Raw genomic sequence first — 141069 nt, forward strand, 5'->3', positions numbered from 1 at the left:
TAAAGCCCAGTCTGACCTGCAAGCCCCACTAAACCAAAGGGCACATGACTGAGTGGAAATACCACTGCAGGAACATCAGCTTTGCCGTCTGAAGGGGGCAGGTGTCAAATCCACACATCCTGCAGTGACGTTTTACAACCCTTGTAAAGTCCTTCTTGCCATCAAAGGCCCAGAAGTATTCTTCCTTCTTTGGGAGCTGGGAGTCCAGCCAGCTCTGCCAATGCTCATCCTGCAGTCAAATGCCAGCCTGTTCCCCCCACCCCCAATCCTTCCATCAAATATCACTGAAATGCTATTGATTGTTCCTGGGCTCAAATGCTCCTGCTGTTTGCAGAAGAACAATATCAAAGAAGCCAGCCACTGCTGCCATCTCCTGGTCACTCCAGTGCTTGCTCCCATTTGGGTGTAATAAAGAAGGGTTTGCTGCAGTGGAGAAAAACATAAGAACGTAAGAGCTGCCACACTGGATCAGACCAAAGGTCCATCTAGCCCAGTGTCCTGTCTTCCGACAGTGGCCAATGCCAGGTGCCCCAGAGGGAATGAACAGAACAGGTCATCATCAAGTGATCCATCCTGTGTTGCCCATTCCCAGCTTCTGGCAAACAGGCTAGGGACACATCCGGGGGAAGGATAGCTCAGTGGTTTGAGCATTGGCCTGCTAAACCCAGGGTTGTGAGTTCAATCCTTGAGGTGGCCATTTAGGGATCGGGGCAAAAATTGGGGATTGGTCCTGCTTTGAGCAGGGGCTTGGACTAGATGACCTCCTGAGGTTCCTTCCAACCAGATATTCTATGATTCTATGACATCCCTGCCCATCCTGGCTAATAACCACTGAAGTGCTCCGATGAAGGGAGGGATTTTCTGAAGCATTTCCGGGAGTTCAGCACCCAACTCTCCCTGACTTTCTTCCACGGCAGGAGGCTTTTCCAGGGTGGTTATGCTCAGAGAAGTTCGCTGAAGTCTTTTTTATTATGTATATGACAATAGCAACTACGCTGCCCTGACGCCTTTACCATCTAACTGGACAAGACAGGATTTCTTTCACTTTCCTGTGAAACACTGCGTGCTGGCCAGTCAGAGACAGGATATTGGGCTAATGGACCTCAGGTTTGATCGAGTCTGGCAATTTCTATGCCTGTTAGGTTTTCTCCTTTGTGCAGCTTCCTCCTGCTGCGCTTGCTCCTTACTGACCACAGCTCCAAGAGGTAAATCCTGCCTCCCATCACCACTCCCTGGCCAAGGAAGGTCTGACTCCAGAATTCAGTGGGGCCAGTGCAGTCCCACTGCGTGTGCACACGTTGGTGGGATGCGCAAAGCCAGTCCAGGGTGAGCAATATGCTCCCTATGGCCAAGCATGCATGAGGATTTGCAGGGCTAGGGGAAAGCCCGAGTGGATCCACCACCAGACAACTCATCCCTCAACCCCAAAGCACAGCAGCTGTGGTGTGGTGGGCAGAGGGAAGATTCCATCCCTTCCCAACCCACAGCCCATTTACTTGTCCTTAGTACTAGAAAACAAACAGATTTAGCTCTTGGAAAGAAAAGGAAGAGAAGTAGCCACCACATAGCCAAGGAGCAACATAGCCTTGGATAGAGGAGCCCACGGGAAGGGTGCACCTATCAGCATTCCCCCTCACGCTTGCTATCAGATCAGACAGGAGCAGGTCTGAGAGGCAGCCTCCTTTTCAGCAAACCGCTCACCAGCTCCAGGTGGAAACGAAGCCCCTATTCAAACAACAACCTATTACGGCAGGGACCTCCTGAGTTAAGTTCAGCCACCTGCCTCCGCAAGACACACTCGTGCCAGGCTTTCCATATAATTATCTAACCAGCTTGTCTGAGCTGTAAAACCACTCCACTCCCCAATTGTCCTTTTGTCAATCCATTTTTTTTACTATACAAGTTCAATTTATCACTCTCAACCTTTAATGCACTTCCTCTTGCTTTATTAATAGTGCCCAATGGCTGCTTCTTTTACCTTCTAAATCATTAGCATCACCCCATAGTGATGTTTTGCAGGTGACATGTTTTAATTCATTTATTCTTTCCTGGTATGTCATACTCTCAGGGCCTGCAGTTGCTAGTCTCTGGTCTCTCAGTATCCCTTTTAAAGAGAACCCAGCATTGCACTCCAGGTGCAGCCTTATCAATGCAGAGGGATTGGAACATGGAAAATGCCAAGCTAGATCAGCTCAATATTCCTTCATGGAACATCATCTAGCAGAGGTGCCAGTGCAAACATAGCCCAGAGCTGCACTAGTTGTTCTTTGCAACAGCATCAGGGTCAGGCACCACTTGTTATTCAACTACCCATAAATCTCTTCTGGGGATTTGGTTCCTTGATAAGAGTCTCCTCTCTTTGATTGGCAGAGTCCATTATTAATTCCCATGTGTTAGCTTCTACATTTCTTTATAATAAAGATCAGCTTGTTCTGTTCTATTTCTCAGATTAGTGGGATCTCTTTTAACGTTCAATGTACTTATGTATTTGTAGGGTCAAGAAATCCACCTGCCAGCCTGCCACAGCCTAAGAGGGAAGATTCACTAAAGGGTTAACCCTGAAGGATATCCTAGCTACATTAAAACTTGCCCCAAGGGAAATATAGAGGAGAAACCAACTGCAGAGCTTGTTTTCATCTTTTACCTGCCTCTGATGTTATAAGAGAGAGCTGTACATTCTTATCATTAGCATTCTAGGTCTCCTGTGGATGCAGGATCTCACAACAAGCCAGGTGCTCAGATACCACAATGATAGGCATGATACAAGAACACGTATAGCAACAGTTACCAGCTGATGCCATCGTGGAATCACGGGAGCAGACCTGGCAGCATTACTAAAATACAACCCCATACAACTGCCCATCATGCCCATCCAATAGCACCGCTGCTTCCCCTGGAGTTGAATGAGAAAAAGGGCAAAATATTCACTTTTCTCCCCTCTCTCCCATGAGTGGCAGAATGCTGGCACCCCCAGCTGAGCAGAGAAGGCTGAAAAAGATAGTCGACATTCACTAAAACAAAAGCCCAAGCCACATACAATGATGAGTGGGGCCTGACGAGGGAAAACCACGTATGCACAAAACAAACACGGAAAAGGAGATAGGGCTGGCTGACATCTGAGGGAGATGGAACTAGGAACTCCTAGAACTCAGCTCTAGAAACCAGGCAAGACAGTTCTAACTGAAGAGTTAGGAATTCTTAAAACTAGACCCTTGGACAAGGTAATTGTAGTTATAGACTTCTTTGGGGCAGGTACTGTCTGTTAGTTCAGTGTTTATACAGCACCTAGCACGATGTGCTGGTCTATGACTGGAACTCCTAGGTGCTACCACACTACAAACAGTCACTGTTACCTGGGGATTTAATCTGACTTTTTGGAGTTACAACAGAATCAGGACGATTGAAGCCTCCCTCCCTTCTGGGGAAATCTACAGCCCATTGTTCCCCTATTTGCCCATGTGCGTTGGCTGCAGGTTTATCAGGGTTGAGTTCACTCTCCCTTCTTGCTCATCACCAAATATAGAACAAAGTAGGAACAGACGTTGTCATGGGTGCAATTTAAAGATAAGTCAGCTCGTCTATCAGTTGGGGGTTGCTAAACAAGACAAGAGCAACAATGGGACCCTACACACATTTAAAAAAAAACTGAAGCACTTTGAGACCTGATAGAAAGCGTTTTATAAGAGCAAGGTATTATTAAGCTAAATGTGACATCTATTATGGAAGTCCTGAACAGGTGTCCGCATAAAGTTCGCTTGGTAAGCCCTCCGTCACAGAACTCAAGACTGTTTCAATTCACTGCTTTGTATTTTAACCACTAATTTTTCAGTGCAAAAATAGAACACAGCTCATCTAGGCAAGCCCCATGGAGTTTGTACAGGATAATATCCCATACAGCACATTTGTAGTATCACTAATTACTTCCTTTTTGGTTCTGGTTTTTAAGGACTCTCAGCTGCTCTCTAACTAATGATCCCCTCCTCAGCCTAAACATCAAAAGAGCTGATCAGATAATTGTGACCTTAGGTCCCACACAATGAAGTTACTCAAAACTAGGAGCTAAGTCATAGCAAAAAGCTAAATGCACGCTCTACCTGTGCTCAAATAGGTGTCTTTCAGCCTTTTCTCTTGGGTATGAAATCATCTGGAAAGGTGACACCTGCTTTATATCTTACCAAGGAATGCTGAAGAAGCAGGCAATAGAGGAAAGCTCATGAACCCTGGAAACAAGAATTGAGATCCTTACCTCGTGCTTTAAATAGAGCCAGTTTCTATTTATCCCATTTAGGCTAAGTATGCCTTCCAACAAGATACCCATATTACCATAGGGGCATTCCAAAGGCCTCATGGGCCATAGCAAGTCCCACCCTGGGGCTAAGAAATGCCTGATGCAGGACCAGGCAAACAGAAGGGAAGGTACATCCAATCCAGTGCCATATGTTATTTGCTGTGACTCAGGGTTTGCCTATCCAGAGATTTATTGGCATTACTATACCAGTATATGTATCAGCACGTACACTTACTTGGAGTAAGTGTCCTTTTATGGCTTAGCTTGTTGCCACCAAAGTATAACTATAGCAATGCTGGTCAATGCCCCATGTAGACAAGACCTCTGTATGTGATTTGATTCAACTGCCATGACAGTACCTTATTAATTTTGGTTATAGACAGCAGCAGTTTACTAATTTATAGCTTGTTTGTATAGCAGCTAGCAGGATGGAATCCTGGCCTATGACTTGAGCCAGAGGCACGATGGTAATACAAGTCAGTAACAGCAGGAGTGGGGACAAAAATCAGAATTCCACAGTCAGTTTTCCCACTGAGTCTTGGCCAAGACCTTGGGTTAGTTAGTTAAACTGTGTAAAATGAGAGTAGTGCTGATAAATTACTTGGATCCTCCTGCAAGAGAGCTGAAATGCCACACATTAACTTCTAGTCTTTCCTCTCAGCTGTATTCTTTGCCTCTCCATAAGTTTAGGCCCAGGATGACTAGCAGCAGAAGCCAGTTTCTGGCTATTGACTTGGCAGCCTGACCAGAGAAGTTCCTCCTTTCATAAAACCTTCCAACATAACTGTTGTCTTCACAAGAGCATGCTATCCAGCGTGGCATATAGCAACGCTGTACAGAACAGACCACCACTAGTATGCAAGCCATGGGAGAACAGCGCCATCTAGCGAGTAAAAGCCTTCTAAAATGAAGGTTTTAGTAAAATGAGGGAAAGGCTGTGTGGCTAGAAGTCATTTGTTGTATTGTATGTCAGAGGTTAGAACTAGGTGGGTCTATGGGTCTGCCACCAATTGTGGTGCATGTGACAATGATATGGAGGGTACTGGCCATTTTCAGTAGCCTGAGCTTTGCTAGTTTTACAAAGAAGCTGCTCAAGGGATTTGCAAGGCCAAGCTTGAGGTGATGTTCTGCAGATTTGTGCAGGGGAAGCCGGATACAGCTACAGAATGGAATGTTACAAAGCAATGGGAAAATTCTTCTTAAATTTAACTGGAGCATATCTTGTTGCAACAGCTGGCCAAGTCCATTTGCCTCTCTTCTAGAGAGGGTGGTGTACTATTTACTCAAGAAGCTCCCAAAGTTTCTCCAGAAGTGATCCTCAGGATTTCCCAGAGACTAAATATGACTAAAGAGGAGCTCAAGAAGTTACAGAGTGCATATCAGCTTCTGCATATGTTACTGTGTTCCCTTCTTTGAAGAAAGAATTGATCTTGTGTTTGTGAATATTAAGTAGGCAAATGGCAGCATAACTGGGTGTTGCAGTATGGGTGAAACCTGAAAGTGTAATCTTTGAAATACGGTTGCCCATATATGAGAGTGTTTCCAGCTTTAGAAAGCCAGAAATCACAGTGGAGAGTTTCACAATGAGTACCCTGAAAAAACCAGGAGGCTGTTTTATTGATGAGTAGAATTCCAATTGACAAATTGAGAGCAGATAATACACTAATACAGAGTGACTTCGATCAAAGCTCGTGCTTTGCATCTGGAGTCTTTTAAAGTGACATGATGCCTTAATAAATTAAGGAAACTGTAATTCTTCTTCCCTATCCGCTCTTCACTTCATACTCTTCACAAACTCCTCTCCCTTCTTGATAGAAGCTTTCAGCTCAGTCATGGCCTCAGCTATCATCTTTTCTTCGTAAGGAGAGATCTTGCCAATACCTAGATTCTTCTCAATTCCATTTTTCTGACAGGGGAAGAAGGGTTTTTGGGTTACACAATCATTGCATTCTTTAGCAAGGAATAGCTTTCATATCTGTGCCTAGTTAGAAGGTTAAACTTGGGTTTAAAACCAAACTTCCTCCTCAGGTCTCTAGAACTGATACATCTGCAGGAGAATCTCACAAAGCAGTTCAAACATAGCTCCTATATTTCAATACGAATTTCCTACCCACCAGTCAGGATGGGGGAAAAGAATGTGTCCTGTCTAATTTTAGGACTGACTCCTTCCTGGAAGAGGAGCTGAAATACCAACTGCTCGTTTGGTGCTTTCATGCCTTCCCTTCAAGTGTTCTGTTTTCCTAAAGCCACACACTAGTCCAACGACCTGAAATTTACTCTGCAGGAAGAAGACCATCACATACATTTTCACCGGTGGCTTCCAATGAATTTTCAAATCGCTTTGAAGGTTATCCTTCTAGCTTTCTAGATCCCAGGGAGTTTAGAGACTACCATCCTGTATCTGACCTGCTTGGCCCACTTATTTCACTCCAGTCTTTACTTCTGTCCACTCACCAGAGTGAGTACGATACTCTTTCGCTGTCCATAATTAATTCTTTTCCTCAAGGACTGAAACTCCCTTTTCTTTTTGTTGCCTCAAAAGCTTCTCTTCACATAGTCCACATAAAATAAACTACATTACTGTGTTTTAATGACACTATAAAACACTCTTATGTCACTTCCAAAGGCCACAGCACAATCCTTAACCCAGCACCTGTACTGGCCATCAAACTGCAATTCCCGGACACCAGTAGAACTTTGAAAGCCTCAGTGTGACTTCCACACACACAGGAGTCAATGTGTAAAGGATTTATTTTAGTAGATTAAGTTAAGGTGACCAGACAACTGGGCTTTTATTGACATTTTGAAAGCTCTTCATAAATGGAGACACTACAACCTCCTATTTAGAGTGACTAGGAACCAAAAGTTCAGGCCGAGACGCTGATTTAAATTAGAGGACCTGGTTACCCAGTCAATTCAAATGCAGAACTAAAGACAGGAAGCAACTGAAACATGAAGTTTGCACTTGCCTGAGTAAGGAAGTTTGCACTTGCCTGAGTAAGGAAGTTTGCACTTGCCTGAGTAAGGAAGTTTGCACTTGCCTGAGTAAGGAAGTTTGCACTTGCCTGAGTAAGGAAGTTTGCACTTGCCTGAGTAAGGAAGTTTGCACTTGCCTGAGTAAGGAAGTTATTAAAATAGCCAAGCCCTTCTTTTATTTAGTTTTGTTGAAACACCAGGAGCTCAAAAGCTATTGCAGATATTTCTTTAAAGTATTCCATAGTCCTTGACATTTTTAATGAGAAATTAAAATAGCTTTATAAGTTAAGGCACTGCCCAGTCAAACAAAAACATTAGAATATGATTATTAAAAGCCTGAACCAAGTATCCAAAGTGTTAAAATGCTTTCTGAACAAGTGTTGCATTAGCCAAGCAAGCTAATTCTGCAACACCCTTCTGGCTTAATAAAGTACAATTTATTACATTAAACATGTCAATTAAAAGCACCACCGTCCAAGATACATACCCCAAGCAGCAAAGGTGTGGAGAAGTATGGGCACTCTGTTTCTTCCGATCTAACAAAGGAACATTCAATAACCCCTTCCTTTCCATTCATTGCATCCAGGACAGAAAAGACAAACCTGGCACCAGCATATGCCATAGATAAGGTGGCAGATCCTGTGCAAACAGAAGTCAGAACAAAAATATGAGAGATCCTAGTGGTATGGACTAATACACTTGTTATTAAACTTTACGCCCAATTGAGAAGCAGCTTTGCCTTTTACTGCACTATATATCAAAAGGAGCAGAATAAACTTTTCCTTTGTGACATTCCTCTGCTTGTTTTTTCACATTTGCACTAGCTGGTCCTTACTTCCCTCTGTGCTGCAATGAGATAAGCAAGTTGTGTGTCTTTTTTAAATAAAGAAGAGCTGTATAACAGAAGGGAGCAGTAAAGGACAAGAGTTGTGCTTAACTGTTCGTAATTAACAGTACACTCGTCAAGTCCAAGGGATGTCATAGCACAAGATCAAAAGCCCTGAATCGAACACTAAACAGTAACTTTTGGCCACTGGCATGCCTTTTAGTGGTATGTGTTTGACCCATTTAATTTGCTGGTGACGAGAGTTGTTGCACAGTAATAGATTCCATACAGTAGGTTACTGTTTAATTCCACCTTAAAGACTGAATTGCTTCTAAGCATGCCATTGGCAGCACTAACCCATGTGCACAGATTTGTAATAAAACACCAATGCATTATATTGCCCTGTAGTTTCCAGTCTATTCTGGAACAGAAGAGTACTGCTTGCCCTCGGAACTGGTCAAACAGACTCAAAACAGTTTCCAAGAACCAACCTGCTCCTGCTTTAGCTTTCACAACTTCAGTACCAGCCTCCTGAATTCTCCCCGTAAGCGTTTCCAATTGATCCTGAGGGAACTCCACTTTTGGTGTACACTAAAATGAAAAGGTATCAGTTATCAGTAAATCTCAACATTCTTTTGCATTCATTATAATGCTTTAGAGGCCTAAATACCCACACAGTATTTTTTATATTCCTATAGCAATTTTCATCAGCGCATAGTCGAAGTGCTTCAAAGCAGGCAGACACGTATCCCCATTTCCAAGATAGGCAGAGCCATTATGTAGCCTGATCCAGTTGCCATCAGAGCCAACAGAGAAGCTCTCATTGACTATAAATAGAGCTAGATCACACCAAGTGATTTGCCCAAGTCAAACTGCCACTTAATGGTAGAACTAGGAAGAGAACCCAGCAGATCCATCTTGCAGCCTCTTTCACCAGACAGACTCCCTTCACGTAATGTGCATAGTAGGCTTTTGACTTCTCAAAGCTATACACTAATGCAGGCCTGCACAACTCGTAAAGCGGCAAGGGCCATATTACTCCAAAGAAAAACAGCTGAGGGCCGAAACCCCCTAGCCCCGCGGAAACACCTTCCCCTGCAAACCACCCGCCCCGTGGAAACAAACCCTCCTTCCCCAGCGCCACCCCTCTGGGTGTGAGGGGGTGCGGGGGGCTGAGTGTGTGTGTGGCGGTGCAGGACTGAGGGCAGGGGGGGCGTGAGGGGGTGCAGGGGGCTGGGGAGGGGTCTGGGTGTGTATGAGGAGGGTGCAGGGGTCAGGGTGGGCTGGGGTTATGGGGGTGCTCACGGCAGGGGCTGGAGGGGATATGCCCTGATTCCAGCCCCTTCCCCAAGGCCACGCTCCCTCCTCTTCTCCTCCTCCTTCCCGGAGCAGGGAGTGTACTGAGGTCCCCCCCCTCCCCCGGCTCCTGCCGCCACTGCCCGCTCAGCTCGTCATCCCGCCACCCTCCCCGGCTCACCTCCTCACCCCCCACCGCCTGCTCACCTCCTCAGCCCCCCTCCCCCGCCGCCAGCTCACCTGCCCCCTAGCCACTGGCCTCTTCACCACCCCGCCCGCCTGCCAGCCAGCCATTGGCTTGCCCCACCCTGCCGCTTGCCTACTCACCCCCCGCGGGCCGCACAGTGAGACCACGGGGGCCGCATGTTGTGCAGGCCTGAGTCACTAATGGTTTCCACACCTCTAGCACAGGGGATTACCTCAAGGAAAGGTCTCTGGATACACACTGCTGAGAACCTCGTCTGCTGCTGGTGTTTACAAGGATTGTGAACACTTAAAGTCCTCTGTTCTACTACGGCATCATCCACACCAACCATTAACAAATGTGCTCCCCGCATTGCTTAAATAATCTTTTCCAGTCATTTTGGCACCCACCCCTTTACTAGTTTCCTCCTTTTACTACATCAAACTCAAGATCCTGGACCTTCCCTTCCTAGCTCCATATAATCACACTCCTCACTTACACTTGAGCATAATTCCTCCCATTCCCAGCCCCCTCTCCTTACTGTTCCCCATCATGTCTTGTTAGCACTCATCTATCACACATCTCTTATCCTTGCAACAACCCACTTCCAGGATTCCTTCCTTCCCTTTTTTCAAAGTCTTGTGTTTCAGGCACAGGACTGGGAGTCAGATGTGGGTTTTCTTCTCATTGCTGCCCAAAGACTCCCAGTACAACCCTTGGCCGTTCATTTCATCTCTGCGCTTCAGTTACTGACATTTCTCAGAGGTGGATGCCGCTTAACTCATTTATGGTTGTGAAGAGTACACAACACAGTGAATGTCACAAATGCAGGTACTAATGATCTCTCTCAGCTCTCTTCCCTAAGCAGATGTGCCACGCTCTTTTCTATCTTAGACTAAAAGCTCCTTGAGGAAAAGGGTCTTACTCTCAAATGCCACATAAGTTTATGGCGATTTAAAAGTCAGAGGTTTAGAACTTTGGAAGTGTGCAGAATAAATTTCCAATCGTACAGCACAGTCCTTTGTGAATGAGCACACACAGATAGCTGGAAAGAGACATCGGCAACAGCATTTCAGATTAACACTAATGCAATACTGAATGGGAGCGGGGGAAGAAAGAACATTTCCATACATTGGGTATTTACCGTAACATACCTGAGAGATCAGAGGGATGATAGTCTTCCCTGCATGGCCACCAATAACGGGAACGTTTACTCGGGCTGGATCTAAGCCCTGCAGGAAAACTCATGGCTTTAGCAATTATTTTTAAAAGCGTCTGGGCAAGAAAAGCAGTATGCCTTTAGACACAGTGTGCCCTTCTATCCTGGACATTTAATCAGACACCTGCAACGTAATGCTACATGGTGTAGAAGAATGCAAGCGGTTTAAAGTCTAGTCATGTTCTGAAGAATGAATTAAAACCACATCATAGAAATCTATGTTTGTTATCCCAGTGAACTTACTCTCACTAGGCTTTTATAAATGAACTGAAAGGCCAGCACTACAAACTCCACCTGGCATATGAAAATCAAGCTGTTCTCCCACGAGAAAACATCCTGCAACAAGTCTGTTGCTCAGTGGGGCATGTCAGAAACCAGCTGACTCTTCCACAGTTGCACTGGACTCTAGCACTAGCAGGAGTGAAAATGCCACTGTCAGTAAGGTAAACGTGTGGCTCAGACTCAAGCTGCAGCTATGAAATTCTCTTCTGACGACAACTGCACTGTGAAGGACAGAGACCCTATCCTTAGACTATCCAAAGACTGGAAATAGTAAAACATCTCCCCTCATCCTCCAGTTCTTGGGGAATCTGAGACCACTTGGCTCTGTTCACTCATGATTTATGACAGAGCATTGCTAACATGAATGATAAAGGTTAATAGCGACAAATCTATTGAAGCAGGAAGATTACAACCTACCTTTAGTTCAGCCACAAAAGTATTTGCTCTGACAATGTCCAGTGTGGTAACACCAAAGATTCTGTTCGGATTATAAACCCCATGCTTCTTAAAAAGTTCAGAGGTTATTGGGATGGTAGAATTTACCTATAATTGAAAAGCAGGTAAGCATGCATTACCCCACTAATACTTTTTGGTAGCTCTTAAGTTTTAACAGACTTACAAACCCTTACCAGGTAAATATCAAACAAACTAATAGTTACAAAACTGAGCTTTTGTTTAGAGAAAAATATAAACAGATCTCACTAACATGGTAGAGTGAGCCTCTTTACCATACCTATGATGTCATTTCTACTGTACCATCACAATTTTATTACACAAGCAAGCTGACAGTAGTGCTCAAATACCTCTGTACATACTAGTGTGCAGTTTTCCTGTGTTAAATGCATTCAGCAAACAAAAATTTATTCAAAGTCTTTATCGATAACTAAACTGAAGAGCAGAACTCAGACTGGCTGAAATAACGCTTCAGCAAGCCTGGATCAAGACGCTCACTGGTTCATTCATGTTATGAAAGGCTGCATGTTAAAGAACCAAAGCTTCTAAGCAGACTAATTTACTGGTAGACACAAATCCTGTGTAGCTGTCTCTTGTGGGTGTACTGCATGCTATTGGTTTAGGACTGCTATACCATTTTATACCTATGGAACTGGTTATATTCACAGGACTTAAACATGAACTTGGAAATCTAGCTCTAGCCAATTTGTTTTCAGTCACAACAAGATTGGAAAATGTGTTACTAAGGGTGGTACTACATTAATTCTTGGCTTGTTAATACAGTCAGTTAACTAACGCTGCTAGTCCCTTGGCTTCGTTATGTATTCAGACTCTCCCAGACATTAACGTTTACCGGGTTAGCAATAATGCAGATCATGGCTTCTGGACAGTGCTTGGCACAGGCAGACGTCAAATTCGCAACAATGGTAGCGTTGGTATTGAATAGGTCATCACGGGTCATACCTGGGAATCAACAAATTGAATATCATTCCAGAAGTTAACCAAGTTGTTCCCATTACAGTGGTTAGAAATGTGAGCACGTCCTACCCCATCATAACACCAGGAAGGATCAGTGTTGTAGGAAAGAATTCGGTGGGGTCTAATACTTCTCCTGGCTGGAGACTCTCCACTTCTGAGAAGGCAACTCATGTCCTCCAAGGCTAGTGTCAAGGTTATCCCTTACAACTAGCTTCTGCTAGTAAGACACTTAGGCCTGGTAAACACTTAAAAGTTAGGTCAACATAGTACACTGGTCAGAGGTGTGAAAAGTCCACACTCCTGACCGATGTAGCTATGCCAACCTAACTCCCAGCATAGATGGCTTGGACAGATGGTATTCCGACAGCAATGGAAAAATCCATTCTACTAGTGCAGGTTGTCTCCACACTACAGAGTTATGTCAGTATAGCTACGACAATGTAGTTCTGCTGGTAATCTCCACAGTGTAGACATATCCTAAACTTCTCACTCCTCAAATATGCTTGACTACCTACTGGCCTGGGGAGCAGGTGCCACGGGTCATAACCCTGGTGATCTAGACAGCAGCCTAATGTATTACTATGGCCACATCAGTCCGGACAAATACCAGTAGGGGCAATCATTCAAAGAAGAGTGCACAGAGTAGGGGCAGGTGCACAGTGTTTACCCCATTTAATGTGTCCAGGTACTTAAAAGGCGCTTATCACTGTAGTATCTTGTCATTAACTGTCAAATATGGATACTCTGCTCATTGTATGGGTGCCACAGTCCTCTCTGTGAAGGCCAAAAGTATAACTGGGTTAAAAAAAGAATGAGCTAAGTTCCTGGAGGATAGGTCCATCAATGGCCATTAGCCAAGATGGTAACAGAACGAAACCCCATGCCCTGGGTGCCCTTAATCCTCTGACTGCCAGAAGCTAGGACTGGACAACAGGGGATGGATCACTCAATATTTGCCCTGTTCTTTTCGTTCCCTTTGAAGCATCCGGCACTGGCCACTGTCAGAACACAGGGTAATTGACTAGATGGACCATTGATCGGACCCAGTATGGCCATTCTTATGTTCTTCCACACTATTGGTTACATTCCTAACACAATAGTTTAAGAACAAATTTAGAGTCAAGAAGTCTGGATTTATATAGCAGAGCTGGGAAACAGACTCCCTGTATGACCTTAGGAACAAAAAAAAACCAAACACCAACAAAAAGCAATTTCCACTCATTTGTAAAATTCAGGTAATACATCACAAGGGTGTTGTGAAGCTTCATTAATATTTGTACAGTTCTCAGATCCTCAGAAGGGACAGTAGTATAAAAGTGTCAGTACTACATTAATTTTATACTCCCAAGATTGGTCTCTAGTCCCAGTTAACAGCAGGATAAAATGAAGTTTTGTTCCTGGAACGTCCATCAGTACTACTTTCAGCATGAAGCCTTTATGGGCTTTTCTATGATGCTTATAACTCTCGCATGAGTGCCTCATATATTCAATAATTCATTAAATACTTGCCTACCTTGCAGATGTGTATCTCCCTTTTACAGATGAGGAACCAGGAAACAGAAAGATTGTCTAATGTCTCACAGGAATTCGATGGCACAGCCAGAAACAGACCCCAAATGTCAGAGTCCATCCAGTGCTCTAAGCCCAAGATGATCTTCTGAGGGACTTGCAGACTCAAGACATAAGTAATGGTGTAGCATTTCAGGCCTTACCACAATAATCCAAACATTTTAGAGTGCTACGTTCAATAAAATTAAGACCTACCTGGTTTTCTAGGGACTCCTGCAGGAATAACTACAACTTCACAACCCTTCAAACAGTCTGGCAACTGCTCAGATCCAATAAAACCTGCAATGGAAGATCCAGGTAACTATGCGGTTACTGTTCCAGTGAAAGATTAAACTGTCCAAATCAAATTTAGTAGTGTATGAAACTGTATGTTTAAGGATATCCGTGTTAATTTTTAATGTAGCCTTCGCCTTCTGCAATATTAATTTCATCCCTTAGAATGAGAATGGCTAAGTTTTACTAGAGGGACTCAAACAATCTAATATGCAAATACCTCTGTCCTCAGAAGAAATGTTTGTAATTATATTCCATGAATCAAAACAAATCCCTATGCCTCCTATCAAGCACCAAGCAAAACTTTCTCTTTTGATAACAGACCCTATAAAAGAAATGGAAACCAGAAGAGTAAATATATCATAAAAGTAAAAGTTTAGATAGAATTCTTCTTTGCGATTGCCTATACCAATCCACATCCTTGGGAGATGCATTCTAGAAGTGTAGATTCAGACAGGCTCTCTCAAAGAGCTCCTATGGTAACCGGTTTTTCCTACAAAGTTCTGAGTTTATGAAAGTAAGAAAATACAACTGCTAGCTAAAGTCAAATGTCTCAATTTTTACTGAATTTATTCTGGTAGCCAGTGTGAACTTTCACATTAACCAGAAATAGTTTTTCAGTGGACAAAAAAAAAAAAAAAAAAAAAATGAAAAAGTAGCTAAAGATGTTCTGACCATCTCAGCAGCAGCTGATCTATTTAACTAAATCTTGTTCTGAGAAGTTATTTGGAGAAATAAGCCATTTCCAGTTTTAGTTTCAAGTGAACAGGAATTTAATTTATAAAGGACAAGTAGTTCCTCACTTCATATACAGTAATATTGGTGTGTAGCCTACACGTAACACATTTAAGAATCATTTCAAGCTAGGACCGTTGTGCGCACAGTAACGTGCCTCAGATAATTTACAATGACTTACGATACCTTTGACATTGGCTCTTGTCTCAATGTGGCTGAGGTCAGCTGCAACGCCAGGGGTGTGAGCAATATCATATAGGCTGAGGTGGCTCACTAAGGGGCTATTCTTCAGTAGAAGGGAAAGCGGTTGGCCAATCCCTCCAGAGGCACCAAGCACTGCCACTTTAGCATTGCTCTGAGGAGAAAAGAAAGAAGGACACAGATGGTTTTTAGTAGTTACTCAGTAATGGCTTTGGAGCCTTCATCAAACTTTTTTGCTACTGATTTTTGAAGAGCTCTATTTGTCTAAGTTTAGTTTTGTTTTAAACCAGACAGTGGGCAAACTGGATTCAAAACTAAATTCTTATGGAAGACATCATTTCTTAAAGGGAATATCAGTAGCAAGTCTTTGGAGAGACAAGACAAACATTTAAGAGATGCATGCTTCTTCAAAGCTGGGTTCTTTTCAGTAAGGAAAGGTAATCAAATAAACAATTGTCTCTCAATTTGGAGATTCCCTCCCCCCCCCCAACATGGCAAATGCCATCCAGAACTCTGCTAGGAGTAGTGCCCTACCAAATTCAGGACCATGAAAAAAACAACCGTGAATCTGGTCTTTTGTGTGCTTTTACCCTATACTATACAGATTTGACGGGAGAAGACTAACATTTCTCAAATTGGGGAACCCCACACACATACCCACACAACACTCCTACAATAACAACACTGTGAAATTTCACATTTAAATACCTGAAATCGTTACATTTATGATTTTTAAAATCCTGTGGCCATGAAATTGACCAAAATGGACTGAATTTGGTAGAGCCCTAGCTATGGGTCTACCTTCTGGTTTTGTAGGGAAACACAATTCTGTGGCTATTCCAGTTTTAGTTGTCAATATTAGAAGAAAGAATCTGCTTTCCTCCTAAGCTAGCTGAGTGAGTGACCATGCTGCAGGACGTTCCAGCTACTTATTCGATTAGCAGCTGATGAGTTGTATCTTGAGCTGCTGCATCTCCACTGCATTACTAGCTCTAGTGTTAGCAGCATTTGGGCTTCAACCCACCCTCCATAACAGGCCAGCTAGCTCTAGCTTAAAACACCACAATCGAAATAGATGCGTTTGCGGACAGGAGTTGCGTTAGGGGCAAAACTTGAGTTATAGTTCAAGTTAACAACGCAGTGAAGAAAAATCCTGAGATGTGGCCGCTAAATTCATGTGTTCGCAAACAAGCGGTGCATCACTTTTGCTACTGGAGTGGCAGGAACCACTTAACTGCAGTGTTAAAATGGCATGGTCCGGTGAATCATTATGAAGTCTCTATCCTCTACAATAGATTGCTAGTTGATGAAACCCAAGTCACGTAACTAAACTGCCATCTGACAGCACTAGATCAGGATGAAGACACACTGGTAGAGCAGTGAGAGAGAACACTCGTATGGCCTTGCTGTACCATCTTGTGTGACTAGAGGACCTTTACTATGCCTGATTGACAATTTTGAGCCTTTAACAAGCAGTACATGAACACACAAAGGTATGCTCCTAACCAGCTATCAGGTTGCATGGGTTAGCATAAAAGCGGAGTGCAAGTCTTTGAACAGATTTCTTGAATGAGTGTGCTTAGCGCTACTGCTTGAAAACAGAAATTTGAATTATACAGAAGATACTATTTTTAGTAGTTCGCTCTTGCCATGCAGAATTCTGCTCTTAGTTCCTGATTAAGAACTCTATCCACTTAGATTGCAAAGAGTGAATATGCATTAATACTTATTGTTTAGACTAGGTTACCTGCTGCATTTTTCAGAGGCAGTTTCTGACTCGTAAAAGGGCTGCCGAAAACGAAGTTTTGCATTCTCACCTCTGCACTGCCTCATGTTCATATTTTTAGAAGGAAAATTAAATGCAGTTGAAGTTTAATAGAAGAAAGTTTATTTTACTGATAGAATTATCTTGCTAAGGTACATTGGAATCAGTGCCCCTTTAAAATGAATGTACTGACTCAGTACATAAATAATATAGCTTTAATGACTAATGTTTAAAGCTGGGATTTTCAAATGGGCCCAAAGGAATTGGGAGCCCAAATCCCACTAAGAATCAATGGGAATTGGGCCCTGAACTCTTCAATCCCTTTGAAAAATCTGTTTAAGTGGCTCTATCTTTAAAGGGGGAAGACTATATCACTGTGACAAAACAGTAATTAGACTATTTATCAAAACGTGGATTCTCTTTGGCAGTAATCCAACCTGCTTGTTACTGGAGAAAGTAAAATTCTGCATAAATGCTCTCTCCCACAGAGGTCAAAATCTAGCAATGGTCATAGGCACTGTACTGCTATGAAGTGACCAATGAACCTCAAGTCTGCATTGTTTGAAATCACACTTAGGGTAAGAAGTCTTATAAATCTCTTAAATGACTTGAAGTCATGAGAAAATTAATAGGCAGTGAGTTCATTTCTAAGTATGCCTGAATGTTTCTATTAGTCGTCCCCCTTTACACAATCACCTTTATATTCTATTGCGATTAAGACATAGTCCTCTTAAATGAACACTTCACCACTGAGAAATTATTTACTTAAGACAGAAGGCAATAGAATGCTAGCCTTCCCCCCATACCAAAGACCAAATTTCATACATAAATTGACTTAAACAGACTTAATCGGCAGCCTCCACCCTTAATTCCCATCATTACTTTGAAACAATTCGATACTTATGTTCAGGAAAGGATTGATGTAATCAATACCAATCTACCTCTCAGCTCCATTAAATGCTGTCAATACTTAGTTGCCACACACCTGCTGATTACTAGCTACATCTGACCAATAAGAGACCATTTCTGGCCTGATCTGAAGTGAATAGCCAAAAGGATAGAGAAGCAGAATAGCATGTTTATTTTGTGGCCCAGTGTCACAAAATTAATACCTTCAACTATTTGTGTTGCTGGACACCTAAAGATGCCCACTATGCCCCATCTTTCACTCCAGTATTTCAGGGCTGCTACCCCATGTCTAGCCTGTTTTGTTGTTTGTAGTAACTATTTAACAGGCAATCCAACTTAAATAAGGTAATACTTGGTTGCAGTGTTGTTGCAGCCATGCTGGTCCCAGAATATCAGCAAGGCAAGGTGAGTGAGGTAATATTTTTTATTGCAGCAACTTCTGTTGATGACAGAGAAGCTTTTGAGCCACACAGCGGTTTACTGGACCACAGTTGGTCCTATAAAAGGTATTACCTCATCCACCTTGTCTCTCAAGTTAATATTCATCATTCAAAGGTAAGCATTAAATTTAACAAGCAGCGTGTAACACCGTAACTGACTACACGTGCCATGGGCATAGTAGAGTTAAACTGAAAAGACCCCATTTCAACACATCTGACTTGTCCCACAGGAGACAGGCGGGAGAGCACACACCTGAGGTAGGCTCGACATAGGATACGAACGGGAGAAAAGCAACAAGGAAGCATGGAAAGAAGGACAGCAAAAAAGGATGAGCAAGACCAAAGAGGTGATGGAAGGACTGTCAAGAGGCATTTGAAAAGAAAAATGCCTGACGCCTAAAACCTACAAGCTCAGGACAGGGGCCGCAAGGCGTGGGGAAGAATGGCTGGCACCTGCGACCCCGTGTAAAGGGGAAGGGGGGTGGAGAAGCGACCGGTTGATCTCGGGGGAGCGCGGCCTCGCAGCAAGTCAAAGACAGTCAGGGCTGGGATGTGCGGTGTGACCTTGGGGAAGTCACACCCCGGGCTGCGCCTCAATTCCCCCCCATCTGGAGCGGGGGAGGGGGCTGCCCTACAGCCAAGGCTCCCAGGTGGGGCTGCCTGGCCGAAGGGGGGTGCTCGTGGTGGAAGGCCCCGCGCGGGGACCCCCCCCATTTCACCCCAAGCAGTCGGGTCCCGGGGGGGGCAGGGACTGAAAAGCAGCGCGGCGACGCTCCCCTTGCGCAGAGCAAAGCGCAGCCCGCCCGCGGAGGGGAGCAAGCGGGGCGGCGCAGAGCCGGGGGAAGCGTGCGGGGCAGCGCGGGGCAGCGCAGAGCCGGGGGGAGCGGGGGAAGCGTGCGGGGCAGCGCGGGGCAGCGCAGAGCCGGGGGGAGCGGGGGAAGCGTGCGGGGCAGCGCGGGGCAGAGGGCGCGCGGGGCGGCGCAGAGCCGGGGGGAGCGGGGGAAGCGTGCGGGGCGGCGCAGAGCCGGGGGGGAGGGGAGCGGAGCGCGCGGGGGCGGGGAGCGCGCCGAGCAGCGCGGGAGCGGCGCAGAGCCGGGGGGGAGGGGAGGGGAGGGGAGGGGAGCGGAGCGGAGCGCGCGGGGCAGCGCGGGAGCGGGGGGAGGGGAGCGGAGCGCGCGAGGCCGGGGAGGTAGCGCGGGACCCCGGCCGGGGGGCGCGGGGCAGGACTCGGGCCCGGGCGGTACCTGGGCCGAGGTGGCGATCCCCCTGCGGAGCGCGGCGGCGGGGCCGCTGAGGCGGGAGAGCAGCATGACGGGCCCGGGACGGTGACTCCAACGACCTCCACCACAGGCAGCACCGCGAGATCACCTCCGCCCCCGCGACTCCGGCCCCCGGGCAACGCGAGAGAGCCAGCCCGAAGCCCCGCGAGATTTGCCGCTCAAGGCGCGCCCGGGCGAGACTGCGCCCACCAAAGGATCGCGAGAGCTGGGCAAGGGGTGGTCCCCAACTGACGTCAGCCTTGGTTACGGCCGAGCGTCGCTGCGTAGCAACCGGGAGGTGAGCTGGGAGTGGGGCCGGGCCCAGGGCTTTGAAGACCCCGCCTGAGCTAGCGCGATCTGGACAGTCACAATGGGTACCACAGGGGGCACAGCTGCAGGGGCCGCGGGTGTCATGACAACAGACCTCCATGGGTGCCATGGCAGCAAATGCCACAGGTGCCATGGCAACGGATGCCACAGGTGTGATAGGTGCCATGGCAACGGATGCCACAGGTGTCATGGTAATAAATCTCCATGGGTGGCATGGCAGCAAAGCCACAGGTGCCATGGCAATGGATGCCACAGGTGTGATAGGTGCCATGGCAACTGATGCCATAGCAACAGACACCCTGGGTACTACTGCTACACACTCCATGGAAGTGGCATTGAACAGAGTACTATTTTGAATTAATTGAAATTTGATGTCATATATTTTTACAAAATATAAAGAGAAACTCCAAGGGGATGGTGGGCGGGGAAGGTTGGATCTGGTCAGAGGAAGATCTCAGGCTTTTCAGTCTCCCATTGCCAGCAGGAGTGGTGTCTGTCTATTCTGTTTCCTAACAACACAGACACTTGGGAAACACATGTTTCTAAATTACTGAGAAATAAATTGTTAATGACCATGCCCCCAATCCTGTGAAATGCTGAGCTCCTACATCTGCCGGTGGAGTCAGCCTCAGCACCACGCAGTCCCTAAATATAGAAATACTGAACATGGATTTTTTTCTCCAAGAAAACAATTTTAAGAAATGTTTCAGAGTAGCAGCTGTGTTAGTCTGTATGATTTTAGGCAATAGGATCTCTCCTTGTTCATTTCATATCGGAGTGATGTGCACAGGTTTGGATGCCCTGTACAATGTACATTATATTCCATTTTTATATTTCACTATTTAAATTAGATTTTTTTAGATTGAATTCTGACCTATATTTTAAAAAGTCTGATCTTGCAGTTCTCATGGAGCAAATATCCCTTATGAAGGCAAGGATTTAAGGACTCAAGCTTGGGCTCAAAGCGATTGTTTTCATTCATAGGTGAGTTGGGATGAATAAAAAGTAAATTCTTCATGTTAGCTTGGTTATTTTGCAAGAACTCACTTTTCAAGAATGTATTGACTCTTTAATTATTATTTCCATCCAGTAAAATGGCAGGGTTGGTTCTCTGTGAGCCCATAGAGCTTTACAACATCTTGAACCAGTCCACGAAGCTCTCCAGGTTAACTGAGCCTAACTATCTCTGTTTACTGGGTAAGCTAATGAGAGTGTTGATATGTATTTTTGTTGTGCAATTTGTCATACAGGTCATTCTTTTGTTTAATTATTGGGGCTAGATTGTTAGAAAACTTTGTATATGCTTTGGGAGTGACCCAACTGCCATAAAAGTCAGTGAAAAGATGCCTATTAACTGTAATGGGAGTTGAATCAGGCCCTTTGTAAAATGACTGTACAAGGTTCCGGGCAACAGGGATAGGTCTCTCATTCCTGTTTGAACCATTAGTATCATATGATTGTATGGTGCCCAGAGGTCTTTGTGAGTCACTGTGATTTTATGTATAGCAGTTAGTATTTTACTTTGTAGCTGCATCTTTTATTAGAATTTGGGAGACTATTTATCTTCGGCTATGTCTTCACTACAAATATAGATGTGTTTTACAGTGAGATAATTATTTGGAGATAAGCATCTCAATGTGAAAGCCTAGGTGAGACAAGACACAGGAGTTGACTTGTGTCCACTAGGATTTCACATTGAGGTGGCTTTCTCAGAATAGGTGTCCTAATATACCTTTATTTGCAGTGCAGACATAGCCTTAGAAGAGGCACCATTGTCTTGAGGACTGAGCATGTGTCTGGAATCCGGGAAAATGCTGAGTCCACTGCTTGCTCTGCTGCTGCCCACTTAATCTCTCTGGACTAAATTTAGAAATGGTGTAAATGAAAGTGTTAATTGCGTGCCTTTAAGTAGGTGTAACTTACTTGCTGTGGGGGGTGGAAGAAAGGGGTATAACAGGAAAAGCAAGTAACAGGAAAGCAGACACCTCCGGCTTTGTTGCGGATTTGTATTATTTGCTTTCTCTGACACACCACTCTCCAGTCCCACCCCATCAGCATGTAAATTACACCACGTTAAACACCCTTAAGTCACCTTAGAATCATAAAATATCAGGGTTGGAAGGGATCTCAGGCGGTCATCTCGTCCAGCCCCTTGCTCAAAGGGGGACCAATTCCCGATTTTTGACCCAGATCCCTAAATGGTCCCCACAAGGCTTGAACTCACAACCTTGGGTTTAGCAGGCCAAAGCTAAAACCACTGAGCTATCTCTCGTGTACCTTACCTGTGTGTAACTTACAGCACCTTTTATACCATCTCTGAATTGGCTCTCAGTCAATTTCCCCTCAGTCAAATGGTGATAATGGGCCAAATTCATACCTGGCGTAAATCCATTTACTTACACCTGGGATTAATTTTGCCTGCTAATATTGCCTTCCTCACAGAGTTGTTGGGAGGAATAATTAGTTAATGTTTGAACGATGCTTTGAACATATGAAGTGCTATATAAATGTTAATGAGAGTTATATTATTTTATAATAGGAACTACTGATTAATTTAGGAATTTTTCATAGACATTGTTTTAATCTTGCCATATTATAAAAGTGGTCACATTAAAATGGCACCTACATACTCTACACACTTGCTCTCTGGGTGCGTTCCATCATATCTATTTAATGTAATAACAAAATAAATTGTAACTATTATTTGGGTTAGCACAGTAGAGGAATAGAGTTATGGGAGAAATTGCTGGATTCTGGTCTGGCTTTTACATCATCAGTAGAACTGTTTGCTAAATTCCAGTTGCAGCACCAAATTCTGCCTTGTATTACATTTATGCAATCTCCATGCAAGGACTGCAGACTTTGGTCCTGCAGAATCTTTGGTCCTGCAGAAATCTGCAGAATTTCAATGATGAAATATGAGAAGGAAATAATGCAGCTTGATTTTCAGATCCCAGGTTAAATTCATAAAGCTGACATCTTGAAAAAATATTGTTTTGCTTGCAAATGGAGACATTTAATCTGAAAGTCAATAGGCACAATAAACATGGAATCCCATGAAGAAATGTTTACAATCTTTATTTCGGTGATGGGTATCTAGTTGTAAGATTTGTAGAGCTCTTTGCAATCTAAACTGCCATTGGCTTCATTAGGAGCAGGATTCTGTCTTGAATACACTATGTAAGCCATTCACACAATCTTCGTTGTTCTTTTCAGATGCCCGTACAAAGCGTGAGTACAATGAAAGCCATGTGATTACAGCAAGAAGGGTTAAACAGGTAAGTTGTGGTTTCAAGTCGGTTTGTCATGTGTGCTGTCCATGACCTTCTGTTCTGGTTGGGGGGAGAGGGGTACACTAATGAGCATATCACCTGGTCAGTGTCACCAAAAGGGCTCCAGGGAGCTGACAGCAAGCTAAAGCTGCCCCTCCTCCAGAAAGTAGCAGTGCAAACACCACTTAGGCTTCTCAGGGGGGTATCTTTCTCAGGCACAGCAGCCCTTGCTGTCATGGGAAGAGAACACTTTTGTATCCCTGTGTTCCAGCAGGGGTGAATGCTCTGGATCATTAATGAGACACACACACTAATGAGTCTAGGATTAAGCATTTAGCAGTGAGATAGAATTAGCCGAAAAGGATGAGGAACTCCCCTGCCTGATTCTGGAACGTTTAATTTATCCCACAAGAGTTGATGCAGATTAGGGTAGAAAAGAGGGGAAGTGAGATTATAGTAGCCTAAAGAAGGGAGACATTGAAATTGAATATAAGGAAGAATATTCCAGCAATAAGAGCTATTACACTGCAGAGTTGTCCAACAAAGGGCTGAGGGGAAACCCTCATTGCTTGAGATGTCTAACATTAGAGAGGACAAAGCATTCAAAAATCTACTGTATTGGCAGGTAAGCCGACAAAGTGACCTTCTAGGTATTTTCCATCTCTAACTTCTGGGATTCACCAAAAGGAGTTAGATACACAAGTCCCATTAATGGGAACTGTGCTTCTAACTCCCTTAGGTGGCTTTGCAAATCACAGCCTTGAGTGCCTTCACTGGTAAACATCACTGCATTCAATAAAAATTACAGGTGAAGATTTCAAGAAAATAGGAACAGTTGAGCTGGTCTAAAATAATTCCATGGTGACCATTGCAGGGATAAATAAATACTGCAGGGCTGGAGGCTGCTAACTTAAGGGGAAACACATTCAGAGATCTGGGGGGAAAAGCTGATGCTCAGAGGACAGGATGAAACAAAGGGGTGACTCTGAGGAGGCCACAATGTCCACTGCTTTGCATTTACAGCTGTGCAATGTAGATGTAAATCCCTACCATTCTGAAGTAGTTATACCCACTTTACATTGGTGTAAATGATTGCTCAGGGTGAAAGGCAACAGTGAATCAGGAATGAGTTGGTGTAACTTACATCTTCTTGCAGTTCCTCGGCATATAAGTTACACACCACCCTAGCTCTCCCATAGACTTAGACCCAGGCCCACTTGCTGACATGTAAATTACATCACTTCTGAATTCTGCCCACTTTCTTCAAACTAAGGTACAATGGTAATTTGGAAGAAATTGCTAGGGATAGTTCCATGAGGAAAAATGCAGTCCCCCTCCTAATAAGATTCTTTTGTGGTTTTGCTAGAATCCTATGGGGGAATATCTGGTACCTGAATCAGTTGAGCTGGAGTGTGTCAAATATTGTGTCGTGTATGATGGCAAAACCAGCTTTTTGGATGATACCTATTATGATGATTATGAGGAGAAGGAGAAGGATGAAAAGGGTATGTTTACTGGCTAGCAAGAGATTCTTACTACAGCTCACAGCTCAGCTGTATTCTGTTCTCTTCTATCAAGCTCACCACCTTGGTATGTGAATGCCTCTCATTCCTCATTTGCCTTTGTTACCTTACTGCTATTTCAAATAACGTGACAACAATATTTAAGTGCACAGCCTTTATTTTGGTAAATACCATCAATAAGCCTCTGTCCGGCATAATATTTCACATGTTCTATTCTAGGCTTTCTAAACCCAGATTTTCTTTCACGGTCCCTGAGTCTAGGCTGGCTCCTCTTCTAATATGTGTGAACCCTTCACTTTCAAAATTATTTCAGTGGAAAATAGGCTATTTTTCCCAGTTCAACTGGGGTTGAGTTTGTTTATTTATTGCTTTTTTAGGGACTAAAGCTGCCTCAGAGACCTCAAGATCTAAATCCAGTTCTTCATGTTCACAAAGTGAGTTCTTTCTTTTTGTTAGTAAGCTCAGGATAAAAAAAAGAAGAATTTGCATTATCATAGTAACAAAAATAGGACTTACCTTTAATGAGAGTAGTAATTAGATGAAGTTCTGTGGCAAATGCTTAGGTCTGGAAACCCAGAGAATAAAATGCAGATCGTGGCACTGATAGCTTTGTGCATCTGTTGAGTTCATTTAAAGATACCAGGAAACAATGAAATTATTTTTTCCCAAATGGCAGAACCTTTTAGACCCTGAACTTGTAGTGACATGGCAGCTCATTGCAGAATCACAGCCCTGGCTTCTAGATCTCCCCTGCCCCCCGTCATCCAGTGTTGCGATAACAGTTCTAGTTAGCATAGAAGTATTTTGCAAATACAGATGTTTTTAAGAGGATATGATCCACTTTGTGCACATTTCATCTTGTTTCAGGCATTATTTTGAAAGTGACAAAGCTAAGAAAGTTGACACTTCAACTGCTAATTTCTTAAAAGTAGCTTTGTGAATTCTGAAAAGCCAGCTAGTTGCTATTTTCTGGATAAACTTTTCCAGAAAACCTAACGAAAGGCTTGGCTACGCATGCAGCAGCACAGTGTGTTTTTTCACACCCCTGAGCGATGTCAGTATCCTGGCCTAATTTCCTAGTGTAGACCAGGCCTAAGAAGTGAACAAACCCGTACCTTGCCTTTGGTATATGCTCCAGTCAGAGCTTTAGGCCTTGATTCTGCAATGGCCTGTCTGCTCAGAGGTCATTGTGGAATAAAAGGCTTAGGGCTCCCATTCTGTACAGGAAAATCATTGGGCCTAGATGTTCAAAAGTGACGAACCATTTGGAGTGCTTCAACTTGAGACTCCTTAAAGAGAGATTTTCAGAGAGCGGGTGCTCGGCACTTTCTGAAATTCAGATACCTTTATGGTGTCTCAACTTGGGCACCCCAGAATTGATACATTAAATCATTAGGCACTGGAAAATGTAAAGCCTTCATCTTTGCATCAAGCTCATTGATTTTTTTTCTTCTGTATCTGTGGTACGTTGTTCTAAACATGTAATTTGATTTGAAACGGTCTGATTGAGACTCCTGTTCTAAATCTAAGAGCCAATCCTACAGACATTTATGTACACGCATAACTTGCTCACAGGAATAGTCTCATTAGGTACACACTAAAATGGGACCTTATTTCAGAGTTTTATTGCAGAGAAAATCATCTCCAATGAGACATGAAAAATGGAATGCGATGGAGAACCAGAATCAGATTTCCATTGTGCTAAGTTAACTGCTTCTAAAGTAGATACAGCTGAAGGCAATCAGAGATGAGTCTGGGGAGGAAAACATCCTACATCCCCCATTTTTAGCCCCACTTGGGGTCAGGTTAAGATCAAAGATGGGAAAATTTCCCAAGGCACGTCCCTGTGTCCCCTCTGCCTTTTGTTTGGTGGCATAATGAGGCAAAGAAAAAGCCACCCCAAGAACCAGGAATATTATTTAGTTTTAAAATAGCAGTACTTCCCTGCAGTGTACCTCACTGCAGGGGATCCACAGAGAATAACAGGAGTTAAAATAATACCTGGACCTATGACAGGAGCAAGAGAAAGAAAAACATGTTCCCCACAGGAAAAAAAAAGTGACAATAGAAAAAGAGGTTCGCAGGGAATGTCAGAAACATCCCCAGTGGCTTCCTTACAGCAGCAGTGGCTGGAGAGTGATTGTAGCTTTTAATCCTGCTCTCTCAAGGTTCTTCAGACATCAGGGTGAAATCCTGGCCCCACTGAAGCCAAAGGGAGTTTTGTCACTGATGTCAGTAGGGTCGGGATTTCACCCCAAGTACCCAGGGCCTGTTGGAAATAACCCTCTCCCGCATCTGATTCCCTGCAGAAACCGTCTATAATAGCTTTTCCATGTCTTTAGATGCTGAGGTAGGGGCTGCCATCCAGTGTGCCAGAGTCTTAGAGCAATTAACCCGCCACCCTGTCCGCATCCTGAAAGGAGGGTATGAGCGCTTCACTGCGTGCTACCATTTCTTGAGGACTCAGAAGATATTCTGGATGCCTCAGGTGAGATTATTGGAGAGAAGGGCCAGGCTTTCATGCTATAAACAGAATTTTTCTATGTACATTCAACTAATTCCAGTGAATTCCCTAGTAATAATTAAAGGGACACTGTCAATCTGCTGTCTAGTCAATTTTAAAAAAGGAGTCAAAAGTCATTTCAAGTAATACCCTTGCCCCTGAGTCCCTCTGCTAATTTTTGTTCTTTTACAACCACAAGTATCTATTTTTCTCTCCCTGATGTTGTGGGGAAAAACTCACAAAAACAATAGGGGAAACTGACTAACCAGAAAGTGCGGTTAGATTAAACAAATCTCTTTCAGTTATCGTCATCTGAGATGTTATAACAATAGCAGGTAAACATGTTTGGCGGAAATTGTGACTGTTGTTTTTTTTTTTTTAAATGATAGTATGTCTTTAATAACTTCTTACATGCAATGGCTTTCATCCCAAAGGATCACAAAGCAAATGGATACATTTTTTTCAGTATTGACTCAGGGAGAAAAGGGCCACCTATTGAGTCACTTATATTATTTCCAGCAGCGTTCTCTTATCCAAATATTAACCTGACTGGAGCCTGCTTAGGCATGAGAGATAAGCATCCCACTTTAACATCTAGGGCAAGGCTTAAAAAAAAAATAAAAGGTAGTGACACGTCACTGCAACATGTCTTTTCTTTCTGTTACTTCTTCTATTTCACACAAGCTGTGTAATAAGTTGCTGGCCTGTGCAGTACTCCAGTGCCATGTGCTGGCTTAATAAGGTGGCTTTTGAGTGATCTGCAAAGGAGAAAATTAATTGTTTTTGTGCCCTTTTTTGCTTCTTTATGATGCCTGACACTCCATCTACCTCAATTCTCACGGCAGTTACAGTTAGATACAGCATTCCCCTATCTGCCTTCTCTAAACTATTGTTCAGTGCAGCTTTGTGCTGTCAAACAGCTATTGTGTCTCACCCTAGTGAGGGCTGCATTTTTGCACAGTCACTACTCAACTCTCTTCCCTTCCACCCTTGGCATGGCTACAGAATTTTGTCCTTAGCCTTCATGCTGCCCAAATAGTAAGCTGCTAAGCTATGCTCAGAATTTTTCGTGCTCTGGTAGAAGCGATGAGTTGGAGTTGTGTTATGCAGTCACTCTACACCTGCCAGTCCCATTTGGCAAGTGGTTTCATTTGGCATTGGACCAAAAAATTAATAAACTCTAATTAATCTGAGGTACTAGTGTCCTTCCCTACATTACAAAGGACATAGTCTATCTCTTATTCTTTTTTTTATTCCAGCAGGGCCACATTGGCAGCAACCATGTTAATTTCATTGACTGAGTCTAGAGATAACTTCTGATCTTCAGAATATCTGTCTGATTAAATGAATGTACCCCATTTCTGTTTGAATGTAGGTGTAGAACATTAACTTAGCACTGGTTCATTTCTTCTCAGGATTCAGATTTAAGAACTTTCCAAACTAAGATTAAGGCAAATAGATATACAGTTCTTTCAACTGCATTGATCCTTTTGTTTCTCTTGTGCAGGAACTGGATGCTCTTCAGCCATACCCTGTAGAGATATTGCCCGGTCAGTTATATATGGGAGATTGCAGACAGGCCTGTGACCAACAGATTCAGAAGGATCTGAAAATCAAAGCACAAGTCAACATCTCAGAGGAGATTGCAACACTGTAAGTCAAATGGTCCAGTTAGATTTGCATCGAAGCTGCATGTTAGGAAACCTTCCAAGAACCTTGTGAGATACTCATTCAGTCAGAGTAGGATGGTGATTAGAAGTAGTGGGATAAACTTAAAGCTATTTAATTCTTGTTCTTCTGACTTCTCTGCTATAGAGGTTGCAAAGCAATGACTCATTACTGCATCAGCCTACCGTAACTCAGAAGAAGTGAGACCATGTAGAGCAAGAATGGGATCTTTAGCACTGGGACCCAGATCCTCAGAGGTACCTAATCTGGGCCTAGGAGTTCAACACTTAGCACCAATCCTCACAATGAGCCTAATGCTAAATTTTGAAACAACATTTAAGAGGAAAACTTACAAACCAACATGCTTTAAAATGTAATTCATTTACCGTTTGTGTGATTTCTCTTACTTCTTTTTCTGTATTTGTCAATGACTGAAGCTATTTGACTAGCCACTCAAGTCAGTGGGCGAGTGATATTAGAACTACAGCTCGATACAGCCGAAAACCCAGTGACATTTTGCAAGGATGTGACCAGCATGAAGCGAGTGAGGAAGAATATAGCTTTCTGCCTGGTTACATCTGCACAGCCAGTTTTACTAATAACCAAGCATTTCTTGTGTATCTGGCTCCAAAGAGAACCCTCAAAAATCTCAGAGAACTCTCAGCTCTGAGTCACTGCTCATTACATGAAATGCATCTGCATAGCTTAAAAATTCCTCTTCATTGTTTTGCAGCCTTTTCTCAGTGAGATGAGATACCTTGTAAGGTGTATAACACCTTAATAAGAAACCACATGGAGCAGCATCTGTGTATGTTAATTATATATTTAGGAAACTCCTAAAACATGTCTGACATGAAAGAACACTTGCTTTCAGCTATCTGCCTTCATCAAGCTCCCAGGTAGAACATACTATAGGGTCATGTTAATACATAAATACCAACACAGTTTAGGGTGGCTGACTGATAATGGAACTATTGGTTATGCACCTAATGCAGCCTCAGTGTCTTACTCACCCTTCCTTACTATGCTGATGACAATGAAAAGTTATTACTCATGGAAATGCAAATAAAATATTACTGATTTGCCCCAGGCAAGTAGAATTTGGCAGAGCTACTTTATTGGCCTGTTTAACATCTCTCCTGTGCGCTCCCTTTCCAGTTTCACAGATGAAAGCAAAACACTTCATGTGTCTGTGGCAGATTCCCCCGACGCAGATCTTTTTTCCTTTTTCCCCACCATTTGTCACTTCATAGGTGAGTGGTTTCTGATCTACAACTATCAAGTGTGCACACTGTTCCTTTGAGTGTGGAGGTTCGTAGTTTTAACCCCTAGAAACATGGTCTCAACAGCCACTGCTCACTGGAGGTGTTCAGTCCATTTACTGGTATAATGGGTTCCCCCACTCTCGGGGTGCCGCCTGGAACCGGGGTACCACTGAGCCTGCCTGACCCACCAGCCTGGACTCCCTTTTTACCCTGTAACATTGTGACAAGTTGCTAAGCTCTCAAAGCTTGCTATTTCACCAGCATACACACAGGTAGGGATACACTCAGGTGCAGCACTACACACACAGGTTCTTTAACCAGCCCCTGCATGGGAAGGCAAAGCTAAGGCACCTCCCAGTTCTTAAGGCATGCACCCCGCTCTAGAGGGTAAACCCAAAATTATACCATCTTGCGGTGCACAGAGAACTGTATAGCATAAGCTCATGAAATTCGCCCCCTCCCTCAAAGTGGAAGGCATATACACAGCTTTCTGCCCCAAGTTATGATTTCCACACACTGGTTTTAGACAAAACAAAAACAAGTTTATTAACTACAAAACATAGTTATTAAGTGATCATAAGGCATAGCAAATAGATCAAAGCAGATTACCTAACAAATAAAACAAAAAACGCAGCCTAAGCTTAATACACTAAATAAAGTGGTTATAAGTAGCAAATTCTCACTCTGAATGTTGTTTTAGGCAGACTGCAGAGATTCTTGAAGGCAAGCTGCACTTGCTAACAGCTTAAAACTCCAGATATTCCTTTTACAGGCGAGTAAACCCTCTAGCCTGGGCTCAGCCCTTCCCCCAAGTTCAAGTCTTTTGTTTCTCAGGTGTTTTCAGCAGTCTTCTTTCTTGGGCGGGGAGTCAGTGAAGAACGAACCATGATGATGTCACTCCCCTGCCTTAAATAGGTTTTACATATGGCGAGAACCCTTTGTCTCCCACTTTTATTCCCATGCCCCGGTCAGTGGAAAAACACTTGTATTATCATGGAGTCCAGTACCAGGTGACTTGGTCACATGTCTCTGTAGGACCACAGCAGCCGTGAGACAGAGGCTGTCTGTAAGGTCCTCAGGAAGGCCTCCCAGGATGGCTCCCGGATGGGAGATTAGCATCTTCCAAGACCTACTGTTCTCCCTAATGGCCCTTTCCAGCCAGCAATCTAGACTGATTGCATTCTGCCTAGTGGGTGTTCCCCTGGTGTTAACACATTTGTAATAGATGCCTAGACAATATTCCTAACTTTAGATACAAAAATGATACATGCATAAAAATAGGATAATCACATTCAGTGAATCATAACCTTTTCAATGATACCTCACATGACATATCTTGCATAAAATACAACTTAGTTATGCCATAATCATATCAGAACCATATCTCTATGAAGAATATGGGGCATAGTGTCACATCTCCCCCCCTCAGATTACTGTCAGAGGGTTAGTCACTGACAAATGCAAAGGCAGTGTGCCTGATGTCCTCCTTAGGTCTTGGTTCTACAAATCCCAAGTTTTACCAAACATTGGAGTGTCATCCACAGGTGTTTTTGCAAAGCTCTCTGTTTCTTTTCCGAGGAAACATTTTTGTGTGTAGCATTGTTAACATAATGCAGATCTCAACACCTTTGGAGTGTAGGTGTCTTGGCATTTAGCCACTAATGCCATGAGATGGTGTGCCTCAGTTTCCCCTTCCACACAGCAGTCTAGGTTTGTTATGGTTTTTCTGCTGTGCTGGCTGTTACTGCTGTTACTGGCTGGCTCCCTGTGGAGCTGCATTCCATCTCCAGAGCTGTGCCCATACAAAAAATCCACCCTCCCTTCTAGGGTTTCTTTGTAATTTTCACTCCAAACATTGGAACCTTCCCCACCCCCTTCTCTCAGCAGCTTTCACTTAGTTTCTGGGTGAATTTTACCTGCCCTGGAGATTGCTTCCTCCTCCCCTTTCTCAGGTGGGTCATTAGCATTTTCACTGACACCCAAAAGTCGTTAGTAGGATTCTTATCCTGTCTTAAAGAGACAGAGTTAGTTTTCACAAGTACATTAGGAACAGCATTTTGCAAAAGTGGGACCTGTATTGGGATACCCTCTGTCACCCCTCTCTCTGTTTCCAAGAGGTCAGTTGTATGACTGCTCCCTTCTGGGAGGTCAGTTACACATTTCCCTCTTAAAACCTGAGCCACGGGCTGGGTGCCTGGGAGCACAGACGCTGACCCAGCAAATCTGGTCTGGGCAAACCCTCCCATGTGATCAGTGGGGAGACACTCCTCTACTCCCCCAAATTCCTTCTTAACTTCCTCCTCTAAGTCACACACATTTGTGCTCCCTAGAGTGGGATCTATCCCCTGTTCAGCTGTGGGCTCCTTATTGGCTCTTTATTTTACATATTATTTAAATTAACATCTGCACCAATGTCCTTCCTACACTGTAAATATTGATAGCATTGTAATTAAACATTCACAGTTCTCAAAAACACTCATTAAAAACCTTGCTTAAACTGGTTATAACCAAAACATAACAGTAACATGACCCTGCATCTCATCCTTGCTAACTCTTCCTTTCCCATAACACTCTGTCTCCAACTTATCTCTAACTTCTCACACTAGCAACTTGACAATTTTCCATACTCATCCACACTTAGGCTAACTTAGGTCCAAAAGCTAACTTCTTAACCCAATCCATCCTATAGCGACGGGACGGACCCTTCTGGGGCAGTGTAGGGAAAAGTGTCCTGACACTGCCCGCTGTACCTATTCAGTGTTTTAAGTGGGCTTGTGTCTCTGGGACTATTTATCTGGCACCTTTCACCAGCATTAGAAATTCACTTTAAAAATAACAGGAGTGGGGAGAGTTGTCTGGCTTTGATTTTTCAAGACACTAATTTGTAATGCACTTTTCTTTGTTTAGATGCTCAGATGGCTCTTGGAGCAGTTCTGGTTTTCTCTACCCTGGGTCTAAGTCGGAGCAGCACGGCAGTAATGGCCTTCCTCATGCATTCATCCCATTATCCCTTAAAGGTACATTGGCACTTCTGCTTTCTGCAGAGAGCGACTTGGTCTCCTGTACGTTTCTATTTCTGAACTCTTCTGAGGTGTGTAGTAAGGAGGAGCAAATAACCTGTGCTTTAATTCAGACTCCCTGAATACATTGTGTGACATATCTGTAATATCAAGGAGGAGACTTGGGTTTGATTCCTGGGTGGGCCTGTGAGCATGCAGCTTAGAATCTGTGTGGCGAGTGATATGTATCTACCCTCCCCTGTTTGCCAACAGACCCGCCCAAAAGCCAGGACTACAAACATGGCTTACTGGAAGGATTACAAATCTAAGCAACTCTGCTCTCCTGGATCTCAGAGAGAGAGAGAGACTTTCTGAGTCTGGGAGCTACCATGAGCTGGCTTTGTCCCTCACTACTGAGGGATATAGGAAGTCCAGTCCACGCTGTTTGTGGAACTCTGGCTTTGTGCCCTAAAGCTGAGGTTAGCAGCATGGCTGTCTTTAAAATCCCAGATTGCTTCCCCAAGACCACATACCTTGACCCACAGATATTGATCTAGGGAAACCCAGAATAGGGTTGCACTAGTCTAGGAGGGGTGCCCTCCTCAACCTTAAAGGACCAGCACACCTGTCATAACCATACAGCTAAGGGTAGCCTAGAATTCCTCCTCACCTATAAGGGGTTAAGAAGCTCAAATAACCTGGTTGGCACCTGACCAAAAGGACCAGTGGGGAAAGAAGATACTTTCAAATCTGGAGAGAGGGAGGCTTTGTTTGTGCTTTTTGTTGGGTGTTCTCTCTTGTGGGACTGAGAGAGGCCAGGCTGAAATCCATCTCCTCCAACCAATCCTGAACCAGTCTCTAATATTACAAAAATAGTAAGTAAAGCCAGGCAAGGCATGTTAGATTGTCTTTTGTTTTAGTTTGTGAATTTTCCCTTTGCTAGAGGGAGGTTTATTCCTGTTTTTTGTAACTTTGAACTAAGCCTAGAGGGAGTTCCTCTGTGTTTGTGAATCTTTTGTTACCCTGTAAAGTTATCTTCCATCCTGATTTTACAGAGGTGATTCTTTTGCCTTTTCTTTAAATAAAATTCTTCTTTTAAGACCCTGATTGATTTTCAGTGTCCTAAGACCCAGCGGGGGTTGATCTGCCCTCACTTTGTAACCAATTGGTTAGGATATTATTCTCAAGCCTACCCAGGAAAGGGGGTGTAAGGGCTTGGGGAGATATTTTGGGGGAGGTAGGGCTCCAAGTGGCCCTCCCTGAATGTTTGTTTAAATCACTTGGTGGTGGCAACATACCGTCCAAGGACAAAAGGGATTTGTGCCTTGGGGAATTTTTAACCTCAGCTGGTAGAAATAAGCTTAGGGGGTCGTTCATGCGGGTCCCCACATCTGTACCCCAGAGTTCCGAGTGGGGAGGGAACCCTGACAACCCCTCATTACGTAGCTCCACAAGTCTTCAGAAAAATATTGAGTGAAGGCTGAGAAGTACCTAGCTGTATACTAGATTGATTGCTTATCCCCAAACTCCAGGATGTTCCTCGGTTTACTCAGTGTCCCAGCATTTTGAAAAGGTAGGTCTGTCTCTCATTCTGCCTTTTCTGGGCAGACCAGGGTATCAGTGGTATCCAATCTCCTCCATGCCTTTGAAGTGATTCCCGCTAAAAGTCTTGGTTGTGTTTGGAAAAGGAGCCCCTCTTCTGGAAGTTGAGTACAGTATTTGAATCCAAACTGTCCTGAAGCTGAGCATGGATCTGGCCCATTTTTTTGTGTAAACATTTGCAACACAAAATGAGGCTTCTTACCCTACAAGGCACATCAAAGAGTAATTGCAGAATGAGTTTGCCAGCGGAATAATAGAGACTTGCTGTGTACTCTGCACAGCCACCGGAACCTACGGACCTACCCTACTAATATTGGATGTGATTGCTCCCACAGACTGATAACAGTTCTATCACTATCATGCCCTCCCATGCTGAGCCCTACTAAAATACTTAACTTATTGCGCCCACAGTGCAAAAGTCCAAGGCTGATAACTGACTTTTCCCTTTATCATGATCAACGTTTTTGTTTTAACATCTTGTCGAGTCTAAACAGAAATACATCTACTCCAGAGCACCCCCACCACAGGCTGCCCATAGTGAAACAGGCTGAATGCTTGAGATTCCTGTTGCACGAAGCTTTCCTATGGGATGATTCAAATAGACAATCTTGCTGGACTGCAGCAGTGAAATATACTCAAGCTGCTCTTTCAATTAGGTCTTTGACCCAGTTTGTACAAAAGTCTTGGAATGCTTTAGTGAGGCTTCAGGGATCTGGAGACATGAGTATGTTAAAAGAAATTGCACTGGTAGAACATGCTCCTACCAAACCCTTACTCATATGAGTAACTAGTATGTGTGGAGACCCACTGATTACTTGTTTGATTAGGAATTAATCATAGGAAGGTTGGAGATTTAGGCTGTTGGTCTCCAGTATCAGACTCCAGAAGAAACCATGCAATACCATTTCACCTTTCATGTTCTGTGTGTATATAAATCTCCTCACTGTATTGTCCACTGAATGCATCCGATGAAATGAGCTGTAGCTCACAAAAGCTTATGCTCAAATAAATTGGTTAGTCTCTAAGGTGCCACAAGTACTCCTTTTCATTAAGTTTAAGCAATCCTAATTATGCTCCTGATTGCTATAAGAAATCCTGATTTTTATCTGGTGAGGGGGACATTACTCAGCAACTTCAGTAGTGTAGCCTGAGAGGAGTTCAGTGCATTTATGTAACAAGCCTGCTGTGTAACAGCATTCCCAGCTAATTACCTGAAACTAACAAACAATCCAGATGGCTGTAATTAGCACTTTGGGATAGCTGGACCGCTGCTTTGATGCTCTAGATCACCACTGTGTAATAGCATATAGTGCCAGTCCAGGAACAGGAGAACCTCTGTCATGCAGCTTTAGGTAGCTGCTGCTTCTCTGCTTTTTCCACTGAAAAAGATTGTTAGCATTTTACACTACAATCAGACCCAGTAGCCCAAGGTAGGGCTCTGGCACTGTCTTGCTGCAGAATGATGGCAGGTACATCATAGATGAAGAAAGAGGCCTGAGCTGAACACTGCAGGAATATTCATAACTAGGATATCCTGGTTCATTATATATAGGGCCCTACCAAATTCATGGTCAATTTTGGTCAATTTCACAATTATAGGATTTTAAAAATCATAAATGTCATGATTTGAGATATTTAAATCTGAAATTTCATGGTGTTGTAATTGTAGGGGTCCTGACCCATAAAGGAGTCTGTGTGTGTGTGTGTGCGTGGGGAGCAGGGGTTGCAGTACTGGTACTCTTAATTCTGTGCTGCTGCTGACGGCAGCGTTGCCTTCAGAGCTGGGCAGCTGGAGACCGGCAGCTGCTGGCTGGAAGCCCAACTCTGAAGGCAGAGCAGCCGCCAGCAGCCCAGACGTAAGGATGGCCTGGTCTGGTATTGCCACTCATACTTCTGCACTGCTGCTGATGGGGAACTGCCTTCAGAGCTGGGCGCCCGGCTGATAGCCACCAGTCTCCAGCCCCCCAGCTCTGAAGGCAGCACAGAAATCAGGGTAGCAATACTGCGACCCCCCCTAAAATAACCTTATGACCCCCCTGCAACTCCCTTTTGGGTCAGGACTCCTCCCAATTTGAGAAATGCTGGTCTCCCCTGTGAAATCTGTACAGTATAGGATAAAAGCACACAAAAGACCAGATTTCACTGAGGGAGACCAGATTTCATGGTCCGTGACACATTTTTCATGGCCGTGAATTTGGTAGGGCCCTAATTATAGAAATAAGAGTCTACTCTGAAGTTCAGATCTGATCCAAATTACCTCCAGGTTTGTTCTGGTTCATACCAATCCCTAGTTATGTAGTGCATAATGTGGTGGGAACCAATATGTAATTGTGTAATTTACAAATATAACCACACAGTGTAACTGTGTTACATTTGCTTCCTACAGTATCTGCATGACATTGTATGTAGTGTCTTTTAATAACACTCCACGGGCCTGCATTTGAACTTTGGAATTAGGACCAGTCTGCATTCTGCGGGAGTATTCCATTAGTAGTGAGTGTTACTACTGTGTTTGTACTCCCAGAGGTCAAACTAGACAAATAGTGGTGGGGGTCTGTACTGGGCCCAGTCCTATTCAACATATTCATAAATGATCTGGAAAAAGGGGTAAACAGTGAGGTGGCAAAATTTGCAGATGATACAAAACTACTCAAGATAGTTAAGTCCAAAGCAGACCGCAAAGAGCTTCAAAAGGATCTCACAAAACTGGGTGACTGGGCAACAAAATGGCAGATGAAATTTAATGTTGATAAATGCAAAGTAATGCACCTTAGAAAACATAATCCCAACTATACATATAAAATGATGGGGGTCTAAATTAGCTGTTACCGCTCAAGAAAGAGATCTGGGAGTCATTGTGGATCGTTCTCTGAAAACATCCACTCAATGTGCAGCAGCAGTCAAAAAAGCCAACAGAATGTTGGGAATCATTAAGAAAGGGATAGATAATAAGACAGAAAATATCATATTGCCTCTATATAAATCCATAGTATGCCCACATCTTGAATACTGCGTGCAGATCTGGTCACCCCATCTCAAAGAAGATATATTTGAATTGGAAAAGGTTCAGAAAAGGGCAACAAAAATTATTAGGGTTATGGAACAGCTTCCATATGAGGAGAGATTGATAAGACTGGGACTTTTCAGCTTGGAAAAGAAACAACTAAGGGGGGATATGATTGAGGTCTATAAAATCATGACTGATGTGGAGAAAGTAAATAAGTAAAAAAAAATTTACTCCTTCTCATAACACAAGAACTAGGGGTCACCAAATGAAATTAATAGGCAGCAGGTTTAAAACAAACAAAAGGAAGTATTTCTTCACACAATGCACGGTCAACCTGTGGAACTCTTTGCCAGAGGATGTTGTGAAGGCCAAGACCATAACAGCGTTCAAAAAAAGAGCTAGATAAGTTCATGGAGGATAGGTCCATCAATGGCTATTAGCCAGGATGGGAAGGGATGGTGTCCCTAGTCTCTGTTTGCCAGAAGCTGGGAATGGGTGACAGGGGATGGATCGCTTGATGATTACCTGTTCTGTTCATTCTCTCTGGGGCATCTGGCATTGGCCACTGTTGGAAGAGGGGATACCGGGCTAGATGGACCATTTGTCTGACCCAGTATGGCCACATTGTTCTTATGTTAACTAAGGTTTCAGTGTAAAAGGATGTGCCCCAATTGTTTGCTGTGGAGACCAACCCATGGTAGATTGTTCTGCCTCCCCAAAACTAGTACATTACAATCCAGTGCAGTTGTTAGTGAAAGGAAAAATTCATGTGTTTCGCATACAGACTTGATTGCTTGTGTCACTTTAAATACATCTCAAGGAAATTACTTTTACTAGCCAGCATGGTCACTGGGGTATTGTGCTGTTGTATGCTTAGGGAAACAGACGTAAGATCCTCCCTCTGCTTGGGAGGCAGAGGGCCAAATCCTGGCTCTTCAGCGGCAATGAGAGTTTTGCCATTGACTTCAATGAGATCAGGATTTGGCCTTTACTGTAGGTATTTATAAAATATCAATCGCCTTGGTACCGAAGGACTTTGAATGTATTGTTTGAATCATAACACATTTATTTTCCATAGAGGAAGGTAATGTTTGCATCTTCTCATAGGCCCTTTCTGCCCACTCAACCACAGGTCAGCACTGCAGTTGGGTCCTGAGGCAGGGGAGGGCTAAGGGAACAAAGATACCAAGGCTGCCCAAGGTGAGTGTGGAAGAGAGACATGGTGTTAAGCCAAGAGGTCCCAAATGAGCAACAGTTTGAGGGTGAGACAATCATGTTGTTATTATTTGATTTGCAGTAGCTCCAAGGAGCCTGTCATGGACCAGGGCTCCTTTGTGCTAGATGCTGGTCAAACACAGGACAAAAAGACAGTCTCTGCCCTCTGAACTCTGAACCCTCTGAAGCCCCATAACATAATTTTAATTCCAAATCCCTGGTAGAAACACAGGGGGAAACACTCTTTGCTCAATGTGCAAGGTTCACCATTATACCCCTGCCTTGCAGAGACCACCTCTAGGAGAGAGGTACTTCAGTCTCCATGCAGCCCTTAGCCTCACTGCTGAGGCTGCTAAGTAGAGTCAACGGCTTTAGTGAAACTGACACCTATCCGATGGAAACTAGACTGAGACCTCCAGTTCCTTTCTCATAGGCAACTGGACAGCCATCACTTGATCATGAATTTTGATCATTACTGAGCTGGACTCAAGCCAATGATCTTCATGGACTGGAGAAAAGCTCCATATCATAATGCTACTTCCCTCAGACAGTTGCCTTGGTATTTCTTATTTTCGGAGGTCTAACTGTGTATTACTAAAAAGGGAAGGTTAAAAAAAACCTTGTAATTGACTGTATCCTTTTCTTTCTCTACTGGTCCAGATACCATATTTGGTTCATTTTTGTTCTGTATTTGCTCAGCACTTGGCACAATAGGGTCCTGGGCCATGAGTGAAGCTCCTAGGTGCTATGGAAATGCAAATTATTAATCATTCTAAGACTTAGAAGTAATTGTAAGCTGGACAGTGCACAATAAGCACGTTCCTGAGTCTTCTCCCTGTCTTTACTTGTATTTGTAGGGGGCTTGGAAATACATCCAGAAATGCAAAACAAACATGAGACCAAACCGTGGCTTTGTGCAACAGCTGTCAGACTGGGAAAGCCAAATCTATGGGTCAGCGATCACAGATATCTCCGAACCACATTATTGATAGGCAGCAAGGAGAGCATCCAACAGGCAAAGAAGCTTTCCATCTGTACCACCGTTTAATTTGGGCTGTATTGTTTGGGTAAGGTTTGACTAGAATTGGTTGCTGTGAGTAAAATAATAAGAATAATATAATAACCTTAACCTTTAGGATTGGTTTTCATCTTCACATGTTATTATTTACACCATTTGGGATCCAATCCCTTATTCAGGCAAACTTGCTGAACGGTCAGTGGGAGCTGTGCATGAGTAAAGACTTCAGGATTTGGTTCGTTTTGTTTTTAATTGTCACTCTTGTTGGCTGGGACAATTGCGGGCTGATTATCAAAGTGCTGAGCAGCTGCAACTCCCATTGAAGCCAGTAGGGGCTGCAGGTGAGCAGCATCATTGAAAACCCGTCCATGGATCTCTGTCCTTGGATGGTAACTGGGTACTTAACCAGACAAACAGTTTCAACAGATAAATATGTGAGACAGAATTTCAATGATTCAGGAATTCACCCTTTACAAACGCATTCTCTCAGATGTACAGTCCAATACCAAGATGGAGTTATGCCTTCACACACGCATGCATCTCCCATTGATTTATTGGGGCCCAGGCTCTCCAGCCTTGTCTCCTACTTGCATCCTCATATTTCAACCGTCAGATTTCTTTGCCTTGAAGTTCTAGTTGAAGCTCCAGTCCTATTATACTAAGCCAAATTAAAGTCCTGCCCAAGCTGATTCCATCACCAAAGTAGCAATAAGATGGACACCTGAAGTCAAGCGAAAACGAGGCCACACAAAAACAATCTGGCGAAGAGCTGTGGAAGCCAAGCTGGAAAACCTGGGGCACGGCTGGGGAACCATTGAAAGACTTGCCAGAGACAGACAGGAGTGGAGGAGTTTCGTCGCTGCCCTAAACACCAGAGGTGTAATGAGAACATGGTGATGATGATGAAGCTCAGTACCATCTATCTCAGGGGCAGGCAAACTTTTTGGCCTGAGGGCCACACTGGGTTTCCGAAATTGTATGGAGGGCTGGTTAGAGGAGGCTGTGCCTCCCCAAACAGCCAGGTGTGGCCCGGCCCCCGCCTCCTATCCGACCCCCCCCGCTTCTCGCCCCCTGACGGCCCCCCAGGACTCCTGCCCCATCCAACCCCACCCCCACTCCCGGTCCCCTGACCGCCCCCGGGACCCCCGCCCCGACTACCCCCCGCTGCCCCATCCAACTCCCCCCCCTCCTTCCTGACTGCTCTCCCGGGACCCCTGCCCCCATTCAACCCCCGTTCCCTGCCCTCTGACCACCCTGCCCCCTATCCACACCCCCACCCCCTGACCACCAGTCTGAACTTCCCTGCCCCCTTACCGCGCTGCCTGGAGCACCAGTGGCTGGCGGTGCTACAGCCGTGCTGCCCGCAGCACCAGGATAGGCAGCCACGCTTCCCGGATGGAGCCAGCTATACCACCGCGCAGCACAGAGCACCGGGTCAAGCCACGGCTCTGCAGCTGCGCTGCCCGGCAGCAGATCACAGCCCCACCGCCCAGAGCATTGCACTGGCAGCACAGTGAGCTGAGGCTGCAGGGGAGGGGGAACAGCAGGGGAGGGGCTGGGGGCTAGCCTCCCGGGCCAGGCACTCAGGTGCCGGGTAGGAGGGTCCTGTGGGCCGAATGTGGCCCGCGAGCCGTAGTTTGCCGACCTCTGATCTATCTCCTTTTCAACATTGTAAATTCTGTACATTAGCAGCATAGAATAAGAATTTATAGAAAATGTTATTTAGGCCTTACACCAAATTTTGACCTCCCTACCCTAATAGTTGTATTATGTCCTTCATTTTAAATCTTCATCCTAGATGTGAACCTTCAAAGGTTTTTTGACACATTTGTACCAAAACATTATTGCAGCCTCAATAATTCTAGCCTGGGACAGAATTACTCAACCTTGACATTCTTGCTAATGCATTTAGACAACTAACTACTTCCGAGTGCTGAAATGTGTATGCTTTGTGGGAATTGGGTGACCAGAAATAAGCACCAGTGCTGTAAATCGCAATCAGAGGTAGATTTTCTGTACTAATGTCTTTTCACTGCAGTGAGATCTATAAATGGGTCTATCAGTTTTGTACTTAGTTTCAGATTTCGTTGGGGATTGGTCCTGCTTTGAGCAGGGGGTTGGACTAGATGACCTCCTGAGGTCCCTTCCAGCCCTGGTATTCTGTGATTCAGTACCATTATTTTTTAAGACAATACTATGTACTTATGTGGCACCTTATGGTCCAGATCTTCAGCTGATGTGTATCAGCAGAACTCCATTGACTTCCAGGGAATTATGCCAGTTTACACCAGCTGAGGATCTGCCCTTATTTCCCAGGATTTCAGAGCAATTTATAAAGGTGGATCTCGTTCTACCCGTTTTGCATATGGGGAAGTAGAAGCACAGAGTGATTTGACTTGTTTAAGTGAGTGAGGGTATGGCTACACCGGAGTTAAACACCCATGGCTGGCCCATGTCAGCTGACTTGGGCTCATGGCACTTGGGCTGCAGGGCTGTTTAACTGTGGTGTAGACTTTCGGGTTCGGGCTGTAGTCTGGGCTCTGGGACCCTCCTCCCTCACTAGGCCCCAGAACTCCGACTCTACATCTACAGAACAGTTTTACAGCACCACAGCCTGAGCCAGCCCAAGTCAGCTGACACAGGCCAGCTGCAGAGGTTTAATTGCTGTTTATATCCTCAGTGACAGGTGCAACTAGGACTCAGGCTTGCTGACTTCCAGTTCCAAGCGCTAACCACTTGGTGGCACTTCTCAATAAAGGACTTACTTACAATTCTTTCCTTTCCTCAAAGGGCCACAAGGCTTGTGCAGTCTTCCAATTTGTTCTGTAGCAAACGTATAGACTTTTCAAAGGGGCCCCAGGGAGTTAGGCACTCATCTCACATTGTATTGCAATGGCATTTGGATACCTAACTCTCTTAGACTCCTTTGAATATTCCAGCCCTTGCATCCGACAAAGTGGGTATTCACCCACGAAAGCTTATGCTTAAGTACGTCTGTTAGTCTATAAGGTGCCACAAGACTCTTTGCCGCTTTTACAGGTCCAGACTAACATGGCTACCCCTCTGATAATACTTGCATTAGTATCTCAGATGTACTGATTTCAATGTCCCTCCAGAAGGATCTCCAGACGTGAGCGCTGTGTGCAGTGCTGAAGGCTCGTGCCGATTTACAATGAAAGGGCAAACAATCGATGAAGTTAGCGCCTTAAGAGGAAAATAAGCAAGGAATGAACAGATCCTCCCAAACACTGCACAGAGATTTCCTCTCATTAAAAAATATAACTCTAATCTAACAAGAACATCAAAATAACACACTGGGGGGGGCTGAAGATGGACTTCACGGTATTGCAGATGTAGCCACAGCCACAAGGAAAACAACAGTGAAAAGAAAGAAGGCAGATGATGGAGGAGGAATACAAAAATCTCCAGCAGGCTTGGAGGAAGAGAGGAAGAATCTAGACCATGTGCCCTGTAAAGTGATGATGATTTTGTTGATTTGAAATCAATGGGAGTTAGGTGCCTAAATACAAGTGAGGATCTGGGCCTCAAACACGGTGGCGATAAGCGTGGTATAAGGGACCAGGCCAAAGCCCATTGAGATCAATGGGAAGATACACCCCCATCCAGGCTGCTCCCCCAGGTCACTTCCAACACCACCCCCAGGGCTGCTCCCCCAGGTGACCACCTGACACCGCCCAGGACTGCTCCCCCAGGTCACCCCTGACACCACCCCCAGGTCACCCCTGACACCGCTCCCAGGGCTGCTCCCCCAGGTCACCCCCCAGCACCCAGGGCTGCTTCCCCAGGTCACCCCTGACACTGCCCCCAGAGCTGCTCCCCCAGGTCACCCTCCAGCACCCCCTCCCCCAGGGTTGCTCCCCCAGGTCACCCCCCAGCACCCAGGGCTGCTTCCCCAGGTCACCCCTGACACTGCCCCCAGGGCTGCTCCCCCAGGTCACCCTCCAGCACCCCCTCCCCCAGGGTTGCTCCCCCAGGTCACCCCCCAGCACCCCCCCTCAGGGCTGCTCCCCCAGCACCCCCCGCCCCCCAGGGCTGCTCCCCCAGGTCACCCCCCAGCACCCCCAGGGCTGCTCCCCCAGCACCCCCCGCCCCCCAGGGCTGCTCCCCCAGGTCACCTCCCAGCACCCCCCGCCCCCCAGGGCTGCTCCCCCAGGTCACCCCCGACACCGCCCCCATCCAGGCTGTTGTTGCCGCCACCTTCCCCTCCCCCCACCGTCGCGTGGCGTTCCAAAGCACCGCTCCCGAGCGCCGATTGGTTGTGACGTCCGGATGACGCTCTCAGGACGCCCTGGACGATTGGCCGCGGCGGGGCCCGGAAGTGCGCCCGCCCGGAGGCCGCGGAGAGCGGAGCGGCGCTGCCGGGTCCTGCCGCTCCGTGACCCGCCGGCGCCGCCATGAGCCTCCGCGCCTCGGTCAGCGAGTGTCTGCGGGACTGGGAGGAGCTGCAGGGCGGCTTCCAGCACGTGCAGGTGCCGGGGAGGGGCAGGAGCTGCGGGGGGGGCGGCACGTACCGGAGGGAGGGGCAGGTACCGGGGAACTGGGGGGGGCGGCAGGTACTGGGGAGGGGCAGGTGTCGGGGAGCTGGGGGGGGAGGGGCGGCACGTACCGGAGGGAGGGGCAGGAGCTGGGGGGGGGGCGGCACGTACCGGAGGGAGGGGCAGGTACCGGGGAACTGGGGGGGGCGGCAGGTACTGGGGAGGGGCAGGTACCGGGGGGAGGGGCAGGTACCGGGGAACTGGGGGGGGCGGCAGGTACTGGGGAGGGGCAGGTGTCGGGGGGAGGGGCAGGTACCGGGGAGCTGGGGGGGGCGGCAGGTACTGGGGAGGGGCAGGTGTCGGGGAGCTGGGGGGGAGGGGCGGCAGGTACTGGGGAGGGGCAGGTGTCGGGGAGCTGGGGGGGGAGGGGCGGCAGGTACTGGGGAGGGGCAGGTGTCGGGGAGCTGGGGGGGAGGGGCGGCAGGTACTGGGGAGGGGCAGGTGTCGGGGAGCTGGGGGGGGAGGGGCGGCAGGTACTGGGGAGGGGCAGGTGTCGGGGAGCTGGGGGGGGAGGGGCGGCAGGTACTGGGGAGGGGCAGGTGCCGGGGAGCTGGGGGGGGAGGGGCGGCAGGTACTGGGGAGCGGCAGGTACCGGGGAGCGAGGGGGGGGGGGCGGCAGGTACTGGGGAGGGGCAGGTACCGGGGAGCGAGGGGGGGCGGCAGGTACTGGGGAGGGGCAGGTACCGGGGAGCTGGGGGGGGGGGGCGGCAGGTACTGGGGAGGGGCAGGTGTCGGGGAGCTGGGGGGGAGGGGCGGCAGGTACTGGGGAGGGGCAGGTGTCGGGGAGCTGGGGGGGGAGGGGCGGCAGGTACTGGGGAGGGGCAGGTGTCGGGGAGCTGGGGGGGAGGGGCGGCAGGTACTGGGGAGGGGCAGGTGCCGGGGAGCTGGGGGGGGAGGGGCGGCAGGTACTGGGGAGCGGCAGGTACCGGGGAGCGAGGGGGGGGGGCGGCAGGTACTGGGGAGGGGCAGGTACCGGGGAGCGAGGGGGGGCGGCAGGTACTGGGGAGGGGCAGGTGTCGGGGAGCTGGGGGGGGAGGGGCGGCAGGTACTGGGGAGGGGCAGGTGTCGGGGAGCTGGGGGGGGAGGGGCGGCAGGTACTGGGGAGGGGCAGGTGTCGGGGAGCTGGGGGGGGAGGGGCGGCAGGTACTGGGGAGGGGCAGGTGTCGGGGAGCTGGGGGGGGAGGGGCGGCAGGTACTGGGGAGGGGCAGGTGTCGGGGAGCTGGGGGGGGAGGGGCGGCAGGTACTGGGGAGGGGCAGGTGTCGGGGAGCTGGGGGGGGAGGGGCGGCAGGTACTGGGGAGGGGCAGGTGTCGGGGAGCTGGGGGGGGAGGGGCGGCAGGTACTGGGGAGGGGCAGGTGTCGGGGAGTTGGGGGGGGAGGGGCGGCAGGTACTGGGGAGGGGCAGGTGTCGGGGAGCTGGGGGGGGAGGGGCGGCAGGTACTGGGGAGCGGCAGGTGTCGGGGAGCTGGGGGGGGAGGGGCGGCAGGTACTGGGGAGCGGCAGGTGTCGGGGAGCTGGGGGGGAGGGGCGGCAGGTACTGGGGAGCGGCAGGTGTCGGGGAACGAGGGGGGGGGCGGCAGGTACTGGGGAGGGGCAGGTACCGGGGAGCTGGGGGGGGCGGCAGGTACTGGGGAGGGGCAGGTACCGGGGAGCTGGGGGGGGAGGGGTGGCAGGTACTGGGGAGCGGCAGGCGCTGGGGAGCTGCGGGGAGGAGCGGTGGGTACTGGGGAGGGGCAGGCGGGGGGGTGGCAGGGAGCTGGGGGGGGAGCAGCAGGTGCTGGGGAGCTGGGGGGGGAGGGGCAGGCGCCGGGGGGGGCAGGTGCTGGGGAGCTTGGGGGGGGGGGAGGGGCAGGCGCCGGGGTGGCAGGTGCTGGGGAGCTTGGGGGGGGAGGGGCAGGCACCGGTGAGCTGGGGGGGGTGGGCATGTGCCAGATACTGGGGAGCTGTGTGGGGGCAGGTGCCGGGTAGGGGCAGGAGCCAGGTACTGGGGAGCTATGGGGGGGCAGGTACCGGGGGCAGGCGCTGGGGAGCTATGGGGGTACCACAGTGCCTGTCTCCAGGGCTGGGGCTCCCCCACTGTCAGGGCTGGGCTGGGAGGACTATCTCACTGCTGCCTAGCTCTGGGCTCCACGCTGCAGGCCCAGCAGGCCGGGGGCGAGGAGACCAGAGCGTGGCCTCTCCCTGGAGGCGGCAGCAGGTGCATGTGGGAAGCAGCCACGGGGCCCCAGCAGCCTCTCCACACTCTGGGGGCTTCACAAAGCTGCTTCGAACCTGCCCCCTCAGTAAGACACTGATAACCCACCCCGACGCGCACCTGGGACGCAAGCTGTGACTTGCCTGCCGAGAACCCCGCGATTGTGGCAGTGAAGTGGGCTAGCATGCCTCGCTGCCACCCACAGCCTCTCAACCGTGCCCTGCATGTCCCTGCGAAACGCTGACCCTTGCACTGTGCCCACAAGGGTGGTACACCCAAGCTCTGGTGGGAAGAGGGGGACATACATCTTGGAGTTGAGGACCCTCCACTAAAAATACCCTGCCGGCCCCCCCAGTTCCAGGGGACTCCAGCACTTCCGCTGATCACAACCGTTGTGCTGTGTGAGGGCAGAGGCAGTAAGGCAACCAGATCACCAACAATTAACGGCTTCATGGGAAATTCCCGCCCCCCCACCTTACAGGTCCCTCAATGGGCAGTCAGTACAGGCCATGGAGTGCTGGTATGGTGTGGCACTGCCTTTGGAGATGCATTCATCCAGTCCCGTATTGTTCAGGGTGGATGTGATACACGAGTAACTGCTGATTTTAGAATATCTCTAGTCTCCTTTATTTTGTATGTTGCCAAAGGTTCTTGCCTCAACAGGTCTAAACATTTGCAAAAGAACTTCCTTAAAACAACAATCTGTAATCTCTAGCTCTGGAGGAAAGCAGATAGTCAAGGCATGCAAGAGTGGCCATTTTGAGCATCTATTCTCATTTATTTTTATGTCCAATATTAATCATTCTACCTCAGTAGTCACCCATATATAAATGCATAGTGAGAAATGGTCCTGCTGTGGCCAGTCAAGCTTCTAGTCTGGAAGGAATTTTTATCTTGACTTTATTCATGCTGTGGCAGGGAGATGTGGGGGGAATGGTGGCCTTTAATGGAAGTATAAGGCTGCTGAGTGAATTGTGACCCAGTGATTCTTATCTAGTGTCAAAACACACACTGGAGGTGTGATCTCAGGCAAGGGTAGAAGAAAAAAAATAGAGGTGAAATAGCAGAAAACCATGCAGTCCCCATGTTGTATCCCTGTCTGTGAGAAGCAAGAGGTTTTAATTGCTGCTAAGCTTATCATTCAGTAACTGAGTCTAGCATGTTTGGCTGTCAGTTTCCCTCATGTACACTTTGTCAGTCAGTGATCAGTGGAGTGTTGGTGACCTTCCCGTTCACACTTCCTTTGCTATGTCTCTCCTGCTTTGTCACATACTGGCTATCTGCTGTCCTTGACAATCAGGACAAAACAGTCTCATTGGCTGGGGAAGCCCTCGTGTGTTTTTGGGCCGAGCTGTTTGGGATTTACATCTCGTGTGGATGCAGCTGGAAAGGAAACAATCATTTTAAGGTCTCTTTCGGAAGTCTGTTGTCTGTGGACAGGTTCAAAGATACATCTGTTTTACTGGTAGGCTCTCTGCCTCTTGACTATTTTCCTTTTGGTAAATGATGGAATGCTTTAATGTGTTCACTATGGAGTGAATACACTACAGTGTGTTTGTCCGCCTGCCTGGTGTGATTTACATGACAGTATGTATAGTATATGTTCTTCTCCAAAGCATTTTGTGACCTACTTGGTATGAATACACTTTAACTCCCCTCCTCTCCACTTGGTTCTTGTCTATGGTACTTGGGTGGTTCCTGTGTCAGTTAGATCCGAGACCTACTGGTGACATGCTTTAGGGGAGAAGATTCCTCTGTCCATGTCCTTTTGATGGAGACCAAGGATACAGAGTATACTCAGGACAGCCTTTCTTCACCGGCTCCCCTCAGATGCTGATGGCTTTTTCCCTCTTGGGACAGTCTGTGAAATTCCTAATCAGTCACTCTAGCGGCCTTGCAGAACAAGATTTATTAATATGAGAAAGAGATCAGATTCAAAGGGGGCGTCTCAAAGTCATCTAAGTGACACAGCACCAAGTCCTGCTTTTAGAAATCCCACCCCAGAACAGCAAAGCCAGCTTGCATGGCATATGTAGCGCCGCGTTCTACAAGAGGGATGTGTGGTATAATGGATAGAACGCTAGACGAGGACTTGGGAGACCTGGCTTCAGTTTTGTCTCAGCTGCAGGCTACCTGTGTGTCCTGGGGTACGTCGCTGTGTCCTGTGCGAAATGGGATAAAATTTCCTTGCCTCACACCTAGTAGCAGATATGTTATACCAAATAGTAGATGAAATGGCATATTTAACACACCTTTCAGTATAAGGTTCTATCTATTTTAGGGCCGTATATGGCCCTTGTCACTCTAAAGAATTAGGAGGTGCTCAGATACTAATCTTCAGCACCCCTGTGAGGTAGGGAAGTACCACTTCACAGATGGCAAACTGAGGCACCGCGAGACTAAGTGACTTGCCCAAGGCCACACACAAGTCTGTGGCATAGCAGGGAACTGAACCTGAGCTCCCAAGTCCTAGCTAGTGCCTAACCCTTAGGACCATCCTGTCCCTTTAATAGTGACCGTGAAAATTTGCTTCTGCTGTGACTCCATGGATGACTTAGACATTGTGCCTCCTGCTAGGAATCCCCAGTGCAAAGTGCAGTGAACCTTACCACAGATTACCCAATGTTTCCGTTCCCTGGCGAGGCACACAGGGCTAAAGAAAGAGCTGCCGTCAGTGGAGCTGTACTTTATTACACCAGGACTCAACTTGTCCCGGAGCTGCGACCACAGATGATTAACCACTATCAGGGCTGTGACTTCAGACAGGGCATCCGTTGCTGAGGACTAGGGAAGGGGTTACGCTCTAGGGAAACGCTCAGCCTCGGGGAGGGGGACACACTAGGCATCAGTGAAGGTCTTTTGAGTTCCCCTGCGTGGAAAGCTGTGGGTGTCCTGGCTCAGAAACAGCCGCCTCTGGTACCGTCAGTGGTTCCTAGATGTCTGGCTGTTGATGCATCTGCTTGAATGACTGCAGCTCTTGCCAAGTACTGTGTTCACTTGTTTTGGCTCCCGCGAAGGCTTTTACAGCTGCTCCGAACTTCTGAGTGTCGTGCCCAGTGATTTATGGGTGGCCAAGTCCCATTAACACACACCCAGCAGAGTACATGGGAGTTCTCTAGGAGTTAGTCATAGAGTAGGGGGTTTTCCAGCCCCACTGGTGGTTGTTTATGCATATTCCCATTCAGCGGCTCACTGCTGGAGCCTAGGGGGAGGAAGCTGCTCAGAGAAGTGGGATTCCAGTAGCTCTGCAGAAATCAGGGTGGCTATATTGCTTGGCATGGGTTACAGCCAGGAATGAACTGTTGCAAACTCTCCCGTGCAGTTACAGCAATTTACCTCTACCCTACCCCACCCCCCAGCATTCCAAGACCAGAGACTCTCAAGCACAAACTGCCTGGTGGTCTCTTGATTGGGGCAAATAGGGGCACCTGAGCGAGACCAGCCAACTCGTTTCACTGGTGTCTCAAGATGTGCTGGACTCCAAGCCCCCTGGTTCTGATTTACCAAGAGCATCTGTGTGCCTCTCCCCAGAAGGGTTAAGTGAAATGTACCAGAGTTGCTGTGTGAAGGGTTGAGGAGGCAGAGTGAGAAGTGATGTAATCTGCTCTCATCCCCCACCCGCAGAATATAAGGGACAGTCTTGTTCTTGGGAAAGCGACCTGCTCTTGAAAGACCTATCCTTGTTTTGCTCTTGATTTGGCCAATTTGTGAAAAGCAGGCAAAGATGTAATCTAACATCTTAACAGCTTCAGTTCCTTCATCTTACCTGCTACAAGCAATGGGGTCAAGAACATGCCGTTTAAGAGGCAACTTGCGAGATGACAGCCCTCAAATATTCCACAGCGCGCTCAAAGCTGGTCTGCTTGCACCACAGTGTGCAAATTAAAAGCCTGCAAATTTAAATTGGGTGGAGAATTGTTTTCAGCAAAGTAGAACTAACCTGCGGGACTCCCTGCTGCAGGACACGATAAAAGTAATTAAAAAGATAGTGGCTAGAACACTGGGCTAGAGCTCAGACTTTGGTTGTGTTCCCAGTTCTGCCACTGACCTGCTGGGTGACCTTGGCCAAGTCATTGCACTGCTCTGTGCCTCAGTTTCCCCAACTGTAAATGAGGATAATGATACTGACCAACTTCCTAAAGCATTTTGAGAGCTACTGGTAAAAGTTGTAGAAGGGCTTGAGATTCTAGATCTGCAACTGAAGGTCCATTATAAGATTAATTGTGAGCTCAGCTTTAATTCTCTAGTTGACGGTGCTATTCTGAATTGTTCATCAATGTCAAACATGTAGCATCTCTCAGCAGACTTTCAAAAGAAGGGTAAGCGTTGATGTGGCAAGGGCTACCACTGATTTCCTAAACATAAAACAAGGCAGGGCAGCATTTCAAAGACCACCCGTGCCAGGCTGCAGGACATAACCTCTGATCACCAGCTGGGGGAAGGTAGGGGCTCCTTCCTCCCGCAGGCTATGTCAGTCAACACAATACGGGACCAGTCGGTGTTACAGGGACACCTTCCCCTGAACCATCTGCCACGGTTGGAGGCTGGATGCTGGGCTCTTCACGGACACCTGGTCTATAGGGCGGCTTTTAGTTCAGCAGCTTCCCCTCTGTCACAGACAGGTCCTAGCTGTGCGCACTTCCTCCCCGGCTGGGTGGGAGGCTGCTGGGAAATGCTGAGTCAGCTGGCCCTGGCTGGCTCCCCGGGGCTGAAGCGAAATGGCGGCGTGGGGCAGGGAGAGGCCCTAGGTCACCCGGCAGGTCGGTGGCAGGCTGGGAACAGAAGCCAGGGTCCGAGGCCTAGTCTAGGCTTTAGCTGGAGGTGGCTCCTTGCCAACTACTTGCTCTCGGCAATGAGGAGCAATGGAACACAATGGGCAAGCTTACGCGGGGGGGCAGGGGTGTGAGACCGTCTCTAAGGGAAGCTGAATCCCAGTTTGGGACTGAAGGGGGCGGGGGGTGAGACGCTTGGCTCTGGGCTCACTTCCCACTGCTTGTAGAGGCTGCATCAGGCCAGGGAAGCAAACCCCGCTTCTCTGGTCTCCAAGCATTTACCCAGTGAGTTTCCAGCCCCAAACGGAGGGGCAAATACACTTCCCAAGCGGATGCCACGAGTTGGCGGTGGAGCCGGGGATAGTTCTCAAAGGTCCTGCCTCCTGTTCCTCTGCTTGAATCCCCAGCCCACCCTCCCTCTCACACCTGCAGCCTCCCGGAGAATTAAACAGGCTCCCAGCTGAGGCGCCTGGGCTCACCGCTGATCTGTTCTTTCCATTGCCAGGAGGCCCATAAGCTGTACAAGCAGAAGCTTGAAGAACTAACCAAGCTGCAGGATGGGATCTCCAGTTCCATTGCAAGGCAGAAGAAGCGGCTGAAGGAGCTGTCTCTTGCCTTCAAAAGGTAAAGAGCTACATGGGAAAACATAAGGCGATCCTTGCGGAGCCCTGGTTGGAGGGAGCGTGGGAGCCTAGCGAGCAGCATTCCTACACTGTGGGGTGCTGATGCGGGGAGGAATTGTTTGGAGTAGGTGAACCATGGCGGCAGGGTAGGATGAAGGATCTGTTGCTTCTCTCATACCCTCCTTTCCTTTCTCCAGTCGTTCCTTCATCCCTTGCCCACGTTAAACATCAGCTCCCCACGCTGACTTCCTAGGCTTAGAAAATTGGTGGATGCTTGTTCATGCTGGTTTCCACCCTGCTTCCTCTTAGCCTAGGTCCCATTCAGAAACTTGGGGGCAGACCCAGGGATTAGCTCCCAGATTTCATCCCCCAGTTAGTTCTGAATTAATCTCTCGTTTCCTGCTGTCGTGCTGTCCTGCGGTGGGACGGTGTCACGCAGCAGCAGCTGTTGGTCCCTTTTGTCAGACCAAGTCATGTTCCTTTCCCCAGCTGCAAGTCCTCGATAACCGCCGAACAGGAAGAGTCCATCCGGGAGATTCAGAGCCTCATCAAAGAGAGGCAGAGCATCTTCTTTGAAATGGAGGCGTATTTGCCAAAGAAGAATGGGTAAGAAGCCGTCCCATGGTCTTGGGGTCTTAGCCAGCAGTAAAAGGACCGAAGCTATTGACTTCTATACAGCCGTTACCAGAGATTGCTTGGGTTACCAGCCAAAAACTGCCCAGACTCTAGCAGTATGTCAGTGAGAGACCTGATACACAGCTAGTGCAAGTTAATTTCCCATCACTTCTTCTCAATCCCCGTCCTCCTGATTCAGTTTCTAAGCCCCCATTTCCACCGGGCTCGGGAAAACCTCAGAGTAACCAGCCAGAGACCGATTAGGCTAGGGGCCTTGGCACAGTGTGTTGCCAATTCAGAGCAGAGTATAACCCCTGGGGCTGGCTGCTTGGAGCAGCAGTGTCTTTGGACACTGCTGGCATGATGCTCGTTCGCTCTCCAGCGTGCACTGGTGTTGCCCCGTGACCAGCAGGCCGACCTCCCGCTGGCCGGGCAAGAGGCCCATTAGTGGGGTGTTTGAACAAATGTTTATTCTAGGGTCACAGTCTCTCCTTAGTGCAGTAAAGTGTGGGGGGGGGTGGGAACAGTGACAAATGCTGCTTAGTATCACTGGTTAGGAAGGTGAGAGCCCGGGGGTGGAGTTAAGGTCCCAGGCGGGATGTTTCGGGTGTGTTACCAGGCAGCGGAGCACAGGGCTGCCTGCGTTCCTGGTTCCCCCGCACAGCATCTGCAATGTGCTGCTAAGCAGGGAGACTTCCATTCAGCAGTTACTCTGCAGGCTGGCAGAGCAGGAGTAACCATCGCAGTCCTGGGGTGGGAACGGCCCCATATTTTGCAGGGTTCCTGTCTCCATACCCCGCTCGTGCTAATGGCTGCCATTAGTGAATTTCCTAAATCCTCCTGCCATTGACTTGGTTGTGACAGCAACGGCCCCAATTTGGTCCAGAGTTCTCGTCCCCAGCAAGTGCTGCCCACTGTCCGGGGACCCTCGTGAGCATTGGTGGGGAGGTCCTTGGGGGCACAGGTTCTGCACTTGGCCATACTTATCCAGACTGCTGCGGGTGCCCGAGGCAGCTTTGGGCAGAAGCCACCTTCCGCTGTGCTAGTGACAGACCTGTGGCTGCGTCCTTGACAAGTGGAAAATGGACAGGCGCCTGTCCCAGCCGGTGTTCCTGGGACCGACAGATGAATGAATCAGCCTACGTACGTCTGTGCCGAGCGTGAGCGTAGTAATGCTTGGCGTTGAAGCCTGTACAATGCGTGTGTGTGATAGCCACGCGTTAGCCACGCAGCAGGAGCCCTTTCAGTCTCGGATGCAAGTCCGGCCACTGTCACAGCGGTGCAGCTGGCTCCCCGCCCCAGTGGGCGGGAGGGGGAGTGCTGTACACCCCCTGTGTATGTTCTCACTTCTCCTCCCGTTCTCTTCTAGGTTGTACCTGAGTCTGGTGCTTGGGAACGTGAATGTGACTCTACTCAGCAAGCAGGCTAAGTAATGCCCCTCTGCTACCCATCTGTTTGCGGCCGCTTACGGGCAGTAGAATTCCCTTCGCTCTTGGCGAGGCGGGACGTCTTCTGCCAGCGCGTGAGCGTGTCTGGCCGTGACCCTGGCCAAGCCGAGCTGCAGTGCTGAGCGCTGACCGGCACTCTTCCCCGTCCCGGCATCCGCAGAGACCCTCTTCCGCCAGCAGACTGATTGTCACGCTGACCCTCCCCAGGGCTGGGTTTAGGACACTCCCTTCCCTAGAGTTAACCTCTGACACCTGACCTTCTCTTGCATGTTCTTACAACTCTCCTGCCTCTGGCAGGGGTCTTTCGGTCAAGCCTTGATGGGAGATGTACTGGGAAAACACAGGTTTGTTAGTGGTTCAGTAGGTGGCATTCTTCCCTCCCCGTTAGGGTTGGTGGGTTGGGGCTGGTGTAAGGGCAGGCGGAGCCTCTGGCAGCACAGAGACCCCTAATGCCATGTTGGGACATAATCCAAGACTTGCTCAACCAAGAGCCCCAGCACCCTTCCCTACAGCGCCGTGGGTCTCCTGACCGAGACCCAGTAGCTCACAGTCCAAGCTGGTACGGCCGCAGGGTCGCTCAGGTTTACCCGGTTGCTCTTTGTAGCCCCGGGAGATGGCCCTTGTCCACTGATCGTTGCCTGAAGACTGGGCTTATTCTCCGCACACCGTGACCCTTCGCTGTGCTTCCCTGCAGGTTTGCTTATAAAGATGAGTACGAGAAGTTCAAGCTCTACCTCACCATCATCCTGCTCATCATCTCCTTCTCCTGCAGGTTCCTTCTCAACTCCAGGTGAGTCTGTAGCGAGATGCTCACTAAGCCATGTGGGCAGCCTTACAACAGAGACCATCTCCTGGGCTGAAAGCCAGGTCTGCTAACAGACTGCTTAGGTGAGGTGCATGGGGCTCGCGTGGAAGGTGCCGGGTTGAGTAGCTTCTGGCTCAGGCTACCATCCCCGAATGATGGGAACCAAACTGCAGACTGGTGCCTCTATAGGATCCTGCAAGGACTGTGGGCCTACAATAGGATTGCTGGAGGTAACAAGATCTTGAGCTGAAACGTTCCCCTGGTGGGCTGGAGATGGGATCCCGGACAACGGACTGGAAAGGGGACGGTCACGTCTCCCCAGCTTGGATCCGGTTTGCAGGCGTGCAGTGTGTCTGCTGCTAGCCCACTGGGCTCTGATGAGGTTGAGGCTGGCCGGCCATGGGGAACGGTACCCACCTGGGGGAGCAATCCAGGTGCTGAACAAGGCACCTCCACAAGTTGCCACCCCGCAGTAGGGTGGGATTTTCCTGGTGTCTGTTCTGCAGTAAATTTCCATCTCATTGAAAGCGTGAGGGAGGTAGCATCCAAGGGGTAGCATGGTTGGACCGGGTCAAAGATCGGTAACTGGCTAGGGAATCAGGACTCTCCAAATAGCTGGTGACCCTTTTGCACGCTCACACACTGGCCAGTCGGTGTCGCTGTACCTGTCTCAGCACCTGGGTTAACATGAGAGGCTTCCACTCCTCTCTTTGTGGCTGGAGCAGCTCCCCACTGAGACCAGAGCTGGTGGCCCCCGCTGAAATAACTGTATGCTTGGAAATGCCCATTCGGGGGTGCGCTCAGACCCCTGGCTTCTCAAAAGTGTGCTCCTGTCTTTATTCCAGAGCCACGCCACTGCTTTCAGGTCCTTCCCAAAGAGCTTGACCTTACAGCCTGACCTGCTCGCGTTTCAGTGCCTCTCTTACCTTCCCTGCACTTGTTCCCTGCGTCCTGCCACGCCGCGCCCCTAGAGGCTAGCCCAGAGCTTGCCTCTCGGCAGCATGCAGGTCAGGAGTGGGAATGCGCCGGAGAGCTTGCCTTGCGTTGCATCCCTGCCTCCCTGCGGCGCTGGTGTGGCTGTTCCCAGCCGTTCCGTGGTAGCGGAAGCTGTTTAGTGAGCCAGACACTCAGCCCCAAGCCGTTGCTCTGCATGTGGGCCGAACGCTCCTGCAGGGGGGCGTTCAGAGACGCCCTGCAGTGATGTCTGGCTGGTCCCCGGTGGAGCCGCAGAGACCCTGCTCTGCTCCCCCTCTTCACCGTCCGCTTTGTGTGTGACAGGGTGACGGACGCCGTCTTTAACTTCCTGCTGGTCTGGTACTACTGCACCCTTACCATCCGCGAGTGCATCTTAATCACCAACGGGTCCAGGTGAGCAGGGTCCCGCCCTCCCATTCCCACAGCTGAACCCATCTGAGCCCTGTGTCCCCAGCCTCGCCAAGGAGGGGCAGCACACAGGCTGAGCAGACCGACCCCTACCTGCTGCATTAGCCTCTGCTCCTAGAGCTGCCCCGAGCTCCAGGGGAGCGGGCGAGAGACCCCCCCACTCGGGGTCGCCTCTGCTAACTGGGAGAACAGCTTGCTCACTATTGTGAAGCACTCCCCGGGGAGGGTCAGCGGTGTCTGGGATGGGGCCATGGGAGGAGAACCAACAGCTTCAGGGGTAGCAGTTCCAGCAGCCTGGCTCGCTGATTACAGCCTGGGCACGGCAGTCACTGCTTCGTGCCATAGTGCCAGCACCATCCTGGTGCCAGCTGAGCGTCTGCCCTGGCCTTGTTTTCTGTCTGCTCCTTGTGAGCAGGGGGGGAACTGATGGCCTGTCTCCTCTGGCTGGAGGGGCCAGCCTGGCCCTCGCCTCCCTTGCAAACCTAGCCCCACCTGTGTCTCAGTCTGTCTCCCTCTTCTCTGGTCCCCCAGAATCAAAGGCTGGTGGGTTTTCCATCACTACGTCTCTACCTTCCTCTCAGGCGTCATGCTGACTTGGTGAGTCTCCATCTCTGCCCGTCGCTGTGCATCCTGCATCATCCTGCCCTCTCCCCCCTGGCTCGCAGTTGGGTCACGATGAGTTAGAGGACAGATTTCACCTGGGCGGGCTCTGGCCAGCCTCCCCCTGAATTGGGTCCCTGCAGCCCTTGGGGCCTCAAAGGGAGTAGCCAGGGGATGGGGCTGTGGGGGACACGCGGATAAAACCCATGGAGCAGGCTGATGCCAGCAGGGCTCTCCCTACGCGGTAATGCGCCGAGCATCCCCAGCCGTCTCTTCTCTCCCGCAGGCCAGACGGGCTCATGTACCAGATGTTCCGAAACCAGTTCCTCTCCTTCTCCATGTATCAGAGTGAGTGTCCCTGTGTGGGCGGGGAGCAAGCCTGGGTGCTGGGCTTTGGAAAGCAGGGCTGCTTGGAACCGCCCAGCGGGAGCCCCCAGAGCAGCGGGCTGGCGGCTGCGTCCCTCTCCTGTTGGCCTGTTTCAGCCATGCCCTCTGGGTCCACAGCGCTTACAGGGGGATTCTTTGATGGGCCGGCTGGGGCAATGAGACGGTTTCTCCTCCCTGGCGCCCTGCAGGCTCAGGAAGCGGTGACGGAGCACTGGCCTGGCCTGCGTAGGGCACTGCCCGGAGCTGGGAGGGCCTGTTGCAGGCCAGTGGATTGCACGCTGGCAGTTGGGCAGGAATCTCCCCTCCCTGAAGCTCTCCTCTCTCGCAGGCTTTGTGCAGTTCCTGCAGTATTACTACCAGAGCGGGTGCCTGTACCGGCTGAGGGCGCTGGGGGAGAGGCACAACATGGATCTCACCGTGGGTAAGTTGCTTCCCGTCTTCCCGCCAGTGGCCAAAGCCGAAACGGAGCCCGCCGCTGCCTGCCCAGGCGGGAAGCTGCAGTCTACCACCCAGCTGGCTGTCGTAGCAGCAGAGACGCTGGCCTGGAAACGATCAGGCCCCGACCCTGACTTCAGGCCCGTGGGGCAGCTTGGCCCGTCCCCAAACTCAGTGCAGCCAGTCGGCCATCTGCGGGCCGGAGCAGCCCTGCCTCGCCGGGCCGGTTGCACTGCTGGGGTTCCCCTCGCTGGCGTTACGGCGCAGCAGACCGGGAGCATGGGCTGGGTCATCCCGCAAGCGTCTGCCTCGCTTGGGGCCACTGGGCATGTTTCTCTAGGGCACCTGGCTCAGTCGCTCTCCGGCAGGACTGCACCTCCTATGGCGCACCGCTTCTCCCCTCTGAGTGCAAGGAGGGCACGCGTCAGAGGGGTCCCTGGCTGTTGTGCATCAAGGGAGACGTAGTCCGGCCAGAGGTCCCAGCCCAGAGAGGCGAAAGGGAGTGCAGACCATCTGGACTACAACTCCCATGAGGCTCTGGCACCAATTGGAGTGGGAAGATTTTGGTTCCTTATAAAATTTTCTGCAATCAAGTGTTCTTGTAAATAGAAACTTTTGACCTACCATTAACCCGCAGCATGCCACACGCACCCCTCCTTGCTTTCCAGCACTCTTCCCTGGCTCTCTAAGATGCTGCTCACCCAATACAGCGGGTGGCCCTGTCTGGAAGCTAACGCCTCTCTCGGGGCTGTGGGATCCTTTAGGACACCAAGGTTGTCCCTGACGTCTGTGTCCCTTGTGTGTCCAAGGCTGCATGGCTCTTGGGGCTGGCTGAATCCAGCCCCGTACCCACAGCTGTAAGGCACGGAGTTCTAAGGCCCCCTTCATGTCCCGTCTCTGCAGAGGGCTTCCAGTCGTGGATGTGGAGGGGCCTCACTTTCTTGCTGCCGTTCCTCTTCTTTGGCCAGGTGAGAACGCACCGTCCGCCCGGGGTGGCTCTCTGCCTGTTGGCAAGGGGGCTGTGCTGCCCAGAAAGCACTGCTGTAAAGGATCGGGGATTCTCATGGGTTTAGCGGCGCTCGCTCCTAATTCCATCAGCCTTGGAGATAGATGAGAGGGAAGGGGCGCGAACGCCATGGGCTAGCGTGCTACCGCCCAGGTGCCAGGGGAGGAGAGATTCCAGGCCGCGTTAGTGCGAGCAGAGTGCCTGGGAGATGCTGGCGTCTGGCAGGTGCAGGAAGCTGGGGAGCGGGAGTCTGGACGGCCCCTCCGGCTAGAGATGTGCATAAAACAAGGCTCCTTAAATACTTAAACCAGCATCTCTGCTGAGCAGCACCTGCTCTTGCCTAGTGAGTTGGGCTTTTCAGAGGTGGAGCTACCCCAGATCCCAGCGATCTTCAGGAAGAGCTGCCAGGTGCCTCAGGCTAGGTATTTGGGTAGCAGGAGGCAAGGCCCATGGCGCTGGCCTGGGACACGTCCACGCTGGGGACCATCTTACATGAGTCTCTGTGAAAACCGTCCCTTAACCCTGTGTCTCCTTCAGTTCTGGCAGCTTTACAACGCAGTCACCCTCTTCCGTCTGGTCAGACATCCACAGTGCAAGGAATGGCAGGTGAGCGAGCGGCCCGGGCAAAGGGAGCATGGAGGGAGGGGTGGTGGAGCAGGGAAGTGAGATGATGCCTTGGAAACTGCTGCCCCCAGGCCCCCCTCGCTGCCAGCCCTTGTCCTCCCAGCAAGATGCCCAGGCAAGAGGAAAATTGCTTTGTGGGTGGTGGGTGCAGCCATTCTGCTGGGTAAGGATCACAGATTCTGGCAATTTCCTCTCCGCATTCACTGCCTGCTGCCGACTCAGCTGGGGCATGTGCAGTGTGGGTCTGGTCGCCAGGCTTCCTCCCTCCCCTTGGGGGGGTCAGAACAGGGGTGAAGGGCCCACCTGTGCCCTCAGCACAAAGGCAGAGAGAAATGTGGGGCTGGGAGCTCAGGTCTAGTCCCTCCCCCCATGCTGAGGCAGGAATATGTCCACATGCAGCAGCCGAGCCATATGCAGAGGGGTCTGAGCCAGGCTGCAGGGAAGAGACAGAGCAGTGTGATGGATGGGCCGTGGCCCCTCTCGCTGGCCACGGAGATCCCAGCTCAACACCCCTCTTGGACTCCTGCTGGTGGGTTAATTCTAGTGTCTCCTGTCAAACTCTCAGGTTCTCATGTGCGGGCTCCCCTTCTTCGTGCTCTTCGTGGGGAATTTCACCACCACCCTGCGGGTCGTCCACCAGAAATTCCAGAACCAGAAGCAAGACGCGAAGGCCAAGTGAGAAGAGGAGCTGATGCTGAGATGGGGGGGGGGGGGCTCGCTCTCTCCAACCCCCTCCCCCCCCATCTCCTAGCCATAGTTCAGGCTTTGCTATCCGACGTTCCTCCTCACCCCTTGAACACGTGCCCGTTCCTCAGAGGCAGGCCTGTGCAGCCAACCTCAGGGGAATGTGTGTGATCCAGTAAACCAGGCTGCTGAAGTCCAATGCACCTGACTGGTGCAAGGCTCCCTCCCAATCCTGGCCCCAGGAAATGCTGCCTTTAGTTGGAGCCGCTGCACACCTGCTGCGATGCAGGAGGATGGGAGCGATCTCCCCTGAGGGCACCGTGGCCAGCCAGGCAGTCATTGTCCCACTCTGCCCCCCAAGGGGCAGGGACTGTATTACCCCCCCTTTGCTCCAGAATTGGGGTGATGAGGGCAGTAACTCCAGACCCACCTGTGCTCAGCTCTGATGTTAATGTGACCCCTTTCTTAGGAGTCAGGCCAAACCACTACCATGAATACCCAGCTCGCTCCAAGTAACCTGGGAACTGAATTCCCCCAGTTACAGCTGGTGGGGCAAAGCCTCTTACCTGGCTTCTGCTCTGAACACTCCTGTGTGGACAGCTGGGCCTGAGGGGGAGGGAGCAACCCCCAGCCCTGACCTTATTCCAAGCTCCCCCTCCCATGGACAGTGCTGCTGAGACACAAGGGGTGAACGGCTCAGCAACCATCCCCTTTGCATGGAAACGGGCTCCTTGCTTATTTGCTGCTGAGTCCCCAGTGGAAGTGCTCTGGCTGCGGGAACCAGGCTCTCCCAGCCCCCTTGTGGGAGCAGATTCCCTAAGGCCTGGCTCTTCCATAAATCTCCTTTGAGTGATGGAGAAAACATGCTTTGTAAGTGTTCTGACCTCTTTACTACAGAGGTGGCAGCTGGTCTTCAGCCCAGGGCTGCTCTGCATCCTCTCTGCTCGGGCAGGATACTTTAAGGGCATCCTAGAACTGCTGCAGCCTAATGCCCCAGCCTCCCCTTCCACACACACACACTCCCCCAAATCAATTCATTGGGCAGCAGAAGCAGAGTGAGGGAAGAGATGCCAAAAACCATACAGGACACAGTGTGTGTGTGTGTGTGTAGCTGGTGCTAGAAAGTAGCTTGAGCTCTGACTTCCTAGCCAGCAGGTTCCCTGGGCTGGTCTCCCACCTCCTTGCTGGAGCAGCTGTCCTTGCTGGCTTGTGATCTGCTGGGGGAAGTCTGATCAGCTAATGAGCTTTGGTTCTGGGGAAGACATGTCATGGAGGGAACTGTCGTACCTGTATTAATGTCTGTGCCTCCTTTGACAGGAAGCTCATCCAAAATAAAGGGAGGAAGGGGGCCATCCCTTCCTGTGACGGAGCTGTCTCTGACCCCAACCACTCTTAATCCACTGGCAGGGTAGTTCCAGGCTGGGGGGAGGAGATGTTGCTTCAAAGGAAGGAAGAGGCTTGGGGGAGCCCTGTCCATTCTCACTGCCTCTGCCCAGAGCTCTGTTGCTGAGGGGTAACTCGGCAGGGGTAAGTGTTGCTTAGGTTTACGCCTCCCCCCCAGCATGAAATACAGCCTGGGCAAGGGGAAGACGCCCTGCCAGGGGAGGGCTCTGGGCCAAGCTAGCCCAGGTGTGTCTGCCACAGGGGCAGCTAGAATCGAGCCTGCTTAGTGCCAGTCCACGTTTCCTTCGGACGGGGGAAGTTACGTGGGTCGGTCTCGCCCTTAGCGTTAATCACGCTGATGAACACGGGACTCGCTGCAATTACACGGTGGTTTTCCATCAGCTCTCCCCTGGAGGCCTGTTTGGAAAGAAAGCGGAGCTCTGAGCCAGCCTGGGAATGAACAGAGGTGGGTATGGAGGGAAGGGGAGAGGCCCAAAGTCAGCCAATGAGGTGAGAAACTCTGAATCAGTTTGAGCTCTTGGGGGCTGGCTGTGCCAGCATTGTGTATAGCCAGACCTGAGCTAGCTTTGATCCCAGCAGCGAGCTGCCCTTCAAGTCCGTATGTGGGACTAGCCCATGCTGCAGATTCACCGCTACTGGAAAATGAGGTCAGGTGGAGCCTGCGTGCACAGGTACCAAGGAAACAGCCACCTTGGGAAGTGAGTTTTAAACACACTGGAGACATGATGCACTTCAGATCCCTCCCCCCATCTCTCCAGCAGAGTCTTGCACCGAAAAGAGGGAAGAAGAGACTAAGTGACATGCCCAAGGTCTCCTAGGAAAGGCTGTGGCAAAGCAGGGGACAGCAGCTGGGTCTTTTGGTCCCAGATTAGCACCTGAAGCATGGGCAGGTCACCTGTAAAGCTGTTCTCACAAGGAAGGAGTGCCTGGTGACCTTCCCCCTGGCAATGGAGGCTTTGTGGCAGGGTGTGGCAGTAGCCTGCAGCTCTTGCCTCTTGGGTCTGTTTCTCGCTGAAATGAAGCACGAGGCAAAATAAAGACCCTGTTTTATTCCAAGGGGACAGTATATTTAAAGTATTTACATTCATGGGACAGGCTGAGAGAGCTTTTCCATGAGCAGATCTCAAGCAGGGGTGAACATAAAACACAGATACCAAAACTGGGCCTGGAGAAGCTGAAAAGGGGGGGTTCAGTTCATGTAACTAACCAGGTGGGACCCAGTTCTCCTCCCTGCTCCCCTGGGCTGACTACAGCTGCACATGAGGCTCCCTGCAGGCCAGTAGCTGGAATTACTCCCCCCTTTTCACAGGAGGAGGCTCTGGCCATCTCCTGTCCCCTCTGACTAAGGAAACAAGGTTCAGTGGAGGCAAGCGCTGCCGCTAAGTCCCTGACCTGGTGGCATCGCAGCAGTGGCTACATAAGAGACAAACCCCAGGCCAGGGAGGTTAGTGACTGCTCAGGAGGGAGCCATCCTCCCCCTTCCAGGGCCCAGGCTTCCAGAGGGATTTTCTGTCACTGGGCTGGGACCTTACAAAGCGAGTCCCCAATTTGCTGAGACTTGAGCATTAAGCTGCTGGGAGGCAGCCCTGGCTCCAGCTCCCCACCCCCACCAGCCAACTTACTGCTAGGGCCTGTGGGGCCAGGGCCAGGGCTGGGGCAAGCCTCGCAGCAGAGCAGGACTGTCACAGCTCTCCCTAGGTGCTAACGGGTCTCTAGCCGGACCAGAGAGGCCTCCAAGCACAGGCTGGGCAGGAGTTTACACCAGCAGGGGCTTGTCCTGGGTGTTGCCTGGCACACACTGAGGCCAGGGTAGGCGGCGCAGGCTCTCAGGTGGCCAGGGCTGGTTTCAGACCACAGGAGAATTTCAAAGGTGGGCAAGGCTGCAGGCTGCCCCATCACAGCAAGAGGGGGCACACCCCAGCCCTCTTGCTCAAGCCAAGTGCCAGCAGGACAGGACCTGCTCTGCCCACGAAACGACCAGCAAGCAGCGAGTGCTGGAAGTCTCGTGGGGCAAGAGAGACACAGACTCAGCATCCTGGCCTCTGCCAGTGGAGACCTTCTGATGCCCTGCAAGGGAGCTAGACCCTCTCAGCACTGGGCTCCCACGTGCAGCAGCCAGGGGGCGTAGCTCTGCTTGCACCAGATTGTCCCCAAAGAACGGGTTAAAAACCAAGGCAGCTCCCTGGGAGAGAAGGGGGCATTGGGGTCTATGCGACTGGGCCCAGAGGGGGTAGGCTGGAAGCCAGGGGCTGGGTACAGGAAGGGCAGCCCCTTGCCCCCATGTCACAGTTTCCACAGGAGCACGAAGCGGCTCCAGAGAGAGGAGGGAGTGAGCGTCCTGCAGACGGTTTGCTGCACAGACAGCAAAGCAGAGCGGGCAGCCCTGCCAGTTAACCGGCCTTGCCCTGCGCCGCAGGAGAGGGGAACCCAGGAGCAGTTCATCAAGCCCTGGCTTCTGTTGGTTCCTGGGGCGAGCCCGTCCATCTCAGTGGAGATGCGTCTCCCTCCAGAAAACCCAGGGGGGTTCCAACAGTTCCTGCCCCGCCCTTCGCAGGGCTCTCAAGAGCTGTCTAGCGGAGGGGGAGGTGGGTATAGAAGGGCGATTACCAGGTAAGGGGATCTAAGGTTTAGTTTAGTTTCATGGCACGTTCTTGCAATGGCTGGGGCAGGGGCCGTTTGTCTCCTGTTCAGCAGCCGTCTGGGAATCCTTCCTCTTTCCAGCCCGGGAGCCCGGCTTAGCTCCAGACATCCAGGGAGTAGCGGCCCTTGGTCATCAGTTTCTTTACATAGTCCACGGCCTGGGGCTGGGTCATGCTGCCGAACTCGGCCACGATTTCGTAGAAGGCGTTCTGCACGTCCCGCGCCATGTTGCGAGCGTCACTGGAATGACAAGGGCACAGAGAGGGCGTGAGTGAGGGCAGGCGTCACTCCTCCACCTCCCTCGGCTCCGTAGCCCTGGGAAAAGGTGAGACATTGCAGAGGCCAGGATGGGCAGAGACTGGAAAGGAAGGTACCAGCTCCCCAGCCTCTGGTGCCAGGCCTCAGCTGTGCATCTCCCTTGAGGAAGGTTGCTTAGTTTGGGCCCAAGCAATACCAGGCTGCCATGTGGGCACCTGCAGCGGCATCTGGCCCAGCCAGGATCAGCCCTAGGTCTAAGGAGCTTGGCTGCTGAGAGATCAGAGGGACACTGAGCAGGTAAACTCCACATTATGGAGTGTGGGCAACTATCCCTGGGGCCAGCAGCGCGCGTCGGCCTAGCACCCGCAAGCGCTCACTAATCTGCACAGCACCCCTGCGATGCAAGGAGCTGCCCCAGTTTACATCCTGGGAAACCAGCAGAGGGGAGGCTATTTGACAAGTCCATGGCAGAGCTGGGGGAGAACCAAGGAGTTCCTGGCTCCCAGGCCTGTGCTCAGCCCACACTGCTGCTGTTCCACCCCCAGCTGCATTGGGAGGAGGGGAGGTGTTAGAGCACATAACTCACTGAACCTGGCCCTGGCCCCTTTGTAGCCAGCTCTCCTCCCTCCCTGGAACCCACCCAGCCCCCTCTCCTTCCCCAGGCATTTCCCAGTTAGCCCAGGATACTCTGGCTGCCTCATGAAGTGCTCAGCCCTCCCCAGGGGCAAGGCCCTGTCTGCAGAGCGCCAGGCCCGCTGTGGGCACTGACGGAGCCAGCAGCCCTTGGCCCAGGGAGCTGCTGAGAGGGCTTTATTTGCACTCGACCCTGCTGGCTCAACTCCCCCCACCCCATTAGCTCAGCAAGGCCCTTCTCTGGGGACTCTCTGCAATGGCTCTATTCCCAGCCTGTGTCGGCTGGGACCTGAGACACACAGTTGGGCTCGGAGCTGTACGTAGGGGGACACAGGGCAGGAGGGGAAGCTGGTGACCGAACCCAGGGCTCCTGTCCGCACCCATAGCAAGGCCTCAAGCCTGCCACCTGCTAGCAGGCCCCAGCACTCCCGTGACTTACTGGGGCTCTGGATGGCCGGGAGCGGAGCCTAGCACAGGACAGTGACTGGGAGACAAGGGCGCTGCTGGCCGTGACGGGGATGGCGCCACGGCCTTTGAGGTGCGAGCCCCCATGCGTGCGAGGCGAGCTCTTTGTTCCTCCCCTTTCACACAGGGGAGTGTCAATGAACCCAATGTATGGGTTAAGAAGTGAGAGTCAAGCCACATGGTGCATCCCTTAAAATAAATCGAGCTGCCAGGTTCTTGTAAAGCCACATGCCAGCCCCCACTCAGCCCCCCCGAGAATAGGGCCCCGCAATGGGAAACCCCGGATTATCCCACCGTCCAACCAAAGGCCCCGATGCAATTGAGCCTGCGAGGAGCCCAGCAGCGCCCCGGGCTGGCCTTACCCGCATACATAGATGTGAGCGTTCCCCTCGTGGATGAGCTTCCAGACCCCCGCCTTGTTCTTCTTCAGCAAGTGCTGAACGTAGACCTGGCAGAACAAAGGCAGCTGGGTTTACAATAGCGAGGAAGGGAGCAACGCCGATACCCTGCGCCAAACTCGGCCCGCAGCCGAGCTGGCGGCTTCGTCCCGGAGCTGCCGCACGTCCCGCCGGGAGGGAACCAAAGCTGCAGGCCTGACCCACTCCGGCAACAGCCTGGGGCGGGGGGGCATTAGGGCAGGCTCTCAAGCCAAGCGGGAGTGCAGACTGGGGCTCCCCATTCACGCCCAGCCAGGTGCTCTCTGCAAGGTGTGGGGTCGCCTCGCTCTGAAGTGCGGGGTACAGGCCGATGCTGCCAGGACCAGTTGGACAAGTAGCCTGGGCTGGGGCTGGCAGCTCCTCCTGCACCACCCACCCGACTGCAAGAGTCCAGCCGCCCGCACATGGGCTGGAGGGAGGGAGGGACTGGAGCCTCTTCGCTGGGCTTTACCTTCTGGGCCTGGTCCCGGGAGAAGGCGACGTTGAGCTGGGTGAGGGCTCCCTCCTTGTGGAACTGGGCAAGCTCCTCTCGGTACAGGTAGTCCTCGTTCTCATGGCGACAGCCATAGTACAGCACCGTCTCGCCAACGGCCTTCCCTGGGACCCAACGGGACAGCTGTCAGCCCACCCCCGTCACCTCCACATGGCTGGCTAGCCAGCTACTGACAGGACTTCCACGGCCCCTGCTGCCATCGTTTCTGAGCACTGCACCTAACTTCCACTGCTTGCAACGGGACATGGGCCTAAGTGACTTGGACAAGGTCACACAGGGAGTCTGTGGCAGAGCAGGGAATCGAAGCCAGGTCGGTGGCCCATCCTTCCACCCTACAAGGGCTAGCAGAAGGCAGCAACCTTCCACCCCTGCAGCCACACAACTTCCTGCTCCAACCCATGCCAGGTCTGTACAGCGCCGTTATCTAGCTCCACCTGCCACTGATTCCGCAAGCGCGAGCCAGGCTCGGTGAAAGCGGCAGGGCAGCAGCTAATCGCAGGAGGTTGAGTTGAAACCTCTTCCGTTACTGACACCACCGGGTGCTTCCTCCTTTCTGGGCGTGGGCACCTCCCGACCAGCCACAACGCTGGTCAGACCCACCTTCCCTCAGCTCCCCAGCGCTGACAGACCCACCATGCTGCCTGCACCCCCTTGCAGAGAAGGGAAGCAACGCTCCCTCCTGCTTTCCTGGCACTGAATGGCGCAGCTGTGTGTGTTGGACCAAAGTGCCGCCCAGCGGCTGGGCCCACAGAGGAAAAGGGACCTGCTCCCCCCAGCCGTGTGTGCTGAGGTAGGAGCTGACCCTGGGGGAAAAGGTATTTTGGACCAGATGATGCCACGTCTCATCATTGTAACATTTTGGTAGGGCAAGGGGGCAGCTGCTCCTCGTTATCCCAGGGACCCCAGCCCAGGTGTCGTGCAGCTTCCCAGGGTTGCAAGTGAACGCAGGATGGGCTGCCGCTGGTGCCCTGAGCGCACCCCAGGGTTGCTCCATAGAGCCCCACGATAACAAGAGAGCCGTGATTGGCCCATGGTGCCGTCAGTCACCGCAGGTCAGGGTGGGACGGGGTGCCCCCTACAAGCCTGCAGCAAACCGTGCTGACTTAGGTGATTGGGGGGTGCGCGGAGTTGGGGGGGGGGGCAGGGGTTACAGGAAATAATCAGAACAATGCTCCCGTAACAGACCGACTTTTACATTCTAACCTTCAAAAACTGCAAACCCTTACTGCTGCTGAAAATCTCCCCCCCGGGGGGGCCCCCACACATGCTACAGAGAGAGCTACTTTTGAAGCCCCCTCAGGAAGGAGCCACAGGTGTACGGGAGGGGGCCCACCTCTGGCAGCCGACATGCGATTGTCACTGGACACTGGCACTACAGCGACAAGGCAGCACATCCAATCGATGGCTGCCCCAGGACCAGCCCACCCGGCACCGCGGCTGCTCGCTCACCTTGCTGCTTCAGCCAGGCCCGCTCCTGAACGAAGCCAACGAACGGGGCGATCCCAGTCCCGGGCCCGATCATGACGACGGGCGTGCTGGATTTGAAAGGCAACCGGAACTGTGACTTCCTGACGTACATGGGCACCGTCAACTTGTGCCCGTTTTCATTGGGCACCTTGTTCTTCAGCCAGGTAGTGGCCACTCCTTTGTTCACCCGGCCTAACTTGGTCTCGTATTCCACAACCACAGCACAGATGTGGATGGAGTGAGGGTGAACCTGGAGCAAAACCAAAATCGGCACCAGCTTTAGAGAAATGCGGTCACCCATTTGGCTTCTGGGCGGCACGTGAGGGTGAATTAGTCCCATTGGCTGTCCACAGACGAGAACCAGCACCCCCTGGAGCGGGGAAGCTAACGAGAACAGTTGGTGCAAGCCACTCTTTCCTGCAGCTCTCAGGGTCTCAGATAACAACCCAAGTGGCCCTCCTGCTAAAGCCACAATTTATACCCCCTGTATCTTACAGGGCTCCATGGGAACAATTTTGCCTCTCTATATTCCACTCAGGGTACGTCTCCATGGCAGTCAGAGGTGTGACTGCAGCACCAGCTTTGATCTAGCCAGCTCCAGTAACAGCAGCGGCGAAGTCCTGGCGGCACGGGCCGTGCAAGCCCGCTCGGGACCTTGGGTTTGTACCTGAGCAACCACCGCCAATGCTGCCACAGCTTCCCTGCTGTGATTTGTTCGGGCTCCCTAGAGCAAAGCTACAGACGCTGCCACACCTCTGACTGCAGAGCAGACATGCCACAGGCTGTGTGAAATCCTAGCACCGGGACAAGACGCGATCGGGGAATCCATTATTTTTTGTCACGGTCCAAATTTCCTGGTCATGGTCTAGCCAAGGTCCAGAGAAAATAATAATAATTATGATAATAAGTAAATAAAAATTTTTCGGTGTCTGTGCAAAAGCAACTGGGGGTCCGGTTTTGGCCCCCTATTGACTACCCCGTGCTAGTCTCTATCCTCAAGGGAGTTGTCCTTTAGTGCCCCTGCTGGGAGGAATGCCAGAGTCCTGGTGAGCTGATCTCGGTATCACCAGCCGGGTTAGTTGCCCAGCGGGACGGGGAGGAGGCGGAGTGCTGGTATGACATGCTCTCTAACTGAATCCTGTGACAGATCCCATTCCCTGTGCCCCTGCATTGCAGGAGGAGTGAGGAACTAGTTGAGCTTTGAGGCGAGGAGAGGTTTTGCTGCACCCCAAGTTCTCTCTGTTAGAGTTAGGGATGGAGCTAGGTCAGCAGGGGCTATCTGGGGGAACGGGAGCTCTGCATCAGCGTGCGGGACGTGTAACTGAAAGGATGCTGTGCTCTGTTCCAGAGGATGCACCTCTCTCGCAATACCATGTCAGATCCCTGGGCCAGGCTGTTCCTCTGCTTCTCTCCAAATGACAGCTCAGGACATTTTCAATTCAGCATCCCCGTTGTCCTGAGCTAGCTTGTAACGGCATCTCCAGCCTCGCAGGAAACTTATTACTGCAGCAGACCTGACGCCAGTCTGAGTCTCAGCGATGGCTTCAGCCCGGTGCACGCTCAGAGCTGAGGTGTAGGGCTCTGCCCCATTCTGAGCTCCTGGTACAAAGTGCGAATGAAAACAATCCCAAGGCAAGGAGTATTTACCTCCAGAATCCACCTAGCTATGGAAGCAGGGCCCTAGAGTAGCAGGAGCAGAGCGAGGCAGCCTCAGGGCTGTGATGGGGACACTGATTCTGCATCCCACATGTGGAAGACCAAGCGCACAGGATGTGTTTCCTTAAAGGGGAAATCCCTGCATTCCTTTCCCCGCCCCCAGGCGCTCAACCATGCAGGGAGTTGTCAGGATGGCTGGGAGGTTGGAAAGGGAGGGACTCTCTCAGGGTTGCTCAGTTGCTCATGCCAAGAAACAAAGTCCTTCCTCAGGGCTGATAGACTGCCCGGCTCCTGGAGGCATGGGGAAAGGACTCACCTTGGAAGAGGAGGCAATCGAGTAGTAACGGGCCTGCAGGCGAGGCAGCAGCTCACAGAGGTGGTCGATGGGAGGTCGGAGAGAAGATACATCCTGCAGGATGGCTAGTATGTTCCTTCTGGCCTCCACAACCCAGCTGAGGTACAGCGTCTAGGTGCACAGAGGGTGTAGACAGGAGAACAAGGCAAAGGTGAAATCCTATGGCCTGTGAGACACAGGTGGTCAGACTAGAGGATAATAATCATCCTTCGTGGACTTAAAATCGGTGACTATCGGACATCAGTCACCAGGTTTCCTTGCACCCATCCTTTGGCACAATGAAGGAGCAGCTCTGTGAGGGAGCACAGGAGCAGGAGAGGAAATTGTAGCGGAAACACGGGGAGTTGCACCGAGATGGATGGGGCTGGGGAAAGTTATTTCTGCAGGGCAGGTGGGAGCACTCTGCCTGCCATCAGCAAAGCCACTCCCAGCGATACCTGCACTCAAGGCCTTTAACTCCTCCCCCAGAACACTCCTCCGCCCACCCCACCCCACAAGGCGCTACCTCCCTGCCCTGTCACGAGGCACAGGCCACTGTCACAGACCAAGCACGATAGGACTCTTGGAGTTCACCCAGCCTCTCTCCTAATAACCAAGGCAAGCCACCGCTAAGGCCTCTGTTTGTCCTCTCCACCTTCACCCGGACACTTGGCACCGACAAAGATTAGGGGCAACATTGTCAAAAATACCTGTGACCCGTAGGCTCCAAAGTCCCGTGTCCAGAAGTGACTGAGACACATGGGTGCCTGAGTCTCACTGGAGGTCAATGAGATTTAGGCTCCTAATGCCAACATTTTGGGAAAAAACCAAAACACACACACTCATTGAAACCTTCTTTGTCTTCTTCTCCCCTGTCTACCTGCGGCTGCCCAAGGCTCTACTAGGGCTTTGTAGACACCTGGCTGTCTCAGGTGGATATTCAAGGGTTTAACTACTCATGACACCTAGTTAACCCTTTCCCAGTGGCAAAACCAATTACAAGGTTTGTGGGCCATTATTTATTTTAAGTATGATTTTCCCCCCTCGTTTTGCCATGACATATCGTCAGCCTTGGACACATAGATGGATAATTAGTTCAGCCCCAGTTATATTACAAATGGTAAAATATTTTATATTTACCAAAAAAACCCATCTACATAAATCCTCATACTTCAAGGCATAAGCCAACCTTTGACAGGTTACAGGATGGAACTTCTACAAACAGATTACACCCTCGTTATCCATCCAGGAGCAGCCAGTGTCCGAAAGAGGACACTGAGCTAGACAGACCCATCTGGCAGTTCCTAGACAGCCCACCACCAGCCCACACAGAGAGAATCCCTGTTACACAGCCTCCTCGCCCACAGAAGCAGTGGCATGCTCACCTTGCCCTCAGCAGCGGAAGACGCCATCTTGCGGAGGTGCTCCTGCTCGTTGGGGTCTGTGGCATACTGAGCCAGCTCGTACAGGACGTTGGTGCGCGGTGGGTTGGTGATGTCCAGATAATAGGTCAGGGCTGTCCGGTACGTGGTGGGGCAGGGGAACGGATGCTTCTTATTGGATTCCTCTGGGGAAGGGAAAAGAGGAGGCTGAAATTCAGCAACACAGTTGAGACTCTGTGAGGCCATTAGAAAGAAAGTACACGAGGAAGACCACATTTATGGGGCAACAGACACAGAAAGGGGAACTGACTTCGTGGAAGGCAGTGTGGCCTAGAGGATTGAGCACCCTCTGAACGAATCTGTAATCACTAAGTGTAATTAACTCTAATCACCAGCACAAATGCTCCGTGACTACCCTGATGATCAGTCACATAAGCCGGAGTTAATTCAGTTTAGTGAGCTAGGAAAGAGTCCAAGGTATGCTGCCAGTGGCTGTAACAGATAGAGAGGGCCCTGCAGGCCGGGAGCTTGTCGTCACTACCTGCACGTTAAAGAAGTGGACAAGCTGCTTCACCGTCTGGAAACTGGGGCACTGGTTCTCAGCAGGGGCGGCTCTACCAATTTTGCTGCCCCAAGCAGTCGCCGCCACGCCCGGAAGAGCGGCGGAGCTGCCGCCGAGGGACAGGGGACGCCGCCCCGTTCTGAATGCCGCCCCAAGCGCCTGCTTGGAAAGGTGGGGCCTGGAGCCGGCCCTGGCTCTCAGCCACCAGGAAGTTGCCTTCCGAGGGTAAAGCCTGGGTGTCCCTGCCCTATAACAACCGGTTTTCAAAGAGTCCAGACTAGGCTACTGTCCAACACAAAAGAAGAGAACTGTAGGTGAAAAGGCCGCACGCCCCACACGGTGTCCGTTCATAGCTTTTACGGGCTGTCCTGCCAGAGCGCCATCGAGGAGGGTCAGCAACCTCGGCGGACTCTGCTGAGAGCCATGTGTGGAAGGATGTGCGGTGCTGTGACAAGGGCCCTATCACTGCACGGTTCGATACGCCGCAAGGCAGAGACGAACCCTTTAATTAAACAATGGCGCTCGGGAGCAAGTGCGGTTCTGGTGCTGCGGAGTATCAGGTAATGTATAGGGAGGACACAGCAGACTCGCTCTGGTATCCTGTAACGAGGGGCACGTCAGTCGCCTCGCTTGTGCGTACATCTGCGTAGCACGTTCCCAGCGGAGCTACTTAATTACGTACCAGCACTCAAACTCGGCAGTAGTAATGCCAGTTATCCATAATCCTGCCTCAGCGCAGGGGGATGGAACCGACGACCTCTTGAGGTCCCTTTGAGCCCTATGTTTCTATGATGATGAATTATTTGTATTTTGGTGACACTAAAAGCCACGGTCACAGACCAAAACTCAGCAGCGCTAGATGCTGTACAAACACAGAACAAAAAGATGGTCCCCGCCCCACAGAGACAGCAGGATCTGAAGATCTTCCTAATCTGGGTCCTGATGGAAAGGCAGAAGGATCAAATCCACTGCCCTGATTCTTAGAGCCTCAGGCCAAGTATGATCCGAACCAAAAGATCCTTCTCTGCAAAAATACTGATAGCATGGTCAAAAGCAGTTCTTCAGCTCGTCTCATGTAGGGATAAGCCCACTCTGCATAAGTAACACACAAAAACTCAGACACAAAGAAAAGGAGCAAATTTCCGCTCAGCTGCGGGAACGATCGCTCTTGTTTGGACTACTAACCATCCAGGTTGTTTAAGGACATGATCATATCCAGGTCTGCGCCCAGAATCTCGCCGATCTGGTTCACTAGTGATGTGTCGTTAGCTGGGTACACAGCAACATGGTCCCCAGACTCATACCTAGGGGGAGGAAAAGGATATCAACACGCAACACTCACTCATGAACGCTGTAGAGTCAGGTGACCTGGTCACCTGACACTAACCTGCATCTTGGACTGCTGAGCTGTTCCACAGGGGGATGGGGGGAATCAAACAAAAGGTTCCCGCCTTATGGAAATTCTACATAAGGTGGGGGAGGAAAACAATGATTGTCTTCAGCTTGCTTCTCCTCTGCTCCCCACCCCAAAGAGAGACTTGAAAACACCTGAAAACAAAAGGACTGGAACTGAAAGGGGGGGGGGGGGGGGAGAACTGCTGGGCCCAAGCTAGAAAAGACACCTCTGGCCTGTGAATGACTCTACTGAACCAATATCTAGGGTGAGGAATTATTTGTAACCAGTTTCTTTAGGGAATCTAGCTTAGTTTGCTGCCTTGTACAATTTTCTTAGTAATCTGCTTTGCTCTGTTTCCCACCTCTTTATCCACTTAAAATACACCTTTTTGTAGTGTTACAATTATCTACTGTTTATAATATAACCCAGTTTATACAATTTCTAACGGGGGGGCATACCTTCCTCCACATCGAGGGAGGAGGCGAACTTTATGTAACTTTGGGCTTATACCCAAGGGGGGTGAACATCTGGGTGCTGTAGTAAGTCCCTTAAGCCGAGTCCTCCCAGAGCTGATCTCAGCGTCTGTATCTTCCGCAGCTGGGGGTGGCCCTGCCTGTGACCTTTGCTGGAGTAGGCTTAAGAGCCTGGCTCGGCAAGACAGGGATCAAGGGGGCCCAGGCTGGCAGAAAAAGACGGGCTCAGTGATATCGTTAGCACCTCAGGTGATATCTCAGGGGGTCCAGCCCATCACAGTGGGATGCCTGAACAGCCCTGTTTGAAGTGAGGCCAGAAAGATGAGTGTACTGATCCCATTATGATGCTCTCTTCTAGCATATTTACTGAAGAAGGAGCCCAAAGACCATTAGACTGCAGCTATAGGGATTCCTCAGCTGTGACCGACACATACAGCCACCTCTGGGGTGGAACACGGCAGCCGTTCTGTGACGAAACAACACAGTATTTAAGACAGGAGGAAATAACTGCAAAGAGAAAAATAAAAATTGATCAAAGTTATCCTGATCCAAAACCACAAAGGAACCTTGGGGCCAGAAAACACAATAGTGAGACTCCAGTCTAAGCTCTGGGAGGAGTCAGGCACGTGAATTCCCGAGCTTCACTTATGGTCCCACACCTTGTCCCAGTATAATATCCCCCAGCGGAGGGGTACCTGATTTTGGAGCCAGAAATGTCCAATTCCAAGTGCATGAGGTGCCTCTCTCCGCCCTGGTTCAGCTTTCGGTTCAGGATAACAGGTGCCAGGAAAGGGTTCTTTGCATCGAACGGGCTGGAGGGAACAGCAAGCACTCCGTTTACAACCAGACTTTACAGTATCCTTGTTCTGTGCAACTTAAAGGCATGATTAGTTTCACCCCATTGCATGGATCTTTTGGTTCATTTTCTTCCTTTTTCTAATAGAGCTTTTCTTTATTTGATAGGTCAGTAGTTGACTTTACACAGAGTAACAGCTGGCTGGCTTGGAGGCATGAAAACATCAATGGATAAGACCTTCCTTTTCCAGGTCCTTCTACTTATGGGTCTTCCCATCTATAAAATGGGGATACCACCGCTTTTGTAAAGTGCTTTGAGATCTACAGATGAAATGCACTACATAAGAGCAAGGTATTCATATTACTGTTCCCACCACAATAGTACCTGAACCTCTGACACCCCCACTTCCCTATATGGCAGGAATACAGTTTATTCCACTTTGCAGCACTTGGTTATAGAAGCTCCCAGGTCACCACCTACAGCCTGACTGCTGATGCATGGGGATGAATGCAGAGCTCCCTGCATTAAGTCTACAAGCAGGTGCCAGGGAGATTACAAATTAGTCTCTTTCCACTTATAATCATAGATGTGATGGCCCAGGAGCTTTTGACAAACTTTAAAACAGTCCATACCAAAATAATAAAACCAAGCAGCAAATCCTCGCCAACAGCACGAAAGTAACCAACCAAAGAGATGAGAGACCCCCAATTCCCTCCCAATCACACCAGCCCTCATGTATCTCCCACCTCCCCAAAAGTCCAAGGAAAATCGACAGGTTTTGCAGAATGGGGACCCAATCCAAGTTGCTGCAGGTGCTGCTTTAATCAAGGTTACAAAGAAAGGGCTTCAGATCTGGCCCCTAAGTTTGTTCCTGCCCAGAGAGAGAGATGCCAGCAGGTAGCACTGAAACTATGGGGTGTATAGATGCAACAGGTATTCAGGAACTAAAATACTATTTATTTACACACTTTTCTAGAGCACACATCGTCAGAGCACCTCATATGCACTAGCGAATTTAACCCAAATGCCCAGGTGAGATAAGGAAGGATTATAAGAAAGGATCCCCTCTCGTACAGATGGGGAAAACTGAGTGCGGAAGCAATTTCCTCTAAGGCCATCCAGCAAGTGAGTGGCCTGCAATGTGCAGGTAACACTAAATGATCATGATGGTCCCTTCTGACCTTAGAGTCTACGAGTAGCAAAGCCAAGAACAGAACTCCTGATTGCTAATTTAGCCTCTCAAACACAAGTCCATTCAGCCTCTCAAATCTGCACAGTTAAAATGCCCTGGCTAAAAACGTAGCCTCTAGTGTTTAGAGCAAGTACCAGTTCCCGCCTGCCAGAAAGGGTTTTTTTGTTACAGCCTGTTCGAAGTGTTGCAATTCCCCTGTAGCTCCCAAGAGGGAAAGCAGCTCCTGTGAACCGCTAGGATTTCTCCCTCCAACAGCACTAGGGGAGGGTGTGCAGCGTTTCATGTTCCCAAATGCAGTGCTGCTCGTGAGCCAACCCAAAGGATCATTGCCTACGGAGAAGAACAGCCACAGTGTCCTTACTGAGAGAATGCAGAGGGTGACCTTGCACCTGGTATCAGAGGACTTTCTGTTGGATCGCAGCTTCGCGGCTTTACAGAGCCAAACCTCTGAAGGTTAACAGACACCGCAGGGAAAATGCAATGGACTTTTCATGGGGTTTTGTCCTTCCAGGTTCTGTGCCAAGCGCTGGTTTCTATTATCTGTCTGCAAATTAGTGACGCTGTCCCCACCCTCTCTGGAGCACGTTTCAATAGACATTGCAACATGTGCATGGATCTTCTGAGAGCGTCACATGGTTTTTCCTCACTGGCCTTCTACACTCAAGGGAGCAGAGGGTATTTCACAACACACTGAGTTCAGGAACTGCCATTCCAAAGGGCAGCTAAGAGAGGGCTATGGCTTGGAAGCTCCTTCCACCCCCTTCATCTATCTATCGTACTTATATGGCCCCTATAACTGTAGTATCTGAGCACATCCCAATCTTTAACGTATTTACCAAACCCCATTAGGGCAGTACTATTATCCCAATTTTAAAGGTGGCAAACTGAGGCACAGAGAGACTAAGTGACTTGCCCCAGGTCACACACAGTCTGTGGCAGAGCAGGAAATTGAACCCTGGTCTCTCAAGTCACAGTCTAGTGCCTAACCCACTGCGCCACCCTTCCTCTCTTCTTCCACCCCCCTAAATGAGCTGAAAGTTAGTACAATGCAATCTTGTAAACCGACACAGTATTAGAAGATGCATCCGTGCTCTCTCTCACTAGCCCAAAATGGCTCCTCCTGGTAGCATGAAAAACTAGATCGGACCAGTTGGATCTGAAGAAGCCCTCTACTGGGACATTTACCCCTCCATCACGCTGCAGTTCAACAGGACTGATTTCATTATCTTTACACCGTCCCTATGGAATGGGTGTCTAGCCTTGACTATCCGGGCAGAGCCTCCCTTGGCAGCTTGATCCTTATGGTTATTCCTGATGCTTAACCCAAGTGATATCTTTTTTCCTTCTTCTGTCCTACCTGAAACTGAGGCCTCTCCCCTGCAGAAGACAGCTGGCTTCCCCCTTAGACTTCCTCCCAGGCCTCAACCTTTCATTACAACCACATTTGTGGCTCTGCTCTGACCTCGCCAATGCATTTGTCATTTGTCTCAATGCTTTTTCTTGGAAACTAAATCAGGGCTCGGGAACGAGACAGGAGAGAAGAGCGTCCCGAAGTTCTAGGTGAAAGTCAGTAGCAGCATTTCCGTCAGGTCACTGTGGAACACGACTTTTGTTTCTCAATCTCGACTCGGGTATTTTACAGCCACACGTTCAAATAGTGGGGTTTAATCTGCAAAATATGCCCACACAGACAATGTAATGCAGGCAGAATAAGCCTTTGCCACAGGGGTTTTGTATATACAATGGCATGGCCATGCAGGAACAACTTAATTCCTAGTGTGGCCTTAAACAGCACTGGCTAAATTCAAAAGCTGAAGTCTACAACAGCATGTCTAATATAGCTAGGTGGCACCTAGAGGCCCCAATCAGAGTCCCACTGTGTTACGTACTGTACACACATAATACAAGAGACTGCCCCAAAGCGTTTATGGTCTAAGCACTGGCGGGGATTTTAGGAGGCCATGGTAGGGAAATGACAACTTCCAGCAGAGCATTTAATATTAGGCTTTGAAGGACATGCTCCTTGACTTTTCTGCACTGACCACTCTCAGCCAAAGTTACCTGGGATAATCTGGTACTTACGGTTTCTGGCTTTCATAGCTCTTCAGCCGGCCCATCTCGCCAGTGTAGACCTTGTTCATATTGATGTCTGTGTGGACCACCAGCTCATACTGACGGATGCTGGACGAAGAGAGAAAGGAGGCAGCTGTGAACCACCGAACACAGCCTGGACAATGTGTTGCATCTGATTTGCTGGGTGTAATCAATAACCCTCTTTTCCCAGTCAAAGTCCCTATGCAGAGAAAGCACTTTTGGAAGTGGTGGGAAGTAGCGGCATGATGGGTTATTTTAGCATTTTAAGCTTCAAAAATGCTGGTCAAAGCTGCTTAGGTCACACATACCACAAGTTTGGAGGTCTCAGTCTAATGGCCTAGAGACCACAGGCCTCATCACAAAAAACACTTAGTAATTTGGCACAACCCTCAGCTTACTCAGAAGAGATCAGGGCCAGAGCTACCTGGGGAAGCTTCCAAAGGAAAAACAATGTTCTCTAAGTGCTGATATTTGCTGAACCCTTTACGACTGATTGGAAAACGATCTTTGCGGGACTTTGCTCCCGAGCTGTTAATTGACACAAAATTCATCAGCTTTAGGCTGTCAGACAAACGGTCCCCATTTATGAACTACAGTTTATGAACTACAGGGAGAGAGATGGTTCTAGACTACATTCAATCAGTATTCAGCGTGACATGTTGGTGCCCAGGCTCGCTTTGGCAGATGATCTAAGTATTTTATCAGAGCACGATAAATGGGGTAGGGCAGCGCCTGGGAGATGGCCTAGTGAGACACAAGAGGGAGACCAGAGAAACAGCAGCAGCATCACTGGACTCATCACCAGGTTGACAACTTGACAACTATTTATAAAGAGTTTTGTGCCATGGAGAAGTGAACTCAACAAATGGAGCCAAAAAAGTTCTGATCTGGAGTCACTTAGCCCAGGACGTAGGGATGTTTGGACTGGACCCTCTCTCATTTACAAGGGTGAATCTACTTAAGGTTTCTCACTACTTTTAAGTCTCAATGGGGTGAGTCTTTGCTCTTTGAAAAGCAGATACCAGCTCAGGCCTGGATGGGGATTGGATGCCAAAATGCCACTTTTCACTTGGGATTTCTGCAAAAAAATCCATGCTGGTATCTCCTCTGCTCCCACACTTACCTGGACTCCTCTCCGGTAGCTTCCACGCCAAAGTGCTCGCACACTGCCGGCCAGAACTGCTCACGCCAAGTGATGAAGTCTTCTTCCAGGCTGTTCAGGGCAGGAGAGAAGTAGCAGTGTCAATGCCATGTCCTGGACAGCCAGCCAGAGGGGTGCTCCGGAAGCAAACTGCAGGGAGGCCCCAATGCAATATCTCCTCCCATACCCTGTGCACCCCTCCGTACCTGCCCTCCTCTAGTTCACGCACGAAATAACTAATTTTAGCTGGACCCTAGGGAGCTAGGATGACGAATTCACATTCAGACCCAGGCCATGTCTCCACTTCAGCAATATCATCAGTGATTCAGGCAGCAGCCATACAAGAGGGTGCCAGTGCGATACTGGTGAACTCCAGTTCACACAGAAGAATGTACAGCAATGCTTTCTGCACTTCTGGGTTTTTCCTCCAGAGGTTTCCTCTCCACACCTGACCCTCACTAATAAGATCAGAGGCCCAGGTGGGGAGTCTGCAGGCAGCATTACCTAGAAAGATCAGTCAAGGTTTCGGGAGGCCTTTATTTTATTGAACAGGTTTAACTTCAGACAGAGAACACTTAAGGCAAGCTCTGGGCTAATGCAAGTTTCCATTTGCTGGGATAATCGCAGGAGTGATTGCACCCGTGCATGTAAAAGCAAATCAAAAGCTACAGTAACAACAGTGTGTCAGGCAGAGATGGACGTGGGGGTTGAGAGAGACACAGAGGGGTCCAGCTAGTTTATACACTTGAAAGCTAAAAAATTTTAGCTACACCTCACTGCCTCTATGAAAACAGCTCCTGATGCACAAGGGATCTGGCAAACTACGTGACTCTGAACCGAACATCAATCCCACAGGTCTCTGCCCCAGTGAGGACGTAAAGCCCACTTCCCAATTCAGCAGACATCCTAGCCCCTAGCCAGTCCCTGCTAGGTACATATGCTAGTTAGCAGAACGTTAGCCCCCATACGTTTTATATAGACACACACACACAATATGGTCTGTTCTGTGCTTGCTCCGAGCCAGCCAATGCTCAAACCAAACATCCAACTCTACTCACTTCCCATCATCATCTCCCATGCCGAGCTCAAATATCCGCTGGGCTCCAAGCTGCTCCAGCCTCTTGTCCACGTATTTCCCCATTGCGTTGAAGTGCTCGTAAGTCTTGTTGCCCAGCCCAAAAACCTGGAAGAGAACGACAGTCAATCAATCAGACGAAGTCAATGCATTAATTCAAAAACCTCACGCCAAAGAGGATGGCTATAAACATATAAAGTCTCTATCAAAAGGAGTCGGGGAGCCCATTTGGAGGGCTCTGGCTGGCTAAGGAGGTAGGTTTTCTGTGGCTATAACCTTTCACCACTATTGTAGGTCACTGGTTCAAATTCAGCCCAGCTCCACAGTGACCAAAAGCTGTCCCCATCTGCTGGTTATTTGGTGTTCTCTGAAGTGAGCTGGGGGTTTCAGTTCCTGAGGGACAGAACCGTACTAAAAAGCACCCCCAAACTGGCTCCTTTTGAGAAGCCTCAAGAAAGAGGCCCAGCACTGAATGAGCCATGAGTCTGAACTGTCCTCTCCCCCATTATAAATAATCTGAATACCACCACCTTGCTCTTTCATAGCACTTTTCATCAGTAGATTTCAAAAGTGCTTTGCAAAGGTGGTCATTTTACAGATGGGGAGACTGAGGCACGTTGCAGGGAAGTGACTCGCCCAAGGTCACCCCACAGGCCAGTCGAGCCAGGGATGGAACCCAGGTCTCCTGAGTCCCAGTCTGGAGTTCTGTCCACTAGGCCACACTGGTTCAGGCACATGAGTGGGACAGAGTGAGGGAAGTGGCACCTCTTCGGGGCCAAACAGAGCACTTGGCTCTACATCTCTCATCAATATCCAGCTCTCTAATCTACCATCCCTTCCATTCCATTGTCAGCGATGGACGTCTTTGTACCGTATGTTATACCCCCACTGGGGTGAAACTACCTCATTTGGAGACCAAGCAATGGATTATCTCATGCTTTGCAATTCTGGGTACCACCCAACCCAGGAAATCTGCAGGGGAGGTAGGTAAGACAGTTCCATCTCAGCGATTATTAAATTTAAATACAGGAAAGAAATGATATGCTTCTTGGAATGACCTAATTTGCAGGAGAATATCTGGCCTAAGGCTGTCCAATTAGCCTGCTAAACAATAACAGTAGCCTGTAACTTAGTTACAGCCTTCGCATTCAAGTGCATGCTAGACGCCGTCTGCAGCAATATGGACTCAATGATCCTTCATGATGCAGAGGGGAAGGAGAGAGTCATGAGTCATTTTTAAAGCACACAGAACCATGTTTGCAAATGTGCAGCACACAATGGTGCGCCCCTGACATAGACATGCGAGGCATGGATGCAAGGCATGCAAACTGAGATTGCATGCTCACTTGTAAGTTCATGTCTGATTTGGGCATATGCATGGGGGACTTTCATGCCTAAATCAGGCATAAGCAGTAACGCAGAGCTGGTTTACTTACTGCAAATTTGAGACCAGTCAGGTCAGTATCAGTCTCCTGCAGCCAGTCATAGAAATCCTGGGCATTGTCTGTGGGATCACCCTCTCCGTACGTAGCCATGCAGAACACGGCCAAGGAATTGTCAATCTCAGAGAGGCGGCTCAGATCAGACTAGAAACAAGGCCAGAGAGATTAAGTTCCTTACATTATGTAACACTTCTCAACTTCAGGGATCCCAAAGCAATCATTGTGAACATTATTATGGCGGGGGAAGGGGGGGGGGTGGTTGTTTCACATCACCACCACTAAAATGCAACTGCCTCTGGTGTGCAATGTGGCAATTGTCTGGTGTTACTTCGCATTTTGTTAACCAACAGGATTGCGGCCAGGACACTGCGGTTAACACTCTTACTCTTCAGGAAAGCACCAAGGAATATTCTGAACAGGCTACGAGTGGTGAGGCCAAATGTTTAATCGAAGAGATAGCACCTCAGAACCCTTCAGGTTGCCTGGCGACAGATTCCCAGGGTAAAGGTGACCTGTCAGATCACCAGAACCGAGGTGTCCTCTGTGATACAGAGGTGGTGGAACATCTGCAAGGACTTTGGAGCACTGGTTCTGGCCCCAGCTGGGAGATTTCTAAGAGTATGAGGTCCAATTCCTCTTCAGAGTGAAGTTCCTCTCTGACTCAGATCCCAGAGCAAGGTGGCCTCCTACCCAGCCAGGCCTCAGAAGAGGAGCTTCTGGCTCACTTTCACTTTGTAAGCAGCTATTATTGTCTATACTCTTCAGTAGCACATCTGACTGGCATGCCGAGGTCACGGAGGTCTCAGTTCAGCTAATGGAGGACCACGAACCAGAGCGGGCGAGCTCTCCAGAGGCGGCTAGCTCATTCTTTCCAAACGGCCCACAACAGCTTCCTGCTTGTTCCCACCCTTTCACTGCCCAGCATGATCTGCCCTGTTCAGCTCCTGCTCTCGGCACAATCAAGCCAAGAACCTGCTTGAAGCCCCAGAGCACACCCAAGCTCAGCGGCTCACGGCCCTGCCCCAGTCCCACTGCCAGAAAGGGAGATTTCCATTGGCCCAATCTCTCCTCCCAGCAGACGGGAAAGTCTGGCTCTTTGGGGGACCCTAAAAATGGTTGGTTCAGTTCACGATTGCTCCCCTTTTTGGAATAACTCTGTAAAGCAGCTGGTGACCCCCTCCTCGTTCCCACAAGAAGCAGCACGTCACTCTCCAGGGGCTAAGGCCCTTGATTTTGCTAGCACTAAATGGTTCAAGGACACATTCCTCATCCCTGTGCCGTATGTTACTGGGCCCACAGTTACTTAATAATTGCTGCAAACAGCCGATGCTAACAGCTCATCCCCTTCTTTGTTAATTAATAACACATCCCTTCAGCATGCCCGCGGGTCGCAGGCACCACTTACATACCCTTCGCACGCATGGAATTCGATAACAGAGTAAAGATGCTGTGTGAAGCGAAGTTTAACTTACCATATCGTACTCCTCGGGGTCCGCTGACATGCCTCGCATGCCGTACCGATGGGCATCTTTGGAAAGGCGGTTGGAAAACTCCTCTGCTGTACCAGTCTGGGAACCATAAAACACCACGATGTTTCGCCCCTGGAAAGACAGAGACCCAGTTACACACGAGTTGCTAATTTGGCCAGTAACTGGAGTTCAGGAGCAAGGAGGGTGTTGTCATGGTTAAAGGAAAGGACTGGGAGTCAGGAGTCCTGGATTCTATTCCTGGCTCTGACACAAACTTGGGCAGATCACATCTCTGGGCTTCTGTGCAATACCTACGCACTGGGACTGGGAGGCTAAACTACTGTTCACACAGTGCTTTGAGATCCATCGTGGAAACCTGCTAAAAAAACCTGCTATGTTATTATTCTGTGAGGGGGTTGGGGAGCGATGAACAGTGTGTGACTGGAGAACAGCTCCTTTGAATAGGAACTCCTTCGAGCAGAAACTGGTCATTCTGACGCGTTTGGAAACCACCTAGCCGGTGCTACCACAAATAATGATCAGCCAGAGAGTTTAAGGAATTCCACCATTTTCCTCCTGACCCCAACCTCACATTACACTTCCCTTTGTTGCTAAGCCCTCACCTGAATTACCTCTCTCTTCAAAGAGGCAGATTTCATGTGTCTAGTACAAAAGGATATCTGCAGAGAAACAGCCCTGATTTCCCGCCCTCCCTTTTATTTAATTTGACTAGCCTTCCAGAACTCAGGTACTGCACAAAGATGCTCATTAGTAGCAGGACCAAATCCATCTCCCAGCAGCTCCCTGCTGATACTAGCTAGACAGCTCAGCTGCTAAGCAGCTCCTGCTTCTTTAGCGCTGGAGGGGTCTAGTAACTCACACAAGAAGCTGCCCAGCCCCCCCCAGAGTGCCATGAACAGTGGCAGGAATTGGAAAGGCAATTCTCTCACCGTAGGGAAGGAAGAGGCCTCCATCCCCTCCACACTGGCTGAACAGGAAGAACCTGCTCCTTCCACAGCCTCAGAAAAGAGAAAGAAAAACTTACCGTTTTCTTCATCTTCTCAACGAAGCTGGTCTCCCTCACCGAGGATGTTCTGAAAGACAGCAAAGGCCTCCCTTTCAGTTGATGTGTAATCCGAAGAGAGGCAGAATGGGGCAGTCTGAGAGTGTGGAGCAGGAGCTTGCTACACATGGCTAGGGAAGAGATCCGCTTCACAGAGGCGGGATAAGGCTACAGAGGGGAACAGCCTGGTGAACATGTCCCGCTGCCATTCACAAGGGCCCAGGTGCATTAACAACCCTGAGATCCTACCTACATGGATCCTGGAGCAGGACGGGAGTGATGGAGCAGAGAGGACTTTCCCTCACCACCCTGAGAGATGAGATCAGCCCACTCCAAGAGCACTGGCAGTTGGATGATCCGCAAAGTGACATGTACTGGGGAGACCAATGGGTGGGGAAGGAAGGGGAGGGGAAAGTCAGCCCCAAAAGGAGATGGGCAGTAACTTACACACACACACACACACCCACCTGTTTCCCCGTCCTAAGCTCCCCACCCTAAAATGCAGACAAGACTCAGGATTACAAAACGATCTATTGAATTAGCTGCCTTCTGCTCCCCTGTGCCTCCCCCAGACTGGGGGACACTGGGCTATGGATTGAGACTGAAACACTTATGTTGGAAGCATAAACCTCTTCACGGTGGTAGGGCCTGACTACTTCTGTTCCCTCCTTGATCTTCACAAGCTACCGTCACTGGAAACCAAGAACACACAGCAAACAGTGACGCTCCCTCTCTCCCAGACACTGTTCCCCGTCTCGATTATTTTCTTGGTTTAATTGCCCTAGCTACTGAGATTACATCACTGCTTTATGAATCCCTGGGTACACCCTCGCCTTGAGCAGTGGTGCTTCCACTTTGGCCACAAGAGACAGACAGAGAAGGACAGCAGAAATAATCAGTCACTGGGGTTGGGGCGCACATGGGAGTCAGGTGCCTAACTCACTTTGGCGCTTTCATAAATCCCTCTGGGCGCCCAGCTGCGTCTTCAAGCACCTAAATCCCTTTGTAACTCTAGCCCAAGGACTATTTAATCTAGAAAGCAGAGCTCGGATAGACGTCTGTAAACACAGCGAGTTGCACAGAGACGCTCAATCGAATGTTTTTGTTTAACCAGCCCCAGAAGACACTCAGTGAAGTTACACAGAGGAAACAATCGAAATGCTTTTATGCAACATTAACCACTCTATCGATCACACTGTGCTTTCGTAGCATAGCTTGCTTCACTCAGCAAGGATGGGGGCCTGGGATAACTGTACCAGCAAAGCGCGCCTAGTATAGACCTGGCGTGAGTAAAAGCTGATCCCCAGTCTGGGATTGGGAATAAGCTCTCCTTTTCCCATCGGCGCTGCACCGGTGGGCGGCAGGCGATGACCACTGCTGGAGACATGGTACCAGACTAGATGTGCAATTATTCTCTTCTGGTTTGGCAGTCCCTACGTTCAGGAAGCCTCGAGGACCCCGGCTGGTCAGTCGCAGGGTTTCTTCATCTCAAAATCCAGCCAACAAGCTGAACAGACGTTTCAGTTTGCACAGCTCCCCGGAACTCCCGCCCCATCTCGGGCAAACCTCAATGTGACGCAAGCGCGGAACCTTGCAGCTCAACACAGGCCTCCAATTCAGCTGGATTTTCACCCAAGTCCCTTCAAACGTCCTTTCCCACCTCTTGGCTGAAATGATCTGTTCTGAGATTCATTATCCTATGGGGTTTTCATGACTGCCCCGCACCGATATCCCCCTGCTGGCGCAATCCATGGGGCAGGGCTGAGGAGAACGCAGGACAAGAGAAGGGAAGGATGAACTTCTTGCTTCTCTCCAGAGGCAGTAAAGGGATGCTCTTTCATCCGCTTAGCATTAGAACAGAGTACATTTTAAACACATCTGACTCAGAAAGCAGGCACATCGGCCCACAGGCGCAGCTGCCCCTCATTACAAAGCTTCTGGGACAAGCCTGTGTCCTGTGGTTACCGCTTGAGCTGGGGACTGGATGTGAAGGAACACAGCTGCTCTGCTCACAGAACGAACCAGCGCAACCTCCATGGGTATGTGTACGCTGTGATAAAAAAACCCACAGCACCAAGTGTCAGAGCCTGGGTCAGATGATTTCGGCTCGCAGGGCCAAATGGCTACATTGCAATTTTATAGTCCTGCAGCCCAAGTCAGCTGACCCGAGCCAGCTGCAGGTCTTTCGTCACAGTGTAGATGCACCCTAAGAACCAAACACCTGGAGACTTCCTTGGAACAGAGCTGTGCTTCTGGGGACACTGATTACTGATCAGAGCTACCAAAAGTCCCTTGCAAGCAGGTTGCTGCCATCTGAGGGCTAAAGTCTCCTCTCAGGCCTTGTCTACACAGGGATTTCAGCCACTGATGCAGGCCCCTGGTATAGACACAATTTATACCAGCATAGTCCAATTTGTATCAGTGCAGCTTGCTCCACTTTGAAACAGGGACAAACTCCTCCAGTCCAAATTGTGTCTACACTAGGGTCATTAGTGGCTAGAAAGACTGTATAAACAAGGTCTCAGTCACACCAGTGCAACTGCACTGGTCTCACAAGGGTGACACTGGTGAAAGCGACCCAGATGACTCTGGAAGTGAATAGAAATAAACTATATGAGACCGTGATCCGGTCCCGGGAACCCCAGGAGAGGTGGTGGCTTTCTCACTATAGTCTTTTCCCAGACAGAAGGATGGGTGCCAGCCGTTTGCTCACTCTCATTCACCGCATGGGGCTTTAGCAGCACGCAGGAAGCAAGGAGCATGGGACGCGTTCCCATTTCCCTTTCACGGTGGAAGAATGCGAGGCTGGGTCTCCCGTGGGAAGAGAGGAGCCTCTGGGCAAAAAACAAGAGGCTTTGGCTTCTGATCGTGTGAGAATGTGCAGAGTTTGCTAACAGTTTCCTAACCCGTGCGGCCCCGAAGGAGGGATCCCAGAGAATGTGTCTGAGCACATCCCCAGCACAAAAAGGGCTTTAAATAAATCTCTCTCCAGGCCTTCTCTCCCCACCCCAAAATAATGAACTGCTACAGCTCCCCTCACTAGGCTCTGACTGGACCCTGTTCTCTTTGCAAGAAATAAGTCCCTTGCAGCTACAGGTTAGGTGTCAGGGGAGAGAGAACTGTGCAAGGAGGTCTAACCCATTAGAAGAAACCAGCGTCAGACAATGATAGATCCACGTAGACATTGTAACTTACACAGCAGCTGTACTAGACCAATTTTAAGGGAAAGCCATCACAGGATTAGGTTGTTAGAAGCAGTTACACAACTTAAAACCAAAAGAAAATATGTTTCCATACACAGTATGTAGATTGTGTATCTTATTTAGATACACACTCATCTAGCGTTTAGCTATTGTGGTGATGGGCGCTCCATAAACACCAAACAAATTAAAGACAACAGGTTTTGGTTTTTACAACCCACTGCAGCACCCTGATAGATCATGAGAACCTGAATGTGAAAATGAACAGAAATGGATGATAAAAGCCATACCAGAAGTCTATTTTCATTGCCCCAAAAGGAGAGAGAACCAAAACAGTAAACCTAAGGGGTGAAAAGTACCGTCGATATGTACAATGCTCTTTTATGTCTAATAGTCTACGGTATAGTTTGTACCACAAGCGAGAAACAAGGCGGGGGGGGGGGGGTGTTAACTTAATCTACATCTTTAAAATATACAACTATACAGACTATGCTTCTCTCACTCTTCCTACCAACATCCAAGAATGCAGAGAACCTCCTTCAGACTCTGTCCTTTGTTTGAGTTTAAAGCCAACAGTTCAAAAGAGAGAAACGCCAACGCAGCCCGATGAGGGTCTGGAAGTCTCCAGATCATAACCATCCACATCCCAAACTCCCACGGCAGCAGCCTCCCAGCAGAGCGGTCTTGTTTAGTTACCAACTTGCAGAGCTGGCACTAAGCATAAGCAGATTAAGCAATTGCTTAGGGCCTGGAGCAGCTCAAGAGGTCCCCCTATTATTAGTATGTATTGCGTGGGGGGCCCCCAAAATATTCCTCCTTAGGACCCCCAATGGCACTAACTTATACGTATTTTTCAGCACAAGATCCTAGGTCCAGATGGCGTTCTGAGTCAGAAAAAAACAGAAACTGCCCTGTATACGCTCCATCCCACTGGACAGAGAGCAGTCTCTCGTACTTCTCAGTCTGAGTAGCAGTTTAGGCAGAACCTCCTTTCTTCTTCTCCTCCTGCCCTCAGAGTTCAGCAGGGAGATCAATACACAATTACATGTAGCTCCTGAGAGAGACGCGGTCCTGGGATTAAGATCTACAGATTGCTTGATCGGGAAGATTGACTCACCTCCCCAGAGTCAGGTCCTCTTGCGGTACCGAGTACAGACATCCCATGGTTAGGGTGGAAAAAAGGCAAACAAAAAGAATCCTAGAGCTTTTGTATCCGTCCGAGAAGGGAGAGATTTTAAGTTAGCTGTTGAAAAATGTGCACACAGGCCTTTCCATTCTGCACCTCTCGGAGCTTAAAGCCAAATCGCCAGTTTCCTTTTGTTCTGGAGAACGGAGCCTGCACGCCAAGTCCCTGCACAGGTCATGGTTGGAGCAGTTCAGTTCCCTAGGATTCTCGCCGGACGCTTTGAAAGTTACCAAGCAGATCCACACAACCCTGAGAAACTGCAACATCTGGCAGCAGTGGCAGAAAGGAATTAGGAGTCGAGAATGAAACCTCCCATGATTCTCTGCAGCACACTCTTCCCCCCCACCGCCAACTTCCCTGCTTCTGTATGGAAGGGGGGGATAAAACTCCCTCCCCTGTACCCTTGTTACCTCAGCAACAGTTTATATCATAGCCGCTTTTTTCATTTTTTTTTTTTTTTTTTAAAAGGAAACCATGTAGGGTGAATGAAGCGATTCCAGACACCAGAGAGGCGGCGTTGAATGTTACTATGGTAGTGCCATCCATTAGGAAGAAAGGCTGTATTGATCATTGCGAGTTTGTTCCCTTTGGGGTCAAATTAAATTAAATTAGAGATGGTCTCGCTCCCTCTCACTCCCTGCCCCTAATAAGTTAACTAATCAAGCTGAGAAACTGGAACAATTCCTAAAACTAAGAAGCCCTTTAAATACAGGGAATGAATCTCTCTAACATTTGAGGATACAGATAAACCAGTTTCCGTCCCAAATAATGCTGCAGGACAGATGGAAAATAATTACATACCAGCTAACATGTCTCAGCATAGTCTCCGTCTAACAAATACCACAGCAGAGAAACAGGAATGCACTAGGGTATGGCAAGAAATCTAAGATCACGAAAAACGCATACACCGCCTTGCAAAGAGCTAGCTCCCCAATAATTCCACCCAAAGGCAAGTTGCATACTCACTGGTCCATGAGCCTATGGAGATCAAAGGGACATTCCTCTCTAATGACATCTGCAGAGCAGACGCTCTAAAAATGCTACCCTAATGGTTTCAATTAAGTCTTTGAATGGTCAAAATGCAAGCACACTTCTCTAGGTTTCAATGTGCTCGCCTGCCGTGAACGGCCAACTATGCTGTGTATTTATACACAGTCTTTTGTACAAAGGTCTCAAGCATTTTACAAACATTAAGCCTCACATCCCATCCTGTGAGGAAATGACCTCCATTCTGCAGAGGGAAAGCTGAGGCACAGAGGAGTCAGGTGACTTGCCCAAGTCAAAACAGAAAGTCAGCGACTGTGCTATGGAATAGGCCCAAGGAGTCCTGATTTCTGTTTCTGTGCCCTAGCCGTGACAGAACGCTGCCATTCCTACTGTGGCAGATCGCATGTATTGCTGGATGCTCTCCATCCGATTCAGACTGTCCAGAACAGGATCTTTGGCTCAAGCTCCGTTTCCCTAGTAACCATAATAATCTCAACCGTGTCAGAAACACAGTTGTACAGTAGACTCCCACCACACATGATGCAAGGCACCATCACATCCTCTTCTGCATTATCAAATCAAGAGAACATTTTCCATCTAAACAAGAGCAATCTAAACATCCCAGCAGCAGCTCATACTAAATAAATCCTTCTGGGAAGTAACAGTGCACAGACACCTCCAGTCTCCCTCCCAGCTCTTCGTTCCGCTGCTCAGTTTGTTTTGCATGGAGATCTGGGCAGGCTGTAACCTCTAGCCCAATGCAATTAGGGAAGAGTCTTGATTTGCAGCATTTTCTCCAGTAGGGCATCTAGGGATTATCCCCTTTGCAATCTGGAGAACTACTCAAATTCTTCACTTACTGAAAACTACATCTCCATTTGGGATTTAATCCACCTCTCGAGTAGCAGCAGTTTCATATCCAGGATGTCTTTTGGACTAATCTATCAACAGTTCTCTCCTTTCACGGGCAGAGGTGAGGTCCTTTTATCTGGCCTTTTCCATCCATTGTGGCAACCGATTCAATTCCATCCCATGAGTTTAGGCTACAAACTAAATTGCTCCATAATCAGCATAGACAGACACTGAGCCAGCAACCTGACTCGATGCTCACTGCCCTGATGCAGGCGGTGGATGCTGAGCAAATAGCTAATACCCACGAAGACGACAGGCAACTGGTGGTTCTTCTCCGTAAATGGGCACAGCCCCGTTGTGAGTGTCTAGTGCCAGTGAAGGAGTATATTAGTAAGTGCCATGTGAATCAAAGTATCGGGAAGAAATCTGCCAAGGGACGCAACCAGTGTAATGTGCCTACATTGATTTTTCATGACTTTAAAAAACAAATGCACGGCACTGCTGTAGTTACAGGTTGAACTGAGAGAGGTAGGAAACAAACAGCAGCTTTATGCCGTGATAGGACAAACGTGCCCACAACGGTCTGAGGAGTGGTATTAACACAATGCAACCTGGGAAGGCTTCTGCCAGCCATGAGGGAGGAAAATCACAGCACTGAATAAAACCAACACACTGTAACAATAAAGGTCTGGGCTTAAGCCATTGGTAGCTTCAGCCAAAAGCCAACTGCCCATGTGGGCCTGATTCTCAGAGGCACTGAACAATTGCAGCTTGCGCTGAAATCCAAGTGAGTTGAGGGTGCTGAGCATTTACTAGGATCAGGCCTTCTGAGTCCTGCCTGGTTAATATACCCAGCTGAGACTGGCTGACTAGTCAATCCATTCTCAGAGTCAGGGTAACCCATCAAGAGGGCTAGGCTAGCTGCCAGATCTTGAAGCCAGAGTTAGTAGTAACTGATAGACTGATTCTGCAATGCACCAATTTTGCATATTTATCAAGTAGGAAACCCTACCCTGGGCTAGAGGATGGGAAGGAAGTAAATCCCCAGATAAAACAGCCTCACTCATTCGTTTCCCTCCAGATTCCAACTATCCTAAAAATGTAGCTACAACCACAATCCCAGGGCCCCAATCCAGCTGCAGCCTCTAGTTTTGCCTTTGGTGGCAGGCACGCAGCTTCTGGTACCACTGGCTTACGGCTCGGGCAATTGGTAAAGCCTCCAAGCAATTTGCTAACTTGCCTTATATAGCCTCAGCCTGTCATTGCAGCAGAGCTGACTCTGGATTGCACGGGAAGAAGCCATTTCGAGGCTCATTTCCCATCCCCCTTTAATATCAAAATAGATAAGACTTAGGGTGTGTTACCGAAGTCGCAACATGTCATTGTGCCAGACACACCAGTGACAGAGCAACCTCGCAAGCTGCCTTCATTCAGCTGTTGGAAACGGGCAACGTCCCAGTGGGCAGGAGATGTTCACACTTCAAGGGAAAACAGGAGGTACTGCTCTTCCACAGCTCCTAATGGACCCCCCCGCCCCCCCACCCGGTGAAGCAGCAGCGCAGCCGCACAAGGACGACAGCATAGTACGTACAGTGCAAAACTGCTAGAACTAGAATAAGTGACAGTGCAGGATAAAGGGGTGAAAACCCCGCGAACCAACTCACACTGGCCCCAAACCTCTACCACATTCTAAGCTAAAAGCCCATACGCCTTGCTCAGGTTTGGCGGGGAAGAGAACAGAATGCGTGTGGCTGGATGCTTCCACCATACAAAGCAGCACAGACAGGCCCGGTGTTCAGTGCAGAATGGATGGCGTGTTCTGCTGGGAGACACAGAAGGGCTGCTAGGACACGAGCTCCTCTCATCTCAAAAAGAACAGGAGTACTTGTGAAAATTCATCAGATGCCATCAGAATGGAACATAGAGTAAGAAGATATACACACACACACACACATACAGAGAAGGTGGAAGTTGCCACACAAACTGTAAGTGGCTAATTAATTAAGATGAGCTATTATCAGCAGGAGAAAAAAAAACACTTTTGTAGTGATAATCAAGATGGCCCACTTAGACAGTTGACAAGGAGGTGTGAGGATACTTAACATGGGGAAATCGATTCAATATGTGTAATGACCCAGCCACTCCCAGTCTCTATTCAAACCCAAGTTAATGGTATCTAGTTTGCATATTAATTCAAGCTCAGCAGTTTCTCGTTGGAGTCTGTTTTTGAAGCTTTTCTGTTGCAAAATTGCCACCCTTAAGTCTTTTATTGGCCAGAGAGGTTGAAGTGTTCTCCTAACGGTTTTTGAATGTTATGATTCCTGATGTCAGATTTGTGTCCATTTATTCTTTTGCGTATAATAGCTCACCTTAATTAATTAGCCTCTTCCAGTTTGTATGGCAACTTCCACCTTCTCTGTGTGTGTGTGTTCAGGCGCGCGTATATATCTTCTTACTATATGTTCCATTCTATGCATCCAATGAAGTGGGCTGTAGCCCACGAAAGCTTATGCTGTAATAAATTTGTTAATCTCAAAGGTGCCACAAGTACTCCTGTTCTTTTTGCGGATACAGACAAACATAGCTGCTACTCTGAAACCTCTCATCTCAAAGACAGGCCTGATGAGATGTGGAGCTGGATTCTCCCCAGCCTTGCAACGAGTGTAGTCACAAACACCTGTGCAAAGTGAGTGTGAAAAGGTGCCCCCCAGACAGCAGTATTTTACTCCGATGTAAATGACTACACAAGGTACAGGATGGGGGTGAGGAAATCAGGCCCTACAAAATGGCCAGTGGCTCTCAGCCCCAGAAAAGAGTTGGCCAATGTCACAAAAACAAATAAAAAAGCCTCACAATGCCAGCAGTCTCTGCTTTATGAGTGGGACAGAAGCCCAGGATGGAGACTCAATGGCAGATCTATGGTGCCTGCCTGCGCTAACCACCTGCCCAAATGAGTGTTTCACTCCTTCATTTTCATAAGCACCAAATCATCTTCTCAAAACAAAAATAGAAAACTATGGGCAACAAGACTCCTGCAGATAAAAGGGAGGGGGTTTTGGGACACTCCTTCCAGCCAAGGGGCCATGGTCTTACAGTTAAAGCCTTAATACAGGGCCAAGCTATCTGAGAGGCCATCACAGCCTACGTCTTATTGCAGTGCCTGAGATGAATCCGGTGAATACTGCTGGCCATCCCATGCTATGTAACAGAGGATGGGAGACAGGGGTTTCTCCTATGACCCTGGCATGCCTTCTTCCTTCAACACACATCAAAGGAGAAGCTCCAGAGACTCCGTGAAGTCCTTTAGGGACGTTGCTAATTGCTACCGATTTTACATGGAAGGTGGTCACATACTGGGGTGACAGGCAGCCGCGAACAGCCCAAAGAGAGCTAGATGGATCTCAGGGTTCCTCTATGGCATGTTCCTCTGCAAGGTGCAGGACCGTCTCCTTTGAAGCGCTGTGTGATTCGCATTCACAAGAGCTGTCCCTGGGAGTTTTAGCAGATGATGGGACAGGAATCTAATTCAGCGTCCCAGTTTGCGGGAGTCTGGCAATACCATTCCCCTGGCTACCCCAGCTCCCATCATGAGAGATAAGTTCTTATTAAACTCCCCAGAGATGAAGGCTGGAGCAGATAAATACACCAAGGGTGACCAGATAGCTAGTGTGAACAATTGAGCCTGTGTGTGTGTGTGTGTGTGTGTGTGTGTGTGTGTGTGTGTGTGTAAGTGTAACAGGGGCCTATATAAGACAAAGCCCCGAATATCAGGCCTGTCCCTATAAAAATGGGGACATCTGGTCACCCTAAATACACCATTCACAAGCAAGCCCATTGTGGGGGGAGGGATGCTTGAATGGTCCAAGGAAACTCCCAGGTTACGACTGAAGTTAGGACAGATGACAATCAGTGAATAACGACCATGCATAGTACCAGCTGCTTCTCTCTCTCTCTCTCTCACACACAACCACCTCTCTGCCCCATACAGTGACTTCATTGCAAGATGCTTGCAAACAACGTGGGTTCCTCCCTTTAAACTTCTAGCCAGGGCGCGAACTTTCCTCTTCCTGGTGAGATCCATTTTCCTATGGCTTATGTTAAGCCATGCTGTTTCCTCTGTTAGCATGTGACATTTCGCCCTGGGGATTTCACAACCCACCTCACTCCTGGCCTCTCTTCTGCGCAGAGACTCAGGGCTTGTCTACGCTGCAGCACTGAAGTGCCGTGCTGTAACTCCCCCATGCAGATGCTGCGGGCACGAACTGAAAGGTTTCTATTCCACGTTACCATCGTCCTCTTTAGACAGGATTACATTAATGAGAACTAGAAACCTTTCAGTTCAGGCCCGCAGCATCCACACGGGGGAGTTACAGCACAGCAACTGCAGGGCACAGCCTCAGTTACGCCTAACACTGGGGCCAGATTAAAGCAGTGGCTGAAGAGAGATTACAATGAAACCCAGTGCCCTCATTTTCACTTGTGACCCACATCAGAGCGCAGGAGTGAAACACCAGCCTCGCCCGGACCCCCTGTCCTTCAGTTAACTCACTCTGCAGCAGATCCAGGAGTTTGGGAAAGAAAAACGGAGACAAACATTCATTTCTAGTGCCCAAATCAGAGTTGGTGTTACATTCACAGTAACAGAAGCATGGCACCCTTGCTGAAATTCACCTCTGTGCAGAGGGCCAACACAAGGCATCTATGGACCAGTTAAGCCTTGTGTCAAGGGTGCTCATTTGACCATGCTATGGACACTTCTTTCCACAGGCATTCTGCGATAAACCGTAATTCTTGCAGTAGTGAAAGGATACTTCAAAGTAAAAGACATTAGTAATCACCAGCACGGGGCCTAAATTAAGTGGTGCGCAGTGGACAAACAGAGAAATCCATTCCACCGAAAATGCTAATGCACCATCACATCTGAGACAGTAACACCATCTGAAGGCAGGAAACTGGGCAGAAATCAAGGTCCAGTCTCCTTGTCCGTATGCATTCTGTGACCACATGACAGACCCTACCAGAATACTGGGGACCTGCAATTTACAAAATATTTACCTTGCAAATAATTTCTATTTCACAAATAAGGTGAAATTCATTCCAAAACAAAGGCCAATTCACCAAAGCCACTCTTACGAAAAGGTCTTGGTACTCCCTGTAGTCATCTTGGACCAGTGAAGTGTCTCTAGGAGCTACAGTCTCAGCAGGTGAGGACGAACGCAAAGGAGGCTGAGGTTGATCCTCCTGCAGTGTAGCGGGTGGATGTTCCAAAGCCTGCAGGCCTTGAGCGTTTTGCTCGGTACTGAAAACATCCTCCTGGGACTCCTCATGGAGCGTGGTAGGAGATCTAAGAGACTGAGGAACCAGGGAGGATCTGGAAACTAGAAACATGCCCCATGGGTTCCAGTAGGGCCACTGGTAAAGCACAGGACCCCAACCATGAGTAAGGTTTCCTTTCTCTGGAGTGTCTCTTTATCTCCGGTGGGTACCTCCCTTAACGGAGGAGAGGAGTGCGGTCATCTGTCTCAAGAGCAAGGGGCATAAAAGCCTACCTCAGGCTCCGAGCAAGACCCTGAGTCAGCCGATCACAGTGGTGCCATACCAAGCGGTGCCAAGGTCGAGGTGCACTGTTCTGGAGCTATTGGTACATAGCTCTGAGATATCCAGGTAGGTTTATCCCAGGACTGCACTGCTTGAGAAAACGCCAGATGGCTGAAAGCTTTATCCCCCTGCAGTGCCAACTCACTAGCTTCAGGCAAGTCCGTACCTGGGGCCTGAGGATGCACCGTCACCGAGTGAGTTGCCTCCTGTACCACCAGGGAGCCTGGCACCCAAAGGCAGAGTAGATCTCATGCGGCCAGATGTGCCTCTGGCGTCGTTGGTACAGAGATACCTTCCTGTTGCAGATGTTGTTGCCCAGAAGTAGTTGGTACAATGGCAGGGATCAGTTGCCAGAGCTGATGAGCCCTGATGCGAATAGGTCGGTACGGGGAGCGTCTCTTGCCAAAGGGCCCCTTCCTCTGTCCTCCTGAGCACTTACTGATCTCAGCTCCTTGGACAAATCAGCTCCTTGGCATGGGGAAGGGGACTGGTGCAGACATCCCGAGATAGTGGCCGGAGAGGCATTCCGCACCCAGGTTGAAGAGCCCTGTGCTGCATGCCCCAAGCAGTAAGGCTCAGAAGGTAGACGCAGGGCAGCCTACATCTTGGTCTTTCTTCATTTGAGGTTTAAAGTCCCTGCAAATTTGGCAGCGGTCCCTAATGTGACCCTTGCTGAGACGCTTTAGGCAGGTGGAATGAGGGTAACTTACCGGCACAGGTCTTTTGCAGCTGGCACAAGGCTTAAACACTGGAGATCACGGCATACCCTAGTATTGGGGGTCTGCGCCCTGTACAAAAGGGGAACTGATGCGCCAATAAAACAATACAAATAATAAATGAAACTTGTATTAATCTAAACGACTAACAAGTGCCAACTATTTATAGTAAAGCTGAGAGATTCCCCATAAGGGGATAAACTTGCAGAAGCAAGCCAACACACTCCGATTACCCATCACAGGCAGTGAGAAAGAATTGAGGGGGTCCGGGGCAGCTTGGCCCTTTGTTGCCTCATACTGCCGCATGATGGTATAGAGGCCACATGCGCTGCCCCAATGTTAAGGGAAAAATCCCTGATTCTGGGGCACTGGGCACGCACACACGTGAAGGGGAATGGACACGTGCACTCAAAGAATTCTGAATTTCTTAGCTTTTGTGGGGTTGACATCTTGATTTTAACGTTGCATTAATGAAGCTGGGCTTTGTTTATAAAGGAGGGGAAAAAAGGACAGTGACAAAAAATACCGATGGGGAGAACTAAGGAACTGGCTGGAGGGGTATGCACACACTAACACTGGGGAACATGGTGCCCAGGGCTCGTGCTCTCGATATGGTCCCTGATCTAGAAGAATTAGAACATTGTAGGACAGATATAGGAGGCCCAAGAAAGTGAGGCACAAAGACAAGTCATAGTTAAACCCCTGAATGCTTGGAGTGCTTTTCAGATTCAGTAACTAATAAAGGAGCTTTCCCAGATGCGATGCTCATGTTGCCAGAGAATGGTTACCATTTTATCTGATGTGTTTTCTCTTCTGTACTTGCTATTAAAAGCCACATTCGCTTAAGAGTGACAGAAGCAACTGCTAAGCAGGGCAAGGTCCAGCCTGAGGCTTTCAGACAGGCTGCTCCTGTCTTGCTGGATGCTGGCACCAGCAAGGGGAGTAACAGCCAGGATGTGGGCCACTATGATTCAACACCTTGCTCTTATGAGGTGTTACAGAGCGGGCAAGTGCAAGGCAAGGAGAGGGTGAAACGGCCCACAAATAAACAAAGGAGACAATCATTAACTCTCCTCCTCCCTCTAGTACCTGTCAAGAGCGAAGAGATGTGGAGCAGCCCTCTAAGCACGCACAACTCCGCTGACTTCAGTGGCATCGCAAGCACTTGCAAAAGGCATGTATTTGGCTCTTTGGGTTTCAAAACCATTCAGTTAATCCAGCTCTATATTCTGGTCACAGGCCAGTGGGTCATCTGATTAGTTCTTGTGGCACCTTAGAGACTAACCAATTTATTTGAGCATGAGCTTTCGTGAGCTACAGCTCACTTCATCACCGCATCCGATGAAGTGAGCTGTAGCTCACGAAAGCTCATGCTCAAATAAATTGGTTAGTCTCTAAGGTGCCACAAGTCCTCCTTTTCTTTTTGCGAATACAGACTAACACGGCTGCTACTCTGAAACCTGATTAGTTCTGTTAACGATTCCTCTATGCTGAAAACTCTGAAGAAAGGTCTCCTGACGTTACCCCACCATGCCAATCCTTTTGTGAGGTGTTCTTTGCGCCAAACAAAGGCCTGTCTAAGCGATCATTGCTTCTCCGACCTTCCCCCCGACACTGTCAGAGAGCCTCCATCCACCCATACGGCCCCACATCACAGTTCTTCTGAAGGAGGATCCTTTGGAGACATCAACGCCACACCTTAGTGGATGGAGTCAATACTGGGCAATACCACTGCTGCTGCACGGGAAGGAGTCTACTGAATTTACACTGCCACCCAGGAAATTCATTTGATTCCTGGTGTCTCACCTTCCAGGCTGGCAGAAATCAAAGCAGTGGATGACAGTGAAGAGAATAACCAGGCAGGGCAGATTTTCTTCTCCTCGCTCTGGAAGTATGTTTAAAGCAGAGACCAGGTATAAGGGCTGACTTTATTCCTGCTCTACATGGCAGAGTTATGAGTGGCAAGCCCCCACATGCCACCCGACAACTCAGTGGGACAAGGTAAAGACAAGCACTGACAGTATCACCTAACTACTCTCTGGTAGTGGGAAAGCCAGTTCTTCCCCTTCTGGCATCCCAGCTGTGTGAGGCCCGCCATGGCTTTCCCACCTTGGCTGGTAAGAATAGGATTTACATGCTAATCTCACTTAACACAGAGGAGTGGGAGGAGGGGCAGAAAAGGAGGGGAAACTGAAGAAACGTTATGACTGTATGTGATGGGGCACACAAACCCCACACTGGAGAAGAAAGGGTTAAGGAGCTTCTCTGGGCCCAGGCAGCCCCCCACCACACACACACACTTGCAAAGCCTGCACAAGCCAGTAAAAAGGGAAGTTGAGTAACTCAATGGCAGAGAAACAACAGAAGTGAGCTGACCTATGCTCTTAACTCCCGAGAAGGAGCTCCACAGGGGCACCTGCTGATTGAAGCCAGGTGATACTGACCTGACCCAGCCTGCAAAGCAGGGACTGGTGACTTTTTGAAGATCAGAAACTTTATCTGTGTGTTCCGTTATTTACTTTACCCTATGGGAAGAGAGGGGCACTGGCAGGAAGTGATCCAGGGAGGCACCTGCATAGCACCTCAATGTACAGGGCCTAGCTGCCAATCACTGGGGCCCCAGACCGGAGCCCAGTGGAGAGGGTGAGCTCAGGCTCTCCTACCAACCCCCAAAAAGGAGACAATGACAGAAGTCTATCCCTCACCAAGGAACCAAGTTGGGAAGACCCTGAAGGTACGAGGGTCCACACCCAAGACCCTGATGCAAGAGGGGGAAGTCCTGAAGCCCTTGCTGATTTCTGAAGACTTCTCCATCATTGGACTCTGTGTAATCCAAAAAAATTAGACTTGAATTTGTGACCTGGCCGGAGTGCAGAGACACTGAAACGACAGATCACCACAGGGCGACTATATAATGAGAAAGGGGATCAGCCGGGAGGAAGACAACCTGCCACAGCCCCGCCTGACCACTAGGTGTGACTGGCGGTGAGCATTCCCCTTCACAACATACCAATGGGATTTAGAAGCACATTCATGCCGAGTTCATCAGGACAGTCACTTACACTGGCTGGATTTTGGTGAATTCAGGGATTTCTTCCTTTTTCTTGCGGAAGAGGAACCAATAAGAAAGGAGGCCAACGATGAGTGAGAAGAGGAACACATCGGTCATGCTGAAGAGTGCGCCCTCCGGGACAGCGCTCTCAGGAATAGGGAGAGTGGAGTCCATGGCAGAATCCCCCATGGCAACTGGCAACACTAGAAAGGGGAAAGAGGAAAAAAAATAAATTACATATAATCAAAATGCCAACAGTGCCAGAGCATCACCGGAATGTGATGGGAGAGACGTAGGAAAAGACCTCCCAGTACATGCTGTGTTCACTATAGTTTTCAATGTCCCAAGAGCTAGCCCATCCTTTAGGAGATCATTCCACAGCCTAATGCATCTCACTGACAAAAAGAAGCTGTCTGCTATATTCAGCCAAAATTCCTACTTTCAAATTGTATCAACCCTAGCCAGCTTGCACTCCATCCTTGGCATAAGCACCTTTCAAACAGCTGTAGCCTTGTGCCTCTCCCAGAGGTCCTCATCTGGTTCCCATCAACGTCAGCGGCAAAGCTTGTGACGGGAGCCAGATCAAACTCACAGCTGGCCCTTGCCCCAGTAATACATATTCTGGAGGAGTCAATTCCTCCAGCCACCCCGATCATTTTTGTTGCTCTTCTCTCTTGTATCTTTCTGGGGCAGAATTTACTGCCATATGACTCAACCACACCAGAGCCAAGGAGAGAGCCTGTTACCTTCCTCCATAGCGGTGCGATGCCTCGTTGGATGCATCCTCCAGCTGCGTTCACTTTTGTTTTGCTTCAAATTCATGTCTAATTTGCCATCCACTAGCACCTCTAGGTCCCTGTTGGCACTACAGCATTCGCGTTCCCATTCCTCAAGATGAATCCCAGTTTGTTCATTTTTGCCCACCTTTCTATTCTCTCTAGTAAATCCTAGGTCCATTTATCCTATTGCCTTTGCACTCATTTAGTATCTGTCAGGTTTATTAATATCTGCTTTTTCCCTCTTCTAGATCATTAAAGTGGCTAGATGAAGACAGATTTCTGAAACGACAAAGATCAATGTAATGGATTGGATGGGACTGTTCAAAGAACACCTCTATGTTGATTTGCATGCAATTAATCATGTGTTACTGATCTATTATCAATTGTTCTTATTCCCTCCCCCCCCCGAAAAGCATCAAAAAAGAGCTGATCGTTGTGAGCACATTTGGACTAGCAGTTCCCCTGATCCATCTGGCTAAGGTACTTACAGAGGCTCTCGAGTTACACAAGACCTGACTTACGCGAATCCGCACTCAAGTTGCGTAAGCTAGAAATAGGAGGACTTTTTTGTTTGTTTTTGCACATAATGGTCGGGTATACATTTCCGACTTACGCAAAATTCGAGTTACGCAAGGCATTCCGGAACGGAACGACAGCGTAAGTCGGGGAGCATCTGTATTTCACCCTCATTACCACATTAGCTCAATGCCTCACAATCTTTAATGTATTTATCCTCCCAACACCTCTGTGAGGCAGGGCAATGCTATTATCCCCATTGTACAGGTGAGGAACTGAGGCTCAGGGAGGTTAAGTGACTTGCCCAAGGTCACACATGGAGTGTGTAGCATACCAAGGACTTGAACCCAGGTCTCGCAAGTCCCAGGCTGCTGCCTGAACTACTGCCACCCTGCCCTTCGAGAATAAATAGCTACTGCTTTTCCTCTTCCATTGTTTCCCCAAGCTACCAACTCCTAGCAATCATGCTTCACACTGGAAGACTAGTTTCATGATGGGCAGAACAGAGTTCCGAGTGGGCAAGCAGATGATTAACTTGAACCATGATCCATGGGGGTAGAGTAGTGACAAAGCTGACAGCGGGAAGAGTTAGCAGCACAGGTCATTGCAATGGTAGCGTCACATTAGGAAACTGGCAGAGCGGTGATTCGCAGCGCTCAAGGGAACATTGTAATCAACTAGTCTGACCTGCCCCAGAATTGTTCCTGGAGCAGTTCTTTTGGAAAAACATCCCATCCTGATTTTAAAATGGTCAGTGATGGAGAACCCATCACAATCCTTCCAATGGTTAGTCATTCTCACCGTTAATAATTTACACCGTATTTCCAGTCTGAATTTGTCTAGCTTCAACTTCCAGACATCGGATCATGTTAGACTTTTCTCTGCTAGACTGAAGAGCCCATTGTTCCATATTTGTTGCCCATGTAGGGACTTAAAGACTGTAATCACGTCACCCCTTAACCTTCTCTTTGCTAAGCTAAATAGAGTGAGCTCCTTGAGTCTATCGCTGTAAGGCAGATTTTCTAATCCTTTCATCAGTCTCATGGCTCTTCTCTGATCCCTCTCCAATTTATCACTGTCCTTCTTGAATTGTTGGCACCAGAACTGGACAGAGGATGCCAGCAGCAGCTGCACCAGTGCCAAATACAGAAGTAAAATAACCTCTCTACTCCGCCTCGAGATGCCCCTGCTTATACAGCTCAGGCTCACATTAGCTCTTTTGGCCCCAGCATCACACTGGGAGCTCCTGTTCAGATGATTATTCACCACGGCCCCAAACTGTTTGCAGAGTTGCTGCTTCTCAGGATAGAGTCCCTCATCATGTAAGCGTGGGGAATTCTTTGTTCTTAGATGCAGAAATGATGTGATTAAGGTAACCCCCCCCTCCATGTGCCAGTGGACTGGCTCTATCCACATCGCAATTGAACACCCATCACTGGCCCACGTCAGCTAACTTGAGCTCACAAGGCTGGGACTATGGGGCTGTTTAACTGAGGTGTGGACGTTTGAACTCAGGCTGGAGCCTGGGTTCTGGGACCCTTCCTCCTCACGTGCAGGCTCTGAGGCTTAAGAAAGTGGGTGGGCGTCAGAGCCCGAGCTGCAACTTCAAAGCACTGTCTGTACAGCGATTTTAAAGAGCTAGCACAAGCCCCACTCCAAGTCTGTCGACCCAGACTGGTAGGCTTGCTCCAAAATGCAGCGCAGAGACACTCCCACAAGCAGAGTGATCCCTCTATTGTGTTTATTATCAAAAACATACTAGAAAATTGAGGCCACCAAAAAATTTGTTGTTAGAACCCTTCTAGTGGGATGTTACTGTGGGACTATGGCGAATTGCTGAACAGCATCGCTGTCAAAAGTTACAAATCAGCACTTCAGTAGAGGGTGTAGAGACGCACATATGCACCTTGCAGTGACATTAGACAGGCCTTTCAGGTGCACCAATCAAGGAGCTTGCACTTCCAACGTTGCAAGGCTAGTGCAGGAATAAACACAGAACAACTGATTCTCAGATCTGTTCAGAGTTTTATTTTACTAAAGAATTTAAGAATGCGATTCTACTCTGCGGAGTGATTAAACAAGGAGTCCCATGATGTCGTTTTCATTGTCTGGATTGCCTAAAAGTGAAGCTTTTTTTCTAGCCAGCACCCCTGCAAACTAACTCTGAGATCTGAGTGTTAACCGGGAGGTAAGGTTTGGCTTTGTACATCACCACAGGTTGCCCTGAGCCAACTGAGGTGGGTCATACCATAGATGCAATTACAGAGTAGGCTTTATGATAAAGCCTCTGTACCTTGTGCCAAGCAACTTGTGTTTTAGGGCTCTCTCTTGTTCTCGAGGATGTCTGCGCATCTCCATTGATCGTTGACATGCATTGTGTGCCAGAGCTGCAGGGAGTTTTTTTAGGCTGCTGGCCACTTTTCAGGGACATTTCCTGCCAAGGACGGTGTTTGTACTAATGACTTAATTGACAGTAATTCACTAGTGTTACGGCCTGGTCCTATGACCCGTTGAGTGCCCTCCACTGACTCTGAACAATGGTGGAGGGTGCTCAGTACCTTTCAGAATCAGGCCCTTTGATGCTCCTGATTCCGTGAAATGTCTGGCACTGAAGTTTGACGACTTTTAATTAAAGACAAATTAAATGTGCATGAATTCACTGCTGTAGAACATTTCTGTGTGACTTCACAATGACCCCAACTATACATGGGTTTAGGGACCAGACCTTCTAAATCTAACACAATACCAGAGCTCTAAGCCTGAAAAGGGACCATTTCAAAGCTGAATGGGCTAAAATATAACCATGCCTAACATATCCCCCCATTACTTCTTAATTTGTATTATATTGCTGCCTAGAGGTGCCAGCTGAGATGGGGGGAGGGTCCCCATTTTGCTGACAGAGTAAATAGACAAGGCAGAAAAGGAAATATATTCACTTCACCAATGGGAACCAAGGCTCAGATTTTCAGAAGTGATTGGTTATTTTGGGTGCCTCAGTCTTTGCCCATCTTGAGTCACCTCAGAGGGGCTCACGGTTCCAAGTGCCCACACTCTGTAAACCAGGCCCTTTCAGGTGTCTCACGTTGTGCCTGTTTGAAATCTCCCCTGAAAGACACAAGTGATGGGAGATCTCTGAAGAAGAAATGCTGGTTTGGCTTTGTGCAAAGGGACAGTGGATGTTCAGAAGGGTGGGTGTGACATCTGGTGCTTGGTCTTGCAGTCCTTCCTCATGTGTAACCCCACCGATGCCCGTGAAGCTACTCAAATGTGAGTTGGGGTTGCAGGATTGGGGACCCTCTATTTTCTGCATGGACTGGCAAAAATGCACCTTGCGTAAATATCTATCTAATCAACTGCCTACTTGTTAGAAGGCCTTCAACTTCCTCCTTTCTTGGGCAGATTAGGGCTATAAAATAAAGCAGCTACCATGTTCAGTTTCCCATGTAGGAGTCAGCAACTTCCATATGTACTTTTTGCTGAGACCTTAAAGAGAAGTTGAGAATAAGCTAGGGCATAAGGCAGGAAGAAGTATTAAAGAAAACAGAAGTTTGTACGAGAATGTGTCTTATTCAAATAGTAACTCGAAGTGTTAAAGGCAGGGCTTTCCTTGGAAACAAGAGACCAGGTGGGGTCAGAATTAAAACTTGTTAGCTCTTGTCAGCAGTAGGTGACTCAGTGTCTCATCTGCCTACAGATAAGTTTGTATAGCTCTTCAGTATTAACTGGCCAAGTACAGCAATATGAGAGAGGTGGATTCTTCCCTGACTCATGCATCATTCTGACAATGACATGAGCCCTTGCTATGCAGTTACTAGAAAAGAATCAAATCTCAGAACGTGCCCCAAAAGCCCAGAGATGAGAAAACCAGACCAACTTCCTAAAAAAACAAATGTTGTGGCTTTTTGCAAGGTAAACAAAGAGGCCTTTTATTTACACAAACATCTGTGACCCAACATTAATAGAAACAGATAGGTGTAGAGACATTGTTGCAATTACATATATTAGGTCAGCTTCACTTCCAGGTTATATAATTGTAAAACTGAAGGGCTGGAATGGACCTCAAGAGGTCGTCTAGTCCCGCTCCCTGTGCCGAGACAGGACCAAGTACACCTAGACCATCCCTGACAGCTGTTTGTCCAACCTGATCTTAAACTCCTCCAATGACAGAGATTCCACAGTCCCCGTTGGAAGCCTGTTCCAGATCCCAACTATCTTTATAGTTAGAAAGGATTTCTCAATATCTAATCCTAATCTCCCTTACTACACATGAAGCCCATTACTTCTTTCCTGCCTTCAGTGGCCACGGAGAACAATCGATCACCTTCCTCTTTGTAGTAGATCACCAGTACCGTTACCAGGCCCCCTCCAGCGTTTTTCCTCCAGACTAAACATGCCCAGGGTTTAAACCTTTCCTTATAGGGCAGGAGTTCTAGACCTTCAGTCATTTTTGTTGTTCTCCTCTGAACTCTTCAATTTCTTTAAACGTGGCATCCGAAACTGGACACAATTCTCTAGCTGAGGCCTCACCAGTGTCACACAGGGTGAAAGAATTACCCCATGTCTTACATATGCCCCACGACTGGAGTTCAGAGTTCTCCCTACAATACCTAGTGACGACAATCTCCAGGCCCAATTCTCCTTTTACCTGCACTGGTGTAAATCGGGTGTAGCTCCGCTGACACTGAGTTACATTCATGTATACAAGAGAAGATTCAGGACCACTGCACAAAGCGAAGCTCCAAACTACTCTTCTGGGCTGTTCACTCCTCTTCCCTAACTTGACAACTCTGTCTCTGTCATTTCAGTCTCACTGAGTTTTCAGGCACTGGATCATCCAGGACACTTTGCCATCAGGTCTGCAACTGTGCCAGCCCATACACAAGCCATGCAAGGTAGAAATGGATGAGGAAGAGGGAATTCCAGTTCCATCCACAACCACTGTGAACCCACGCATGGTCTACCCAGAATCTGGTTCTATATATGCAATGCAGAAGACAGAAGAAAAGAGATCTAGAGAGATTTTTCTACATCATTACTCTTCTATCCTGTACCATGAACTTTTATTCTAAGCAATAAGGCAAGCTACACACTGTTTCCAAACATGTAAAATCAGTGGAAGCAGCCACCTGTAGGAGGTTGGGCTGGAGATTAAAATAGGAGACTGCTGACAGATCTGCAGAGGACACGTTTGGCAACACGTACACAGAGGCCTGCAATTAGGAATTTAAAGGTATGTCTATACTACACGCCGGATCGGCAGGCAGCGATCGATCCAGTGGGGGTCAATTTATCACGTTTAGTCTAGAGGCAATAAATCGACCCCCGAACGCTCTCCCGTTGACTCCTGTACTCCACCGGAGCGAGAGGCATCGGCGGAGTCGACGGGGGAGCATCAGCAGTCGACTCACGGTAGTGAGTAGCTCTAAGTACGTCGACTTCAGTTACATTATTCACGTAGCTGAAGTTGCGTAACTTAGATCGACGCCCCCCCCCCCGCAGTGTAGACCAGGCCTTAGCGAATAGTTTCAATTACTGAAGATGTACGTTCCAATTATAGACAAGAGTCAGAGAACCGATAATGGGGCATGGAGCCTTTCATCATGCAGATATTAAGTGAAAGTCCTTACTCGTTGAGTGTTGTGCTAATCTTTGTGGAAAGGTGAGACTAACAGCCCCCAATTCCCTGTTCAAAGCTTTAAGCAAAGTTCAGTTTGCTTGAAAACATTTATTTTAAGATTGAGTTGTTGAAGCAGAAGTTCCAGTCAGAGCAACATGACGGCTACAGAGAAAATGCTGATGCAAGTAACCAAAGAAAAGGGAAGGTGGAGAACGTGTGCTGCCGATACAGAGAATCACAGCTAAATATCTGCGGCAACAGACGGGATGACTTGGCAGATCAGCACTCTGTCACATTTCTGCAGCCACATGACACCCCAGAATCAGCATGACTCAACACACACAGATACCATTAATAAAAAGGAAGTTGAAACACAAGGCAGCAATGATTTTCCATCCCAAGAACCCTTGGTATCGCTAAGAACACGAAGGATTACACCATCATTGCAGAAATCATCATCTCTCCCAGTTAGGATACAATTGACCTTTTCCCCTGCGTGCAGCTGAGGAGCAGAAATGAACACAAAGATAAGGGAAAGCAGAACCATTTGCTCCTCTTTACAACTTAACTGGAAATACCAATATCTGGGGGAGAATAAAGTGCTTGGTCAAATACATCAGACACGAGAGCACTTTACAAACTGGACACAAACAGCACCACGGAAATGCAACCACCTCTGGAATGGAGGGCAGCAGCCTAGATGAACAACTGTGACATACCCGGCTCTTATGAATAGGGCAGGGGGTGACCTTTAACAGGCAGTATAAATTAAGGAAGGTGTTCATTTTGAAATACAGGGCAGTGACTCAGTTCTTTCAGCTATCAAAGTTACAAGAGATAGATGTTATTAAAACATATTTAGTAGAGAGGCATTAAAGTGAGCACAGCTAATGTTAGCCAACCAGTGTCATAATAAGCAGTGAGGAGATATATATCTGGAGTGATACAAAAGCTATGGCTGCTTAAGGGAGGCATTGTGGCCAAGTGGCTAAAGCACTGGCCTGGGACTCAGGAGACCTAGGTTCTGTTCCAGGCTCTGCCACTGGCCTGCTGTTGACCTTAGGCAAGTCATGTCCCCATTCTGTGTCTCAGTTTCCCCATCTGTAAATGTGGATAATGACACTGACCTTCTTTGTGAAGCTTGCTGAGATTTAATTATGAACAATGCTATACAACGTCTAGGTATTCAATATTAACACCCCACTGTGCCTTCTGCTCCAGGACACTCAGCACAGAAACCCATCTTACAGCCTTTGTGGTACATGGCATTTAAACATTACAACGTGCAGCATTAGCCAGAAAGAATCGTGGGTCTTTCTCCATGTCTGTTCAGCACCATTTTCCTTACCAAACAAACACAATTCACTAGAATGAAAGCTCTGATGCAGATCGTTTACCACTCCTCACCTCTTGAATTCAGGGCAATTCAGAAGATTTTCTTTTTCTCCACACCTTCGCAGTCCCAAGCACACAGCCTACCCTGATAATACTCCCTCGCTTGGCCAGATAAAGCAGGGAGGACTCTGAGCAGATGTGCTGCGGAGTATCTCATGTCAGTGTGGCTTGCTATAGGTATTACCATTTCCTTCCCACTTCACCCACAGGGAATTTGAAGTACCAGTTATTCCGTTTTTTCTTGGTTGGTACCATTAATGGTGGTTTGGAATCTTAATGGCTCCCATTAACCAGGACAATTGACTGTAGATGGCTCTGTTTTACCTGTAAGTATTCCCTACAAGTCAGTAACGAAGTCTTACAGTGACATGTGATCATGTCACCTGAACTGGAATCCATCTTTGACCTGGTGCTTTTCCATTGAGAAGGAGGGTGGGAACCCAGAGGGACAAAGGATTCCTGCCTTATGCAAAAGATACATATAAGTGGGTGGAACAGAACAAAGGGGGCGGCCATCATGCGAAATCCCCAAGCTACCACCTGAGCTGGAACAAGGGCTGTACCAGGGGAAAGGATTGTGCCCAGACTAGGAAGGCATTCAGTCTGTGAAAGAAACTTATTGAAACATCTCTGATGGTGAGATTTTATCTGTATTCAGTTTTATTACTGTACTAGGCATAAACTTGCATGTTTTATTTTATTTTGCTCGGTAAGTCACTTTGTTCTGTCTGTTACTACTTGGAACGACTTAAATCCTACTTTCTGTATTTAATTAAATCACTTTTTACTTATTAATTAACCCAGAGTATGTATTAATACTGTGCGGTGGGGGGGGGGGGGGCAAATAGTTGTGCATGTCTCTCTATCTGTGTTATAGAGGGCGAACAATTTATGAGTTTACCCTGCATAAGCTTTATACAGGGTAAAACGGATTTATTTGGGGTTTGGACCCCATTGGCAGTTGGGATCTGAGTGTTAAAGACAGGAACACTTCTTAAGTTGCTTTCAGTTAAGTCTGCAGCTTTGGGGCATGTTGTTCAGACCCTGGGTCTGTGCTGGAGCAGACTGGCGTGTCTGGCTCAGCAAGAGAGGGTGTTGGAGTCCCAAGCTGGCAGGGAAAGCAGGGGCAGAAGTAGTCTTGGCACATCAGTTGGCAGCCCCCGGGGGGGTTCTGTGATCCATCCTGTCACAGACACAAAGCACATTCCTAGTCCAATTCCTACCCTAACTGCAAACGTTTCACTGCACTCAGACCCGGCCCTGACTGATGTTCAGTTCCATCAATTCTTGATGAAATCCAGGTCAGTTAGGATTGCTCAGCACCAACCAGGATCAGGCACCTACTCCAGCCACGTAGCCAGGTGGAGGGAACAGGGGGAGCGATCCACAAAAAAGGCGCCACCCGCTGCAGCACTTTTACTCATCCAACGGCGCTCCGGCGGCCGGCCATCACTCGCTCCTGGTGTCTTCGGTGGCACTGACGGTCCCGCCGCCGAGGTGCCACTGAAGACCCGGAGCACCGCCGGGTGAGTAAAAGGGCCGCAGCGGGTGGCACCTTGCTTTTTGGATCGCTCCTCCTGTTCCCTCAACAGGGGAAAATTTAAAAGGCGCCAAGACACTGACAAAGCGCCACTTGTGCTCGGTGGGGGAGCGGCCGCTCCCTCGCTCCCCCCCAGCAATGCTACTGACCTACTCCACAGTTTTTATGTGAGCTAGATTTTTTTAAATCTTCTGTTCCTCATGTAAGAGTTTTGAGGAAAAGCTCAAATAAATCTCTTCTTGCTTTGCATAAATGTTTATAATACCATTGCTTGGCACTTCTATCCTTGGTTGGAAGGTGTTGTAGAAGCAGCACTGATGCAGCCTCACAACCAGGATGAGGTCCTATTTTTCTGATCAGGAAACTAGGGCATGGAGCAATGAGGTCCAGCCTCACCAGGCAACGGTAATGGTGGTTGTCTTCCCTTGCAAGACACTGGTTTCTCGACAATTTTCAACAGCTCAGAATTCCCAATCTGAGCCGACGGCTTGGCTCTAGGAGCAAGTGAAGTAGGAGTAAAAAACATGTTGCATAACGCATAACTGTGAAGGGGTTTTTTTACGTACAAAACGTAAACAAAAAAGCCACTCAACAAGGCATTCCCTTCTCATCAAATTTTGATGATGTAACTCTCACAAGATGAAGACTGTACTTAGAATAGAATCTGTGCCAATGTGCATTTCTTCCTAGCAGATTTTTTAAACATGATCTCAGCTTCAAGCATTGTACATTTGGGTTTTCATTACCAACCAAAAACAAAAAAAAACTGGCAGCAGCCCTCACTTGAGAAGAGCGGAATGATTGTAAAAGCTAGAAGACAGAGCATCAGAAAGAGGAGGATGGTTTCACAGGAACAGGAAGAGAATTCTGTCCTTGGGCTGACAAAGATTGTGTCTTTGGGCTGCATGCCAATTCAGGTTAACTTATTTTTGTAGTTTGAAGCCTCTTGTATTTAATTTGGTGTTATTAGTTACTGTGAGCTTAGAGAACAGCTGTTTTCAACAGCCCTGAAAACTTCCAGCCTTGAAAAGCCTGTCTGTTTTTGATTTTAAGCACCAACCATTGTGAGGTATTTGCCTCAGTGTCAAACTGCCCTACCAAGAACTCCCCAGTTACTTACACACCAATTAACGTGGGTCAGCATGGATGTTTTTGTTTCTGATCCCTAGATAAACTGAAACAATGAGGGCACAAGGTAAAAGAATACCCTCTTCCAACCAAAACCGTTGACCAGTTTGATTTCCCAGTGGAAAACAAGTTCAGATTGTAAACAGCAGCGTGGTAAAGGGCAAAACCAACACTGTAAAAAAGTCCATGTATCAAGACAGGGCAGGAGATGGTTAACTTCAACCCTGCACACTGTATTGTGGGGCACTGTTTACACAGCCAACACCTCTGCACAGGCTTAAGCAGTAGAATTTTAAGAGCCCCCATGTAAATCTGAATATTGTGGAGGGTTCAAGAATTTAACTGCAGGTAGCTGCGTTTGGAGACTTGGATATGATTAAAAGGATGCCGCCAATTTACATATCATATGCCTGTCTGAAAATGTTACAAGCAACACCTACAATCACTGTATCTTCTCCCTCTATCGATTTCTTTACTGTGTGCATTTGAGAGCACTTTGTGCACAGTCGTCTCCACTGAGTCCCCTTGTATTCATAGTTGATCCACACAAATGGGAAACAGGCCTTTCACACAGCAAGGGGGGGGCGGGAGATGAGATACATTGATTAACAGGTGATTGTAAAGCCACCAGAACTGGCCAGGGGATTCATTAGGTGTCTGATAAATGTGAAGTCCTCATCATCAGTGGGGAGGTTTAGGTTGGATATTAGGAAAAACTTTTTCACTAAGAGGGTGGTGAAGCACTGGAATGGGTTACCTAGGGAGGTGGTGGAATCTCCTTCCTTAGAGGTTTTTAAGGTCAGGCTTGACAAAGCCCTGGCTGGGATGATTTAGTTGACGATCGGTCCTGCTTTGAGCAGGGGGTTCGACTAGATGACCTCCTGAGGTCCCTTCCAACCCTGATATTCCATGATCCCCCACACTGTGGCTTCTGGTAAGGAGGCTTCTCTCTCAGCACATTGTTTCCTGGCTGTTACAAGGGTAGGTTCCCAGCCTGCAAATCCTGCTCCCCAGTGAGCAACTCCAGCGTCTGCCTCTGCTGCTCTCAGCTTTCCCAACCAGCAGAAGGAAACTGACCTAATTTTTGTCAGTTTCACCGTTTCCCAATGCTTCCAGCAGCAGCCCTGACAAGGGACAAGACTGAGTTTTCACTCTGCTGCCCCATGGCAAAGCACTGAGCAGCACCCAGGGCTCTAGAACTGTCTGGCTGCACAATCAGGCAGACAGCCCTGCAGGGGTTCCTTGGTTCTTATTTTGACAGTTTCCTTTGCAACCATATGTGCTTTAAAAAAAAAAAGCAAAGAGAGTCTGGGTGATGGGGGGGGCAGGGGTGATGTTAAATGAAAGCTTAGATTCTGCAAAAGTGAAAGAATTGCAAATACGTATTATTAACCCAAAGTGTAGCAAATTTCAGCATGATTTTTTTTAAAACCCAAGATTTCGTCATTAGTATATTATCACACCATTTCTTCAAAGCACTTCACATCCATTAGATGTTTGTCTCAACACCCCCGCAAGGATCGGAAGTATTATTTTACACGAGAGAGAACAAAGATGCTGTGTCTTGCCCGTGTCATGCACTACAGTGGTAGAGCACAAAACAGAACCCAGATCTCCAGACTCCCAGTCCTGTTTTTTAAATACAACCACCCTATGCACAGGATAGTTGTTGAAGGTTAAGGAGTCTGAGTTAGAAAGTTTTATTTTACCAGGAAACATTTGGGAGGGGGAAAGAGTTCTAATTCAGTGCTCTCTGATACAGTCTTCACATTTGGGGTTTAGTGAGCATGAAATATGTCACGTGTATTTGTTTTCTCTTTGTATACTTGAGAATTATTGGAGTGTTTTTCCTTTGTCTCAGTGTGAGTGGCTTATTGTTTGCCTGACACAGTTACGTATATGCCACTCCAATATTACATAATCATGACTTGTGCAATGATTCTACCCTGTACTTTACCAGGCTGATACCACAAAGTAGTGTCTAACTAGAAACTGGAATAAATCCTAGTCATGTTCCATGAGAGGTGATCAATAGTTACATTTTAGAAGTGACTTGCATGGTATCTGGATATTATAATGAGAGACAGTGTGGCTGTCAGTGCAGAAAAGTGAGAACCAGGACTACTGGTTTCTATTTCCAGCTCTGCTACCAACTTACAGCACTTAGGGCCAGATTTTTTTTAAAAAATTTCAACACCCCCAATTAAGGCCAGATTTTCAGAGTTGAAAATACGACTCACTTCCCTACACAATTCCAATCCATTTCCTCTTCTGATTTGTAAAACAAACATATTTACCTGCCTCACAAGAGGTGATGAAGTTGGCCTGCTAGCAAAGTGCTTCGAAATGTTCAGAACTGTACAGGCACTGTACAAATGTAAAAGGAAAATTAGGCTATTAGTACTCTGCGGAATATTCCAAAGAAACTATGTAAGTATCATTAAAAAAAAAAAACAATTAGGAAAACACCCGTAGTTGCTAACTAAGCAAGAACATTAAAATAATATGCAGCTAAAAGTCAAACCAACTTTCCCTGTGTGTCACTTTGGACTGTCACAGTTCTTAGGAGTAGCCTTCAGTACTACAAAGACTTCTTGCTCAATGTTTTCTTTCTGCAGGTTCTATGGCCCAGAAGCAGCACACAAATGGATTTTGGTGTTTAACCGAGCAAGAGGTAATCACAGATTATTAAATTTCAGACTGTCCATGTTGCATATAATAGAGTAGGTAATTAAGCTTATTAAGGACTCTTTAAATATTGATCTTTTGAATGGGTGCACCAATACAGCAGAACATGTGACACACCTTTTACAATACCTTGTGAAGCATAATCCTAGCACTAGGATCAAGTTATACTGGGAAAGCAACTTACGTAAGATATTAACCATGGTTTTTTAGTTAAGAAAGCAGAACAAAGTTCATCCAGGGTAGATAACATCCTCTTGGTATCAAGTATCAGGGGGTAGCCATGTTAGTCTGTATCCACAAAAACAACAAGGAGTCCAGTGGCATCTTAAAGACTAACAGATTTATTTGAGCATAAGCTTTCGTGGGTAAAAACCTCACTTCTTCAGATGCATGGAGTGAAAGTTACAGACATAAATATACTGACACATGAAGAGAAGGGAGTTACCTCACAAGTGGAGAACCAGTGTTGACAGGGCCAATTCGATCAGGGAGGATGTAGTTTTTTATATAAGAGAACTATAAACGCTTGGTAGTTTTTTATATAAGAGAAAAAGGGAGAGACCAGGATGGGTATGGTACTGAACAAGGTAACAGATTACTCCAGTTCTCTGAAGATCACACCAACGCAAAAGAGTGACTAAAAAATTACCCTATGGAATTCTATAGTTACTCTTTATCTGCAACTTATGAAGCAAATTTGCTTCATTCCCGTCTGAAGTTCAGAGGGCACTGTTAATTTGAACTCCAGTCAGTTTAAAGAAGAAGAAGAAGAAGAAGGTTAAAAGTCATTTAGGTTTTACAGCTGCCTCTGCGGGCCCCAATCGTTTTGGTGGTTTTCACAAGCAAGTTCTCCTGCTTCTAACTTTTTTTCTCATTCCTGTTGCGGTATAAAAGATCCCCACAAACAGGGGAAACGGATCAAATGAACAACAGAGGAAAAGTGAGAATGATTATTCAGTAACAGACTGCTCTGTAAATGAAATTACTGTAAGTACAGGTTAATTGCTTAAAGAGATGCCAACTTACAAAGCCCAATAGTCTCAAATTTTTTCCACCTATTGTTCAAATTTTGTACTTTAAAACAGGTAAGCTTAGTATAAACAAATGAGATTGGAAGAGTTTATTTGCTTTTGTTATAGAACCATGGTGTTTTGCTCCTACCAATGAGAATATATGTAAGCAACTAGTTTGGCCAGATCCTCCCGTAATAGCTGGCTTAGTTAATAACTTCTCAAAGCAATTTCAAGTTATTAATGGAACCACACAAATTACAAAGAGGGGCTCTGTTTGTTGTTGTTTTTAAACACATTCAGGAGGACTTGAATGTTCAAAATACACATTTGAGGGCCTGAAGGAAAAACAAAAAACCTATTCATTCAGTCTTGCTATTGCCCTCACAGATAGATAAATACAGCCTTACAGGCACAGAACAGACCTGTCCAAAAAAAAAAAAAAAGAAGAAGAAGAGCTGTGGAATTCTGCACCCATTCCACCCTCAGCTATCACAGCAGAAGATCTGCAGTTAAACCTATTACTACTGTAGTACACGGATGAAAGACTGCCAATGAAATGAATGAAAAAGTAGTGTTGCAATCCAGTAGGTGGTGCTCTTCCCTCTGAATGAATGCCCCAGCATGGTGCAAACAGGGCATTTCAATAGGGCAAAGGTATGCCCTAATTCCAAGTCTGACCTGTTGCAGCGACAGTGTGCATTATTGAAACCAGTTACTCTATTTCACTCCGGGGTGGCTACATTTCAGCAGTGGATGAAGCGACCACTACGAAGCGCGCATCAAGTTTGACACATTTTGAAGTTGAAGGCTCCATACAAGTAAAAATATTGTCATTTCATATTCAGAACTGGGAAAAATTTTAAGTGACCGGACTGAAGGAGCTTCAGTTCTTTTTGGCTTCTGGCCTGCGAGTTAGCTGCTGAACAAACTCGGATTTTAAAAAAATCAGAAAGATGAACGTGCAAAAGAATGTCAATGATACAATAATTCATCCTGTTCAGATGAAATGAACAAACTGTCCAAGGAGTCCTCCTCTCTATATCTGGTCCACTCTTCCAATGGCTTATTTTAGCTTCAATAGCCTCTTTCAACCAAGGTTACATAAAATGTTTGGCCAAAACCCAGTCTAAGTGCCGCAGGATGGGTCACTTACTCCTATGAATGAGGAAACCTGATAAATGGAGGCATCCACTCCCCTGGTTAATCTTGGCCATTATGTTCCCTGCAGCTCGTCCCACCAGTTTTAACTCTCCACCACCTCCTTTGGGGAGATTTTTCTTCAGTCTATGAAACCTACATTTTTATTTTGTTTTTTTTAAACTTCACCCCACCACTCCTAGCGATGTCCCTTTGTCTACAGATATTTGAAAGACGGAAAAAGATTTCCCAGGCCAAGCTGCTTACATGGTGAGAAAAACACCTGCGGAGATAACACAGGAGTTTGGAGTTTTAATAGCCAAGTCAGAGTTCTACCCCAGCACAGAAGCTGGATGGGAACAGACATCGCTGGAGTACAGAGCCTGCCACCAGGCTCTAGGGCATTCTGGGGGAGATCTCCTCCAGCTCTCCTGTTGAAGCTGTTCCATTTTGGTTTAAAATTCTTGAACAGTCACTGGGCCAGAAATAGAGTATGAGGAGGACTCTACAGCCTGGTGATTAGGGCCCTCACCAGGGAGACCTGGGTTCCAGGCCCTGCGCTGATGAATATTTAGTTATGTATACAAAGTGAACCAGCTTCAACAGGTGAGACCAAGAAAGGCAGAGCCTATAGCTTTGTGGTTAGGGCATTCACCTGGGAGAGAAGAAACTTGGACTCAAATCCCTGCTCCAGAATGGGGATCTGAGCCGGGGTCCCCACATCCCAGGTGAAGGTTCTAACCACCACAATAAAAGGTGGCCAGTGGCACTACCCCCATCACCTCCTCCCCAATTATTTGTGACGCTAGCCTGTCTTTCTCCTTCTGACCAAACTGCATTTTTGACAGACCCTTGTCGAATTTGCCAGTAGTTTCAGGTCAATTAAAACCAGCACTTTCCAACAAATGAACTGTTCATCTAAAAAGTTTCACCCAGCTCTTCTATGGGGCACATGGCAGACCGGCTACCCAGCACCGGGAGCCACACAGCTCTAAGAGACTTCTGCCAGCATTCAGACAGAGCCACGGACAGAATCCGGAGTCCTGGTTCCCTGGCTCAAACCCACCAGAAACAGAACCTAGGAGTTCTGGCTCCCCTGCTTGAATCCATTAGGCCCCACTCCCCACCCAATGGTGGGGAAAGAACCCAGGAGTCCTGGCTCCCAATCCCCTTCCCTCCCCACACCGCTCTAACCCACTAGACCCCCCACACACACTCCCCTCCCCAAGCAAGGGGAGAACCTCGGTGTCCTGGCTCCCAGCCCCCCATGTACCCCACTAAACCCCCCTCCCAGCACTGGGGAAAGAACCCAGGAGTCCTGGCTCCCAGTCCCCGCTGCTCTCACCCAATAGACCCCCCACCCCACTCCCCGAGCGGGGAAAGAACCCAGGAGTCCTGGCTCCAGGCCCCCATGTACCCCACCAGACCCCTCCTCCCCCCCGCGCGGGGGAAAGAACCCAGGAGTCCCGGCTCCAGGCCCCCATGTACCCCACCAGACCCCTCCTCCCCCCCGCGCGGGGGAAAGAACCCAGGAGTCCCGGCTCCAGGCCCCCATGTACCCCACCAGACCCCCCCCCGGGCTGGGGAAAGAACCCAGGAGTCCCGGCTCCAGCCCCCATGTACCCCACCAGACCCCCCCCCCGCCCCCTGCGCTGGGGAAAGAACCCAGGAGTCCCGGCTCCAGCCCCCATGTACCCCACCAGACCCGCCCCCCCGCGCGGGGGAAAGAACCCAGGAGTCCCGGCTCCAGCCCCCTCACCCACCTGGCGGCTCCGCCTTGGCGGCTGCAGCCGGGCCCAGCGCAGCCCGGCCGGCACGTACGGCGGCACCTACCACCTCGAGACGTGGGGGTGAGGGCCTGGCCCCGCCACCGGGGCCTCCTGCGCCGCCGCCGCCCGGACCCCGGAGCAGCCGCGACCTCGGCGCGACCCCCGAGCCGCCCCCCCCGGCCTCCTCCCGGAGCGGCGAGCGGCGCTGACACCCTCCCCCCGCGGCCCCGCTTGGTACAGTCCGCCCGGCCTGGCGGGGGTGGGGAGCGTGTTAAAGAGACAGCGCCGCCCGGGGGGCCCGGCGGGGGCCAGGGGCATGGCGGGGGGTTGGGGTGTAGGGCCAGTTGGGGGGCAGGGGGAAGATGGGGGGGTTGGGGTGTAGGGCCAGTTGGGGGGCAGGGGGAAGATGTTGGGGCGTAGGGCCAGTTGGGGGGCAGGGGGAAAATGGGGGGGTGGGGCGTAGGGCCAGTTGGGGGGCAGGGGGAAGATGGGGCGTAGGGCCAGTTGGGGGGCAGGGGGAAAATGGGGGGGTGGGGCGTAGGGCCAGTTGGGGGGCAGGGGGAAGAAGTTGGGGTGTAGGGCCAGTTGGGGGGCAGGGGGAAGATGGGGGGGTTGGGGCGTAGGGCCAGTTGGAGGGCAGGGGGAAGATGGGGGGGGTTGGGGCATAGGGCCAGTTGGGGGCAGGGGGAAGATGTTGGGGCGTAGGGGAAGATGGGGGGGTTGGGGTGTAGGGCTAGTTGGGGGGCAGGGGGAAGATGTTGGGGCATAGGCCCAGTTGGGGGGCAGGGGGATGACGGGGGTTTGGGGCGTAGGGCCAGTTGGGGGGCAGGGGAAAGATGGGGGTTTGGGGCGTAGGGCCAGTTGGGGGGCAGGGAGAAGATGGGGGGGTTGCTGAGGGCTCAGGATGCAAGGCCCAGTTGAGGGGTGGGGAAGGATGGGGGTGCTGGGGCCCCATTGTACTAGAAGCTGTACAGAGTCACAGCAAGAGACCATAGATCCATAGACCATAGATCTATCTAGACAAGACAAAGTATTATCCCCATTTTACAGCTCGGCGCTGAGGCATGGAGAAATTAAGGCCCTGATCCTCACAGGTATTTGAAATCAATAGGCATTAGGCACCTGAATACCACAGGGTTATGAAAAACGGTGTACCCTCAACAACATAGGTCGAGTCACCCCTGGTACAGATGCAACTAGGCTGACAGAAGATCGACCTAGCTACCGCCTCTGGGACAAGTGGATTAACTACATTGATGGAAAAACCCCGATTGTCGATGTACGAAGTGTCTGTATGACAGCTGCAACACCGCAGCTGTGCTGTTGTGGCGGCTGTGGTGTACATGTGGCCTAAATGACTTGCCCAGTGTCAAACAGGGAAGCTGTGGCAGAGCTCGTAACTACAAGATTTTCTGCGAGAGCATCTTTCCTAAGAAAAAGCCATCAGTGAGTCACTTAATATCCATGAAAAGAAAAGGAGGACTTGTGGCACTTTCGAGACAAATTTATTTGAGCGTAAGCTTTTGTAAGCTACAGCTCACTTCATCGGATGCATTCATTTTCCACCGATGAAGTGAGCTGTAGCTCACGAAAGCTTATACTCAAATAAATTTGTTAGTCTCTAAGGTGCCCCAAGTCCTCCTTTTCTTTTTGCGGAAACAGACTAACACGGCTGCTACTCTGAAACCTGTTAATATCCATGGTACATGCTCTTAGATTTAATTTAAAAAAACGATTGTTCCTGGAAAGATAATTCACTATCTAACGCTGAAGGAAAACCTATTCTAATACCGTCAGATTTTGGTCTTGGGGCTTGTCTACAAGGTAACTAAAACCAAAATAACTAAATGGGTTGTAATTCACATCTTCAGTGGAAGTGTGTATGGGGACACTTATTTAGGGGGGAGGGATAGCTCAGTGGTTTGAGCATTGGCCTGATAAACCTAGGGTTGTGAGTTCAATCCTTTAGGGAGCCATTTAGGGATTGGGGCAAAAATCAGGGATTGGTCCTGCTTTGAGCAGCAGGTTGGACTAGATGACCTCCTGAGGTCCCTTCCAACCCTGATAGTCTATGATACTGAAAAATAATAACATCTGATTTATATATAATTTTAAGCTGATTTTTAATGATTTAAGTTATATCAAAGTAGAGCCCTCTTATTTTGGTTCCAGTTACTGTTCAGACAATTCCTTGGATTTCCTGTGTCTGATTCCCCACTGCATTTCTCCACCTTTACATTAGTGTAAATCCAAGTAGTGATTTCAGCAGTTACATCAGCATAAAAGTGGAGTAACAGTGGTGACTTAGGCCCCTTGCCTCTGTTACACAATCAGTATTCATTCAAGAGCAAACCAGTGACCGCAAGAGCAGAAGCCAGACCAGTCAAACATGCTCTAAAGATTTCCTGGGCTTGTCCTCAAGCAAAAGTTATACTGCTTTAAGTGGTATAGTTAAAGAAGTACAAGCCCCCTAGTTTGGACCAAGTTATACTGGTATAAAAGTGTTAATACTAGTATAATTATACTCGTATAGTAGAGAAGGGGAATGAGCGATATGGATACTTAGCTCTTACGCAGAAGTTTTCATCCATAGATCTCAAAGCACTTTACAAAGAGGTCAGTATCATTATCCCCATTTTACAGATGGAGAAACTGAGGCACAGGAAGGTGACATGACTTGCCCAAGGTCACCCAGCAGGACAAAACCAGGTCTCCTGGGTCCCAGTCTAGTGCTCTGGTCACTAAGCACCTTTACACCCATATAACTGTGTCCACACAAGGAGTTGCACCAGTAAAAATCACACCCCCTAACTGTGAGTTATACTGGCACAACAGTTGTGGGTACTAGTCAAAGTGAATGCAGCAGGTGGGAACTAAGACCACCAACCTTCTCAAAGGTAGATCTGTCCAATGTCACCAGCTTTGGCTCTTTTCTTGTCCTGGTTCTTTGATTATTTTGATCGATTGATTTTTACCATCCAGTTGGTGTCATATGATGTTGCCTGAGGTGGAAAAGCCTGCTGCATTCACACGTCCTTTTCTGGGGCCCGTATTCCACATAAAGCCGAGTAACAAGGTTTGGGCTCTGTAGTTCTGCGGGAGAGTTGACTGTATCTGCAAAAGGAAGAACTGCCTCTCCGATTTCCTTTTTATCTCCTGGGCTGAGCCTGTGTGGTTTAAGCTGAGAGGAAAGTCGTATGTGGAAAGGGCGGAGACGGCAGGGAGGAGGGGTTATGCTAAACCTGGTTGCGGGGGCTCTGCCTTTGCTCCACAGCCCAGCCCCTTAAAATCAGAAATGCGATAATTCATATTTAGTAGGAAATGACCTAGGGACGCTCTGTACTTTCCTGTCCATACACAACAGTAAGGTTGAAATCTGCACGTTTCTGTGGAAGAGGCCAGTGTTCTCGTCAAAATGACAACTGGTTACGCAATTAACTTTTTCACTGCTGGCTGTTTACCACACCTGCTGGGCTGCCCTCATTCCTCAGCATTTCACTGAAATCCACAGAGCGTTAGGGTGCCCGTGGAGAGATTCACCTCCGCAGCAGGAGCGCTCGGCCTGCGCACTTCATTCAGGGGCACTACAGGGGCAGCCGGACAGGATGTAACCAGGGCACTGAGCAGCGTGGCAGTCTCCTTCTGCCTGGACCTAACTAGGACATACATTCCCAAGCCAGAAAGGACCACTGAGATCATCTAGGCTGACCTCCTGCATAGCACAGGCCAGAGAACTGCCCTAAAATAATGCCTAGAACAGATCCTTTACAGTTAGCCATATTAAAATGCATATTGTGTGCTTCTGCCCCAATCGCCAAGCAATGCAGATTGCTCGGTAGCAGTGACCAGTCTTCTTCATTACTTACCACTCCCCCGATTTTTGTGTCGTCTGCAAACTTTATCAGTGATGATTTTCTGTTTCCTTCCGGGTCATTAACAGACATGTTGCCTAGCGCAAGGCCAAGAACCCTTTCGCCTCGTGCACCGATCCAGGTGTGGTACATGAGTACCTCCTCATCAGTCTATGCTTCAAGTATGCACCACGGCAGGTCACTTCTTTAGAGCCTGGGAGCAAAAGAGTTAATTCCTCCATAATGGTGGCAACGGCTCCTGATGGCATTTTTGTTAGGCCAGTGGTCTAAGATTTCCAAAGGGAGTTCCCTTCAACTTTTTCCCAGGGTCCACCAATGAAAAAAGGTTGAAAACCACTGAGTTAGGCCTGTGGAGGGCCTGCTTTAATAAATATCACGGGTATAGATCGGGGTGACCAACTTGAGCCTGAGAAAGAGCCAGAATATACCAATGTACATTGCCAAAGAGCCACAGTAATACGTCAGCAGCCCCGCATCAGCTCCCCACACCTCCCGCCCACCGACAGCCCCACAGATCAGCACCTTCCCCTCCCTCCCCGCACCTCCTGATCAGCTGTTTCGTGGCATGCAGGAGGCTCTGTGGAGGGAGAGGGGGAGGAGCGAGGGCACGGCAGGCTCAGGGGAGCGGGCGGGAAGGGGTGGAGTGGGGGCAGGGCCTGTGGCAGAGACAGGGATTGAGCAGTGAGCACCCCCTGGCACATTGGAAAGTTGGCACCTGTAGCTTCAGCCGTGGAGCCGGTGCCAATAAACAAGGAGCCGCATATTAACTTCTGAAGAGCCACAGGTTGGCCACCCCCGGGACAGATGAACAGGAGGATAAAGATCTCCTTTGGCAGAAGCAGCTGGGCATGAAAGCAATGATAGTCATTAGTTCCATGAACGAATATATTCCTTCTATAAACAATAGCACAACTGGCCAATAAAAGCATCCCACCCCTCCCCAAAGCAATTGCAGCATCGTATTCCCCCAGAGTATGACACAGAACGAGATGCCAGGGTTACAGCCAGAGCTGTGTAGCACAGTGGGACCCTGATCTTTACTGGGGTGTCTGGCCGGTACTGCAGTATAAACGATAAGTTACCTACAAAAGAAAAAGACATTAAAAGAATTTTAAGGTGCAAAGTCAAGCACCCCAAAGTTGCTTGTGCAACCTTAATTTGGCCCCCTGGTGTGTCTGCATTATGATACAGGTTTAACTCTGTGCTCATGCTCACGTACTATTAGTCCACAGCTACCAGCTCCACCTGTAGTAATAATGTTTAATAAATCAGTCAAACCAACATGCCGGATCCACGCCCAAGCCAGGTGCAAATACCTCGTCATTCCTGCGGGATGACCGCAGCCACTTCACATACACAGCAATTGTGCCATTAGCACGAACAAAGTGCCCTTCTGTGACTTAGAGGTGCCCAAAACACACCTAGGCGAGTATATTACACCCGCTTCCGGCCATCTTCTCAATATTACACCAACAGGGGTTGTGTGGTGTCTCTTGTCATGGGTGTTGCAAGATGTTTGATGGGAAATAGCAGATAACGTATGTAGGATGTTAGGTTGCAAAACTGTTGCAATCAGACTTCTTGTCACCTGAAGTGAGTGGCAGTCTCAGGACTACTTCAGTTAATGTTGGGAACAATGGACGTCCATGGAGACAGCCTCTTGTTTACAGTCTGGGCCGGATGGAGACTTGAACGTCCACAAAGACAAAGGAAGCCCGGGAGGTGCTCTGAAGAAGAGAGTGCCCTGGGCTAAGAAACAGTGGTAGCTCACGAAAGCTCATGCTCAAATAAACTGGTTAGTCTCTAAGGTGCCACAAGTACTCCTTTTCTTTTTAGTGGTAGCTGTATAAGAGCAGGAGAAATGGCCCAAGTTGTGATCCATTACAGGAGGACACCCTCTGCCAGTGGGGACCTCTTATGCAAAGCAGATCCCAGCTCATTGGACTGGGTTAGTGCTGCAAGCAAGAATATTTGGGTGAGGAAAACATTATTAGCCGAGAAAGTAACTAGCGAGGCGGTGTGGTGCCCCACCACACCACAGAGGGAAGAACCTCCCCGGACACCGAAGTGGGCAGACCCCAGAGGTCAAGGTGCAGGACAGGAGGTATAAAAGCCCAACCCCAGAGCTTACTTGGGCTGCAGCTGCTGGAGAGGCCAGATGCTTGTGGCCTGGCTCTGGCTTGGGAGACCCTAGCAATCCGTGGCCGACCCGAGGCCTGGCCGGACTGGCCAATGCCTAATGCCGACCAGTGCATGGAGGAGCTGCCACGCCTACCCGTCATCGGCTACCCAGAGGAGCTGCCAAGCCTACCCCTTGCCAGCTACCTGGAGGAATCCATGGTGCTGGAACCCTCCGAGGACACCACCCTGACCCAGGTACCCTTCGAGGGGGAGTCCGGAAGTAGCCCAGGGGCAGCCGACCCCAGTCTGGCTGCAGCACTGCCAGAGCCAATGTCGGTGTGTTGCGGCCAGGGTCCCCACTGACACAGCAGCGGGTCTTCTGCTGCTGCTAGGGCCCCGGGCTGGGACACAGTGGAGTGGGTGGGCCTGCGTCCCCCCGCCACCCACCTCGCGGGTGGCAATCTCCCCTGGTCGCTCAGAGCCAGGAGCTGGGAGTTTGCTGTTCAGCTGCTTGCTCTGCCCCTGCCTGAGGGCCTGAGCTTCTGACTGTTTGCTTACTGCGCCACCCTGACCCAGGGCGTGGGCTTTTATCGTACTGCTTGTGCGGCCCGCCTGAAGGTCTGGGCCATAGACTGGGTATTCCCCAACCCAGCAGAGAGGGTGTAGCGAGGCGGTGTGGTTCCCCACCACCCCGCAGAGGGACGAGCCCAGCCGAGTCTCCTTACAGTAACCTGTTAATAAGTATAGACTATGGATTGCATCTTTTGTTTTTCTGTTACCTATAACCTGGTGTTTCCAAATACTTCTACTTGCTTTTATTTGATTCTTTATCACAGGCTCTGTTGAATGAACGTCAGTTTGGTTTTACCATAAACCTAAGCACCTTGTGCTAACAAGCATGTTGGACTGAGATGGAATAAGTGAGCTGGGGTGCACTCCTTTCATGGGGGCAGCAAATCAGTGTAAACGCCAGGTGTCCAGAAGACAAGGCACTGGCACTTGAGGGTAACAAAATGCAGAGTATAAATTGTTAGCCTGCAGGGGGAAAGTGGGGGACTCGCAGAGCCTGGGGCAAAGGGCCTGTATTGCCATCAGCTAGTGGCTGGGGAGAGTTTCCCCTGGAAAATGCAGACAGGGCTCCCTCCTACTGTAAGCAGGTGGTAATGATTCAACCAGACAGCCTGGGCAACCCTGAAATGAGTCCCACCTTTGCCATATGGCAGAGTGTTGATCTGCCCCCTCACGTGGGAGTGCTAAGCCAGAAGCGTATTTGGTTTAAAGCCAAAGCTTAAACTCTGCAGAAACTATTGGGCCTATCTGGGATGTGCGAGTACTGTTACCGTCCGCTCCGTGTGATTGTAGAAAGAGGTCAACTGACTTGACAAAGGTCACAGAGGGAGTCAGTAGCGGGGCCAAGACTAGAAATCGGAAGCTCCTGGCTGCCCGTCCCCTGCTGAGATGAGTGTTTCTCAGCCAGTGGGACATGACCCCTGTGGGGGGGCTGGTCACAAAAGACAATCGGGGCAGGAGATTGTGAAGCACTGAACATTTTATTACAATCTAAAGAAAAGAAAATGTTGCTCCAGACTCTCCTCCCAGCACACTCTGACCCTCTAGGGTCAAGTATTCTCTGTCAGTCTCTCGGACACACGCACAGATAAAAGCGGCAAAGAGTCCGGTGGCACCTTAGAGACTAACAGACGTATTGGCACAAAAGTTTTCATGGGTGAATACCCACTTCGTCAGATGCATGTAGTGGAAATTTCCAGAGGCAGATATAAATATGCAAGCAAGAATCAGGCCAGGGATAACGAGGTTGGTTCCATCAGGGAGGATGAGGCCCTCTTCTAGCAGTGGAGGTGTGAACACCACAGGAGGAGAAACGGCTTTTGTCATTGGCGAGCCAGTCACAGTCTGTGTTTAATCCTGAGCTGATGGTGTCCAACTTGCAAATGAACTGAAGCTCGGTTTCTCTTTGAAGTCTGGTCCTGAAGTTTTTCTGCTGCAGGATGGCTGCCTTTAAATCTGCTATTGTGTGCCCAGGGAGGTTGAAGTGTTCTCCTACAGGTTTTTGTATATTGCCATTCCTAATATCTGACTTGTGTCCATTTATCCTTTTACGTAGGGACTGTCCAGTTTGCCCGACGTACATAGCAGAGGGGCATTGCTGGTACATGATGGCGTAGATTACATTGGTGGACGTGCAGGTGAATGAACCGGTGATGGTGTGGCTGATCTGGTTAGGTCCTGTGATGGTGTCGCTGGTGTAGATATGTGGGCAGAGTTGGCATCGAGGTTTGTTGCATGGATTGGTTCCTGAGTTAGAGTTACTATGGTGCGGTGTGTCGTTGCTGGTGAGAATATGCTTCAGGTTGGATGCATGTCTGGGGTGGAAGCCTCTGGTGTCTAGGAAGTGATGGTCACGTTAACACCACCCCACCGACCGCTATGCCTACCTTCATGCCTCCAACTTCCATCCCAGACACACCACACGATCCATTCATAGAATCATAGAATCATAGAATATCAGGGTTGGAAGGGACCTCAGGAGGTCATCTAGTCCAACCCCCTGCTCAAAGCAGGACCAATCCCCAATCAAATCATCCCAGCCAAGGCTTTGTCAAGCCTGACCTTAAAAACTTCCAAGGAAGGAGATTCTACATTGTCTACAGCCAAGCGCTGAGGTACAACCGCATTTGCTCCAACCCCTCAGACAGAGACCAACACCTACAGGATCTTCACCAAGCATTCTCAAAACTACGATACCCACACGAGGAAATAAGGAAACAGATCAACAGAGCCAGACGTGTACCCAGAAGCCTCCTGCTGCGAGACAAGCCCAAGAAAGAAACCAACAGAACTCCACTGGCCATCACATACAGTCCTCAGCTAAAACCTCTCCAACGCATCATCCGTGATCTACAACCCATCCTGGACAACAGTCCCCCACTTTCACAGGCCTTGGGAGGCAGGCCAGTCCTCGCCCACAGACAACCCGACAACCCGAAGCATATTCTCACCAGCAACTACACACAGCACGGATCCATCAGGAATGTGCTATCTGCTGATTGATTCAGCAACAGCATGACGAAGCAATTCCCATAGACTGGCATAGGAAGAAATTCCTACAAAAATGGACTCTAGAAAGTGAGAACTTTGGGGTCTGATTCTGCAAACCAACTTCCAGGAGCATCAGATGAGCATCTGACAAGGCCCTGCTCCCTCCTCATGTCCAGGCCACCTGGCCAGTGGCTTGGCATGAGCAACTCTAAGGCTGGTAACTATGATAACAACCTTGCAGAACCTGTGTGTGTGTGTGTATGAATGAATGTGTGAATAAATATGAAATTGAATGGAATGTTATACCTATAACTAACTGCTTACTATGATTCTTTCTGTCTTCACAATAAACGTGGCATTTTTCCTTTTCCCCTTTAATAAGATCCTGCTGGTTTTTATTTTATTGCTATAACAAGATCAGCTGCTTTCCTGAACCAGAAGCTCCCCGGAATGGGATGTGCTGGTGGTGTCTGTCATGATAATGATAAATAACTAGAGAGGAGGCACAAAAGGCCATCTTACACAAACAAAAGAGACAATGAACTGCCCAGGGGAGAAAGCAGAAACCACCAATGGCTGGGATAGAAAGAAAGGACTGAATGATGTATCTAAAACTAGACTGGCTAAATCTATCCCTCTCTCCAGATGTTTATGCACCCATTGAAGTCAAAGACCACATTCCCATTGATTTGAATGATACAGGGCCAGACTCATTGCCAAGGTATCTCAGGGTATGTCTACACTGCCGTGTAAGCCCAGGGTTAGTAGATCTCGAGTTAGCAAACCCAGGGCTTGAGCGCAGGAATTGTTGAACCTGTAGCTCCAGCGTCTACGCTGCATTATGGGGGCCCAAGTCCAGCCACCCATCTCCCAGACTTCCTAGCGCCCTCCCAAAAGGTGGCCACTCTAGCCCTTTGTTCATGGTGCGGTTTGGGAAAACTTGACTGTCCGGAGGACAAAGAAAGTCGGCCCATGGGATTGTGAGATACTTTTGGAGGACCCTCAGAGCATGAGTCTATACTGCAGTGCAATAGGGCTTGAACCCTGAGTCCTGGCTTGATTCAGGCTTGGACCCTCCTCCCCCATGGGGTCCTGGGACCCTGGGTCCAAGCCCTGAGATTTGTGTGTAGACGGAAGGGGGATTAGGCTTGAGCCTGAGTTCAAATCCTGGGCTTACAGTGCTGTGTAGACATACCCTAGGTGCCGCAGGAGAAAAGACTCTATAGGACTCTAGGGGGTGGACCAGATAGAGCCTGATATAGTCCGCATGCCTCCCACCCTCTGATCTTGCTTCTGCATAGGAAGCTTGCTACACAATGACTGTTAACTCTTTGCATGCTGTTTGTTGTGGTTCGGTGCAGGATAATCTGCATTGCATAAGTGAATGTCACACTGGGGAAACGTGCCTGCTTAACAGCCCTGGTGGAAACTCTCTCATCCTCTCACTAGTTACAGCATAGATACAATGCAGGCCGCAGCAGTGCAAGCTTTGCCCACGGCGCTCCCTGCCAGTGTGCATCAATCCCAGAGCCCTTTCAGTCCTTGGCCTACAATACCCAGCTGTACAATGCTCCAGCAAAGATCTGCTCCCCATGCACTGGGCCCTGCGCCCCCTTTACACCAGGATATGGTCCTGTGCCCCATGCACTGGGGTGAGGACCCATGATTAGATCAGGCACCCACTCTCCATGCTGTACTGGGAGCATTGCACAGAGTTTTCCCCTCCTGGCTCGCTGCCATTTTCAGCCTGCCTTGGTGTTCTCAACATTTCAGTGTGTGGCTGTATAAATGCCAAGACACAAACAAACAATTCCACAGCCTCTTATATAAGGAGCTGGCGAGGAGTCTGGTCAGGAAAGTTCCGGCAAGGCTCGTGGGGCGGGGAGGGTAAAAGGGCTATGGGGATAGGGGGAAAGTGGCCTAGAAGCACAAAGCGATAGAGGAAAGCTTTATGGCTCTATGCTTCCCTGCTGTTGAGTCCGGCACTCAGAGCTCCCTGTCCTGCTGCCCACCCCCGGTGAGCCCAGAGGCGAGGGGGGAATCCTAGCCCCACTGAAGTCCACGGCAGAACTCCCATTGGCTTCAGTGGGCTCTGGATTTCACCCCATGTTCCCTCTCCCTCATGCGGAGTCCTGGGCTCTGAGCTGTGTGTTCCGCCCCTGCCTCTGTGAAGCAGGGCTCCGCAGCTCCCCTGGTTACGTGCTGATTTGGGGGCTCAAGTTTTACCCCACTGAGTCCTGTATTTCCCCACCATTCATCCGGCCTCTATTTTCCCCTCTGCCGAGCAGAGCCCAGTGAAATTTTTCAGAGGAAACATTTTCTGCCGAATGATGCAGATTCGGGTCAAGAATTGGGGTGGAATCCGCCAAATTATTTCAGTCAGGGGCAAAAAAAAACCCCACCCCAAATTTTTGTTGGCAATAACTTTTCATTTCAAATTTGACTTCAGTTTCATTCAAACAAAAAAAGTTTAAAAAAACCCAAACTCTCAAATGAAATGAAGCTTGTTGTTTCAGGTCAAACAAACCACAATTTTTGACCCTTGCCGTGTGCCAAAACAGAGTTTGTTTTCATTTTGGGTCAACCTGAAATCAATTTTTTTTTTTTTAGTTCAGCCATGAGCCAAAATTTCTTTTGCTGGGGGCAGACGGGAGCCTATTCCCTTCCCGATGTTGGAATACAAACGTGGGACACATGCAAAGTTAAGAGCTGGAGCTCAGGGGTGTCTGCAGTGAAATAAGCCCCATTGTCTCTGACCTCAGCTTCATGACTCAGAATTCCTGATGCAAAAAGAACAGGAGGACTTGTGGCACCTTAGAGACTAACCAGTGTATTTGAGCATAAGCTTTCTTGAGCTACAGCTCACTTCATTGGATGCATTCAGTGGAAAATACAGTGGGGAGATTTATATACATAGAGAACATGAAACAATGGGTGTTACCATATACACTGTAACCAGAGTGATCACTTAAGGTGAACTATTACCGGGGGGGGGGGGGGGGGGGGGGGGCACCTTTTGTAGTGATAATCAAGGGCTGCCATTTCCAGCAGTTGACAAGACCTGTCATGATGCAAATAGTTTACTGTAATAGGAAAAAGTCCCTTGTGTAGGGTGCAGGCTGAGTGAAGTCAGCAGTGAGGGGGTAGTGATGGGGCTGGTAATGATGTATATTCCAAAATGAAAAGGTCAGGAAGAGGCTCACCTGCATTCCTGCTGTCAAGGGGAAGCATGCCTCCCACACACGCCAGGAAAGCAACTTCTCTGTTTTAAGGTCCCAGTCTAGCAGTTGGATCCACAGGGGAGCCATGGTCAAAGCACTGAGATCCAGCTATAGGACTGGGGCCTCTGGGCAAATTTGCAATTTTGCTTGTCTAAAGCTTGTCCATTTTTTTTACGCCACTCACAGCTTTGGACTGCAGGAGCCTCTCGCTCCTGGGGAACCAGCCAAATCCAGAGGGATTGTGTAAGGCCGGGTAAATTACACTCCTAATCAGGTTTCAGAATAGCAGCCATGTTAGTCTGTATTCGCAAAAAGAAAAGGAGGACTTGTGGCACCTTAGAGACTAACCAATTTATTTGAGGATAAGCTTTCGTGAGCTACAGCTCACTTCATCGGACGCATTCAGTGGAATTCCCTTAAACCTACTTCCTGATGAGTAAGAGTGTAGTATACCTGCTGAGGAGCCAGAGGAGATGTAAGTTTAAGCAGGGAGGGAGCTACTTTACCTTGCACCTGGTCACCCCTTTTTGTAGTGACTGACACTTGTCAGTTGTACTTTAGTGCTGTGATTCATAATAACCTGAAGGATTAATATTTTATTAAACATTCAATAACTTAAACGATTAGTGTCACCCTTAGGCAAAACGCTTTGCATTGTTACCGTTCAAAAAGACTTCAGCACTTGAAAGGTAGGAAACGACTTTGACTTGTTAAGTTTCCCATTATCTTTGTAGCTGATACAATCATTCAATGCCACTACTGGCATGTGAGAATTCAACTTACACATGCTGATAATACCCCCTAGCAGAGATACTTACAAACTCTTACAGTACATATGGCCCTAACTACATCCTTTACATATTCAAATACACACACATATTGATGACACATAGTTGAAAGAATTCATAAATTCACCTTGTTGGTCAGAGGTACGCTTGAGACCAGATAAAGTGGGGGAGGTAATATCTTGTATTGGACCAACTTCTGTTGGTGAGAGACAAGCTGTTGAGTGCCACAGAGCTCTTCTTGTGGTTAAGGTTGTTGTTAGTATGTTTAAGATGAATTTTCGTGGTCTGAGATGTGTCCAGCAAGTTATGTCAATATTGTCACTGAGCAAACATTTGAACTGTAAAAGTAGTAACAGCATATGTATGTAGATTACCTTAATTACTGTACCTGCCTTTATTTATACATCCCCAAGACATTTTCTCACCTTGTCATTGTAATTTCTGTTTTTAATGGTAATGCTGAAGATCAGTATGTATTTTTCCCAAGACTTTTATGAATTCCTTCAGCAACCTTAATTTAATTTAGTGGATTTGGGGATTTACTTTATTTGTCTTCTGATTTCTCTGCCATTTAGAGAGCACCCAAATGACTTAGCTCTCTTCCTTTTTCTTTGTTTGAAACTGAGATTTCATGTGACGTATTCACATGACTCCAGGAGCTGGGGCTTTAAGAAAAAAAACACACCACATACTGCAAGATTCCAACACTGGGGGTTTCTTTTACCTCACATACAGCAATGGAAAGGGTTTTTTCCATTATTGTAGGAACTCCACCTCCCCGAGCAATGGTAGTTAGGTTGGCGGAAGCCTAGAGTGTCTATACCAGGGCCAGCATAGCTACATCAGTCAGTTGTATGCATTTTGTCAACCTACTTGAAGTGTAGATGAGCCCTAAAAGTGTTGCAGGAGTTTGTGCTGTCACCACGAAGCTTTAACCTCCGGTGTTCAGCACAGTACCAAAGGCAGAGGATGATAGACGGATTACAGTGCTGAGCTCTGTTAATCTCTTTACCTGGTGGTGATTTACCACGGAAATAAATGGGGATCGAACGAGGTTTCTGCGGCTGCTGTGTAGGCAGCTTGCCCCTGGGGAGGAGGGTGCCGAAAGATATGTCTGCTGTAAAGTGCATATAAACACTTCAAACCCTTCTATAGCGGAGTCCCAGATGGCTTCTCTGGAGAGCTCGGAAAATGCCAGCGAGCCGCAGTTCCTCTACAGAAAGGTAAAGTTCCCAAAGAGTGAATGGTGACCTAGACATTCCCCCAAACAGGTCCTATATAACTAACCCCCCAGCTTCCCCTCTTGTGCTGCCCAGGAAATATCCCTTCTTGCTACTATCTTTCATTATTTCTATTGCAGTAGCACCCAGAGGGCTCCGTCAGGAACAAGGCCCCCTTGTGCAAGGGGCTGTACAAACTTCTAGGAAGACATGTTCCCATCCCAAAGGGTTAATACTTTAAATGTGCCATTTTGGGCACAGGGACATTGAGGCACAGAGTGAGAGGCAGTGACTTGGGCAAGGTCACGCAGGAATGCTGTGGCAAAGCCAAGCTTTGAACCCAGATCTCAAGAAGAGATCCACACATTGCTGCTGGTGTTGCATCAAGGTGGTCAGTGCATTCGTCCTGCTCACCCTGATAGCATCAGTTGTCACAGTGCTGTGGTATTTTCTAGGTAAGGGCCTCACTCCACAGAGGAGCAGGCTTTCAGACACGCCAAGGGGAATCAGGCTTATTGAAATGGCCAGGATTTCCAAAAGTGACCAGCAATTTGACGGCCTCCCAAGCCAGATCAGACCCTTGCAGTGGAGCCCTGTCGGGTTTGGGTCAGGTTGCCGAGAGTTGCCGAAGACACCTGGAAGGGGATTTTCAGAAAACCAGGCCACTTTGAGGCATCTCACTTTGGTCACCTGAAAACTGAGGCCACTGCCAAATCACCAGTCACATGTGGAAATTGGCCAGTGGGATTGCTCCCTTGAGTCTGGCTTACAGGATCATAGTTTGTAGAGCCTTGAACTAGGACCTCATCTTCATGAGGGTGTAATAGTGTACTCTTGCTCTCCATTCCCTTCACCATCGTATCACATTTAAACTGGTCCATAGTCCCACTGATTTCAGTGGCGCTCCTCCAGCCCCATATCCTTGCCCTGATGGCGCTGCATGCCTCCATCCTAGTCTGCCCCTCAGATCTCCTCTTTTATCTGGCCCCTTGCTCACCGTGCTCCCTTTTTCTCCCAGCAATGCCACTTCTGTGGCCTATTTGTTTCCTTCTGCAACACCCACAGACCCACACCCATGGCAAAAGCCTTCTCCACCCAACCTCTCCTATGGAGAGAGAGGAGAGCGAGGTCAGTCAGACAAAAATATGCCAAACCCTCCTCTCGGGCTCCCAGTCTCACCACTTTGGGCTAGATGCTGATGCCCTTACACCAGTTGAATAGGAGCCCACTGACACCCGTGGGAGAGACGCCTCAGCTGGAGTACAATGGCATAGTTCCACTGAATGGAGCCTCCTGGGTGTGTACCTGCTGGGAGATTTGGCTTCTGAGCAGAGTACGGTATTAACCTAAGGGCTTTACTCACGTTGAGTATGTAAGCTCCTCAGAGCAAAGACCGTCTGTCGGTATGTCTGCACTGCAGTGAGCCCAGTCACAGTGAATTGTGGGAGATTCTGTCTATCCTTCTGGGCACACTGGGAAAATTGTGGGAAGGCAGTGCGGACTGTCAGCACTCAAGTGGTTTAGCCTGCGTCCTCACTGCCTAGTGGACAGGTTACTAGCCCAAGTGAAAGCCTCACTTGGGTTTTAGCCTATACCCCAGGATGGGTCAGCCAACCTGTGTTGAAAAGCCCCACTGAACTCAAGAGAGACGGGTTCATGTGTGGATGGGAGGGGGTGAGGGACAACCCTCGAGTAAGAACCCACGTTAACTCTGCAGTGAAGACAGATCCTAAGCTGGTGCTGAGCACCTTGTCAGTGCTTAAATAATAAAAATAAGGACATTTCATTAATTAGGCGCCAGATCCTCAGGTAGTATACACTGATGAAGCTCCATTCCTGTATATTTAAAATAAGGGATGGCTGTGCAGAAGAGCAAACCAGATTGTCTCTAAGAATAATCTTCAGTGATAAGTGATACATGGCAATCAGTAAAGTCTCTTCCCTTGGAGTAGATAGTAAAAGCTTTTCAATAGTTTAGAGTAGCTTTAATGCAAGAGTTACATTGTGTAATGAAGCTTGGGGGGTGGGGGGGGAGCAGTGTGAATCAGACCTAATTCTGTTTAAATCAGTTGAGCTAAGTTAGTGCACTGGGGGGAACAGAGAGCCCCTGAGGCTGGGGAAACATTTCCCACAATGCACTGGGGGAACCAGACTCATCCCCAAGGCTTAGGGAAACGTTTCCCATAATGTGGTGGGGACCAGAGACCCCTGAGGCTGGGGGAATGTTTCCCATAATGCATTGGGGAAAACACTTCCTATAATGTATTGGGGGTGGCGGGGACAAAGACCCTTGGAGGCCACCCATAATGCATGGGGGAGAAGAGAGATCCCGGCAGAAACATGGCCCGAGACAGAGGGAAGGGACAGACCTGGGTCAATTGGCTGAATAACCATCTTGTTTCCAGACCATGAGGTGTAGCTTGGGGAGGAGGGAATCACCCAGAGCAAGGGCTGCTCTGTGCTGCTGACTCCCTGCCAGCGGGCGAGGGTTGGGGTGAAGGGCACCGGAACCACCGGGGGGATAAATCTGGCTGCCAGCAGGAACCTTGGGGAGTGAAGGCCTCTGAACACAGATATTCATCTCAGCCTTTGCCACAGGCATATACGCATGGGCCCTGACATCAGCAAGGACAAGACACGTCCAGAACCCCCCACCCTTCTCCAGTGCCAGCCCACAGAGCTATTTCCAGGGTTGAGTGAGGAGGTGGTATCTCAGTTCAGCTTGGCTCCCTCCAGCACCAACGTGGAGCCTCCCACTGGGCACATGCCAGGCTGATGTCTGCGCTCAGTGGCAGAACCCAGTTCCCCACAGTCCCTCTAACTCTGCCTTCCTCCTTCAGTGCATAGCAGGGATGCTGGCATTAGTCTACCTTTGTACGCCACGTGTCTCAACTACCCGCTGCCCCACAGCTTCACAGCTCTACCCTGAGAGGGGCTTTGGAGCAGCTGGTGTCAGTCACTTCACTTTCCAGCAGGACTGACCTGCCCCAGCTGGCAATTTGGGCAGGGGCTGGGGTCACATGTTCACTCTGGGGCTTGCATATGCCATTGCAGCACCCATGGTAGTGCTGATCCCCCAACCATGTGCCCACGCAATGGGCCAGGCAGATTCCTGTGAACCCAGCAGTAGAATCCAAGCTTCTTGCCCAAAGTCTCCCCTGACTTCTAGGCAGGAATGATATTTCCCAGGCCCCATCTCTCCTTCCCTCCCTGGCTGCGAAGCTCAGTTCAGCTGCGTTCGTTCCCAAGGGCTAGGAGGCCTGCCCAGGTTGCATGTGCATGACTGAGCACTTCTGCTCTTAGGCAGGCTCCCTTCTCCCCTTTGTGCCCGTGACCGCTGTGGTTGGCTCAGCACGGCCGGTCATTCCAGTGCATATGTGTGTGTCGGAGGGGGAGAGCAAACTTTGATCCAAGTTGCTGGCAAAAGGAACATGGTCTTGAGGAGGGAATGGGGTGCAGGGTCTGGCGCGATCCAGCAAGCGTTGGGGGAGCTGGGAAAGACCTGGTGATCTCAAAGCACTTCGCTAGTTAACTGGTTTCAGAGTAACAGCTGTGTTAGTCTGTATTCGCAAAAAGAAAAGGAGGACTTCTGGCACCTTAGAGACTAACCAATTTATTTGAGCATGAGCTTTCGTGAGCTACAGCTCACTTCATCCGATGCATACTGTGGAAAGTGTAGAAGATCTTTTTATACACACAAAGCATGAAAAAATGGGTGTTTACCACTACAAAAGGTTTTCTCTCCCCCCACCCCACTCTCCTGCTGGTAATAGCTTATCTAAAGTGATCACTCTCCTTACAATGTGTATGATAATCAAGGTGGGCCATTTCCAGCACAAATCCAGGGTTTAACAAGAACGTGGGGGGGGGGAGGGTAGGAAAAAACAAGGGGAAATAGGTTACCTTGCATAATGACTTAGCCCCTCCCAGTCTCTATTCAAGCCTAAGTTAATTGTAATAAGTTAATAGTTAACTGTGACAGAGGGTTCATCAAGTGAGGCTTAGACAGAGTCAAGGTGAGAACTCTGGAGTCCTGCTTCCCTCTGCTCTACCCTCGTCAACTCCCCCAGGCAGGAAGAGGCCAAGCAACGGCAGCATCGCTCCTCCAGACCCTAGTTTGGATTATGAGCTGCAAACCGTTAGGCAATGACTTAATATCCTCTCTGACTCTCCCCCTCCCCCCCCCCCCCCCGACAGACTCTCTGTGTGTTTGTATGGCGTTCCCACTATTCCACGAGGTCAGCAAATCACCCTTCCTTTTCTGTGTGTGAAATGTGATTATCTCCCGCCTGGGGGGAGGTTTTAACCCTCCCCGTTCAGCACCAAAGTCCATGCTCGCTCTCCTGGGCACCGCGGGCAGCATGTGATGTCCCAGGTTCAGGTGATCACCAGGGTTGTGCCTCTGTCTGGGCAGAGACTGAGGGAGGGGAGTGCTTTTCCATGGAACATTCACGAGTTTGGTCTGGGATGGGACGAGAAACCCTCCCCTCATGGAGTCTATAGGTGCCCAGGAGACTGGTGCGCTGGGTGATTTGATAGCAGATAAATCCCAAGATGTCATTTCGGTGCCACGTCCAAACTCCTGTGGCTGTCCGCTCGTGCTGTGCTGGCCATTGGGACCCCATGATACATCAGATGTGGTTTGTTTTTCTTGCTGCCAGCAGAACTCGGGGTGCCCGACTCGCCTCTCGCTGCTGCAGTACAGGAGGCTTCTCCCCTGCACGCTCAGCCGGGTGCTTCGGGGACATCCTTTGAGAGGAGGCTCAGAAAGCTTTGGGGCGAGCACAGGAGTCGCCAGACTGGCTCAGAACCAAGGGCCATCCTTTCCCGTGACCTGTCTCTGGCAGTGTTAGCACCACATGTTTCAGACAACGGTGTAAGAACCCCTCCCCCCACTGCAGCAGATCGGGGAGAATCTGCCCCCTACATTAGCTCTCATCCTGGTCTATAATAGTTAGAAGTTAATTACTCAGTTGGCGATTGCCTGTTCTCTTCATTCCTTCTGGGGCACCTGGCACTGGCCACTGTCGGAAGACAGGATACTGGGATAGATGGACCTTTGGTCTGACCCAGTATGGCCGCTCTTATGTTCTTTTGCTGCCTAGTGCATAGGGCACTGGACTGGGACTCAGGAGAACTTGGTTTAGTTCCCAGCTCTGACACTGCTTTGCTGGGTGACCTTAGGCAAGTCACTTTCCTCCTTGTATCTGTTTCCCCACCTGTAAAATGAAGATAATGATAGCCACCTCCTTTGAGATCTATGGCTCAAAAGTGCTAGAGACACCATAGGTGGTATTAAGATTTAATATCCCTGCCTACGTTTTTGTAGTCATTAGATATGATAGTGGCGTATAGTCTTGGTAAGTGTTCGTTTGTGTTCTTTGCCGGGGTTTTTATTTATTGTGAGAAGGGGGATGGTTCAGAGTAGGATGCGTGGAGGGATGTTGGAGGAATGATGAGGGGAAGTTAGGGACATGCATATCAGGGGTCTGGAGCTGGGATGCAGCGTGGGGCTTAGTGCAGTCAGGCAGTTTCACATGCAGATGGCAGGTTGTGTGTCTAACTGGCAAGGGCCACGCCCGGCGTTGCAAGATTTGCATGCACAACTGTGGCAGATGGACGTGCAAATCTCATGCACCGGGTAGAAAAGCTCCTTTTACAATCATTAAATCATTATCACAGGAGTTCTACTCCTCGCTCCAGCTCAGAAATGCCAACTATCCTTAACACAGTCCAAGTGAGAGTCTCCTAAATCAGTGGGAGCCCCAGCGGTGCATCCCATGAAGAGAAGGGGACCCTTAATGCGTATACACGTCATGGTTTCCCTCTGGTCAGAAACTGGATGCACTTCTGTTGGGGTGTTGGAGTATTGCCAAAATCCAGAGCCAAGCCCCAGAAAATCACGAGATTGACTTAAAACTCATGAGATTTTTTTGGAAATAGTAAATTTTGGGGTCTTTTATTTGCCTTCTGGATTCTGAGTCTTCTAGGATCCACTTGCTTCACACTTCCAACCTTCTCTTTGCAGCCACAGGGTAAACACATGCTTACGGCATGAAGTGTGGCAAGCTGAGATGTAACTCTACAGTGCTCCAGTGTGCCATGCACTAACCGTCAGGGTGGACCCTGTTGCTGCACAGTAAAAGTTCCCTCGCACGCTTTGACCTCCTGCTGTTTGCTCTGGGATTTTTAAATAAAAGATGAGACTCCACTACAATCTCTTAAATCCAGCAGCAGCAGGGGGGTGGGAGGGGGTCAGTTTAAAAACACCAAATATCGGGAGACTTGTGCTCAAACTGCAAGAGTTGGCAACACTGCATTTCTCTCTCTGTTCATTCATATGAGCTTTGAATGCAGAGAGAAGTACCCCACTCTTCCCACTGACACAAAAGAGGAACATAACAAATGGGCGTTGCACCCATGAATGTCAAGGAGAACCCACCAGTTATGGTAAATTCCGGAGTCAGCGTCACGGTACAAGGTCTGCCTGACACGTGCCATGGCAGAAGAATCTGCCAAGGGAAGGCAGAACAGTAGTTCTAGGAACCAGTCATTTCGTTGTTCCTAATTTTTCAGAATGACTTGTCCGAGATAATCTCTGAACGATCACATGGCTCAGAGCAGAGGTCAAAGCTAGCACAATTTTAGCCCGCTCTGATTTATTATGAATTAATTATTATTATTTGTATTATGGGAGAGCCCAGGAGTCCCCATCCTGGATGAAGACCCCATGCTGCTGTCCAGACACAGGGCCAAAAGACGGTCCCTGCCCCAAAGAGCTGGCAATCTAAGTGTAAGAGACAACAAATGGATACAGATAGAAAGGGGAGAACAAGGAAATATTGTTCAGCCTGCTGGCAGCCGGTCTGAAAAATCTGACCCATCTTCCAGGGCTTTGTCAGTAAATAAAAGGCTAATAAGAGGCAGGAAAAGTCCGTACTAAGTCTCAGCTTTGTTTCCCAGGGACACTGATCCTTCTCACAGTGCTGCTGGGAGGAGCATCAGCAGAAACCCTCCTATGTTATGTACCTGGTCATAGCGTCTCACCAGGCAAGGATCGAAGGCAAGAGACAGGTTTCTAGATGGGGTGACTCAATCCCCTAGAAGGGGCAGGGAATATTGGATTCTCCACTGACCAGAAGTGGGCTCAGGTGCCCAGGTCTCTCACACCTTGTGTGTTAGGGCATGAGGCGGGGTCCAGACAGAACTTCCCCTCCAGCGTCGCAAAGTGCCTGAGGCGTGTTTCTGAAAATTGTATGGAGGGCCAGTTAGGGGAGGCTGTGCCTCCCCAAACAGCCAGGCATGGCCCGGCCCCCACCCCCATCCAACCCCCCCTGCTTCTCACCCCCTGACAGCCCCCCTGGGACTCCTGTCCCATCTAACCGCCCCCCCCATTCCCTGACAGCCCCCTGGGGACCCCTGCCCCATCCTCCCCCCAGTCTCGGTCTCCTGACTGCCCCCGGACCCCCCGCCCCTAACTGCCCCCCGCCACCCCATCCAACCCCCTCTCTCCTTCCTGACTGCCCCCCCTTCCCCCGGGACTCCTGCCCCATCCAATCACCCCTTCCTCTGGACCCCTCACCCCTAACTGCCCCCCACCACCCCATTCAATTCCCCCTCTCCTTCCTGACTGCCCCCCCCAGACCCCTGCCCTATCTACCCCCCCTTCTCCCTGTCCCCTGACCGCCCCCCGCTGCCCCATCCAACCCCTCCTCTCCTTCCTGACTGCCCCCCCAGGACCCCTTCCCCCATTCAACCCCCCTGTTCCCTGCCCTCTGACTGCCCTGACCTCTATCCACGCCCCTGACCACCCCCCATACTCCCTTGCCCTCTATCCAACCCCCCGCTCCCTGCCCGCACTGCCTGGAGCACCGGTGGCTGGCAGTGCGGCTGCATCAGGACAGGCAGCTGCGCTGCATAGCACAGAGCACCGGGTCTTGCGGGCTGTAGTTTGCTCACCCCGCTCTATAAGCTCAGTTCTGCAGCCAGCATAGGTGATGCCTGCAAGTGCCAGTAATAAACAGGGATGCTGGAAAATGGGTCTGAAAAGAATGACACAGCTTGTAGCTGGGGTCTGGGGAGATGTATGCCCTGCCTTGGGGCTCGAAGGGCAGCCTGGACAGAAACCCCCCTCTCCCCACTGCCAGCTAATCCATGGCCAACTAGGTGAGGGCTGCCCTCCGAAAGGGACTGTCAGGTTGCTATCTGGAGAGCAGACCCAACGAGGCAAGGGGGGTTACAACTAAACAAGCAGCCCCGACGGAGGTGCTGGGATGTGGAGTGGGGTAAAGCTCCTTCGGGCCGACAAAGTTCCAGAGTCAGGAAAGGGAAAAGAGTTTAATCTTTTTGCTCCCGATTAATTATTCGTTCTCTAAGCCTCTGCTCCTGAAACATGACCTGCTTGGGAACCAGCAAAGCCGGTAATGAATTTGGATTTATTAGCTGAGGTCTGTACAGGGCTTTGATCATGCCGAGCGCTGTATAAAGCCTGAATACTGGCACTTAGAGATGACTGTGATGAGCATTCTGGGAGATCCAAAGGGTAATGTCTGCACTATCGATGCTTCCCGGCGGAGGGTTCTGCTGATGCGGTTAATCCATCTCTCCGAGAGGCGGGAGCTAAGTTGACAGAAGTCTTCTGTCGACCTGGCTGCATCTATGCTGGATTCTAGTTTGACCTCACTACAGTGTTCAGGGCATGCCATTTTTCACAACGTAGGTAGGTCAATGTAATTTTGAAGTGTAGACCAGGCCTACGATGAATAGAGAGAGCCCACTGAGGACTCTAGTATCCTACCCTGAAGGAAGAAATCTATGTGTCTAGACACATCATGTATTCCTGGCCCCGCTTTGGGCTTGTGTACATGGGGACACTCAGGAAGGTTAAGATGAATTAACTAAAGGTGTGACGTTAAAGCGCATTAAACCCTGTGTGGGTGCTCTCATTCACAAGTAATAGGCTTTATCTTCAAACCTGAGTTATTTCCTCTGACCTTTCCCATGAAGACCCACCCTGAGGGTTGGGGAGGTAAAGAAAAACCTGATCAAGACATTTCAAATCCCCTCACTTCCATCACAGCAGGAATCTTAATCAGTCACAGCTTCAAAGAGCTCTGCTGGAATCAGGCTGAGACAGTCACCTACTATTTACCCTGCATCTCTCTCTAAGGTCTCTTATCGGTGTTGCAGGATTACTTTACATAGGACTTAGCTCCATAAGTGCCCTAGAGGAGAAAAACCAGCAAGCCCTTGCTGCCCCGGGAATCTCTGTCTTCTGCTTTCTTTTCGGCCATTTACAAAGTTATCCTGTAGTAAAACTGTCTGAACAGGAAGAAGAACCTTGCGTCACTCTTCAAACCCCATGTGGCTGAGCAAGCAGCAACGGAGGCTTAAGGAGGCCCTGGTGCTCTAGGCCAACCTAAGTTTCAGGTGTAGGGCAGGCCTTAGTACAGCTGGAGCTAATGAGCCCCACCTGGTTTGACTGCCAAGGTGAATCAGCAGAATAGCCCTGCACCTCCACACAGCGTCCTAAAGCCTGACACCTGCTTATTTCTT

General features: G+C 49.2%; 4 protein-coding genes across 21 annotated transcripts; 2 read left to right on the plus strand and 2 right to left on the minus strand.

Annotated features, from left to right (window-relative positions):
• Positions 1 to 5876: 5876 nt before the first annotated feature.
• MDH2 (malate dehydrogenase 2) lies at positions 5877 to 19778 on the minus strand. 3 transcript variants are annotated; one of them, XM_043531360.1, is made up of 10 exons: positions 18648 to 19213; positions 17028 to 17104; positions 15266 to 15434; positions 14267 to 14350; positions 12378 to 12487; positions 11489 to 11614; positions 10725 to 10802; positions 8582 to 8681; positions 7752 to 7903; positions 5877 to 6194 (listed from the first exon to the last, which is right to left on the minus strand). In XM_043531360.1, the coding sequence occupies exons 2-10, from the start codon at positions 17034 to 17036 to the stop codon at positions 6063 to 6065; spliced, it is 960 nt and encodes a 319-aa protein (XP_043387295.1). In that variant the 5' UTR covers positions 17037 to 17104; positions 18648 to 19213; the 3' UTR covers positions 5877 to 6062. The 3 variants fall into 3 exon arrangements, with proteins under 3 accessions (XP_043387295.1, XP_037736315.1, XP_037736316.1); XM_037880387.2 differs by lacking the exons at positions 17028 to 17104; positions 18648 to 19213 and adding an exon at positions 19639 to 19778; XM_037880388.2 differs by having other exon boundaries at positions 17028 to 19099.
• Positions 19779 to 19811: 33 nt separating this feature from the next.
• STYXL1 (serine/threonine/tyrosine interacting like 1) lies at positions 19812 to 43522 on the plus strand. 11 transcript variants are annotated; one of them, XR_005222632.2, is made up of 13 exons: positions 19812 to 19951; positions 20886 to 20967; positions 21074 to 21180; positions 23200 to 23261; positions 24622 to 24760; positions 25156 to 25212; positions 27121 to 27266; positions 28789 to 28934; positions 30108 to 30202; positions 33122 to 33231; positions 38930 to 39022; positions 39895 to 40104; positions 43172 to 43522. XR_005222632.2 is itself a non-coding variant. In XM_037880378.2 (12 exons), the coding sequence occupies exons 3-12, from the start codon at positions 21078 to 21080 to the stop codon at positions 40024 to 40026; spliced, it is 1083 nt and encodes a 360-aa protein (XP_037736306.1). In that variant the 5' UTR covers positions 19812 to 19951; positions 20886 to 20967; positions 21074 to 21077; the 3' UTR covers positions 40027 to 40172. The 11 variants fall into 11 exon arrangements, 10 of the variants coding, with proteins under 10 accessions (XP_037736306.1, XP_037736312.1, XP_037736311.1 ...); XM_037880378.2 differs by lacking the exon at positions 43172 to 43522 and having other exon boundaries at positions 39895 to 40172; XM_037880384.1 differs by lacking the exon at positions 43172 to 43522 and having other exon boundaries at positions 38955 to 39022; positions 39895 to 40030.
• A 768-nt stretch (positions 43523 to 44290) lies between these two features.
• TMEM120A (transmembrane protein 120A) lies at positions 44291 to 61556 on the plus strand. Its single transcript, XM_037880876.2, has 12 exons — positions 44291 to 44545; positions 52083 to 52201; positions 52690 to 52806; positions 54185 to 54244; positions 54958 to 55053; positions 56347 to 56436; positions 56983 to 57048; positions 57338 to 57399; positions 57767 to 57859; positions 58777 to 58841; positions 59417 to 59485; positions 60069 to 61556. The coding sequence occupies exons 1-12, from the start codon at positions 44471 to 44473 to the stop codon at positions 60180 to 60182; spliced, it is 1026 nt and encodes a 341-aa protein (XP_037736804.1). The 5' UTR covers positions 44291 to 44470; the 3' UTR covers positions 60183 to 61556.
• Positions 61557 to 62622: 1066 nt separating this feature from the next.
• Positions 62623 to 120410, minus strand: LOC102945437 (NADPH--cytochrome P450 reductase). 6 transcript variants are annotated; one of them, XM_007067109.4, is made up of 17 exons: positions 120120 to 120410; positions 112923 to 112992; positions 99661 to 99853; positions 84042 to 84090; positions 83000 to 83128; positions 81522 to 81671; positions 80069 to 80193; positions 78993 to 79082; positions 77858 to 77956; positions 74483 to 74599; positions 73104 to 73222; positions 71360 to 71541; positions 69957 to 70106; positions 67967 to 68234; positions 66476 to 66621; positions 65950 to 66035; positions 62623 to 64471 (listed from the first exon to the last, which is right to left on the minus strand). In XM_007067109.4, exons 3-17 carry the CDS (start codon positions 99837 to 99839, stop codon positions 64327 to 64329), a joined length of 2034 nt encoding a protein of 677 aa, XP_007067171.2. In that variant the 5' UTR covers positions 99840 to 99853; positions 112923 to 112992; positions 120120 to 120410; the 3' UTR covers positions 62623 to 64326. The 6 variants fall into 6 exon arrangements, with proteins under 6 accessions (XP_007067171.2, XP_027685145.2, XP_037736801.1 ...); XM_027829344.3 differs by having other exon boundaries at positions 112927 to 112992; positions 120120 to 120368; XM_037880873.2 differs by lacking the exon at positions 120120 to 120410 and adding an exon at positions 117227 to 117387.
• Positions 120411 to 141069: the final 20659 nt, after the last annotated feature.

The sequence above is a fragment of the Chelonia mydas genome, chromosome 17, assembly GCF_015237465.2.
Source record: "Chelonia mydas isolate rCheMyd1 chromosome 17, rCheMyd1.pri.v2, whole genome shotgun sequence".
NCBI lineage: Eukaryota > Metazoa > Chordata > Testudines > Cheloniidae > Chelonia > Chelonia mydas.

Bases quoted from the DNA above. Each gene is read 5' to 3' on its own strand.
- MDH2 (XM_037880387.2), bottom strand. From the start codon at position 19,704: ATGCTGCTCTCCCGCCTCAGCGGCCCCGCCGCCGCGCTCCGCAGGGGG. The intron at 15,435-19,638 runs GTACCGCCCGGG...TTTTCTCCTCAG, and splicing joins GGATCGCCACCTCGGCCCAG to AGCAATGCTAAAGTGGCAGT. The intron at 12,488-14,266 runs GTAGGTCTTAAT...GTTGATTCCCAG, and splicing joins AGGAGTCCCTAGAAAACCAG to GTATGACCCGTGATGACCTA.
- STYXL1 (XM_037880378.2), top strand. From the start codon at position 21,078: ATGGCAGGGTTGGTTCTCTGTGAGCCCATAGAGCTTTACAACATCTTG. The intron at 23,262-24,621 runs GTAAGTTGTGGT...TGGTTTTGCTAG, and splicing joins CAGCAAGAAGGGTTAAACAG to AATCCTATGGGGGAATATCT. The intron at 25,213-27,120 runs GTGAGTTCTTTC...CCATGTCTTTAG, and splicing joins CAGTTCTTCATGTTCACAAA to ATGCTGAGGTAGGGGCTGCC.
- TMEM120A (XM_037880876.2), top strand. From the start codon at position 44,471: ATGAGCCTCCGCGCCTCGGTCAGCGAGTGTCTGCGGGACTGGGAGGAG. The intron at 52,202-52,689 runs GTAAAGAGCTAC...TCCTTTCCCCAG, and splicing joins CTGTCTCTTGCCTTCAAAAG to CTGCAAGTCCTCGATAACCG. The intron at 59,486-60,068 runs GTGAGCGAGCGG...TCAAACTCTCAG, and splicing joins CACAGTGCAAGGAATGGCAG to GTTCTCATGTGCGGGCTCCC.
- LOC102945437 (XM_007067109.4), bottom strand. From the start codon at position 99,839: ATGGGGGATTCTGCCATGGACTCCACTCTCCCTATTCCTGAGAGCGCT. The intron at 81,672-82,999 runs GTAAGTTAAACT...CCTTGTTTCTAG, and splicing joins ACCCCGAGGAGTACGATATG to TCTGATCTGAGCCGCCTCTC. The intron at 66,036-66,475 runs GTAAAGCCCAGC...TTGTTCTGCCAG, and splicing joins CCCGGGACCAGGCCCAGAAG to GTCTACGTTCAGCACTTGCT.